Raw genomic sequence first — 138,727 nt, 5'->3', positions numbered from 1 at the left:
ACTTACTTTGTTCTGTCTGTTATTACTTGGAACCACTTAAATCCTACTTTTTATACTTAATAAAATCACTTTTTGCTTATTAATTGACCTAGAGCAAGTAATTAATTCCTGGAGGAGCAAATGGCTGTGCAGATCTCTCTATCAGTTTTATAAAGGGTGAACAATTTATGAGTTTACACTGTATAAGCTTTATACAGAGTAAAACGGATTTATTTGGGGTTTGGACCCCATTGGGAACTGGGTGTCTAGGTGCTAGAGATAGGAGCACTTCTTAAGCTGTTTTCAGTTAAGCCTGCAGCTTTTGGGGGACCTGGTTCAGACCTGGATCTGGGTTTGCAGCAGGCATGAGCATCTGGCTCAACAAGGCAGGGCACTGAAGTCCCAAGCTGCCAAGGAGAATGGGCTCAGAGGCAGTCTCGGCACATCAGGTGGCAGTCCCAAGGGGGTCTCTGTGACCCAAACAATCACAGGAAATTCCTCACAAAAGATCCATAAAGCCACTGCCCCACCCCCTTTAAATCTCTGTTCCCCTAAAAACCTGCCCCCTCTGGGGCATGTTTGGGCAGCTAGCAAGCTGGAGTAGCTTTTAATTGTACTCATTTTACTGTTACTTCGTCTCCCGACCTCCCACACACACACACACACACACACACACACACACCCTGCTCTCTCCCTCTCTTCCATTCACCCATTTCATCTACCTGGTGCATTCTGTCATAAATCTGCTCTGGTACTTCTGAGGCAGGGACAGTCTTTTTATTACTCATTTGTCCCGCATGTAGTCCTGACCCTGGCCTGGGGGTCCTGGTACCAGTAATAATCATCCCCTGGAATCAAAAATTCTAGAGCTTCTTGTGTCTCTAGAGGCAGCAGAAGACCTGTCCAAAGATGCTGCCCTATAAACGATCCATTTCCATCTGTGTGACCTGGAGTGTCCTGGAAGCAATGAATCAAAACAAATTCATGGTATTTTTTTTGCTATAGTTACATCTGCGTGTTTCCAGATTCTCTCACTTTAGGAACAATAGAGGATGTTCTAAGGCCAGAAGAGCAGCTGGCAGACCCAATCTGCCAAACTGACCGCTTTAATAGGGACTGCATGTATTTTGCAAGGGGTAGGTTATTGTCAACTACTCAGAGAGCCAGTAAGAAAAGATTTTAAAAAAAACACTTCTTTACTGGAATCATAAAGGAGAAATGACCTCAAATCTCCACCCAATGCTTACCATATTTCTGTTTCAAATGGAACCCAGTCCAAATAGCTATACCATTATTCTCTAGCTGGAGTCAGTGGAAGTTTTGCCTAAGTGAGGAGCACAGACCTGACCTTTCACCACTTATGTTGTTTAGCTTTTGCATTTCCCTCTGCTTGAATACTGAAATATAGATACAAAACACCTGCAACCACTGCTTCACAGGTGCTGTTGCCAGGCTGTTGTGTTTGGGGTGAAAACTCTGTGGGCTGCAGAAAGTTTACATCCAAAATTAATTTTTAATTTATGAAGACATCCCAAATCACATGACACTTGCTTGGTCCTGGTGTCCCTTCAGGAGTGCTGTGAAAGGCCGGTGCTGACAGAAACAACATCAGCATTTCCACAATCCAAGAAACCTTAAGAAATCTGCAAGCAGGGTTTCCTCAGTGCAAGCAAAACATCTGACCCTACAACACTGGCTATCATCTCACCAGCACCGCCCAGAGTAGAAATCCAGGACAGAGGATTAAGTGACATGGCAACTTGCCAAAGCGGGGGAAAGCTCCCCACACAGAGGACAATTGGTTTTCACTGGTAGGTGAGAAGAACATGGAGCTGCCCATTTGATACTGTACATTGGCCTAGTTAATTGAGAAACTTAACAGTAACAAGTCACCGGGACCAGATGGCATTCACCCAAGAGTTCTGAAAGAACTCAAATGTGAAAGTGCGGACCTATTAATTATGGTTTGTAACCTGTCCTTTACCTGTCCTTTAAATCAGCTTCTGTACCCAATGACTGGAAGACAGCTAATGTAATTCCAATATTTAAGAAGGGCTCTAGAGGTGACCTGGCACTTACAGACCGGCAAGTCTAACATCAGTACTGGGCAAATTAGTTGAAACAATAGTAAAGAATAAAAGTGTCAGATACATAGAAGAACATAAATTGTTGCGCAAAAGTCAACATGGTTTCTATAAAGGGAGATCAGGTCTTACTAATTGATTAGAGTTCTTTGAGGGGGTCAACAAACATGTGGACAAGGGGGATCCAGTGGACATAGTGTACTTACATTTCCAGAAAGCCTTTGACAAGATCCCTCACCAAAGGCTCTTACGTAAATTAAGTTGTCATGGGATAAGAGGGAAGATCCTTTCATGGATTGAGAACTGGTTAAAAGACAGGGAACAAAGGGTAGGAATAAATGGTAAATTTTCAGAATGGAGAGAGGTAACTAGTGGTATTCCCCAAGGGTCAGTCCTAGACCAATCCTATTCAACTTATTCCTAAATGATCTGGAGAAAAGAATAAACAGTGAGGTGGCAAAGTTTGCAGATGATACTAAACTGCTCAAGATAGTTAAGACCGAAGCAGACTGTGAAGAACTTCAAAAAGACCTCACAAAACTAAGTGATTGGGCAACAAAATGGCAAATGAAATATTATGTGGATAAAGGTAAGATAATGCATATTGGGAAAGATAACCCCAACTATACATACACTATGATGGGGGCTAATTTAGCTACAACTAATCAGGAGAAAGATCTTGGAGTCATCATGGATAGTTCTCTGAAGACGTCCATGCAGTGTGCAGCAGCAGTCAAAAAAGCAAATGGGATGTTAGGAATCATTAAAAAAGGGATAGAGAATAAGATGGAGAATAACTTATTGCCCTTATATAAATCCATGGTACGCCCACATCTTGAATACTGCATACAGATGTGGTCTCCTCATCTCAAAAAAGATATACCGGCATTAGAAAAGGTTCAGAAAAGGGCAACTAAAATGATTAGGTGTTTGGAACGGGTCCCATATGAGGAGAGATTAAAGAGGCTAGGACTTTTCAGCTTGGAAAAGAGGCGAATAAGGGGGTACATGATCGAGGTCTATAAAATCATGAGTGGTGTGGAGAAAGTGAATAAGGAAAAGTTATTTACTTGTTCCCATAATATAAGAACTAGGGGCCACCAAATGAAATTAATGGGCAGCAGGTTTAAAACAAATAAAAGGAAGTTCTTCACTCAGCACACAGTCAACCTGCAGAACTCCTTGCCTGAGGAGGTTGTGAAGGCTAGGACTACAACAGGGTTTAAAAGAGAACTGGATAAATTCATGGAGTCCATTACTGGCTATTAGCCAGGATGGGTAAGGAATACTGTCCCTAGCCTCTGTTTGTCAGGTGGGTGGAGATGGATGGCAGGAGAGAGATCACTCGATTATTACCTGTTAGGTTCACTCCCTCTGGGGCACCTGGCATTGGCCACTGTTGGTAAACAGGATACTGGGCTGGATGGACCTTTGGTTTGACCCAGTCTGGCCTCTCTTATGTCCAAAAAGAGTCCTACAAAAAGTGGAGACTGGGTCAAATTACAAAGGATGAATATAAAGAAATAACACAAGTACGTAGGGAGAAAATTAGAAAGGCCAAGGCACAAAACAAGAACAAACTAACTAGAGACATAATGGGTAACAAGAAAACATTCAAAGCAAGAGGAAGTCTAAGGACAGGGTAGGCCCATTACTCAATGGGGGGTGGGGCAAATAATAATAGAAAATGTGGAAGTGGCAGAGGTGCTTAATTACTTTTGTTCTGGTTTTCACCAAGCAGGTTGGTGGTGATTGGACGTCTAACATAGTGAATGCCAGTGAAAAATTAATTAGGATCAGAGGCTAAAATAGGGAAAGAACAAGTTAAAAATTACTTAGACAAGTTAGATGTCTTCAAGTCACCAGGGCCTGATGAAATGCATCCTAGAATACTCAAGGAGCTGACTGAGGAGATATCTGAGCCAGTAGCAATTATCTTTGAAAAGTCATGGAAGATGGGAGAGATTCCAGAAGACTGGAAGAGGGCAAAGATACTGCCCATCTATAAAAAGGGAAATAAGGACAACCTGGGGAATTACAGACCAGTCAGCTTAACTTCTGTACCCGGAAAGATAATGGAGCAAATAATAAAGCAATCAATTTGCAAACACCTAGAAGATAATAAGGTGCTAAGTAACAGTCAGCATGAGTTTGTCAAGAACAAATCATGTCAAACCAACCTGATAGCTTTCCTTGACAGGGTAAAAGCCTTGTAAATGGGGGGGAAGTGGTAGATGTGGTATATTTTGACTTTTGATACTGTCTCGCATGACCTTTTCATAAATAAACTAGGGAAATGCAACCTATATGGAGCAACTATAAGGTGGGTGCAAAACTGGTTGGAAAATCATCCCCAGAGAGTAGTTATCAGTGGTTCACAGTCATGTTGGAAAGGCATAATGAGTGGGATCCTGCAGGGATCAGTTCTGGGTCGAGCTCTGTTCAATATCTTCATCAGTGATTTAGATAATGGCATAGAGAGTACACTTATAAAGTTTGCAGATGATACCAAGATGAGAGGGGATGCGAGTGCTTTGAAGGATAGGATTAAAATTCAAAATGATCTGGACAAACTGGAGAAATGGTCTGAAGTAAATAGGATGAAATTCAATAAGGACAAATTCAAAATACTCGACTTAGGGAGGAACAATCAGTTCCACACATACAAAATGGGCAATGACTGCCTAGGAAGGAGTGCTGTGGAAAGGGATCTGAGTGTCATAGTGGACCACAAACTAAATATGAGTCAACAGTGTAACACTGCTGCAAAAAAACCAAACATCATTCTGGGATGTATGAGTAGGAGCGTTGTAAGCAAGGCTTTCGCTACACTTGCACGTTATACCACAATAAAGCGTCCCAGAGCGCTCTACCTTACTCCCCGTCCACACTGGCAAGGCACGTAGAGCGCTCTGACTCCCTGGCTGGAGCGCTCCTGGTACTCCACCTCCCCGAGAGGATTAACAGCTGTTGTGCATTGGTGGAGACGCTCCAGCGTAAATGGGGAGTAATGTTATTACGCACGGATTGACCTCTGGAAACTCCCCATAACCCTTTTACCCGAAGCGTCCTCTCTTGTTTGGTTGAGCAAACGCCCCCGGGGCAGTGCCGTGTCAAAGCTCTGTTTTGGGGGCTGCTTATCTGGTCTCTGAGAAAAGAAGAAAGAGCTGCCATTTGCTTTCGGTGAGTGAGAGAGGGGCGGGGGAGGGAGGGGGGTCTGTACTTACAAGACAGCTCGCTGACGCACTCAGCACCCCAAAAACCCGCTTGCTCCCCCCTCACGCTCCACCCCACCCCACCCCCCACTCGAAAAGCAGGTTGCAGCCACTTGAATGCTGGGATAGCTGCCCATAATGGGCCGCTCCCAAAGCGGCTGCAAATGCTGTGAATGTGGCCACGACAGTGCTCTGGCAGTGCGGACAGACTGCAGTGCTTTCCCTACTCAGCTGTACGAAGGCGGGTTTAACTCACAGCGCTGTACACCTGTAAGTGTAGCCAAGGCCCAAGATGCATGCAGTAATTCTTCTGCTCTACTCCATGCTGATTAGGCCTCGACTGGAGTATGGTGTCTAGTTCTGGGCGCCACATTTCAGGAAAGATGTGGACAAATTGGAGAAAGTCCAGAGAAAAGCAACAAAAATGATTAAAGGTCCAGAAAACATGACCTATGAGGGAAGATTGAAAAAATTGGGTTTGTTTAGTCTGGAGAAGAGAAGACTGAGAGGGGACATGATCGCAGTTTTCAAGTACATAAAATGTTATGAGGAGGGAGAAAAATTGTTCTCCTTAACCTCTGACGATAGGACAAGAAGCAATGGGCTTAAATTGCAGCCAGGGCGGTTTAGGTTGAACATTAGGAAAAACTTCCTAACTGTCAGGGTGGTTAAGCCCTGGAATAAATTGCCTAGGGAGGTTGTGGAATCTCCATCATTGGGGATTTTTAAGAGCAGGTTGGACAAACACCTGTCAGGGATGGTCTAGATAATCCTTAGTCCTGCCACGAGTGCAGGGGACTGAACTATATGACCTCTCAAAGTCCTTTCCAGTCCTATGAGTCTATGATCATATAGCTTATTTTCCAGCCCCTGGATCGTTTTGTGACCCACCCCCACCCTCCTGAACTCTCTCCATTATTTTCACATCCTGCGCGAAGCAAGGACACCAGACTTGGACACCGTGTTTTAGAAGTGGGGGTTTACAGTGCTGAGCACAGAGCCAGGATCCCTTCCCTGATTCTGCTTGATGTTCCCCTTTTGAGGCATCCAAGAATGGCAGCAGCCCTTTTTGACAGAGCATTGCATGGAGGCCTCATGTTGCAGTGGTTATCCAGGATGACCCTTAAGTCCTTCTCTGAGTCACTGCTTGCTAAGAGACAGTCTCCCATCCTGTAGATATAGCCTGCATTCCTGGTTCCCAGGTGTATTACCTTGCACTTAGCTGTATTAAAATACACTTATAGAATCATAGAATATCAGGGTTGGAAGGGACCTCAGGAGGTCATCTAGTCCAACCCCCTGCTCAAAGCAGGACCAATCCCCAACTAAATCATTCCCAGTCAGGGCTCTGTCAAGCCTGACCTTAAAAACTTCTAAGGAAGGAGATTCCACCACCTCCCTAGGTAACGCATTCCAGTGTTTCACCACCCTTCTAGTGAAAAAGTTTTTCCTAATATCCAACCTAAATCTCCCCCACTGCAACTTGAGACCATTACTCCTCGTTCTGTCATCTTCTACCACTGAGAACAGTCTAGATCCAGCCTCTCTGGAACCCCCTTTCAGGTAGTTGAAAGCAGCTATCAAATCCCCCCTCATTCTTCTCGTCCGCAGACTAAACAATCCCAGTTCCCTCAGCCTCTCCTCATAAGTCATGTGTTCCAGACCCCTAATCATTTTTGTTGCCCTTCGCTGGACTCTCTCCAATTTATCCACATCCTTCTTGTAGTGTGGGGCCCAAAACTGGACCCAGTACTCCAGATGAGGCCTCAACAATGTCGAATAGAGGGGGACGATCACGTCCCTCGATCTGCTCGCTATGCCCCTACTTATACATCCCAAAATGCCATTGGCCTTCTTGGCAACAAGGGCACACTGCTGACTCATATCCAGCTTCTTGTCCACTGTCACCCCTAGGTCCTTGTCCGCAGAACTGCTGCCTAGCCATGCGGTCCCTAGTCTGTAGCGGTGCATTGGGTTCTTCTGTCCTAAGTGCAGGACTCTGCACTTGTCCTTGTTGAACCTCATCAGATTTCTTTTGGCCCAATCCTCCAATTTGTCTAGGTCCCTCTGTATCCTATCCCTACCTTCCAGCGTATCTACTTCTCCCCCCAGCTTAGTGTCATCTGCAAATTTGCTGAGGGTGGACCTTGATTATCATATAGAATGTAAGGAGAGTGGTCACTTTGGATGAGCTATTACCAGCAGGAGAGTGAGTTTGTGTGTATGTGGGGGGGGTGTGAGAAAACCTGGATTTGTGCTGGAAATGGCCCACCTTGATTATCATACACATTGTAAGGAGAGTGGTCACTTTAGATAAGCTATTACCAGCAGGAGAGAGAGTTTGTGTGGGGGGGGTGCGGTGGGGTGAGAAAACCTGGATTTGTGCTGGAAATGGCCCACCTTGATTATCATACACACATTAAGGAGAGTGATCACTTTAGATAAGCTATTACCAGCAGCAGAGTGGGGTGGGAGGAGGTATTTTTTCATGCTTTGTGTGTGTATATAATAAGATCTTCTATACTTTCCACAGTATGCGTCCGATGAAGTGAGCTGTAGCTCACGAAAGCTTATGCTCAAATAAATTGGTTAGTCTCTAAGGTGCCACAAGCCCTCCTTTTCATTTAACCCTCTGCGCTCCTCACCCAAAGCACTTACACACATTGTGCTAATTTGGCTGCCTTTTAAGCAGGCATAGTGGTGCAGTGGACACGCCCATTGTTTCAAAACTGACAAGGCAGCTGGGAACCTTGGGGATTTTCCCCCCTGGAATGTGTCTTTCAATTGCCAGTTGAAGGATGAAGTAAATGACAGACCATAAGCCCCAGACACGCTTCCATTTCAGAACAGGGAGAGGGCAGTGCTATACGCAGAAGGCACATGCTTTTACCAGACTGCAGGCAGGCAAGTACATTTGTGTGTGCAGTCAGAGACAGTCCCATGCTCAGGTGTACAGATATTATCTCAGGGAGACTGCAGCAAGCTTACCCTGAAAGGCCCATGGAATTTAATGGACAGGACACCAATAAGATTGCAAAGAAATTAAGTAGGATGCTACAGAAGCTATTCCAAGCACCTAGAGAATTCTCTCCTTTCTACAGAATGTTTAAATGAACCCATAGAACTGAACAGAGAACAGCATTGCCCTGCAGAATTAGAGGCTGGTTTAAAAATTTAATAGAAAGACTCATTCCATTGAACCCTACAAAGAGTCAGAAAGGCACAGACATTTCCTTGGAGGAGACAGTTGGATGTGAGCAGCTCTCACTTTAAAATCAACCAGCTTCCGTGAGGGAGCATGGGAGAGAAAGGCAATCGGGCCCTCTGGCTCTGGAAGTTTGACATCACAGAACTCCCCTCTAAGTCCAGTACCGCTGTAGGAAAGTCATTGCAAGCCCTCAGAGCCACTGACGCTGACTTGAATGCAAGTCCCTCTTCCTGTGAGCTCTGCTGGCCCAGATTTGGGCACAAAACAGAACGACTCTTCATTCTGCTCTGGGTTTACCTCAATCTTCCTGTAATTTTCTTTCATCTGTCTGAACTTAAAGGCTCATCTCTTTAGCCCACAAAGTCAAACAAAGGAAGGGACATTAAATACTTAAAATTCCTGACTGTACTGCAGGGTGAGATTCACAATCTCCACCTGCGTAACAAGTGCAGGCTAAGCAATCTTCGCACACTCCCTGATTTCATTGCCACCGAGCTTAAAGATGACACCCTCCTGCACCGACTGATTTATTCACCTTGCTGAGAAGATACTGTTATCAGTCTTGATTAGTATAAGTAATGAAGTACTAGACAAGGATGGTCTACAGTGGCAGGATGGTCTCTGATTAATGCTCTGGGCTGGGACTCAGGAGATCTGGGTCCAGTTCCCTGCTCTGTCACAAGTTCCCTGTATTATCCTGGCTCTCTCTGAATCCCTCTGGGACTCAGTTCTCCATCTGTAAAATGGAGATAATTGTTCTGCCTTACCACCACCCTTTGTTGATTTGGAACATAAGCTGTTTGGGGTAGGGACTGTCTCTTAGCACGTGTTTGCATAACCTCCACAACTGGGCCCTGATCGTGGCTGGAGCCAATAGAACTGGGTAAAGAATGAATTTCAGGTCTGCTGGCAATTCAGAAGGGAAACAAATCATTCCAGGCTGTAACAAAAACAAAGTTTTTTTTTAAATTCTCAGCAAATCAAAAAGTTGAAAAATTCATTTTGGATCAAACAAAACAGTTCTTTCCCCCAAAATGAAATGTTTCATTTCTATTTTGACAAATTTTAAATTTGATTTTTTAAAATAATTTTGAAACAAAATCAAAACTTTTTAGAAAAAAATGTGACCAAACATTTTGATTTTTTCTCTAACAAAAACAGTGTGGCAAACTGGTGTGACTTCCCAAAACGTGCATTTTTTTCTGAAAAAAATAATTTGGTTGAAAAGCGTTGCCAAGCTTACCGCATAGCTGCTATTGCAATGTACATAATCAATGCTGTGCAGTTCCAGCCATTCAAACCTGCTCCTGCTCCCACTGTGTTCATGCGGGTCTTGCCATTGATTTCACAGGAGTGGGATTAGCAGGAGATCTTCGTGTCTGCTGTCTGCCATGCTGACCCAGCAGTTCCCTTTTATTAACAGCTACCACAGGGAAAATGGCAATCCAGTTCCATATTGCACAAACCACCTCATTGCCTGAGCTACAGCCATCCGAGATCAAAGCCAGCCCCTCATCTGACCCCGTGTGCTCTTTCTTGGGGCTCAGGTATAAGGTCAAAAAGAACAGCATTTCCAGACACGGGCAAATTCACCATGGCCAGGTTCCCAATACTATGCTTGGCTCTCGGAGGCACAAACTATGGGACAAATCCTGCCACCCTTACTCAGGCAAAATCCTATTGACCTCAACAGAAGTCAAAGGATTGAAAGATTTGAACAAAACCTATGAAGGTGTTTCAAAGAAAACCTCCTTTGGGGTTGGTGAATAGTAATTCCCTTTGGAAATTCTCAGACCTAATTAATTTGACAGTGTCCTTTTAATGAGACTAACAGTGACACACACAAGTCTGTATTTACGATTGGCAAACCAAAGCTGGATTTAAACAAATCTAGCTAGGCTCTACTAATTGTATTCAAGCAATTATTTAGGTCTCCCTATGCACTGAAAAAGCATCTTCCTATGGTACATTATGAATGTCCACAAAGGCATTTCAGAGTAGTCAGAACTCGTCTTTCAATGGATAAGAGACAACAGTGTGTAAAAGATTTTAGAGGAAAGATAAATAATAATACTCATTCTTTCCTAAACTTCAAACACCGTCACACGCTGAGTGAGGAGGGGTTGTTTTTAGTCATGTGAACACTGCTACCATTAAAAAGAGAAAAGCTTTCAAATGAATATTGAAATACTAGCACCAGATATAGTTACCTGAACAATTAATCTCAGTATTAAGAATACCAAGCAAAATAAATTGTGAAATAAGAGACAACTTACCTTAACCTCATCCCAGTTTGATATAACATCACACGCCTGCAACAGAGATGGAATAGCTGAACTTGATTTAGTTGGGGATTGGTCCTGCTTTGAGCAGGGGGTTGGACTAGATGGCCTCCTGAGGTCCCTTCCAGCCCTGAGATTCTATGAACTTTGGCACTGACAATATAGTTATGGCTCACCACCAACTCATGTGCCAAGAACGGTGCAGAATGAAAATAATAACAGATTTTTAAAAGAAAAATCAGATGGTAAAAGAAACAAATCACACGCGTACTCCCGTTCTAGAGCACAAGGAGGAAGCTGCATTTCAACAGCCTGAATGTACTGGAAAGTGATCTGAATCCACATTTATACCTTCAAGAAACAAAGGAGAAAGCAAACAAGTACTCATTGTTTAAGAGGCCACAGCTGGCTTGAAGTCTCTCCTAGTTATTTAAGGAGTACACATTAAAAAAAACAGACTCAGCACCATACACTTCCCTCCCGCTGTAGAGAAACTCAGCTGATTGTTATAACTGGCCAAATGCAGTTAATTGAAGTAGGCCTGCTACGCACAAGTGATGCTGATTGGAAACCATGTATTTTTCATCACATGCAGCCTGCAAGTCAGGACTGAATACCTTTTCTGATGATCTGCTCTATCCCAGAACATGTTGGGCTTGATGCAGAAATTGCTGGTGGAATTCTCTGGCCTGTGTTACCCAGGTGGTCAGACTAGATGATCACAATGATCCCTTCTGGCCAAGATACATCGCAGGATCCCTGGCTCCCTGACTTATGGAGATGTTATTTATCGGTATGGTGACTTGAGTTCTTGGAAACATTTTGTCCATCCAGAGAGACACGGGACTTGTCTACACTTGAAATGCCGCCGTGGCACAGCCGTGCTGCCGTACCACTTCAGCATCGACACCACCCACGCCATCGGCACAGGTAACCCCCCTCTACCAGCGGCAGTAGCTCGGTCAAAGGAAAAATTCTTCCATCACCTTAGTGCTGTCTACATGGGGACATAGGTCAGCTTAGCTACCCAGCTCAGGGGTGTGGATTGTTCACACCCAAGTGACATAGCTGAGGCAACCTGATGTTTTCGTGTAGGCCAGGCATGTACTGGAAGAGGAACTAAGGTTTGTCTTCACAAACTTTTTTGTGCCAAGCTGGGCTGTTAATCTGCCCTATTCTAGCTTGCCTCAGACTAACAGTAAATGTGGAGCCTGCTGATGTGCACGAATAATGTTTTGATGTGCTTTGATCTACCCTGCTTTGCAAGGGGAGGAGATTAAAGTGTCCTAACACACCATTAACGCACCTCAGCTGTGTCCATGCGGACCGTTGGTTTATGGCCTGCTAATGGAGGGTACTTGCTGTAAACCGTTCATGTAGACAAGCACTACCCTGGTTTAGAAATGGATTTAGTTCAATCCATGGAACCACAACCGTGTTGACATTTTTGCACACATCAGTGCCAGGGCAGAAAGGTGTGTGAGAAAAAGCTGTTCCATCCTTTGTTTTCAAGGACATGCTGTAGCCCTTATGCTGTGCAGCACTAGGACTATTCAGCCTTTAAGGTCATTGTTAACCGTGAGGTCCCCGGAGCCAGCACTGGGGAGTTGAACTGCTGCTCTGTTCTCGTGCAAAGGACACTGGCTATTCCACTCACTCACCAGGATGACAGGGGAAGGCACAAGAAAATTCCCCCTCCGTACTGGAGGCCTCGGACCATTAGTTTCACCTCCCTTTGGGCTAGACAGAAAGGCAGATTTCCCATCTTTAAAACTGTCTTTTGCTACATCAAAAAAGTAGAGTGAAAATGCCCAACTTCAGCTCGGGCTGTTCCATGGATGTCGGGTAACAAAGTTTTGCCTGATTAATTATCAACAGTTTTCAGAGTTCTCTACAAGTGCTTAGTACTTTCCTCAGCCTAGCCCAGTGGTATTTCTGCTCAGCGATCTTCCAGTAGCCTTGGGATAACTCAGGAATTTTCAGCCAGCTACAGCAACAGGCTCAAGTGATGAGTGGGGATGGTGTCCTTATAGACAAAGCCCTGCAAAGCCATGGTGGGGCTTGTCACAGCGCTTGGCCTTGGCCTGCCTGCTCCCCCCGGTGTCAGTTTTCCTTTGATTTCAATGGGTGCACAAGGAGGGTGGTGCTTTGGGAACCGGCTAAGGCAGCACAAGCTATCCCTTGACGGAACAGCAGACTGGGGCCCAGCACAGTCATCCACTGTAGGATGTCTGCTTGGAGCCAAAGGGTAAAATAGAGGCAAAACCCCTTTGCCTAAAACAATTTGCTGCAGATGAAATGAGAATTAATTCAAAGGAAAAAAGGAAGTGCAGAGCCAAATGCCACGGTCATGAATGACGACTAGCTGCCAAGTGATTGGGAGGATAAACTTAGATTCCATCTGAGAGCAATATAGTAATTCATTTCTTCAGTTCTCTTCCGCTGCACGACTGTGAAGGTCTACTAGCCAAAGAGAAACACTCATCTCCACTCAAAAGCCCCTATAATGTCTTGGACTGACCCCGCTCAAGAACCCTCTCCTTGGGCTTGGCTTTTGAGATCAGAGGGTGAAGAAATCAGCCTTCTGTTGTATTTCTGAGGCTGTGACTCTAAGTGAAGCAGGCTGTCCTGAAGCACTCTGTTCAGTGGACTGTCTCTTAAACGGCCTCCCCCCTGTACTTCTCACTCTGGGTGAGAACTGGGGAAATGGAGCACTGGAAACATGCCAAACCCAGGTATGCTCGAGTGTCCCAAACTGAACTAGAAACCAAATCACAAAACTTGGTCTGACTCTTTTTTGCAATGCTCTGAAGTTCAGGGTTTGCATCCAGGGTTTTGGCTGGGGTTCACCTGCTCTCCAGATGCAGCTAGTTTGCTCTGGAGAGGACTTTGTTCTACATTGTGACCTTTGGGACAAAGCCTGGGCACTGGCCAGCTGTGGTGTGTTGCAATGATTAGATGTTAAATCACCATGTCAGTACATGCTGAGCATGTGGCCGAAGTTTGATCTGACAGGGCACATGAGGGAGGTTGAAGGCTTGTTCCTGGAGATGGCAGATGCTGCTTTCCTGCACTGGTTTATTGGCTGAGTTAATTCGTTATTTGTATCTAATTAAATGTTCCATCCTGGGGGTGGGGGGGAGGTGTCAGCATTTGCAATTGTATGTCTGACTAACCATTAGGGCATCGACAGCTTACTGTATGGTTACGTCTAACATTTATTTAAATTTAAAAACCGAATACAAATCATCCATTCAGCGCAGTCCACTTACAAAGCCCTGCGCTCCTGGACCCTAGTTACAATTTGAAATTTTGACAAAAAAAGCATGCCACAGCTCTCTAGCCCATTCTAGTCTGTACCCTTCACTGTGCTCTCCCATTCCCTTGCAACGCACGGAGCATGAACACTCCATGCATTGTGTAGGCAGAGACCGGGTTTTATGTCCCTCGTCCCCAACCAGAGGCAGCTAGGATTAGTCTTTTCTGCCTTGTTCCCCTTGGAAAGGAACAGACCTGGATATGCAGATGGCTTTGACAGCTCAGTTCTGAGGTGGGGGAAAAAGTGCCTCTCCTTTCTCTAAATGTGCATCTTCATTGTAATGCACCTCTCTCAGGATGCTGGCCTGGTCCCTCTCAACTTGGCCCTCCAGTACCTTGAAGTGTACGTTTCAGATGAATCCCAGCTAGAATTGAAAATAAGCAAGCACTCTCCAGTGGAAAGAATTGCATTTATAATTAACTAGCTCTTGGGGATAATGTTCTGTAAACCCATCTGAAAAAAGGACCAGAAAAAAATCCCAATTTAGATTAAGTTTTTTCACTTTTGTCAAAATTTCAAAATCAGTAACAATTAGAAGACACTCACTCAGCAACAAGAGTAAACTGTTAGAAACATGGTCTTTGAAATAAGCGCTTTCCTAGAATATCTTTGTTATATTACTGGGAGATTCGAGATCCTGGGTGGTTTGTGTCTGACATCTGGTCTGGTAAGTGCTGTATTCAAGCTGCAGCACTTAGATATAGTTTGAGTGAAGAAATGCAAGTAAAGGATTTCAACAGGCTTTTAAATATATATAAACAATTTACAATTTGTCAATGTGGTAATTAAGTGTCCATGGCTGGAGGGATTTTTATAGCTCTCAGCTGGTTTGCGTTATTGTGGCAGCGTTCCTGGGTGCAACCTGCAGTGTGGAACACTGAGCCCTCTGTCCCTCCGACCTCAGTTGCCTCTCACACTGTGATGCCAATGTCAAGCCACAAACCTCTGGCAGGCACTGCACTTACACACAGACAAAAAGAAAAGGAGGACTTGTGGCACCTTAGAGACTAACCAATTTTTTTGAGCATGAGCTTTCGTGAGCTACAGCTCACTTCATCGGATGCATACTGTGGAATATCGTGCATATCGGTATGCATCCGATGAAGTGAGCTGTAGCTCACGAAAGCTCATGCTCAAAAAAATGGGTTAGTCTCTAAGGTGCCACGAGTCCTCCTTTTCTTTTTGCAAATACAGACTAACACGGCTGTTACTCTGAAACCTGTCAATACACACAGACAGACATCCACAGGCAGGGACACATCCAACTTTGTTACATGAATGATCTCCCAGCCACTCATGAATCATCAATAGGGAGGCTCCAGCCAATTATCCCCAGCTCCCCAACCTTGCTCCTCAGAATTCTACCATCTCACACTGGTCAGAAGCCCGGGCAGCGTAAATTTGTTACCCAGTCTTCCCTCCCCCCTCAATGTGGAGAGGAGACACACTAGCCTTTGTAGCCTGAGCTGAGACTTCCCAAGATTTCCCACTATTTTAGGTAAAATATAAAACAGATTTATTAACTACAGAAAGATAAATTTTATGTGATTATAAGCAGCAGGCATAGAGATCAAAGTTGGCTACTTAAGAAATAGAAATAAATTCACAATCTGAGTTCTACAAACTAAACAGGATTTGAATCAAGCTGTGTTCCACCCTGAAAGATGATATAAACAGGCCACAGATCTTCAGTACACAGGCTAGAATTCTCCTCCAGCCTGGGACCACGCTCCCCAGTTCAAAGTCTTTGTCCTCTAGATGGGTTTCCAGATGTTCAGTTGCGGGGGGGGGGGGGGGGGAGGTGAGGCCAAGTGATGATGTCACTTCCCCTCTTTATAGTTTCTTCCAGCTTGCTGGAAAGATCTTTTGACGCAGAGATCGGGCAATCCCATTGGTCAGGCAGTCTCCATTGTATACATACTCTCTCTGAGATGGCTGTTGGGAGAGTGGATTCCCTTTAATGGGCCATCAACACATCTGGCTCCTCTATTGTTGTACCTGAAAGGCTCGTTATGGGTGTTCCCAACCTTACAATGTATTTCAGTAACATACACATAGCAAAACTTCATCACTTTCCATAGAATGAGAGCACACACAATGTTCAACAGATCAAGACTTTTAAAATGATGTACAAAGTCACAAAGCAGACTTTGTACAAAACATATCATAATTGTATGCCAATGGTGAATAAGGAGGTGCTGGGGTGGCACTCTGAGATCAAGAGTGTCACAGTTATCTTGCCTTAATTTGAGGGAAGAAAAAAAAACTACTTTTTTAAAACTTGAAAGACTGCCTCCTTTTGCAAATCCACCCCTTTAAAGTTAAAGATTCAGTAACCCAAATTCCTGCACACGTGAGATTTATAACATAGTAAGTGCGATGGAAGTTTGGTTGTTCCTTATGCCCTGGTTGGAAGGTGTCTGTAATGTTACACTACTTTTAATATAAACGTCACACATGCGAATACCTCCTCCTTCAGAAACGCCTCCATCCATCACAAACTATTTCCTAGCAAGCCTGTGTGTATGTGCAGAACGTACACACACGTGTACACACTAAAGCACTTTCTGAATGAGGCTAATTCCCATTAAATTCCTCTTGATGGAAACCTACAGTGTACAAACTCAGACTACATCTATGTTGCAACATGCTTCATTAGGGGAAGCCTAACTCAGAACCTAATTTTAATGAGAGTCATGGGATTTTAAGACCAAGCCATTGAGAATTAGACACACGCACACCAAATGCATAGAAGTTCTGCTTACTAATAGCCTCCTGCTGCAGAATACTGCCTTCTCTAGTCCCAGAAGATTCAGAGAAATGAAATATCATAAAAAGATTAAATTGATGAAGGGCAACCACGTTTACACTGGAAGGTTTTTTCAAAGCTCATGAAACTTGGCTGCCTCGAGCTTGCTTCCAGGAACACTATCAGAGAACACAAGTTAGTCCCAGGGCAAAGGCTACAAGAAAGATAAACAAATATTTTTCCTTCCACATATGTGACAGGAGCCTACAACCATTGTTCAAAGTATTTCACAGTAGAAATTGCCACCCATCAGTAGTGATACTGAGGAACTGGATGATGCAAAGGTCCAAGTGCCTGTGGGAAGGTAAAGGAAGGTTACTTCCCATTGTAAGCGGAGTTCTTTGAGAGGCATAATTGAGATGGGTTCCACCTGGGGTGTGCACTTACCCCTTGCACTGGAGATTGGGCACTTTAGCTAGCAGGGACTGCTGGTTGCACCTGCCCCCCTGCTAGGTATCAAAAGGGTGGAGTGACCAACTGACCCTCAGTTCCTTTCAGCCACTCCTGGCTGTGAGATGGCCCCAGCTGGGTAACAAGCCCTCATCGCTCTGAAATCCAAGAATTGTAACTCAAAACTGTGCATCTAATGTATCAATTTAATGGATTTATTTTACTGCTTTTCTTGGCAGCTCAGTTGGCCAAAATGAAACAGGCAGAGCAGGGACATTCAATCAAACCCCAAACAAACTAGACGACCCTGTGCTTGCTGCCCCATACTGCTACACTCCAGCTCCTCCAGGAAGACAGACCTAATGCCAAATCTCAGCTGAGAAAATCCTGCCTCACATGGAATGTTCATCCTCAGAAGGTGCCAGCATGCGCCTTCCATGTGGTCCTCACTGCCATGACACACTACCTCTTTCCTGATCAGACACCCAGCTCCTAGACCGGTCAGGCTGTTAAATATCTTCGCTTGCACCTGGGAGTGAATGGGAAGCCACTGAAGAGACTAGCTGTGTTCTGCACTTACCGGAGACAGCCACGAGTTGGATTCATGTAGTTAAATCAAGCATGGAGGAGAGAGTGGCATGGCTCACCCTTGTAAAGTTCACATTAGATACAAGAGTCTGTGTGCTCCTGGCCATATGCAGGCCATCAGGTAGCTGCTACTGCTGCTACCATGGGACCCAGGAGCAGCAATAGGTTGCAAACCATTTAGGGATGGAGACAGCACCTCTGCCCATTTTTGTAACTGCTTCCCCGGGCCCCAAGCATCATTTCAGTCTGTCCCAGCTTGAATCTCGACCATTTGGGTCCCATCCAGGTGGCTCCGGACTTGTCAGACACTGAAAGATGAATGGGACAGCAGGACCTGGGTGTGAGGAAAAGGTTATGGGGAGCTGAGCGGGAGATGCAGAATGGTACTGCACTCAGTCTCACACACTGCCCACTAACACTGAATAGGAGCTGCGACAGGATGGAAACCTGCAGGGTCCCACAAGGGAGGTGCTTCGAGGGAGACGAATAATCTCCCACCAACAGCCTTGGATATAGAAATGCAGCAGCAAAGTCACTGAAGGGCCCCACTTTGTCCGTTCCTACAAGACCCAGTGGGTGAACTACCAATACCACATAGTTAATGGCACCAAAAGCTGCTGAGACGTGTAAATGAAACAAGATGGGCACCTCACCTGTGTCCATTGCTAAGCCAACCACCAAAGATACCAGTGCAGACCCAGGTGCAGACGGATAAAGATAAAAGTGTAAAATCCCAGTTTAGCTGGATATTGTTTTCCACCTTACCAGTTATCCTCCTGTCTGAAAGCTCCCTGTCTATTGAAGGCAACTGGAGAGTTTGTCGTCTTCCAGAGATTTTTTGACGAAGGGCCTAGTCACTCCTTGTTTGTGTGTGATGTCAGCTTGCTTTCCAGAAGACAGCAAAACTGTACATTCAACTTTTCCAAAATACCTAGTCTGAAATTCCGTATTTTGGCTTGGTTAGAACCTGAAATGCAGCTATAAAACGGTAAAAATAATCCTTAAAAAGTAACATCTTGCATTTTTACACACCACCTTTTATTTGAAAAGATCCTTCTCTGCTGTACAGAGAAACACATCTGATAACTATCAGGTGAACCATTTCATTCACTATGGTGTAGACAAAAAAGGATTTAAAAAACTGATACAATTCAGTTTTGCACAACGTCTAATTAACCTGTGGAATTCATTGTCACATGGTATAATTGAGGCCAAAAGCTTGGTCATAAACAACAAAAAGGCAAATGTTATTAATAGGAATGTTTATAGTTACATTAGATAGGATTATTATTTTTGAAAGACAGTATAAACCCTCATTCTTAAGGAGTTAAGGCAAACACTATCTGCTGTTTGGAAGAAAAATGATTCTCGACTGAATGGACAACTGGTCTGCGTTATCATCAAAAATCTTGTATTTCCATCTAAATGAAACTGTAGAGAGAACACAGATCAGCAGAATATTAACAGCAATGGAGTTGGATGGGATCAGCACATGGATATTATAGAAAAAAATATAGTCATGTATTATTTGACCATAAATACAATAACTGTTAGTCAAGGGATATTCCTTGGAAATTAAGTGTTTAGATTACGTGACCCAAAGTCATAGACCAAGCAGTTATTGGCAGTGGCATTTCTATTGCATCACTGGACAAATATTTTGCCTGTGGGGAAAAGCACAAAGTTAATCTGCTGTTTTAGTATGGTCACAGGCCCCGGGCCAAATTCTGATGCATCAATTTGCACAACAAAGAGTAGCAAAAAGTCTGGGCACCAGAGCACTGTCTACTGAGACAGAATGTTCTTTATCTTATCAAAGGCTCCCTCACACTCCCAGACCGCATTCAGTGCTGATGCCTTTGAGACGTCTGTCAAAGATGCGCCTAGGGTTGCAAAGGAAGGTATGAAGCAAGAGTAATAATTTGTTAATCCAAGCAATGCCCACACTTCCTCTTTGGCATTAGGGATCAGAGCTTTTTTAAGGGCCTCTGTCTTGTCCCAAAGGGGCTGGATTTAGCTGTTTCCCAAGAGACACCAAAGATATCTTGTTTCTTGCATGCCAAACTTGCATTTCTGGGGGTTTACTGTGAGCGCAGCCTCCCCCAGCAATTGTAGGATGGAAGCCACATGGACCAAATGTGACCACCAGTCTGGACTCACCACAGCTCTAAAATGGATTTCCATGAGGTCCCTGCCCTTTTCTCTTTCCTGGATAGAGGATCTCATAGTCCATCTGCCCAGCTCACCAGATGACTTCATCTGGACCCTGTCATTTGGCCCAGAGTTTGCTTTGTGTGCCAAGGAGCAGTAGCAGCCCACAATCCTGGGCTGATATGCTGTCTTCCTAACCCCTTTGTGGTAGCTGTGATGTTCCACTCTGGCGTTATCTGGACTGGAGATCTGCTAGGTCACTCCAATCATTGGCTCTTGGAGCCAGCCTTACCCTGCTTTGCTGTGAGACCCCCCCCCCCCCACTCCCGGGCTGTTCACGCACAGCCTCTGGCATGTAAACTGCTCCCAGCTATGTGAGTGAGCACTTTTGGCCAGCTTTTGCACTGCTTAGATTGTGCAACCGAATGACACTAGCCAATATCTCCGGTCCCAGACACAACCCTAGGAACCTCCATCTTGCAGTGTCCAGTAAGCTTACATGAGTTTGTCAATTTAACAAAGAAATTGATATATACCAGGCTTGTTATCCCAAGGGGAGCCTCTGACATGCTTCAAACCAAACACACTGCTTCAGGTCGAACAAATTTGTTAACTACAAAGATAGATTTTAAGTGATAAGTCAAAGCACAACAAGTTAGATTTGGTCAAATGAAATAAAAGCAACTCACATTCTAAGCAGATCGTAACACTCAGTGCTCTTGCAAACTTAGATGCTTCTCACCACAGGCTGGCTGGTTGCCCTTCAGCCAGGCTCTCCCCTTTGATCAGCGCTTCAGTCCCTTGGGGTGGTGTCTGTAGATGGAGGTGGAAGAGAGAGGAAGAGCATGGCAAACGTCTCTCCCTTTTATCATGTTTTCTTCCCTCTTGGCTTTGCCCCCCCCTTCAGAGTCAGGTGATCATTACCTCATCTTAGTCCCAAACTAACCAAGGGAAGGGGGGGGGGTGACTCACTCGAGAGTCCAACAGATCCTTTGTTACTGTCTAGGCCAGTGTCTTTTGTTCCTGTGAGGTGAGGCTGGGCTGGTCCTATACATGCCCTGATGAGGTGTGAACTTCCCCTCTGCTCCTGGAGAGTTTTTCCTGAGCTTGTTTTAAGCCATGAGGACACATTTTTAGCCTCATAAGTATATACATGAAATTACAACCTATAACATTACTCAGTGCCTCATGAGCCTCCCGAAGACACCCGACTGGCAAACTTTTCATTGGATACCACACAATCATATTATAAGGATGAACACGGGGGTGCAGGGTATTCCCCCGAGATACAGAGCATCACAGTAGCATCAGGCCTTGGTCTGCTGGGCTTGTAGGACGTTTTCTCAGACAAATTGTCCCACAGGTTCCCACATCTGCAGAACGTATGGTAGCACATTTTGGGAGCAGGATTGTTGTTCTTCCCAGGCCTCCTTAAAGAGATCAAGGATTCTCTGGCGTGGTCAGCTATACAATAATTCAAATTGGGGGACCTTTGTCAATGCTTGTGGCACCTCCTGCACTGCAAAGAGAATTAATGATAGAAGCTGGTCCTAAGCTTTGGGATTTGATTTACCAAAAAAACCAAAAACAACAAAACAAAATTAATGTGTTCTTTAGGGTCTGGTTAAATCTTTCCACAAACCCATCTATCTGGGGGCGATAGACTGAGATTTGACTCTTAAGGAGTTACCAGATCTCCTGTAGTAAATAGGCAATGAATTGGTTTCCTTGGTCAGTGAAGACCTTGGTGGGCAAACCTACCTGGGAAAAGGCCTGTACTAGTTTGTTTGCAATCGTTTGGGCAGTCATGGGGCATAAAAAATAGTCTCTGGGTAGCAGGTGGCACAGTCTATCACAACTAGGACATTCTAGTGTTCCCTTGCACTTTTTTCCCAGGGTACCTGGGTGGCCTCTTTGGGTACTACTTGCTTGTATTTGGGGCAGGAAGCACAAGTTATCTGTCTCTTTGTGGATACCTGTCCAGCAATCTCAGGGTTTTGTCCTTTCCCAGGTGGCCGGAGGAGGGTACTGAGTGAGTCAGTCGTAGGACTTCCCTCTGAGCTCCACATGGCACCAAGAACTGGAGGTGCACCTCCCCTGTCTGCCAGTCCTGTTTGACTCCACACAGCAAGCCATGTTGTATCTCAAAGCTGGGGAACTGGGAGGCCTGTGGGTGATGGTACCATTGATTACCACCACCTGGGCATAAGGCTTTCCCAGGGGGTCTCCCTCCCTCTGTCCATGCATTAGATTGGAGACAGCCAACAGTGTCAAGTCCAGGTTGAATGGTGGGTCATCTTGGTCGGGGGTTTGGAGAACTCCTATGGGGTGTGAGAGCATTCCTCAGATTCAGTCTTTTCTACAAGACCACCTTGTAACCAACCTTCCAGGGTTCCCATCATTGCTTCTGGCTTTTCTAGGTCAAGAGCCCTTCCGAAAAGTACAGAGTTTGCAATTGGAAAGAGGACGCCCAATTGGTCGGGTATGGACTCAGGGCTACACAGAAGGCTTGAGTGAGGAGGCAGTAGAGAGGGGAAATGAGGGGAAATGCTGCCAGTCCATCTCAGTTATCACTTTCCCGGGTAAACAACTCTTCACACCTGCTAATCTGGGTCCTCCCCTACTCAGCAGTACCTGGGCGGTGGGACAGAAGCAGACATCCCCATGGATGCCAGTAACATGCACTAGGTCATAACAGGACTATGGGGTCCAGTAAGATTGCCATAACTAGCATGTGAAAACACCCTGAATCCAAACACTCCTACAGTGTTTCCCCCTGAGTTTCACTGAGCTATGTATGCCTGGTAACAGATGTCAGGTCTGGGATGAGAGGTGGCAGAGTTCTATGACCCCTTGCCTCATGTAACTGCATTTAATAAGAGGGCAGCACCGACTAATATGTCCTGGCTTCTCACAATGAGAACGTACTATGTAGCGACTAGGTGAACCCACGTTATCAGTTTTTGGCCATATCTTTGGGTAGTCCTCTATTAGTGCCTGGGTAGGTCTCTCCTGTTTATCTATCTGTCTCAAGTCACCTTGTAGGGTCCAGGGGATGGCTGTCCCTTGCTCTTGGGGTTCTGAGCGCTTCATGGGCTCTCACTGGTTGGCCAAGGTGGCTCCTCTGATGTCTGGGCCTGTGGGCTATTTGTCCTGGGCCAATCAACCTTATTGGGCTAACCTACAGCCAGAGAGTTCTTGGCTGTTTGGATGGCAGCCACCAGTGAGCTGGGGTTATGTTGTCAAACCCAATATGAACAACAGCTAAAATATGTCCAACTCTTGTCCTAATACCATAGAATATAATGTCCATCACACTGCGGGACGGAATTTTTCTGACATTGGGTAACAGCCTGTGGTGTGATCTGGGAGCAAAAGGCTCCATCTGGAATTGGTTGCAATGGGCCTCTTGAGATACCTCTGTCACCTCAAGGATAGCAGTCTTTAGATTGTCATAGTCTTTGGCCACCTCATTGTCTAAGGCCCGGTAAGTGGCCTGGGCTTCCTTGGCCAGGAAAGGTACAAGCTGTGCGGTCTAAGTTTCCTTAGCCTACTGCGCCGTACAGCTACCCACTCAAACCTCAGCAGGTATGCCTTTGGGTCATCAGCTGGCTCCGACTTGGAAAGGGCCAGGCCAGAACCTTGTGCTCCACAGACAGATTAAGTGACAATCCACTGGAGCACCACCTCTTGAAATGGACACTTTTGCTACTGGGGGTGTTGCCACTGTTGAATCAGCTCCAGAGATACAGCCTGCTGCTGCCGGGCAGCCCACTGGGCCTCTCCCTTGCTCCTGCAGGGCCAGCTGAAAGGTTTCAGCCAAGGCCTGCTCTTGTGTCAGAAATCCCACTTCCAGAACCTGTTACCACAGGTTTGCCTGAGTCAGTGGAGTGTCTCGTGAAGTGAGCTGCCTTAATTTTACAGCAAACAATATTTAACTCAAGATGGCCACACCTGGGCTTTACATTCCACAGCCTAGAACAGCAGTCCTTTATTGGCCTAATTAAAAAGGTGCAGTCACAGTTTGGTCACCGTCTAGGCTGGGTTTCTTGGATAAAGACAGAAGAAATCCTTCCTCCCCCGCCATAGCTTCACCCAGAAATGGCTTCTGCCCATTTCCAGCCCTTCTAGTTGCTAAAGGAGGACCAATTCCTGTTGGTTCTGCCAGTTGCTGATCCTGGGTGCCCTCCCCTGCAGGTCTGAACTTGCTACTCTTTTTCTCTTTGTTGGGGTGTGTTGGGCGGGAGGGAGAGCTCAGGGGTTTGAGCATTGGCCTGCTAAACCCAGGGTTTCTGAGTTCAATCCTTGAGGGGGCCATTTAGGGATCTGGGGCAAAAATTGGGGATTGATCCTGCTTTGAGCAAGGGGTGGGACTTGATGACCTCCTGTGGTCCCTTCCAACCCTGATATTCTATGATTCTAAGGTGGCAGGGCTTCCAGTCCGGGGTGGCAACTGCCTGTTACACCCCCGCACAAGTACGCAACAGCAAATACTAGCAATGTGCATCAGCCATTTAAATATTTTATGCTGGGCATAAAGCTACTTTAAAATGCATTTTTATAACTTTTTGTTACTGATTAGAACTGGTGAATATTACTAAAACTTCCAAAATATTTTCATGTATAGAATCATGCGGTTTATTTTGTTATTACTTCTTTAAAAACTGTTCACAAATCAAAGATGTTTATCCAAACGTTTGTGCCAGAAAGTGTGTTATTTGCTTTTCCTTGGCTTGGCATTACTCTCGGATTATGACAAAAACAGTAATGTGAAACTTAAGTGACCAAGAACACACACCCCAAAGATCAAATATTTGAAGAGAACAGTTTGTCATTAGCCTGTAAACTGACAGTAGTTCATCCACTGACTATTTGGTGAATTCTTACAAAGAACACGCACCTTAATAAAAATCAAGATCAGCTTCAAAATGATTCACATGAACAGAAAAAGGATTCAAGTCACAAAAATATTTATAAAGGATTCATTTGACCAGCTTAATTTCAATATGAAAATTAGAAAACAAAATCCACTTACCTCTGGGAGCCTGGAAACTAGGAAATGCAAACAGCTGTAAACTAAAAGCCAAGCCAAGGTGAGGTACAAAAGTTATCGTTACACATTAGCATCCGTAATTTGGAAGATAAAAGTAGTGTGACCAAGACCCTAGCAGCATGCAGTTGGAAAGTTTGGGCAATGGGTAGTACAGAACTGGTAGGTGGCTGCAGAGGCTTTTTTGGCATGAACCTCCTCCATGCTCATTGGAAAGCCCAGCTATGAGGACCCACAGGCGGTCAACCTCCCCGACAGGCTATTTTTTCTAATTGTGTTGGGGAGGAGCATCTCCTATGTGTGCGGCGGGGGGGAGGGAGGTGGAGGGAAGGGTGTCTATCCAGTAGAGTGACCCATTCTCATCTCTCTCACAACACCTCCACAAGAAGCTCCCTCAGGAAGTGGCTGCAGTGGTAATGGGCTGCTAAAGTCAGCAACGGCACTCTGCTGAGCTGTTCGGCTGGCTAGCATGGAGCTCGCACGACAAGATGGCAGTGACTCCTTGGCTGCTGGAGATGCAGATGAGGAGTCATCTCTGCTCCTGTGGCCAGCTTCTCAGGTCAGCCTGAGCATTCAGCAGGCCCAGACAGGTTACGTGAAGCAGAGGAGAAGACCCATGGAGCCTAGAGTCTCATGCCATATGAGTAATACAGGCTGGGAGCACTTCTTGTGAATGGATTCAATCCAGAGTTGCAGTTGGCTAATACCCAAGGTTACCGTTCACTTTTAAGTCTTACTCCCCTGCAGGACTCTGCTACTTTTCATGACATTATGACAATCTTAGAAGTAACTGGAAATTAAAGGAATATACAAATAGATATATTACAAAAACAGAGCTAAGCAAAACCCGCTTCAGCATCTTGATGCATTCAAACTCCAAGTAATTCCTATGGTTTCTTTGGTGTATTGTACCGGGCGAAGCAGTGATGTGGGGGCCTCTGCATTATCTCAAGGGAACTTACCTTGATTATGAAATTGGATATTTTCATCTCTTAAATGACTAGTAGAAAAATTATTTCTTTACCGGGCTATATTTTGATTGCTGGAGAGTTAAAAAGGGCCATAAAAAGTTATGTCCACTCCATGAATAACGACAACATCCCAACCTCGTGCTGATAAAACCTTTATGGGACACTAACATATATTCCATTTTATGTGTGTACAAATACATGTCATTTTTGTTATACTAAAGAGATAACCATTTTATAATAAACCCAATGTTAAAATCCTGGAAGGACAGATGTTTACTGAGCAGTTGAAAAATACAACGTTCAAATCATTTTATAAATTCATCACATTTTAAAATATCAGTTGAAAAGGTTAAGGAATTACTATATACAGGCTGGTAATTGTAACATTTTCCTATTAAAATACAAATGAGGTTATAATGATACACATTTAAATCTTTAACGTAGTTCTGAAGTTCACAGGTAATTAATGTTTTCTAATTCTTTTTACACTGTACTAGTTACTACCTGCAAGTTATCGTTGTGCTCCCCTACAGAGATGTTTATTGTTCAGTTACAAAGGCAAATGTGTTGAAATGACTTTGTAAATTAGGATATAAATCAATTTTCTCCTTAGCTGTCAGATCAGAACATTTATTATTATGAGATTTCCATCCTGACAGAGCCCTTGTTTGGAAATAAAGCAAACAAATTATTATATATGCGTTTTGGGAATAGTTTTGACATGCTGAAATAGCAAGCAACCTTTTTAAAAAAGAACTCTAAGATATACAGAAATCACTTCAAACTTTTTAATAGCTATCTGAAATGCTAAATATGTAGCAAATTATACCTTGATCGATATTTCAGTTTAATATAGTCTCACAAACATGATATGTTGAAGGTTGGTTTTTTGTTTTGTTTTTTACATTTTATGGTGATTCCACAAGCAAAAGGTACTGGAATGTTGCGGTTTAAATAGGGACTGTAGTATGTTCATAATTGCCAACTGTGCACAAAAATCCTCTTTCTGAAGCTTCCACAAACTCTTGCCCCTGCACACAATTAGAAGGGGAAATTTTTCAAATGTCAAGGTCAGGATAAAGAATCTCAATCGAACAATCACAGCACGATGGTTGGAAGCTGAGAGACATCAGCTGCTTGTCATGTGGCCACTGAAAGAAGATTTAAAAAAACAGACTTTATGTGAATGAGAACGTGTGTTGCATGACTGGTTAAAAGACCACCTTGAGAAGCACTGGAGACTTCAAAACACAAATGGAGAGTTAAGTTCTTCCTTGCAATAGTCAAGGATGTGTGATGAAGGAATTGTACACAGAATGAGTCACAAATAGTCCACAGGAAAGAAAAACAGACAGGTATTGCACAAGAACCACATGAAAACAAAGATTCCTGTGTCACTGCCCAGGCTAGTGAGATGTGAAAAGAAAGGTTGCATAAGTACACAAACGATGTTTGCATAAATGATGGCTGCATTACCAGGTAAGAGGGAAAAGGTATTGTTGCAATATTCTCTAGAAAACACACGCAGTGCTATAAAGTCCTCTTCATCAACAGTATTTGCCAAGAGCGTCTGCCTTTTGTACTGCCTTTAACAGAGGTGGTGAATAGAAAAACAGTACGCACTGCCCTGGTCTGAGCTATGTAGCCAGCACGTGGTACCCTAAAAGCAAGAATAATAGGGTCCCCTTGGCCTAATAAATTAACCTTCTCCTCACACCTCTCTCTTGAGAGCCCCCTGAATGCTCAGTTTCTCTAGAAACACCTCCACCTGGAGATTGCAGATTTTTAGATTATTAAATATCCTTTATGCAGTACTGACCTGTCTCCGTGACTGTGTGGAAACTGAGTATCAGACTTAACCAAAGAACATTTTATGTTTAAACCTTAAAACCTTGAATTTTTGCTACAAAAGAATTCTTTTGATACCTGCTTATAAGCTTTTCCAAGGGATTTGATCCACTTTCTTTGTCATGCTTTTTCTCAATTTCTACTTCATAATTTCGCAAATTGGGCTTCATAATAGCAGAATGGAAGATTAGGCTTTGCTGCAAGATACCAAATCTTACATAATGAACCCCCCCCCCAAAAAAAAACAACAACCACAAACAAACAAACCAAAAACAAAACAACCCCTATGTAAAAGGGAAGCTTTCATGCTTTTAGTGTTCAGGAAAGCTACGGCCAAGGAAATCTCAGTTTAAAAAAAAAAAAACTTTAAGCTAAAAACGGGCAACAGAGAAGAGAGTGCCATCAGCATTGAAGTCTTGTATCTTAGATTATGATTTTACTATCAGAGCAACTAAATGTTAGAAGGATCCAGAAAACACATAGATGAGCTGGTCCTCAAATATACAACCTACAGGACAATTGTTGGTCTTACGTAATATAAATTAGGAACGATTCCACATCAAAGAGTCCTCACTAGAAGTGAGGATCTCTTTGTCTTCACAGGTTGTGCACTGTTGGTCAAACAAGACATCACATAAACTCTACTACCCATAAGAAGGTCTTTCTATACACGAAGTATTGTGGCAGAAAAAAGTATGTTAATTGTTAAGAGAACAAAACCTGTGATGCAAAAAGTCTTCATTGTTGCCTCTTAAACATCAGTACTGGCCTTTAAAAGAGGCTATAACTAAACAATAGGTAAATCAGAATTTGATAAGTTATATACCATAAGATATAAAAGATTAAAATGAATAACTTGACGACGTGGAAATTATGAAACAGTCTGTATTTTATACATAGAATATGTACACTGGTTTTGGACATGTGGGTTTTATCCATGCAAATTCAATACAAAACTATTTACAAAAAATAACAGTAGGATTGTTTTTCAAAGAAACATGTACATGTTGAAGCTCCAGCAATAATGGAAGTCCTGAAAAAAGACGTAAGATCCAGTATTGTACACATAGGTGAACTTAAAACTGAGGAAAAGGATTTACAGAACATGAAATGCAGAATGAATTAAAAGGCAATATCAAATAGTTGTATTACAACTCCACAATTTAAGCATTTGCTGCTACTTATATGATCACTTTCCAGATATCTGTCTCAGAATTACTTTGTAAATTTTGCGTACATTACATTTTGCTGATTTGGTTACATTGTGTTTTCTGAGTTTTATAATCAGGAAAAAGGTTCAAAAAACAAAATATATGAATACTGACCAAGTGATAATTTAACATGGTTTTTAAGCAATCACATTTTCTTGGTTCTACAGATTACACAATAGTTAAAAGTTAATTCACATTAATCCCACACTATTCACCAAACAATCCCTTTACAATGTTTGTGTAATTACTACACAAACAGGACAAACATATGTATATACTGTAGATGCAACACAGAACAGTGGCAACTTGGAAATTCCCACTCTTGTGGCAATGCCCTATCAATGCTTACTACAGTACATGGGTTCAGTAAACAAAACTGTACTAATACTTACAAATAAAGGGTTGATCCTGCATGTGCTCTACCAACAGAACTCCCATTGCTCAGTGTTAATTCCATGTGCGCAGCAACATGGTCAGGCCCAAAGTAAGCACTGCCATTCTGGGCAGATTTTACTGATTTAAAAGAACAAAAAATCCCACACTTTTGTGGTTACCTTCACATATTTGATCTGTCTGGCTTTATGATGGGGTACTACACTTCCACTGGGGGGAAAGCCTTAACTTTGCTTTAAGCACCAACAGATTGTTTTAAATGGGTTGCTATGTAGCTCAGTTATAAACACACAGGGGAAAGCCTAGTTTCCCTGAAGTCAAGGAGAGTTTTCTCATTGATTTCAATGGGGCTAGAATTTCACCCACTGGGATTTAATTTGTATTCGAATTAATCAATTCCTCTATTTTAAGACTTGTTAGAAAAGTGAGGGAGATGTTTTGTAAAACTTTTCAAGGACTGGCATTCTGATGCGTGGAACAGAAGGAACTTATACTTAAAGAACCCATGTTTAAAAAAACATTAATTTACTTTAAAAGCAATTAGAATATCATTCAGAGTGACTGATGCCATCATGGTTGTTACTGTTTTCTCCTACCAGCCTTAAAAATTGTCTTTAGGTGGCTTTATAAACTAAAGCATGTTTTAAAAAACTAAGAAATAAAGAAAATGAGAGTGAAACACAACGTAGTATAAAACTACAATTTAAGACTTAACAGAAACGCCCTATAGACAATATCTTTTAAAATCAGTCAATACAAAGCTCTAGTCTATGAAGTAAAAATTAAAACCATTGTCAGAGATTAAACTGAGAAGGAAGCTTCTCTATTTTAACCACAGGGCCAATGTAGAGAAAACAATTTTCATGTTAGAAATAAAAGTGTAATGTTTTCTTTTCACATTTCTATCACCAAAATAACTGCACATAAGACTTATTGTGCTTTTAAAAAAAACAAACCTGTGCATTTTATATACACGTTTTGCCCACAGGTTTGTAGAGACCTCTATAAACGCACTGTGTGTATATTATGCTTCACTGTGTGTGTTGCACATGTAATGGCCAAGAGTGTTAATACTATTTCTTTTCATATGGTTACAACTACTGTATAGTAGCTCACAAACTAGAGTCAAGAAGCAGTCTTAACTCCAGGGAAATTTCTTCTAGTTTGAAGCACTGCACGCTCCCCTAACAAGCATTCCTTTCAGGAGTCCAATATACCAGTATTTTTTGAGTGAAAATTATTGGAAAATGCCCACTCATGCCTCACTTTCCTCAAATAATTATTCTGGTCTTTCTTGACTAAGATATTCTGCTCTCTAGGCAGAGAGGGTACTGCCCCTTCAGATGCTCCACAAAAGAGGATTTGGGTTTTCACAGCCACAAAACCCTAGCCCCCTTATCTGTATACAGCAATTGTGTTTGCAGAAATGATCTTAGAGAAGGCACTGGTTCTATCCACTGCCCAGTGCTCTAGGGAAAGTGGATGTGCACAGAAGGATGGGAAGGGAGCGTTCTTTCCTTGAGGACTGTCAGAAAGGGAATACATTTAAAGGACTTTTTGTGACCTGAATGCCTCCCACCTTGTTTTTGAGCTCTGAAATGGAGCTGTCAGTCAGTGAGATGAAGAGGAGGCCAGCGGATGCTACTCTCCATCATCCCACAAGCACGGGCACACAGGGAGGGGAAGGGGCAACTGGAAGGGACTCTTGACAGACCTAAAATGAGAGAGCCAGGACCTTCCTGCAGGACTAGGATAGAGGAACAGAGTCCTTAGCCTTTGGGAAACTGAGGAAGCAAATTCTATACCTACTATAGCCTGTACAGAGAGATGTGGGTCCAGAATTAGGAGGTGATCCTTTCCCCCCTAAAACTATATTGTAATTCCAAAACATCTTTCTTCTCCCCATTCGCTTCACCAGGCTAACCTGTCTTCTGAATAATCTGGTCTGGGATACAGCCAGCATACACCCCGCTGGAAATTCTATACCACACAAAAATTGCACATATCCTCTTATATATGGACCACTAGAATTTTCCTTTACAATTTCAGATCAGAGTGGTGTTCCTTTATTTTTGTGTGACTTTTTAAAACATCAGGCATTTCATTTTCAGCTGGAAATTGTTGGACATGACAGACCAGTGTTTCAAAATGCTCATTTAAAGAAAGGATGCACCCTTTGGTCTAAGCTGGTGCAGAAAATGGTAAAGGGAGGTTGCTTAACTGTAACTAGAAGTTCTTCGAGATGTGTGGTCCCTATCTGTGTTTCATACATGGGTAAGCATATGCACCATGTACAAGTCCAGAGATTTTTAGTAAGCAATGTCCGTTGGTCTGCATGTGCACAGTTGCTCTCCTCATGGTGCTCTGACGGAGGGTATGAAGGCAGTGCAGGATGATGCCTCTTCAGTTTGTTCTCTTACCATGAATCCAGTCATCAGCCACCAAAGAGGGGATGGAGAGTGGGTAGTGAAATACAGTTAGGGACCATATATCTCAAAGAACCTCCAGTAACAGGTAACCTACCTCCATTTCTTCTTTGAGTGATGGTTCCTAGGTGTACTCCACACATGGGAAATTAGTAAGCAGTAGTCAAACAGGAGGTGGGAGCAAGGATGAAGATGGTATGCATGTCTGTAGTACTGCCATTCCCACAGCCGTATCTGCAACACAGGTATGGACCAATGCAGAACCTCTGAAGGCACTGCTTGTAGCGAGTAGATTACATCTCAGAGATGCTACAGAGGTGGTCTTGGCTCCAGTGGAGCAGGCTCTCACCCCTTCAGGATGTGAGAGATAAACATGTTAGCTAGTAGCAAAGATTCAGCTCGAGATCCTTTTAGAGAGTCTGTGCATAGAGAATGCTTGAGTCGTTGATGGCTCTGCTAAGGCGCTAAATAGTCTCGGTGGTTTCCTATTTGCTTTCATTCTCTCCACATAGAACACCAGTGCCTGTTGGACATCTGGAGAGTGAAGCCTACTCTCCTCATCAGAAGCATTGAGGTTTTGGGGGAAAAAATGCCAATAAGTGGATGGTTTGTTTTATGTGAAACTCAAATTATTTTAGGGATGAATTCCAGGTAGAGGCAGAGAGGTCTCTTTATGAAAAGTGGTATACAGAGAATTTGCCTTGAACGTAAGTGTGGCCATATGGACCATGTAGCTCAACATGCTGTCTGAGAGTGGCCAGTGCCAGATACTTCAGAGAAAATAAACAGAACAGGGGAATTTTCAGGAATCCATCCCGTCCCAGCTTCTGGCAGCTGGAGCTTTAGGAACACCCAGAGCATGGGGCTGCATCCCTGATCATCCTGGCTAATAGCCATTGATGGACCTATCCTCCATGAACATGGGCTCAAAAAAGAACGAGATACTCTTGACCTTCACAGCATTCTCTGGCAACAAGTTCCACAGGTTTACTGTGCATTATGTGAAGTACTTCCTTTTGTTTTAAACCTGCTGCCTATTAATTTCATCATGTGACCCCTGGTTCTTGTGTTATGTGAAGGGGTAAATAACACTTCCCTATTCACTTTCTCCACACCCGTCCTGATTTTACAGACCTCCATCACACCCTCATTTAGTTCTCTCTTTTTTTAAGCTGATCAGTCCCAGTCTTTTAAAATCTCTCCTCAGATGGATGCTGTTCCATACCCCTAATTATTTTTGTTGTCCTTCTCTGCACCTTTTCCAATGCTAATGCATCTTTTTTTTAGACGGAGTGACCAGAATGGCATCAGTATTCCAGGAGTAGGCATATAATGGATTTAACATTATGATATTTTCTGTCTTATCTGTCCCTTTCCTAATGGTTTCAAACTTTGTTAGCTTTTTGGCTGCCACCGCACATTGAACAGATGTTTTCAGAGAACTATCCACATGTACTCCAAGAGCTCTTTCTTGAGTGGTAAGAGCTAATTCACACACACTTAATCATTTTATATCCTGTTATTTTTGTATCCCATTGATTATCCTCATCTCACCAAGTTTCTTGGATGCCTGCTACATCAATATCCTCAGTTAATGCCAGGCAATTTAGTTCACACATGCTGCTATTCAGACTCCTAGTATTTTAAATCAGCACTTACAACATTTGTCAACATTCAGTTGTTTGCCTTCATGTATTATATTTAAATGGGATTCTAATGTTTTACTGTTCCTCACTAGCTCCAATCTGTACTTTACGTAACTTCTTTCCTAACCTCTTATCCTATCTGGGCCACCATTACCCTGTATCTAATGTGAACAGAAAGACTCTGACTTGATAAAGATCTTGCCCAAGAAAGAACCTGAGAAACTTTATGAGGTACGGGTGAATGCCTAAGTGAAAAGCAAGCATCTTTCATGTCAAGATCTGTGAACCATGTTGCCCTCTTCCTGACAGGGGATTATTGATGCCAACGTGACCATGCTGAATTTTAATTTTCAGATGAAGACATTTAATTGGTGTAGGTCAAGAATTAGTCTCTATTCTCTGTCCTTTTTGGGAACTAAGAAAACTGGGCAATAGAATCCCTTCCCTTGATGATGAGGTGGCACTCGTTCTATGGCTCCTTGCTGGAGAAGATCTGCCTCATGTAGGATTGCCTCATGAGCTCAGGGGCTGAGACGCAGGTTTGTGGGTAGGAGATAAACTCAATTGTATAGCCTGAGTGAATAATTTCCAGCACCCACTTGTCTGTTATTGCCCTCCAATTGGGGATGCAATGAATAAAGTGGCCATCAAATACTTGGGGGCAGGGTCAGAATAATGAGGCATCAACACAGCAATGCAGATGTTGCATGTCTTGTCAAAAGAAACTCTTAGGTAGGAGGTTGGAATCAGCTGTGGTAGATCTTCAGGAAGCTGTGTACCTTGGTCTCTATACCCTTGGTCGCTCTTGTGGTGGTTTGTGAGGGGGCCATCTTGGCCTGTACACTTGTTTGTGGTGCTTCCTGTGGGACAAGGGTATTGATGTTCAGAGAGTGAAGTGTTGTTTTCAAGTCCTCAACACAGGGAAGAGACTCATCAGTCTTTTAATTAAATAAGTTAACTTCATCAAAGTGCAGATCTTCAATGGTACTTTGCACCTCCCAAGGAAAACGTGAGGACTGTAACCAGGATTCTCTCCTCATAACTGAAGTAGCCATTTTTTGGAAGCAATATCAGCAGCATCTACTGCATCCTGAAGAAATATTTTGGCCACAAAGTTCACCCTCATCAATTAGGTTCTGGGATTGGGCTCTATCCTGCTGAGGGAGTTTGTCCTTGAAGTCAAAATACTCACCTTAATTGGTGAAATCATATTTTGCTAAGCGGGCCAGGTTGTCAGCAATTTGAAATTGAAGGCTTGTTGAAGAGAAAACTTCGCTCTCTTCCTAGGAGATTGAGGCATTTTGCACCCTTGTCCAAAGGTGTCATCTTGGGGTGTTGCGGCCCGGACCTCAGTGGCTGCTGAAGTTGGGTGCTGAATGTGAGAACAAAACCTGCTTCTTTAAGTGGAATGAAGTAGTGCTTTTCAACCTTTTTTGGGGGTGGGAGTGCATGAGGCAGGAGCGTACCACACTACCCTGGCTGGATCCATGACTGTTGACTGGGAGGCCTCTTGACTTGGACCTGAGGGTTTCAAGATATTCAACAGCTGTGCTGAGACTCCTGAACCTGCTTGAGCTGCACCTGGAACTAAGACAACACTTTTTGTGAGAGCTCCTGATTTTGCCTATGATCATCAGCAATTGGGGTGACTGCTTAATCTAGGTAGGATGATGTGAGATGCCACCAGAACCACTGGAAGAGTCAGATCTGGCTCAACTTCCTCACCCTCACACTCCAATGGAACTGTTTGGTGTTGGGTAGGAGAGCATAGGTAAGGTTCATTCGTGGATCAGGGTGCCAAGAGTAAGAGAATCTCTTAGGGCCCCAGTAATGCCACTGAGAGAGGACAACTGGTTGGGGGGGGGGTGGACACCATGGCATTAGGAACCATCAGTCCCTTGGAAAGTCATACTTTGACAGAGGACTGAACCCTGATTTCCTGGAAATTCTGTCCATACTTGCCTCCTTTTGTAGATGTAGAGGTTCAAATGTAGCCCCTGACCAATCTGATGTCTAGTTTGGTTCCTGATTAACCATTGGAACCGTTGATACCAATGGATGGGTACTCAGGTTTGTATATGAGAAAGGAGATTAACTCTATGCCCTCAAGATGGTTTCCTCCTCCGGTACGACGATCTCTCTAAATAAGGTTGGACGTAAGAGGGGAGGGGACTGAGGACACAAGAGTGAAAATATCCCCTGGGGAGACATAGGTCTCAGACCGCCACATAGTGTAGGGTGTTTTGGTGGTCAGGGCCACTGGATCAGACACTTCCCTGGTTACAGTAGACATCGGATTTTTCTGAAACTGTGTTGGTGCAGAGTATGATCTGGATGCTGAAGGTAGTGGATGCCTGTCTTTTGGTTTCTACGTCGGCACCAAGATCAGTAGCAACAGATCTGTACTCCTGCATGCCACATTCTCCTGTAGAAGAGGTTTACTTGGGCCTAAGTCCTTAGGATCTGTGTGCAAGGACTCACCCAACTTGGATGGAGTTGGGGAAGGATCTCTTCAGGTCAGATTCTGAAGAGGATCTTCGCCCCTGTGCTTGTGAGAGTGCCCCATACTCTCACGAGAACCCTTTGATTCTTTAGCCTTGCAGGTTGTAGCCTCAGCTCCTGACTTTGTGCTCAGAGAGATGCTGCCTGTTGATTGAGACGAGTGTACAGACGGGGTGTCCCCAGCCTGGATGCAACTGGGGTCTCATGTTTTTTCCCCATGAGGTTCTCTCTCAGTCTGAGTGCTCAACCCTCATGAATTTGGGGAAGGAGTAGCAGATACTGCACATAGCAGGGATGTGAGCCTTGCCAAGACAGTAAAGTCAGCATTGATGTTGGTCACTCACTGAGGAGCGGGGGGGCAGGAAACAGTTCTTAAACCCTGGGGCTGTGGGCAGAGTCCTCACCCTTGGAGGAGGATTTCTCCAAAGTGGGGAAAAAACTAACTACACTAAACTAAATACTACAACTCGAAAATAGTAAATAGTGCAAATACTAAAAACTATCGGGGGAGGGTAGTTTCACACACAGATTGAAAAAAACAATGGAAGCAGCTGTGGATGCAGAAGATTCCACCTCAGGCCACGTGGAAGGAATTGGAGAGGCGTCAGTCCGCTCTGCCTCATACGTCCTCGGTGCAGACTCGAGAAGAGAAACTGTGTATGTGGACCAACATACACTGCTCACTAAAAATCTCCAGACTCTGATGCATGGTGCATACATGTACTATCACTCGAAGAAGTAGTATGTCTAACCAGTGCAGAATAATTTTTAACAGGAAGAAGGGCTAAAAATCTTGTACAAATTACCAGTGAAAATATAAACTAGAACCTACTAAACTGAGACAAAAGTTAATGAGATTGTTCCGTGGTAAAAGCAGACCTTTTAATGAAAGCGAAGTCTTGACATTTTGTCATTTACCAAATTATGGAAAACATGTTGGGAAAGCTGGAATTTGGTAAAGATGCATTTCATTTCAATAAGTGTTTTATTGTCTCTGTGTTGGAATCCAGACTTATTTTGAAAAAGCCAGACAAAATGCAGCCCTATGTTATGCTTTGGCATTTAAGAAAATATCAAAAGGAAACAACGTCAGAGCTTAAGTGATCCTTTACTTCATTTTCACATGCTCTGCCTGTGAAAATGAACACCAGTAGTTTTGAAAATATATTTTAAAACGATCATTTCCTGAAATACTAGTGAGAAACGTGGAACTTCTGAGGTGTAGTGAAGACAATCACCATCTTGTCAAAAATGATCAAAACTGAAAATATTTATGGAATACATCTTTGCATGGGTTGAATCTGGCAATAGATTTTAATGCCAATTTTTTTTTTTTTTTTTGGGAAGAGAATGGCCTCCAAGTCACCAAACACTTAAAAAAGAAAAATGCAGTTTTCACTATAGTGAAACAACTGCTGATAGTCCCCACCTCCACAATTGAGGCTATTTAGCTTCTTGTGGTACAAAAGTTGTGCTCCTGAGGAATTCTCTCAGTAGTGCACATGACAAAATACAGTACTTTACTATATAAATGTATTAATGTATATATTTTAGAGCTTTCTGTGGCTTACCACAGAACTGAAAAGAGGTGAATCGTTTACAGCTTTTAGAAGTACCCTAAAATTTACAGTGGCATTATCTAAAAAACCGCTGCTAGAGACCTCCACACCCAAACCTCTGCTCAGGCTCATTAACTCTTATAAAACCTTCTCCTGATCTTTATTTTGTTTTCAAAATACTGTAGGCTTTCAGTTTCCATAAGATCAGAGGGCGAAATCTTGGTCCCATTGAAGTCACTAGCAAAACTCCCAATGACTTCAATGGAGCCAAGATTTTACTTGGAATCCTTACTATTCATGTCACAGTTAAATTATTAGTATTTCCTTTCTTAATTTGTTCCTTTATACAGTACATTATTTAGGACCCTGCTTATGTTATGGAAGGGCTTTAGAAATCTGGACACAGCTGAGCCTTTTTGATGGTCTGTCAATGACTTGCACTCCTGTGTGCCATGACAATCAAAGTCACAGATCTAATCAGTCCAGCCTTTAATTTTTTATAAGTAAACTATTGGGACACTTTAGTAAGTGTATTTCTGAGACAGTTCGAAGTCATTCAGTCACTCTAAACTAAGCACTTTAATGCCACTACTTAAAACATGCTATAATCACTTAGAAATGCCATGGCTGAGATATCTTATTCCTTAAAAGGACAAAACATTCTTACATGATACATTGGAGCCATCCAAATATCCTGCCAATCTTTGGGGGAACAGAAGAAACATATGGGGCCAAAGAAAACATTTTGATATGTTCAGACAAATAATAATAAAAATGAATATTATAGTTTTATATTATCTTGGGGTAACTTCGAATTGAATGCTCAATAAACAGCACGTGAATAACTCCTATGATAGTTTACTCGTCAAAAGGTAATGAGTGAGATTTCCTAAAGCTCTTACTGTTGGCATAACTCTATTCCTATTCAAGTCAAGCCAATGCTGAGTGCTCTGAAGCCCCCACCAAATAGGGCTCAATCTGAGTAGCCAGAGAAGGTCCTACACAAAGTGGAAACACAGTGTTTCAAATGTGCAGGATGCTGGGATCTCTTCACTCCACTTGATGCCCCAGTGCAGAGCAGAGGCAGTTTCCCACATGGAAAAGTCAGAAGACGACAGGCTACTGGGGGCATGAGAGGGTGAAGTTAGTGGATCTGTAAGCAGATGTGGCTAGAAATAGATAATAAATAAAAGGATTGATGATGGCTTCTTATGATTAAAGACGTTTAGAAACAATCGAAACATGCAATATTACAGTTAATTCCATCAGCTAGGAGCATCCTTCTACAGGCTGCTCTCCCCTTGTCTGTACATGGAAGGAGGGTAGGGACTGCTACTTCCACCAAGTGGGCTGGGCTAACCCAAGGGAATGGCCAGGCCCAGCCACACTGCATCCTGATCAGAACCCTGATTTCTGCATGGAAATCTAGAATTCATTCAATATCAACCTAAGGAACCTTGCCCTCCAAAGCTGCAGTTGTGGGGTTTATTTTGAATTCTGAGGTGAGGGGAAAAGAAGCGCTGTAGACACCAATGCCTCCCCCATTTTCAGATTGGAGGTATTGTTTCTCCATTCCTTAAAACATGGAGCTGTATTAACTCCTTTTTCAGTCTCTTCTGCAGCTGCTACTACTCCACTCCTGGGGGAATTCTGCACCATTGCGCAACGCAGAATTTGTGCAGAATTAATGTTCTGGGCAGAATTTCCTTTCTCCCTGCAGAATTGGCGCTGCACAGCTGCTGGCTGCCAGTAGGGGCCAGCAAAGTCCGTCTCTCCAATACACTGCTGGAGAGAGAGGGAGGGTTCGGGCAGCTGCCGTTCCTAGCACGCCCTGAAGAAAGGAAGTGGCAGCGCGCAGAAAACTCCGTACAAGCCTGGGACCCAGCATCAGGCTGTTTTTCCCCTCTGGATCCCTGCGCAGGAGGAGATGCTTTTGTGGGTAAAAAAAACCCACTTCTTCAGATGCATGGAGTCATGCATCTGAAGAAGTGGGGTTTTTACCCACGAAAGCTTATGCCCAAATAAATCTGACAAATTATTTTAAGCTACTTAGGGACAACTGTGCTAACTTTTATTTATTTATTTTTAAGTGAAACTAGTGTACTACACTGACAGCTAGACTTCTTAATGTTAAAATTTTAAGTCAGAATGTAATCTTCTCTTGACATATTGCAATACTCCACAAGGGATCAACAAAAACTAAGTGACTAGAAGTGGTCTTAAGTGAGGCTTGCACTGTATTCAGAAAACTTTACAGAGGAAACTTAATTCCATCAGGAAAACTGAAGTTTTATTCAGGATTGGTGAATGTATTTAAACAGTCCAACACACACCTGCATTATCCAATTTAGATGATCGTTAGACAAGTCTGAAACTTAACTTAATGTCTTTGCCACCAGCAAGTCTGTGGTTAACACTACTGAAACAGGAATTGCTATTTTTGTAGTCAAGAGGGTATGTATAAAAAACTGCAAGATAGTAACAGTTGTTAATATGGAACATTTTTTCCTCTCTTTGAATGATCAGGTAATTCTTCAGCTATTAAAATACAGCAAAAGTAACCAACACCAATCTGCTTGCTGAACTAAATTTCCTCGTTCACTGTCATCTCAGTTACATTTATTTTTCCCCCTGATATTGTATTTATGTGAAATGAGAATACACTGACCCATTCTTTTTTAAAATGGACCTCTCCTATGAATATGAATTAAGATAAACAATAAAAAAGGATAATTCAGAGGAAAGATAAATGAAACTACTTATTTGAATGGCCGAACATTATATGGAGCCAATTACAGTTTCTGCATGAGTACCTGTTTAAACGATATTTTAATGTACATGATTTTGTAAAGGAGGGCATGGCTTTTTTTAAATGAGCTGTATTTGAGAATGCACTCTATAAACAATAGCATATGTTAACAAGAGCCCATGAATTACTTTTACTTCAATGACAGGTTTCAGAGTAGCAGCCGTTAGTCTGTATTCGCAAAAAGAAAAGGAGGACTTGTGGCACCTTAGAGACGAACAAATTTATTTGAGCATAAGCTTTCGTGAGCTACATGCTCAAATAAATTTGTTTGTCGCTAAGGTGCCACAAGTCCTCCTGTTCTTTTTATTTCAATGGATTTTAGTTAAAGAACATTAAAATAATTTTATCTTCTAAATCTTTTAGCCATTGGGATTTTTATTTTCTTCTCAACTGGCTTTGATGCTTCAATTAAAGCGAGTAAGGAAGAAATAAAGCAATATTTTCTTCCTCATTCCTTAGCAAAATGAAATGAAATAGCGTTAGGTCAATTGGCACAAGAGTACAACTTAGTTTTTTTTACACCATCTGGCACACAAGGTTTTACCCTTGGTCTAAAGCAACAGTCTAAAAATACAATGGTGACATACCCAGAGCCCAACATTTTTGAGCGAGTCACATATTTACTAAGAAGGTAAACTTGTTTGTTTGGGAGGAAGCGGAAGAGATAAAAGAAAGGGAGTCAACTGTCCATCGTTCTGAAAGTTCTCAGAACACCATGGGAAAAATCAGTCAGAAAAGGTGTAGAATCAAACAAGTACTTAAACCCAGAAGTTCAAGAAAGCTTCTGTTGTGGGGATTTAATTTTTTTTTTTTTTAAACATTTGTTCCCAAGAGTTTGATATTCTCAGCACAGAATTAAGTGTTGATAATTGGTGACACTGGTGAAAATGAGAAGCACTGGTGCAAAAGTGTGATGATGCAGGTGGTTATTTCCAAAATAAGTCCCTCTCAACAAACCTGTAAACACTGAAAAATATAAAGATTCCCAGCTTGAATTTTTTTAAAATCTAACTTGTGGTGATTTCTGTTATTGTAAAAAACTAAAGCAAAATCAGGAACAACATGATGTAAAATCCTGAAAGTCACAGCATAAACCTGAGATTTTGGAGGCTTTATCAAAACATCCTTAATGATTATTATGTATGTGTCACTAGTCCATATATTTCTTATTTAACTATGGATGTCATGGTTTGTCCCAAACGAGGAAAATAACTCTCAGTGACAATTTTTGTTAATAATACATTAAAACAGAAGTGATTGGGTATTATCAAATTAAATAGCATAAATAAAATGTATTTACATTATTTTCCAATCATTAGACAACATAATCAATTGTGCAACTTAAAACACCTAACACCAAAAACGTGAAGCATCATTTAAATCTTCACATATTACTGACCTTACAAAAAACTATTAAAATATTTTAAAATTCCCATTGTATCTATGTCAGACAAAGAAACTGCAAAAACATTTAAGACTATGAAGAGTCATCAATTACACAGGCACTTCACATGTAAACAATCTACCATACAACTGAAAAAATAGTTTGGCACAAACTTAGAAGATTGGAAAATACACCTTTTCCCTCTATAATGTTTTGTGTAATTACCATACATCCAACTAAATACTGGAGATGTTAGAAGGATATAAATTACAGTCAGAAGTGCAAGAAATAAAGAACTCAAATACAGAGCTATATGAAACAAAAATGGATTAAATGTGATCTGTCACTCAGATTTTCACGATCATACTGTAGCTGGTTTTTGTTTTATCTTTACATTTAATCCAAACGATTGACAAACTTTTTATAGTAGGGCTTTGTTTGGTGTGTGCGTGTGTGTGTTATCCTGCAAAACTAAACAGAATTTTCAATGTAGTAAAAAAAAAATCTAGCTTTTAAAAATAATGTCATGAAACATTCATGGGAAACTTGGAACTTATATTACCTGGACAGAGAATCTGATGATGTTAAAATCTCTCGTGCATCCAAGTTTTAAAACATCAGTATAACTGTATATTTAGGTAATAGTCAGTTTGAAATCAAAGTTTTATGTGTCCCTTCAAAGTAAGGCTCTGTCTAAAGTGTCTGGGCAGAAACTACTTCTGATGGCTTGGATGTTCCCATTCAGGAAGCTGAACTGCTTGGCAGCAATCTAAATCAATAGATCAATGATAAGTTGTCTGGTTTCCAAAAGTCAGGTTACACAGAGGAAAGCTGGGATGCTTTAGATGAAGGTAGTTCAAGCAGAGCCTGAACTGTAAGACCAACTTTCACTAGACCCCTTTCCTCCAAAATGTGATGAGGCAGGCAAAGCCTTTCCTGAAAAATAAAATGGTACATGCATCATATGTCAATCATTCTGCACAGCTTGGGTAAAAAGTGTACTTTTAAAAGACTTCAACACTCAAATACCTCACTATGACTAATTAGAGATCCATGTAGAAATCTTCTCTGGTCAATAAGTTTGCATATGCATCTATTGCTACAGCAACATTTTAAGTGTGACAAGGTGCTCAGAAGTTAAGTATATCTCACATAAGATCTGATAATTGCAGTGTGAAAAAATCACACACACAAATTAGTAAATTAGAGCAAAACAAAAACTAAAGACTGTTTCATTAAAATGTTAAACTAAGAAGAAATAAACACTATTTCTTAGAAGGTTCTGACAGTTTTAGTTTATTGACCATTTAGGGCCAGAGACTCCCATCTGCTTTCATAAACAGAGAGAGCAAAATGGAGTGAGGCAAAACGGGGTAGTGCTGGTCAGTGTCAGACTTCTTCCTTCCTGGTCCTTGCAGAAGCTGCACTACAAGTTGGCTGTAAGGAGGGTTACAATCTGCAAGAACTCAAGAATGAATCAGCTCCCACCTAACCCATAGGAATTCTCTTATAGGCATTACATTCAACATGAACCCTTTTTCTCTACAGCCAGTAGGAGAGTCATTGGGAACATGACTTCTGCAGGAGTTGTGCTGATACGGAGAGTGGGAGCAGAAGCACAGGGCTATAGCTAAGGAACTATGGTTTTCAGGGTTAAACCACTTTCCTGGCCTATTGAGGTGGAGTTTAACGGCCACTGGCAGAACAGTCATGTGGCTACTGCAAATATAGACTCATGGAGCTTCCTCTCCCCTAATGCACAGAAGAAAATGTGGCCCTTAATTTTTCCCTTCATGGAGGAGGTGGAAGAAGGAGCGTGGGTAAAATGAAAGTGAGGGACTAGTAACAAGGAATAGAGATGAGCTAGTACAGTTAAGAGCCATGCAAGCTTCTTCTATGTAGCTCTGCCAATGCACCTCGTGATCTGCAAAATTCCTTTCATTCTAGTCCAAGATCTTTTCTAGGCAGATATTGCCATTCATGCCACAATGTGCCACTAAACTAAGGGTTTCTGATAAACACACACACAGCTCTTCTCTAGCACTTTTCATCAGTAGATCTCAAAGCACTTCATAAAGAAGGTCACTATCGTTATCCCCTGAAACTGAGGCACAGGGAAGCGACCTGGCCAAGGTCACCCAGCAAGTCAGCTGCAGAGCCAGGAATGGAACACAGGTCTCCCAATTCCTATTTCACTGCTCTAGGCTTTCTAGATAACCCAGAAAAGTAAATGCTGACATATCCTGTCTGTGATTATTAATAAGTATATTAATCAATAAAGTGATTAGTATACCTGTGGCACGCCCAATTTTTTACAAGCATCAAGAAAGTTTTCAACATTTCTTCTGCACTTTGCCATACTGAGTTTAGGCTGTAAAGATAGGATGTTAGATCTTTGTTACGCATTTATAAAAGGACTTTATAATTATGATGCAAATTCAGTAACAGTTGTATTAGAAACAAGCAAAGTTAGAAAACTAATTTAAGGACATAGTACATAACAGACTGCTAAACCCTTGAGCCTTAATGTAGCACCAAATACTTGTTTATTGCATCCTGAAATAAAATGAAAATTGATAATATAACCATTTAAAATAGCGAAGATAATTCAGTTTTCTAGTGCTGAATTCCAACAGTTTGCTTTCACTTCAGATAGAATAAAAAGGATGTAGAGCTGACTCACCACTGCTGGTGATGGTACATGAATACTTGCAACAGAACGTGGCCTTATGTGATTGGCTAGATGGCAAAGAACAACCCCATCCATCAATGCTGCTCCAATGTCATCCGGCAAAATGACTTTCAACCTCGATTCAAGATTCTGTAAAACAGAAGAGCCCATAGTACATGCTATTCTTCTTCTACTCTGGGGGTCATACCCACACAGACACACCCAGAGATGGTTGGAGTGAAAACAAATTTTGCAGAGGTGGGGTGTCAGCCATCCGACAAGTGATAATGGAGTGGTGAGGGATGGAAGTACCTACACTTGTGTAGCAAGAGAGTCGGAGGAAGGAAGAAGTGCTATTCACCACACAAATTACAAGCCTTCATGGAAAAAGGGGCAGGAAGCACACTAGATTAATCATCTTAGGAGCTGAGCTTCTCCTAAACAGCTTAACTGGACATGAGCAAATTGCTACTACAGCAGGAGATGAGCTGCTATCATGGTATTATATAGGATATGGATTCAGTGTTTAAGTAACATCTCTGTACATCATGTGCTCTTTACATGTGTGCAGCCTCCGATGACATGCAGCTGGGAATCTGAGGCTGAATTAAAAATATAACTAACACATCATCAAGAAGAACTGACTGTTCTAAGTTTCTGTTATTTAACCATTATTTAGTAGCTGCATAAAAAAAGTTAACCTTTTTTAAATAATTAAGAATGTAACTTACAAAATGTTTTTCTGAATAGAGGCATATAGGAAAACATTTCTTCAAAACACTGAAATTTAGATCCAACATGGCATTATTCACACTCTTTTCAGCTAAGGTCCTTCCCCCAAAGCATGTCTGATGATTCAGGGATGATTCAAAACCCAGGGCCAACTCTTCAGATACATGCCAGAATGTACAGCTCACTAGTCAAGAGGTGGGTACCATTCTTTTTGTGCCATGTTACAACAGCATTTGGCTCTCAAGGGCCAAACGTATGGCCCAGATTCACATGGTGTAGGGGTATCCCAGCTGCACCCCCTTTCCTACCCTGGTAGGAGAGATGTTACCTACAACCTCCTAAAGCGGAGTTACAATACTGCGGTTATCACCCTTGCACTGCCTGGGCCACGTAGACAGGTTTTATAACAAGTACATGCTGGTGGTGCAAAGAAAAGTAAGCAAACAAGGGTGTGGCCCCACCAGTTTGAGCCTAAACAGCAAGTCATGGGCACGTACATTGCGAAGATGTCTTATTTGTTCCCTTTCTTCCCTTAAATGCTCCATTTTCCTCCTCATTGTAAATCCAGGGTCCACTACCCCATAGTCCTGGCGAGAGGAACGGTTGAAAGCTGTGATAAAACAGACAGTTGTCAATATTTGGAACACCCCCACTATGGAAAAAAAAATCCATCAGTAAAGATAAAAGAAGATCATAGTTATTGAAATGTTAAGCAGAACAAGTATGTTTCAATGCTATAAAGTGACTACAATAGCGTGAGGCTCAATGGGCTAGCAGCAACATGTAGTCTCTAGGTGTTAAAGGGAAGCACATTAGCTCTTCCTTCAAATGTCTGCATTTGTGCCTGGAAATTAGGTAGGTAGCAAATCTGTCTGGGTACACAACTATCCTTTCGTTTTTGACAGGTTATACCATACTGGTTTTAGAAAATATCTATTCTTATAGCTTTTTACTGTAGCCCAGCATAAAACTGTTGTGGAAGGAACTCCCTGAATTTTTTAAAAACCATAAATTATTAAAATAAATATTTAAAAGTAGGTCATGGGAGAAAGTTTATGAACCCACAAGTTACGACTATGAATTTTCTTATTGACCAAACCTTCATAATGCTGCACTGCTGCAATGGAAAGGACAACGTTAAGCATTCTAGTTTGCATTTGGTTTATCACTCTCCACTATCAAAAACCTTTGCAGGTGACTATTTTATTATTTGATTATCCTCATACTTGCAAATACCAATATCTTTGCAGTGTTTAACTTGGAAGAATTTTCATAATATTTAGAAATATTGTAACTTATTACACTTTTAAGTTTAATTCTTGTGAAAACACGTTGAAAGAGGAGGAAAGAATCTAGACATCCCCAATAGTGAGTATTTTATGTAACTTGTTCCTAATGCCAACACTGCATTCTACACATAAAAAATGTGTATTCTCGTCTTAACCACTGAGTCTATGGAAATATCCAAAGCATAAACTTCTTAAAAGGTGGAACTCTTCTTATAACACACTGTACATGAGAGTGAACTCTCCACAGAGATACAATAAATGACCAACTGCAGAATGCATTTTGATACTGAATGCTTACAAGCTAGTTTAAACAAGAACAAATTTGTTAAGATAGCAAAGATTGACCTAATGCATACTGTACAGAAGTACAGCAAGCTTTTCCTAATGAGCTCAGAAACTCCCACATGTTCAAGTGAAATTCCTCATTGTTTGGCCAAGGCGGTATTTCTTAACTATACTTGAACTAGTTAATACAGAACATGCATATGACTGATGCAAATCTCAGAAAATAACACTAACTAAAAATGTGTAGCCTTGCTTCCTAGTCTTCAGAAAATTAAGGTCTGCTTTAAATAACAATCTTTTACGAGGAGTTAGCAGCTCTCTGGAAGTGGCAAGGGTATGGCAGCCTCAATGTGCTGAGCTTAATGATGTTTGGCAAACTCTGAAACCCCACATATTATTTCAATGGACAAGAGCCCGCCCCTCTGTGAAACTCCCAACCATTGATTGCCAAAGGCCGTTCTGCATTGTTCCCCCCCCAATCCAGAGGATGGCCAAAGACACAAAAGAGAAATCAACAGAGCCCTGCAAATCCGCAGATATTTGCTTTATATCCCCGGATATCTGCATCTGCGGATATTCGGACCATTTTTGCTGATCTGCGCAGGGCTCTAGAAATCAATGTAGCAAATAACTGCAATTTCAGGACAGTGCAGTTATGAGCTTGTCAGAGTAGCTAGCCACGCCTCTTCCAACTGTGCACTTGCCAGAAGTCAACCGTGGGCACTGTACTATGTAGTGGCCCCTCCCCTTCTATTTGTTCCAAAGAGTCCCAGTATCACATCTCTGCTGTCCCAATCTTCAGCTCCAATGTGGGAAGCAAGATGTGCTGTGGCATACTGTATTAGAAACCACCACCTTACCTGATCTTGGTTTGAGACCAAACGGACCATGAGAGTTACTGTCTGTCCTTTCATAGTCCTGTTAAAGAGAGAGAATGTATCAAGTTTTCTGCAATTTTCTCCAATTCTTGATGAAAAATTAAAAAAAAAAGTTTTCACACCCTAAACTTTTGTTTCCATGATGACAATGTTTATTTTGATCATATTTTCAGAACATGAGAACCTGCTTTAACTTAATTGAAAAGCTATAATGATGGGGAAGACATTAAAATAAGAAAGCAGCGAATGAAGACTCACCATCCACAGATGAGAGAAAGACCTAAGCCTCTTCTAGGCACAAAAGTGGCAAAAGTTTAACTCAAATCTGTTTTTAAATCAACTTAAACTAGTGCAAGCCTCTGCTTGGACAAATTTATAAGCTAGCTGTGAACACTAAGTGTGATCCCAGCCTTTGTGTGGATAATGTAACTAAATCTCTATAAAAGCCAATGCTAGTTAACTTGGTGCTACTTGTGTGTGCAAGCAAGGCCAGAACCACTTACAGAACAATGGGAAATGACAGCATGGGTAGGTTATTGTAGAATGAGCAGCTTGTAGGTAGACAGCCACTAATCCAAGGCTGTCTCTCCTCTGCTGGGACAGTACAAACCAAGATCTGGTGTAGACACCCTTTGCAGCTCAAATGGGGGGGGGGGGGGGGGGGGGAGGGGCGGAAAATAGACCCAGGAGGGATTATCTTTCTGTTTTCAAGAAGAAATTACTTTCAGCAGCTGGGACAGTGGCCTTTCCCATCCCAAAAGGTGGCAAACGGAAACTAACTCCTCAGTCTCCTGATGTGCTTCAGATCCCCGATGTGCTTGGAATCGTCTCCCAGCCCCCTCCACTGTATACAGGAGACTTCTTCCTCATGCCACACCCTTGTGATCCCCCTCTGACAGTGGGTGGAAACCTTCAGCTTCATTGGGTGTCTTTTTTCTTGGGTCAGTACTGTAATGCAGCTGACAGCCAGGGAAACAACATGGGCAGGCCACAAAGCGTTTTCCTTCCTAACCTTCAAACAGCCAGAGAACCACACTGCCCAGGTAAAAGATGCATAAGGGAGTCACGACTGTGGGGATGAAACCCCTTAAACTAGAGGGGGGCCTTTCACAATTCTGGCTCCTCTAGGTCCTAAACCATAACTTATTTTTAAAACTCTGAAATGTTACACATGTAGGTAGCTAACACACTGTCTCTGTTCAATATGAAAGCTATGATTTCTCTCTTCTAAAGTAGCTATTTTCACCAGCTACAATAAGAGAGGCAGAAAACAAATGCTGCTTTCTTATACACCAACCTTTTAAAAAAAAAAATCAGAGGGAGTGAGAGATTTGATGGTAGTGGAGGCAGGACAAGTTAAGGAAGTTAACAAGGAATCTGTCCTTGATTCCTACTTATTTCTGCTTTTAAATGATTTCACAACTGCACAATATTTCAATTCCTCTTTCAAAGCAAAGCCTATTGATGAACATTTTCTGGTTTGTCCACGAGTTACATGTTTTTGCACAGTGAACCACAATGAAAACAAATTAGCACATACAGAAAATGTTCACTGAAAGAAAAAAAACAAAAAACAAACTTGTACCTCAGATGATACAGGAGACTGTGGGGACACATTAGTATTATCACTGTCTTGCTAAAAAGAAATCAAAGAGATGAAATTATAAAATGAAAGTTATGATTTTGAATAGGTATAATATGAAATTATGAAAATGCATACAAAAGACATGACACATGCAACATTTCTTCCTCAAGCGTCAGGCAAAGTGGTAGTGACTACATCAAAAAAATTACAAATCAACTCAATACACATGTACAACAGCCATAATTTGACAAAGGGTATTTCCTGTTGTAAAACATCTTTATCTTGAACACCTCAATACACGGTAAAATGTGTAAGTCTATTATTCATTAAATACATTTCAATTTGATATATTTCATTTTCAAGCTAATGTTATTTTAAAATAAAGTCCTTTCATTTAGTTGTAAAATGTTTAAATCACAGAGCAGACCTTTATCTATAAACGTTATTTTGGAAAAGCTTAGAACTAGTTACTGCAGTTTTCCTTTAAAGATGGTCACAAAAATAGCATTCAAGTTGTCACTGGATCTTTCTTTGAGATCCAGCTTTTTCTACACTATAGAACAAATTTTCTCCAGATTTTAACTTTAGATGCATCTACTAATTCACACTTGAGTAACTATAGCAGTTGAACTGGTAACTGCGAACAATCCAAAGGATTGCTTTTTGTGTTTCCACATTGTTAAAGGACAAAAAAAGGTAAAGGAAGAATATTTCAGCCACCCTGACCTTGCAAATGGAAAGGTAACGGACAACATTATGGTTTGCCAGTGGTTTCGCTTTAAATATTTCCAACAAGAAACAAAAGACAAGACAAAAAGAAATGAGGGTAAAAAAATGAATTTCAAAAATAACATTAACTCTACCGTTACAATATTCCAGACTTTCAAATGCTAAGCATGAATGAATATGGTATTAGCTAGAGCTGTCAATTAAATCACAGTTAACTCACATGATTAAGTAAAAAAATTAATGGCGATTAATCACAATTTTAATTGCGCTGTTAAACAATAGAATACCAATTTATTAAATATTTTGGATGTTTTTCTACATATTCAAATATATTGATTTCTATTACAACACAATACAAAGTGCACTGTGCTCACTTCATATTATTTTTATTACAAATATTTGCACTGTAAAAATGATAAAAACAGTATTTTTCAATTCACCTCATACAAGTACTCTCTATATTGTGAAAGTGCAACTTACAAATGTAGATTTTTTTTTTTGGTTACATAACTGCACTCGAAAACAAAACAGTGTAACATTTTACAGCCCACAAGTCCACTCAGTCCTACTCCTTGTTCAAGCAATCACTAAGAGAAACAAGTTTGTTTACATTTACAGAAGATAATGCTGCCCACTTCTTATTTACAATGCCACCTGAAAGTGAGAGCAGGCATTTGCATGGCACTTTTGTAGCCGGCATTGCAAGGTATCTATGTGCCAGATATGCTAAACATTCATATGCCCCTTCATGCTTTGGCCACCATTTCAGACGACTTGCTTCCATGCTGATGATGCTCGTTAAAAAAATAATGCGTTAATTAAATTTGTGACTGAACTCCATGGGGGAGAATTGTACATCTCCTGCCCTGTTTTATCTGCATTCTGCCATATATTTCATGTTCTAGCAGTCTTGGATGATGACCCAGTACATTGTTTTAAGAACACTTTCACTGCAGATTTGACAAAATGCAAAGAAGGTACCAATGTGAGATTTCTAAAGATAGCTACAGCACTTGACCAAAGGTTTAAGAATCTGAAGTGCCTTTCAAATCTAAGAGGGATGAGATGTGGAGCATACTTTCAGAAGTCTTAAAAGAGCAACACTCTGATGTGGAAACTGCAGAACCCGAACAACCGAAAAAGAAAATCAACCTTCTCCTGGTGGCATCTGACTCAGATAATGAAAATAGACATGCGTTGGTCTGCACTGCTTTGGATCATTACTGAGCAGAACCTGTCATCAGCATGGATGCATGTCTTCTGGAAGGGTGGTTGAAGCATCAAGGGACATATGAAACTTTAGTGCATCTGGCACGTAAATATCTTGCAACGCCGGCTACAACAGCGCCATGCGAACGCCTGTTCTCACTTTCAGGTGACATTGTAAACAAGAAGTAGGCAGCATTATCTCCTGCAAATGTAAACAAACTTGTCTGTGTGATTGGCTGAACAAGAAATAGGACTGAGTGGACTTGCAGGCTCTAAAGTTTTACATTGTTTTGTTTTTGAATGCAGTTTTTTTGTACATAATTCTACATTTTTAAGTTCAACTTTCATGATAAAGAGATTGCACTACAGTACTTGTAGTAGGTGAATTGAAAAATACTATTTTTTGTTTTTCGTGGTGCAAATATTTGTAATAAAAAAAATAAAGTGAGCACTGCACACTTTGTATTCCGTGTTGTAATTGAAATCAATATTTCAAAATGTAGAAAACATCCAAAAATATTTAAATAAATGGAATTCTATTATTAACAGCGTGATTAATCGTGTGATTAATCACAATTTTTTTAATCTCGACAGCCCTAGTATTAGCATTTCATGCTGATAGATGCTATGGAAATAATATGGTGCAAAAAGCATAAGGAAATATTAACAGGCTTTTTGTGGAAGAGTCACTTCATCTGAAGTACCTAAGATTGTGTACAGTATATATATATAGCAGTGTATATATTGCCTTTGTTTAATTTAATATCTGAACTATTACTAGTTCGGTACTATACTGGTACTAAAGTGTAAAAATCCCCCACAGGCTTCATTGTCTCATTGTTTCCTTGTGTTCCCATCTGTCTGTATGGAACTGTTGTCTCTTGCTTTATACTTAGATTGTAAGGTCTTTGGGGGCATGGACAGTCTCTTTGTTATGTTTCTACAGCACCCAGCACAGCATGATCCTGGTCCATGACTACGTTCCTAGGTGCTACAGTAATACAAACAAAAATTTTCTGAAGTTTTTATCATCACTATCATGTCTCACCTCATCATTTTCATTTCCACTTGAACTCTTTCTGGAAGACTTATACTGCAAAACAGAAACAAGTTTTGTTTTTTAAACAGGAAACATGGGTTTCATTTGTATCAAATGGAATCTCTATCAGTCAAATTGCCAGATAGGCATCATTCAGTAAACGTTTTTAAATAGTGAAGGGCTCGGGGCTGGGAGTTAGCACTTTCTAGTCCTGACTGCCACTGACTCCTGACGTGATCCCAAGCAGGTCACGTTACTTACCTTTGTCCATCCACATTACTTACCTATGTAACAGGGCTGCTGCCAAGCTCGCAGTGCTGCAGAAGTAAAAACAAAAGGTTACTCACCTTGTGAAGTAACAGTGGTTCTTTGAGAGGCATGTCCCTATGAGTGCTTCACATCAGGTGCACATGCACCTCTCCAGCCCTTGATCAGAGATTTTCCATTAGCAGTGTCCATTTGGCCTGCTCATGCCCTCTATACAACCTCGTGCCACACTCTGAGGGCATATAGGGCTATACAGGCAAACTGCCTTCAATTCTTCTGTATCTGAATGACTAACAAGAACAGTTTGAAGCAGAGCAGAAGGAAGGCAGTAGTGAAGCACCATAGGGACACATATCTTGAAGAACTACAGTTACTGCATAATTACTTCTTTGAGTAGTGTCCTTATGGGTGCTCCACTTCAGGTGACACCCAAGCAGTATGCTTACTAGGAGGGAGCGAGCTTCGGAATCAAGTCCAAGACCGAAGACAGTACAGCAGAACCAAGTGCTGCATCAGATATGATGGTGTGGACTAATGCATAGGGTTGACAAAGGTATGCACTGAAGCCCATGAAGCAGCTCTGCAGATCTCAGATGCTGGAATATTTTTGAGTAATGCTGTGGAAGTTGCTTGTGATCTTGTAGAGTTTGCTACAGTCCTTTGGGGAGGCAAAGCACCAGCTGCATCATACCAAGCACTAATACAGCCAGAAATCCATCTCAGTAGTCTCCATGAAGAGATCATGTACTTCTTTGACCTTTAAGCAATGGAGATAAAGAGTCTAGGTGATTTCCGAAATTGTTTAGTCTTATCCATATAAAAGGCCAACGTACATCAGACAAACAACATTTGAAGGGAAAGCTCCTGCTGAGATTTATGTGGTTTAGGAAAAAACACTGGTTAAGACGGAAATTCGACAGCATCTCAGGTAAGAACTTTGGGTGCAGTCACTGAGACCTTGTCCTTGAAAAATATTGTGTGGGGGTCTACCATCAAGACTCCAATTTCTCCAACCCTGAGGGCTGACGTGATATCTACTAGAAAGGCCATCTTCATAGATAAGTGAAGCAAGGAGCAGGTCGCCATAGATTAAAACGGAGGTCCCATAAGGTATCTAAGTAGCCAGTTGAGATTTGAAGTCTGAGCAGGATCCTTAACCTGTGGGTAAAGATTACCCAGACCTTAATAAATCTCGATGACATTGGGTGCACAAAAACAGAAAATCCCTCGAGAGGGGAATGAACAGCTGATACTGCAGTGAGATGAACTTTAATAGAGCTAAGTGATACGCCTGATTTGTTAAATCCAGCAGATAATTGAACATGGCTGATGGAGGAGAAGTTTCAGGCAGTGATGGTGACACCAGCTGTTGAACCTCTTCCATTTCTGAAGGTAAATAATTAGCGTTAACTCCCTTTTACTGTTTAATAATATTTGTACTCCTGTCAAGAAGCTGGATTCTAATCCCATGAACCAACTAGGAGCCATGCCTGGAGATGGAGGACCTGTAGGTGGAGGTGAAGCATATGACCTGCATCCTGGGAGAGGAGTTGAGGGACCATTGGAAGCTTGAGCACCAGTTGGATACATAGGTGAAGCAGGTAAAGATACCAAACTTGTGTCGGTCAGGTCGGTACTACAAGGATAACCCTGGTCTTGTTTTGCCTGATCTTGTTCATCACTCTTAGCATTAGTAGTGTTGGAGTGAATGTGTAGAACAAGTCCTCTGTCCAAGGAAGCAGAAAGGTGTCTCCCAAAGAGAGGCGACTTAGGCCTCCTCTTCAGCAGGATAAGGGAAACTTCCTGTTGGTGGATGTGGTGAACAGATCCATCTGTGGAAGTTCCCATCTCTGAAATATTCCATGAAGGATTTGGAGAGTCCAACTCCCATTCGTAGTCCTGGGAGGAGTGCCTGCTGAGCAACAGGCTTTGACATTTTGGACTCCAGGAAAGCAGCTGATATCTGAATCCGATTGGCTATACAGCAGTTCCATAATTTTATAGCTTTGGGGTACTGGGAAGGGGATATTGCTCCTTCCTGTCTGCTGATATAGAACATGCAAGCAACATTATCTGTAAGTGATTCTGATTGATTTACCCTTGATAAGGCATCAGAACTCTAGAGGAATATCTTGGACTTCTTTACATTTAGCTGGAGACCCAATTCTGGAAGAGGGAGAGAGCTGTCTGTGTGGAAATTAGCACTGCTTTGTAAGACTGGATACAGGAAGACTAAAACTGCTTCTTACTGAAGATAAGCAGCCACCACCACTTATAGTAGAAAGAAAGCCTGAGACAAGAGGCCTTGTATCAGAAGCCCAATACGAGGCCTAAGACTTCAACAAAAGTAGTGGTCAAGCCTTGCTAATATAAAGCAAAGTTAGCGGAAGTCAGGCTCTGCCTGTGTGCAGGCTCACAGAACCTGGCAAGAACAGGGCTGGTATTGCAGAAACATATACACTCCTAAGTGCTAAGCACAGGACACTCACGCAAGCACATCCCAGAAGGGTGGTACCAGAACACCCCTACACCATGTATGGTAGGAACACACTCCCCGAAGATGTTGCAAGGATACACTGACCTCCTCTTAGAGATAAGGTCAGGATGACAGTGTGATGAACAGAGATGTTTTGATTGAACCAACCTGTATAAGGTAATGTGTGGTAAACCACATCAGGGAGCAGTAACTAACGACGTCTGAGGGGCATCACACAACTTGTTTGTACTGGTGTATAAAGATTGATCTTTAGAGGGAGCGTCTTTGTCTGGCTTAGGGGGCAGTGGAAAGTCCCACCACTGATTGAGCTGGTCCATTGTCATGGGCATCCAGGTGCTAGTGTAACTGCAGACATTGATCCGGGGACCTAGGACCATGATTCGTTGGCAATAAACCTGGCCATGTGCCTTCGCTACTAAACCAAGTCTTGTGGTCTTATTGAGCAGTTCTATCTAGGTCTGCTGTGTCCACTATCTGCGCAGAGCTGGGACAGCACCCTGAAAGAACACACACATGCAGCCAAGATCTGACAATACCACTAAAAGCTTTAAGAACACCTCTGGGGCTGAAGAGAGGTCAAAAGGAAGTACTCGATATTGAAAATGATCCTGGCCCATGACACCGGAGTGCAAGTATTTCCTGTGTATGGGATGTATCACTGTTTGAACCAGTGCTTGCCAATACTAACAATGTCTCCACAGGTGAACAGGAAGAAGGACTGAAGGGTAACTGTGAGGGAATTCCTGCTGCCCCTGTGGTGCATGATGAAGGATGCAAGTAGTGTGCCATGTGAAAGGGAGGATTAAATACTAACAGGGCCAGTCGACTAATCCTAGATAGCTTAAAGGATCTGCCACACTCTGTATCCACCTCATTGGATATAACAAAATACCTGGGTTAAGAATTCATCAGCCTGTTAAGGGTACCAAAAATAAAGGAATTGAAGAAAAGTTGTTGGAGAGCAGGGCCAGCATTGGCCATTACCACATAGGGAACTGTAACCAATCTCCTAGATGGCCGGGTCCACCCAGCCCTTATGGAAGTCGTGGGACCCCATCTCCCCATTACTCCTTCATAAGAATGGGGAAACAAAGAATCAATGAGAGTCCAAAGACTGGCTTGGACAGGTCATAGCATAATGTTCAGTTTCCTAGTGCCTCTGGGAATCCCTCACTCACAATGAGCTAGAATGGTGACCCCTGCCAGTATGGAGGAGAGGTCATGTTACTAAAATAAAAGGCATTGCATATTCCGAGGTCGCTGGGAAAACGTTGTACACTAGTGAATGTTGCACCCACTCTAATAAGGAAAGTCTATGTATATGCTCTTATAATGTACTGACAAATCTGTCTAGGTTCAAAGTGGCCGTCACAGAGAAACTAGGTATCCTGCAGGTCAAACGCCGAAAACCATTAAATTATTAAGGGCAGAATTCAATTGCCTTAATTATGAAACCATTCTTTCTGCAGTCTTCTGCCTCACTCACTACACACCTCTAAACTTCTGGAACAAATGAAGCCTGGGACTACAGACAATAGCTTCCTTTACTAGACAATCCTGGTTCATCCCCATGGGGAGCATCCTATGCACTGAATGAGGAATGGGTCATATGAGGAAACAGAAGACTGCATCCCTGTTCTTAGCTCAGGCACTCAGACCTAGACCCAGCACAGTCTGCAGCAACCCATAATTGCAATTGCAGGGAAACTCCTGCTCAGCCCTGGGCTGGAGCATGCCCAGTGCAGAGATCACCTTTGGAGCTTCTCGCTGCTAAAATTTAAGATGTCTCTACTGAGCATGCGAGAGCTGCAATTTTTCAAAGGCTTATAATTTGGCCAAATTTGGGTAGATTTTCAAGGGGACAGCAAAAGGCACATCCTGGACACAAAGGCCACCATCCTGTCAAATGTCAAGTCCCTATTCCAGAGCAGGAGCACTAGAGATTTTTTAAAGAAATGGTCACCAGAATTTTATAACATGGGCAAAGCAACGTTCTTTGAAATGATAAACATTTTAGTTACAATTAAAAAAAAACAACGCCCCCCCCCACACACCAGTTTATGGAAGACACCCGGCATGGAAAATTACAGCCTGACCGTTAAAAATTTGGCCCAAGTTATAAGCTACTGAAAACAGGGTCTTATAATAGCAATGGTAGAGCAACCTTAATAACAGCATTTCCAGCCCCACCCAAGAGCTATATCAATTTGAGCTGAAGTTTTCCCATGTTAGGTGTCTACCTCAGTCTGATATATACTAATATTAATTTCAGCTATAAATGGTTCTAATTTGCAGAAGTGTTCAGCACACACAGCTGCAACTGAAGTCAACTGGAACTATACTTTGAACATATATAGTCCTATCAAAGTACAAAGTATGCTGAAAAATCAGAACCTCGGTGTTTTAAGTTGGGCATCCAAAATTAGAGGAGATGACAATTTTGGCTTTAATCTCTCTATGTTTAAATCCCCCAACTGTAAAATTAGAATAATACCACCACCTAACCTCTCAGGCATATTGTGAAGCTAAATTCAATCAAGTTTGAGAAACACTCAGATACTATGACGACAGAATCACAGGAAACACCCAATAGAAAATTAATTATTTTGTATTGGACCTGGGTTTGAATGGTGTACATTAAATGAGATCTGAGGCCACACTGAAAGCACAAAACAAAAAGAAATATTGACTAACTATTCACTGTATGTTTTATTCTATTAAAATTTTTTCTCAATATAATTTTTGCAATTTTGATGGTCATTTCAGCTAAGGGCCATACAAACGGTTAAACCTGCCAAAAAGCAAATGTGAATGGAAAGCAAAAAAAAAGTACATGAAGAAATAATCCTACAATTGCAAAATACCAAACTAGGAAGTACTGTGTGCAACTAGTGCCTTGAAAAAGCCAGATTCCATTCACATAGGTAGCGGACCACACAGAAAGAAGATGAGTAAGATCAATGAGGTATCTCCACAACACCATCTTCTCAGAGAGATGGTGTTCAGTAGCCATATACTACTACAGTCATCATAGTTTTCACAGCCACAATCACTTTACAGATGACACCACAATGGCTGAGCAAATAAAAATCTTTTCTGATGAGGCCACTGATTTAACCATGCAAAGAATTCTATCCAGAATGACAATGTGATGGTTAGTTACGAAATGCAGAAATGTATAGCCAGGATGTGTTGCAGTGAGAAAGAAAAGCCCTTTTCACTCTTGACAGTAATGCCAACATGAGATCTCATATGACGGAAAGCACATCCATATGTGCAGTGATGTAAACCAAAGCACTACGAGGCTCTACTCAGGTAACATATTGCACAGCAGCCCACCAGTACAAAACAGTTCAGAACGCTGAACTCCACAGTTCAATAAGTATCGACAAGCATATAGACATAGCTGTCACCTACCATACTCTCATTCTTTAGAGCGCACACACACACTGAAATAATGTAAAAAGACATCAGGAAATCAAGTATACAGAATGGAATCAACTACATGTGCACAGAAGGACAAAACAGGCACAGACCACTGTATGGAAGTATGATGTGATATAAGTTAAGCACAAATTCAAAGGTGACACACACATACACGGCTGACCTAGCTTTTTCTGGTACAACGGGATAAGACAGGGTGGATTAACAGGCTACATATCACTGGAACTAGCATAGACACCGTTACAGCATTAAAAAAGTGCTTTTGCTGGTATAGTTTACTTTGTTCACCAAACTGATATAAGCTAGACTGGCAAAAGCCCTTTTTGGCCAGTATAACTGTGTCTGCACTGGGAAGGTTTTGCTGATATAGCTATATTGACAAGGCTTTTAGGTGTAGACAAGGCTTTAGTCTAAACACCACAAGGAGATGAGTTCTGATTCTCAGACAGTTCCCTACCCTTATTGTTCTCAATGTATTATGTGAGGGTAATGTTGTGTGTGTATATATATACATATACACACATATATATATATACACACACACATATATTATATATACTGCCGTTAGTTTGGGTACATTTTTCATACTCTGTGATGTGTCCTACTGCAAACTGATATGCCCTTCCACCTTGACTATGAATAACTAGTCTCTGGAAATGATTTTCCAACCAGTTATGAACCTTTAATAGCTCCATTATCTTATAACCTTATAATAGCTCCATCAAGACTGTATTTCCCTAGTTTATGTATATTGTATTTTTTTTTTTAATATTTCCCTAGTTTGTGTGTATTTCCCTAGCATGGCTTCATTTACTGGGAGAGCAACCCAACCAGAGCCTGCCGACTGCGGGATACTCAGGAACGTATGCTGAAAATCCTGGACTTCTAAGGAGATTTTGAGCTGTTCTACCTCTCTCCTTAACAGCTCCTGGAACAGTCTATGATTGTCCAGTGGAGAGGGAGAGGCTGGGGCATCCACCTCATCAAGAGCAAAGGACAATATCCCTGTCAGAACCAGTGGTACCAATGGATCCTGCTGATCTTCCCCTTCTTCCACCGACAGGGGTGGGGAGGGATCTCCCCTCCTAGAAGGTCTAGGAGAGGATCTGCTTTTATGTTTGCGCGCACCCCTTACTCTCATCAGGGGGCTCAGCCAAAGAGTCCTTACCTGTCCCCCTCTCTGCTCCAGAGAGTCACATATAGTACTAGGGGACACACTCGTTGCCAATTCTGGATGATGTACCGGGAGGTCTCCCCAGCCTGGGCCTGACTGGAGCCTTGCTGTACTCCATAAGGTGCTTCCGAAGCCAAAGATATCGCAGAAAAGCACAGCAGATATTGCATTTAATGGAGATATGAGCTTCTCCGAGGCAGTAGAGGCAGTAATGGTTATCGTTGCTGGCCAAAAAAGGAGCAAGGGGAGGAGACATGGTTTTTGAAACCTGGTATCCTAGGCATAATCTAAGTCCCATGCTGGGAGATTGGAAAGATTATAACGAAGTATCAGCTCTGGACATTGGAGGATTCTACCTCAGGCCATGCGGTGCTAAGAAAGAGGCGGTGTGTCAGCCTCACTCCTTATATCCTCAGCGTGGAGCACAGGGGCACAGGTGTGGACTGACGGACACTATTTGCAATAATTCTCCGGTTTCAGGAGGATGGAGCACATATGTATTCACAGTTGAATATACAGAGGCACCGGCACTCAAAGAAGAAATGTGCTATTGGATTCAGTTTATTTATACCTGCTGTCACACTGGTAAAGTGGTCACACCTTTACAGCTAGTAGGGCTAATCTGAAACTTCTCAAAAAACACCACAACTATCTCCAGAAGTTGGGGGGAAAAACTGACGCCTGCTCTGTTGCCTGTGATCTTGTGCCTGTTTTGCATCATGCAGACACTGACATCTTGTGACCGTTCGTGCACATTGCAAACAAAGGGAAACAATTTCAGAGTATTTCCTCTCTCTCACCCTCACGTTAGAGCAGTAAGACAGTTACTAAATCAACCAGGTAAGGATGATATTAGCATACTGTACTAGGATATGGCAACTGATTTAAGATGTACTATACATCTTTCTCAGACTCTGCAAAAATACCAAATTGAGCATAAACATTTGTTTAAAATAGTTTTAAATATTTTTTTGTGGTTTTAAGCCTGAGGCGCGGAGAAGAGGAGAAGAAATGATGGATGTTTGGAAGGATTCTAGGTTAGGTTTTATTCTCTGCCTTCAGAACACAGATTTAAGTTTACATTTTCTGTTGAAGGTAAGAGGAATAATAAGCATTTCCTCACTCAGCCAAATGTTTCCAGTTTTCCTGCACTCTCAAATTGTCCTGGAAGCATATGTATTAATCTAACAGGATTGAACCAAAAGGAGAATATAGCTCACATGCAAGTTAGAAGAGAAAGCCCCTTCATTTAGTTACCCAAGAAACCCACCTGTGTATCTTGCAAATGAGAAATAAAGCCCATAGTATTTTAAAATAGTGTTTGTTAATATGTATTTAATTAGATGAGACACACACATTTACTTCTATAAATTGCAGCAGAGCATGAACCAGAAGATAAATTTATCAGTTTGTATCACACCAGTCTGGTGACAATTAAGCTAAATACATTGTCTTCCTAGAAACATCAGTTCTTCAAAGAGCAAAAAGAGCAGCAAATGAAAAAATAAGGATATAATACCTTGAAATATTCCTTTCTAACTTGTTTGCTCCTTCTCCTCTCTTCATTCTGCCAGATAACAGGCTGTGTTTCTGGCCAGTGCTGCTCATCTGTCAAATCCTTTTGATTTTCTAGTGGCTGCAAATTTCAACAATGGTTTTAGACAGCAAGGATTTAAACATTAAGCATTAGCATGGATTATGAGGACACTGAAATTATATTACAGAGGTAAATTTGAACAGAAAAGTTGGTTTAACTAAAAATACTATTTTTCTTGGGCCTTGTTTGCCTCTGTTACACTTCAATTTTGCAGCACTGTAATTTCACCAATCTCTGGTACAGGTCACTTCTACAAATAGCACTTCTTACATTTCAAGATTCTAAAATAAGTTATATATGGGAGAGGGTATAAGTTTAACGATGGCCTTAAATTGTTACTTAATCATTTTTTAAACCACAGCTTTCTTCATTATCCATGCTGGGCCTGATTTTCACAAATTAGACATGTGCTGAAATTGTATACACTTACCACTAATAGGCATGCAAATAGAAAGGTAGACTTGTGACCAGCTATTCATGTGTGATTACCGTATTTGAGCACGCAGCGAGTCACTAGTGCACGCAAATGGAGGTGTGTGTAATTTTACACATCAGGTCAGTTATCCACTGATATTCTTTTTTTAAAAAGCATTTTCTTGGGACTTTGACCTACAGTGAAATTTATGCAATAGATGGCACTATACAAATATCCATCTTTACAACAAGTAAATTAATATAATAATTTGATGGAGACAATAAAAGGCTTATTCATAAAAGATCAGTGAATTTAAATAATTAAATGTTTTCATATCCACTAAATATAAAGGAAGATGATTCAAAAGGAAATATTTACCTACAAGGACAATGTATATAAATCAATCTACACTTCTAAAGCTGTTTTTGTATTACCACCTAAAGGCACCATAAAATGAACGTAAAACAAACACTGAATTAAAATCTACAACCAAACATTTTGAGTTTGATCACAAACATTTCACAGCACTTTGATGTGTTTCCTACTTAGGCATAAAAACAACAAGAGATCTATAACAGGGGTGGCCAACCTGAGCCTGAGAAGGAGCCAGAATTTACCAGGCTACGTTGCCAAAGAGCCACAGTAATATGTCAGCAGCCCCCCTCAGCCCGCCCCCGCCCCCCCCAGCACCTACATCCCCTGGCAGCCCTCTCCACACCTCCCAATCAGCTGTTTCATGGCATGCAGGAGGCTGGGCTTGGGGGCGGGGAGAGGAGAGAGGGGCAAGGGCATGGCAGGCTCAGGGAAGGGGTGGAGTGGGGGCAGGGTCTGTGGCAGAGCCAGATTGTGAGCAGTGAGCACCCCCTGGCACATTGGAAAGTTGGCATCTGTAGCTCCTAGCCCCGGAGTCGGTGCCTAGACAAGGAGCCGCATTTTAACTTCTGAAGAGCCGCATGTGGCTCTGGAGCCACAGGTTGCCCATCCCTGATCTGCAACGTAAGGACTATTTAAAAACTGAGAAAACAGAAAACCTGATACACACAACGCAAAGAAATTATAGAAGAATAAAGTAGGGCAAAATTAAGACCCATAATGCCTTAGAAGCAGTACAAAGATCTTAAATTAATATAAGTGTTATTTGGAGAAAAAAATGAAGCTTGCATTATTAAGAGGGACATTTTTAGATTACCTTTACATTTGCAACCACAATTATGTACATACATTTACTGGTATCTGCAAACAAATACATATCTGAACACAAACACTATGCAAGTTATGCTACACCACTAGTACATCCGTGGATAAAATGATTATCAAGGGCTAATAAGGGTTCTACAGTTTTACATGCACATATTTACCTGCCATCTGTAAGGAGACACTGGAGAATTTATTTCATCTGTTGAGACACTTAAAAAAACACCACTATTTGAATATGTATTTTCCTTAGTTTTACTAACTATGTTACTACTTTTTACACATTAATAGCAAGACTTCCAAAATATTTTATACTAATATAGAAATTTGATATTTTAAGAGGATTTGTTGAGGTCAGAATGCAGTGTTAAAAATACACATTGTTATCAACACTGTTTTGATGTTTTGTGTGTTGCCTAACAATTTTATAACCAATATTGTCAAAAGTAATTTTATGAGCATTTGATTAAAATGTAATGAAATCTGAGATTTTTTGCTTCCAGATCCATTTCAAGCTCCTTTATAGTTTTAGCATGCTATGCTTACCATTTTCAAAGTTTATTTCCAATACATACGATAACTGGATAACATTTATCTTTAAATTACTACTTGTGGAATTCCATTACTTCCTTTCTTCAAGAACCAGACACACACTTTATTGAAAATTAACAGTAAAAATAAAGTCTGTTCTAATGCCATTTTAAAAGGGCACTTTCAGTTTAAGCACACAAGTGTTTTTTGTTTGTTTTTTTACATTGAATATTAAGTACATCTAAGATCACTACAGCTGAAAGTTCAGAGTAACAATTTCTCTATCATTTCCAGAGTTTTTACTTTGTGACTGCACCAGCCCTGTATATAGCCAGTTTCACTGTTTGCCCTGTATGGTCAGTTTTCATGTGTGTGTGTGTGTGTGTGGGTCTTTCACACAGTAACAGGGCAGAGAAACATTTTAGAAGAGAGGAAAATTAAATTGTAGAACCTCAAAAGTTCACAGGGGCACTAACGGGTGGATATAATACTTGAAATTCCCAGAGGCTGTAGTGTGGCTCAGAAGTGGACAACTGGATTATGATGTTGTGTCATACAATACGACATCACTGAATACAACACAATAGAAAGTGAAGGATAAAAAAGCAGCAAATCATTTCTGATGACAAGGTGCTATTTCTGAAATAACTGCAGTAGCTACAAAGTTGCTATATGCTCTGCCAAGACTTTTAGCAGGTAGATTTAAAAATAGACATAAGATATATGATCTTTCTACAGTACTGTTCCGGGAAGCAAAACTATAAATGTCGCAGGCAAATGCAAGTTGCAGTTTGGGAAACAGGCTGCAAAATTTCTGCTGTGGGCCATTATAGGTTCAGTTAAAATCCTAATTTTTAGGATAATTGCATTAGAAAATCTAAGGAGTAAAAACAGTAATGCACATAAACAATGAACCAGAAACAACCCTGTGATGGAGTGTTCACCCAATGAAAGGCCTGGGAGGGTTAAGAATGCTAAGTGAGCCAATTAAGTGCCCAGGCTGCACCTGGAGGAGACAGGGAGCTCAGCTGGGCAGGAACAGGTGGGGCCTATATAATCCAGGAAGTTGGCAACAGAGGGGACTGCATGGAAGTAGTTTGTAGTGACTCCCTGTGTGAAGGGAGGTGTGGTTTGGACTATAGAGGATAGCCCAAAGTCACGCCCTGGGAAGAGGGAATTGGGAGGCTGACAAACCTGGAGGGGGGGTGGGGGGAGAGCTTGGAAAGTAGGACAAGGCTCAGGGGGAAAGCAGCAAGGTATGGGATAGGTCAAACCTTGGCTGCCGATGACAGGGCCCCTGAGCCAGGGCCCGGAGTAAAGAGCACACTCAGGTCCCCCTACCAGCCACTGATGAAGTGGCACCAGCAGGGCAGTGAGCAAGAAAACTGCCTGAACCCATTTGTCAAGAGGGACTTTGATAACCCAGAAGCGGGGGAAAACAAGTATGGTCAACTGGCTGGAGAGGCGAGTCATGAAGAGGAGGCTGCGGTTCCTGGAGTGAGAGGGGTCCACAGGGTGAGAGGACAAAGGAAGAGACACCACCAGGGGAGGGAACAAGGCCTGGCTGGACCTAATTCCCAGGACGGCAAGCAGGTGACTGAACCCTGTAAGAACTCATTTTTGGTTTATACATGGATAATGTACCTTTTTCAAAAGGTACAATATACGTTAAGATGCTTGGAACCAGTCCTGTGTGAGATATATCATACTCAATTTTTAAATCACTTAGATATGTATTTATCATTTATAGACCTATTCACCAAGGAAATCCAATCTGAATAGAAAGCACTGAAAAACAATTATATTTAGAGAAAATTTTACTGGTATAGCTATTTCGTTTCTGCCTTTCCATTTATTACTGCAAACATTTAATAAGAAACAAAGATCCTGTTTTTAAGTTCCATCTACTTGCATTGATTATTCCTTCCTTGAAGTAAACCCTGTTAGTTACAGACTAGGTTACTGAAGAGAGGGTTATGTTTTCACAGACTCTGGGGCTCCAATTTTCCTGTTAAAAACGGTTCCCTCTGACATTACAAGGGAAGTTTGTCTCTGACAAATTTGTTTGTTAGAAATAGAATATCTATTGGTCCTCTGCCTAGGACTGGTTCAAACACAGACAAAAAGATGCTAGTTAAAATCTACCTTATGAAGAGGGCCTTCCCCCCATGATTGCTCCTGAATATACCAAGTAATTGTGCTCTCCCCTGCCCAGTAACTGGGTTTAGGATTTGGAATTATTCACTGATATGATTTGCAGAGTAGCTTTTCCACTCCTGATGCTTCTGACTATTTACAGTTGGGAAATGTATATTAGCAGCTGCAAACAGCAAAAACCTCCATTAAAGAACACTAGCAAACCAACAGTATCCCTAGAAAAAACAAACAAAATTTAGGATTAAAAAAAGGCTTGCTTTCAGTTTACTGCTCAACATTAATTCCTAAATAACTTGGAAATGCACTGTTTACACCATCTAGAAATGTTTTTAACTTAAACTGTTAGTAATTTTAAACACCAAAACTAATTTTTCAAGTTCTACTTAAATGTTCAAAGTGAGAAATTCCTACCCCCAAGTTATTCCCACTATAGATAAGAAACTAACCTGACTATATTTCAAAGAATAAAAATGGTAAATTAAACTCAATGGCTGCGAGAGCTTTCCATTAGGGACATGCCAAAATTAAACAAAACTGACATCCAAGGGACACTGTCAACTTGCATTCTTTTAAAATTGGCAAATTAAAATGAATTCTTTTGACAGGGCACCCTTTCAAAGGGAGCATTCTGAGTTTTTTTCTTTAAAATGCCTTATAAAAATTTTACCTATTATCTGTTCCTCTCAACCCGAAAGAAACTGACAAACTGACTAAAAAGGGCAGTGAAACTGACTACACACACAGCCTGACAAATGTGCCAAGGAAACAAAGCGTTAAAGCTATTTTCACTGACTTCTGTCAGAATAATCTTGGATGTTACTACAAAATATAGGCGGCACATACCATTCACAGGAAGAAAAAGTGAAAGATAAATATGCAATTCATTCCCCAGTATTTCAAACATGCATTATCTGACGAACTGGTGTAAGCTTTTAATTATATAGAACAAAATTCTTCAGTTTATAACTGAACTTCAGCCACGGAGTCTGAGGAACCCAAACCATATGAATGTTAGATATTCGGTAAGATACTAGAATTCAGTTCAGCTCCAATGGTGCAGGGAAGTGCAAACCAAGGGACCAAGAGGAGAGAAAAATCAAGCCTGGGAAGAGCAGGCCTCTCTGCTAGCTGCTGAACCCCCAAGTTTTCCATTGGATCAGCTCCTCAACCAGACTCTCAGCTGTGAGAACCTTACTCTGCACAATCCCTCACCCCCCTCGTATTGGTTTTCTGCTGCTGGAGACAGAGTCAGATGGTGGTATTAGCAGACACCAAGAAAATCTGGCCTTTGTTTCCTAAAAAAAACCCCCACACCCCTTTATCAACACTGGTATAAGTAAAGTTTGGGTCTCTCATCACAAAAGGCAGTTAAGGTCACCCAGTAGAGTAGTGATCCAGCAAAGGGCACACAGCCATCCAGAGTACTTATTTTATGAACTCATGGCTGAAAGAATAAGAACTTTCTGATAATCATGTACAACAGTGTGAAAAAAACAGACCGACAGCAAAATACATTGCTGTAAAATGTCTTAATGATCATGTTATACCAGAATTAAACAAAACCCCAGCACACTTAAAAAGTGCTCTGGTATTATTATTCCAACAGTTTTCTTTCACATCCAAATTCTGTCACTGGAAGGAGTGTGAGGCTCCCACAAAAGTCAACAAGAGTTATTCACAAACATTCAAGGGCAGAATTCAGTCCTCATTGTTCACTGATCCTTCATCCCTACCCTGTATAAAATGACCACCACAAAAAAAGATCTTATTTCAGTACTATGAAAGAAAGCAATAAAAATTTCTTAATACCTTTTTTCAGATTCCACGGTCTGCTTTGGCCTGTTTCTTGTGTTTACTGAGGTCGAATGATTAAGAAGCCTACAAAGAAAACACACACTTATCTGACAGCTCTCGTTAGCAACCTCTTTAAAGCATACAGCACCTTCTCCATTAAACGCTTCCCTACAAAATAAACACTCTGAATATTTAAGTGGCATATTTTACATAGAAACTGAATGTGCCTATATAAAGAAAACCCAGAGCCCAGTCATACTTCCACTGAAGTCAACAGCAGAGTTTCCAACTTCTATGCTCTCTCAAGTCTTGCAATAGTAGGTATTTCTTTAAAAAACAAAACCAAAGCAAAACCCAACTCTTTACGATCTCAGAAAAAGCTAGGTCTCCTTCCTCATTTTTTACACAAGAGGCCACCACATCAACTGTTCTCATTGGGTTTAAAGCCAGCCAGCCAGCCTTCAGCTTCGAGGCCCAGTCACTATTCACCAAAGTGGCAAAGACAGGACACAGTGGGACATGGGAATGAAGAGTGGGTGCGGTCAGGAAGAATGTACAGATGGCTAGTGAGGCACAGCATAGAGAGCAGGGGAAATGTAAAAACAAACGGGAGACTGGCAGTGGGGTTTTGAGCAGGAGACTGCGGCAAAGGCTGAGAGAATTGGGGGGGAGGGCAGGAGAGTCAGAACAATGATGGGGAGAATGGTGATGAATAAAATGGCGATTACCCTCCTCAATCCTGGAATGGGCAACTGAAGTCACCCTCAAAACAGCTGGTGGTCTATGCCTACATGTGCTTTAGGGGCAGATTATTACCCTGAAACAATCACACACAGGGTAGAAGGAGATGGGGCTGCCCCCCTTAAAGGATTAAAAAGACAGAAAGCAAACCAATAAACAGAGCAATTTTTTTTAACTGAACGATTTTCAAGCAAGTCTCATGCTATTTTGGGGTTGGACTCGGGATTTTTGAATTCTTAGAACAGAAAATATTGCACTGTAATACTCCATCGATTTCATGGTGAGCAGGATTGAGAACAAAGCGTACTCTTAAATTACACAAAAACCTAGAACTCAGTCATAATGATGATTATGATAATGATAATAATGATAATAAAAACAACTATGTACGAGAAGGATAAACAGTAAAATTGGAAAAGTGAAACAGACACCTACATTTTAAGTCACAGATCAATCATTCTCTTACAAATGTCTTTAGTACCAGTGAATTAATTTTAACTGACTTGTATCACAGGCTTTCATTCACCCTCGTCATAGGTGGCTCAGCTTAATGGTACTACAAATACTTTTCAATGACAGGGTAAGTGTTGTATTGTGTTGTGACTATGCAAATCTCATTTAACTCGATAAAGTCATGCAGACTGAATTCAAACTGGAAAATTTACTCCCTCCAGTCCACATTCCCGATATTCAATCTTTAAGGACTGAATATTTTGGGGTGTTTTGAGGTAGGAAAAAGAAATTCTAATTCTCCAGAACAAATACTTACATAAGGATGCAATGTTTGTGCTATATGATATAGCAAATACTGTAAAATAATGAAACCATTTTAGGATCATTAGTTTTCAGGAAATTATTCCACTGAAGTCAGTGGACAATTTAGAGTATACCGATGGCAAGATAAGACCCTTGGAATAAAATGAAAGATTAAAAAAATGGAATAATTTGAATCACTTAATAACTTTGATGCCACGACTGAAACTGTCACTGTAGATAAAATGATTTCATGTAAGTAAGACACGCAGTTTTAGAAATAAGCCATTTGACATATTAAATACTAACGATGTGCGCATTTTTGCTGGTTGAAGCTATTTCCATTAATGATATAAGTCATTGATGCTTCCAATTATTAAAAACCAAGACATTTATATGGATGTTCAAATATATTTTGAATACTCTACTTCCTAATAATAAATTCAGATCTTTTTTTCTAGTATTGAAAATAGTCTGGAACAGTATACTCAAAAATGAACTCTTACAGTAAATGTACTGGTAAGTAATAGCAAGTTCAGTATCTCTCAGATTAGTGGTTAGATGTTTGACTAGTCAGGGCCTTTTGAATTTCCTGTGAGACTGAATGACAGAGCTAAATGGATTTTTGCAGGTTCACTGGGAAAATGTTGTCTACAGCCTGTTTATAAAATGCATGGAAGTTAATTAATCTATATTTACTAAGTTTCCAAACCCAACAGTTCAAGGTAAAATTCTCTGAACTGGAGAAAGTCATTCATTCATTCCAAACATTGCTGCCCTGCCCCCCCGAGATCATTATATTTTTCTCAAAAAACAAACCAGCCACCAGACATTAGAAAGCTTTGTAACTCCAAAACTAAGATTCCAGTTTATAAAAAAAGCCAACAAACTGCAGGGCGTATGCAAAATGAATGCGTCAAGTCACCCACAAATTCTTAACTCATGTTATTCTCAGAGTGATGCTACCACGACAGATTCCACCATTTCCATCCACATCACATCTCTTCACACTCAACCCTCGCTCTTTATAATACATAACAATCAGTAGTTGAAGGGAATCTGGCCTTATTTATCACTAGAAGAGTACTTCAGTATTTCTTTGCAAGACATATAGCATGAGTACCATCGTTTTCTCCTGTTTAAAAAGATCTCATGTCCTGAGAATTACACAAATTTTGCTGTACACCGAATTAGTGTATACAATGGCCACCTGACCAACATCATGAAGTTTAGTTATTGCATGGTAAATGAAAATCACTCAGATTTTCAGTCTCCCATTGACAGACATTACAAGTACAGCATCTTCTCCAAACTTCAGATTAGAAGGGATGATGGGGGCCTGACGTTACCTGTGCTCACTTCCCAAAGTTTAATAGGTTTTGTTTTTAAATAATGTGGAATCTTCACTTGGCATTAGTAGGCTCTCTAATACACTACATTCTTAAGAGTACTCAAGAGTTTTCCAAGTCAAATGAAACCTTAACTGGATGTTAAAAGATTACTGCCTGGAAGTCCCCTTAGATTAAAATACTCAAAAATTGCTCAGTGACAGGAGTCACTGCAGAATATGCCAGGTGTACAGGAACTTGGTGGGCCTTGCAAGTGGGGTAAGAAATTCAGATGGACTCAAAAATCAATAGGCAGAAGGACCCCATTCCTTTGAAGGCAGTATCTCATCTTTACATATGGCTCTTCCTTTCATATCCCAATATTGAAATTCTTGTACCCCATGTGGCTTTTACTGGTTGCCCACTCCCTCCATCTTGAACTTTGCAGAAAATTGTTATCTAGGGCAAGATATAATACTTGAAATTTCAGGTTGGTTGCTTAGGTCTGGTGAAGTCAGTTGTGGTGACTGAAAAAAAAAAAGTCAAACTTATAATTGGAAGTTACCTCTGCATAGCTAATGTCAAACTACCTAATGTTCTGAAATACAAACACACTTCCTCTTGAAGAAAGAAAAGGAGTACTTGTGGCACCTTAGAGACTAACAAATTTATTTGAGCATAAGCTTTTGTGAGCTACAGCTCACTTCATCGGATGCATTCCTCTTGGACAATATTGAATGTGGTCATAACAATTTAGTTTGTGATCAATTTTTTGGCCATTAAATATCCTATACTAATTCACTCAGTTACTTTGTTCTATTTTCCATAAGCCAAGCCTTGATAATGTTGCTCTTGTCTAAAATGTGCTCTTCAGAGTTTTAAGCTCCACAAACACTAGATACCTGGATGCACGTCCTGCAGCCCTCGTCCTCTGGAAGAGTTTTTCACTGAATGAAGTTCTATAGCTTAATGGTCTCCGTCTGTATTCACATTTCATGTACACCAAACCCAGAGATGGAAGAAGGAAACAGGAGAAGTTGATGGGAGAGGACAGGGAAGTCATTAGTATAGCAAGCAGAAAAGAAAAAAAGAGGATAGATTTCACAGGATTAAAAGAAAACATGCTAAATGATCAGAGTTAAGGTTAATAAGAAATTATTAGGATGCACAAATTTTAGAGGAGTCCTTGTGATCAGGTCAAAATTGCACAATGTAAACATTTACAAAGTTGTAGATTCAAAAGCAGGAATATTTCAACTGTTAATCTCTAATTCTAATTCTTATTCCTGTCACTACAAGGAATTATACATTCACAAAAAATTATGGGCCAAAATCAGGGCTGACTTACATCTTGCTATATTTTGCTGATAGCATATAGTTTAAATCAGTACTGAGTTTGTCTCCACATTTTAAAAAATTTACACAAATATTAAATACAAGTGCCACAGATATAGCAGTAAAGCTTAGCAAATCAATAGGTTCATACAAGTATAAACATTGCACTGCCAACCAAAGCAGAATTTAGAGTTCTCAGCTAAATTACTAAATGCAACACAGTAATGGCTATGCTTAACAAAAGTAATTTAAAAGCAGCACTAGGTTAGAAGTCTGGTCTTCAGAGGAAACGTTTTGGTATAACAAATGATGACATAAGGAGATTTACAACGTTTTTCCAATATAATTATCCCCATTAAAAACAAATAAACATGACAGTGTTTTTAAACCATTGTTTACTATAATTTTTAAATACTGTTTATATTTTACAGTACAGTAAAAATTCAAAATATTTTCTTATTATAGTTTTTGCCAGTTGCCAGCTAACCAGGACTAAACATTACTGTTCCCTACTTATCTCCCTTTCTTAATTGTATTTCCCTTCCCTATGGACACCTCCTCATTCCTGAATACTTTAAATAGAATTACAAGTAATTAAAGCTATAGAAACATTCATTTTATCTGCTCACACTGTTAATATTAAACTCAGCTAACACCAATTCATTAGTTGCAATATAATAATTACACAAGGGGGATACACTCTGCCCAATTTCTAAAGCTTGACAATATGCAGCTGCAATATCAGGATATTTTAGGTTTTCATATCTTTCACAATATTTTAAGAAAAACAGATGCGTAGCATCTCATTGCTAGGCTGAAATTTAAGACACTAATGAAAACTGTATTCATCTGATTATGGAATGTGTCATCTTGCTACATTGCTGCCACACTCTCTCTGCTTCCTTCAGTCTTGCTCCTGCACAGCTGATCACATTTTTGGGAAATCCTATGACCATGCAGACTCCCCTCCTACGAATACTCTTTAACCCCTCTTAATTCTGCCATGTTCCTTATAAAACACCACTTCTTCACCATCACTGAATGCCACATCCAGAAACCATCTGCCAATGTGCCATTGACTCTCCCAAGTAATGCTCTCAGAGCCCCCATTCAGGATTGCACTGATTCCATTCCATTCTCTCCAACATCAAATACAAGCTTCTGGTCCTTATCATTAACTTAGCCTTCCCTACTTGCCCTCTCTTGTAACTTCTCATATTGCCTTCTTTCCCCTTCTCACTCCACAGCAGCCAGCCTCCATCACCTGTTTTTCCACTTCCACAAGCACCTTTTCATTTTTTTCCTTGTCACGCCTATACGTAGAATACCCTGCCCAAATGAGTCCATAAAGCCACTCTCCTGTCTCACTCCAAATCCCTCCTCAAGAGCCCCCTTCTCTGCAATGCCCATTGGAAACTGCCAGCTGATAACTGCTAACTAGATGGCCAAGATGGACTACTGATATTCAACTTGTTTCTGTGTTTTATTGTTTGAAAGACGCATGCTTGAACAAGGGTCCACTCTCCTCATCCTTTAGCAAAATGTTACAACTTGGCAGTCTGAATGGAGGAGTTACCCTCTAAAATCTGGTAACCTACATTCACTGAAATCTTCATATTCTGTAAAAATAACCAGCCACACAGAAGCAGCACATGGTGCTGAATAGTCATTTATGATCTATGCTTAAAGCATTTTAGTGCATCAGCAATAATGCCCAGAATTTGCCATTACTAATTTCCATCATTTTTACATAGGAGTGTTTCACTTTGAAAAATGCCAGTGTTAAACACCTGATCAGATAATCAAGGACTAGCTTAACATTATGAAACACAAAATATTCACATCAAATGGATTTCCTGCTCTCCTGTCCACTGGATGAGCAATGACAAAAATAATCATTAATTGCTATCTATCACAATATACAGGTTACATCTGGACATTGTTGCTTCTCTGTCTAGCAATTTTATGAAAACAGACATGAGACACACACCTAAAAAGTCTGTATGAATTTGTTTGACTGTTTAATGTCTTCAGTTGCACAAATCTATTCTCAAAGCTGTAAAACAGAAAAGAGTTTTAAGCAGACAGCTTAAACGGGAAAACAAATTAGATTCGGCACACACCTCGCCTAACCTATTACTGTATTTGGATTTTGTATTACCGGTTTTTCTGCTCTTGTTGCAGTAGCTGAGCTGCTATTTTTCTCAAGTCAGTCACTTCTTTCAGCTCGTCATCTTCCTCTGCCAACAGCTGTTCTTTCTGAAGTCTGAAAGATTAACTTAGCTGAAACGTTTGCTTTCCAGTAGGTTATGGAAAGGCATGCATGTTTGGGGGCTTGTTTTTTTAAGCAAATGATTGTGTTCCTTGACAGCAATTGGAAAAAAAACCTTCCTAAAAGTTGATCTGCCCAGCCACAGGTGCTTGTACCCACTATCACAGAACTATGCTCTGGAAATGCTGACTTCCAAAGGGATGTTTATGAAGGCCTACCTTTTTTCATCTCCCCACTCATCATTCCCTTCTATTTTCTGCGATTTCTCAGGGTGTTTTCCTCGTTCCTTATACAAAAAGAAAAAAATTAAGAGTTTAGACATTAATGACCAAGATGTGTCATCTAATTTTTTCCGTTTATTAAGTTACCTTACCTTAACATAAGAGACAAATGGTCCCATTTGTACATCTCCTTGCTCAGGAATAGCTGCATCTTCTGTGTTAGGATCAATGTAATCATACACCTCCTGGTCTAGGGATGATTGATCAAGTTTGAAAAAAAGAAAATATTAAATAGTTCTCTCAACCTAACGTTATTCCTAAAAGGTACTTGTGACAGCCAAATATAACTAATACAGTGAGCTCTTGCTATATCTAGACAAGATTTTCATGAGACAGTTTTTTCATTATTGCATATTTGTTGATCTTGTATTTATAATTTTATTACAATGTTGTCTGAAGTGTAAATGCACAGATCTAATACACCATCATATAATCTTGTGCGGTGCTTAACGGAAATTATCTGCACCTGAAACAATAGTGTGTTTCTGTGTACTAAAAAGTCTAGGCATTACCTTTATGTGAGTCAAATTTACTTCCTATTAAATGATTGTCATTCCTTAAAGTCTGTTCCCTCGTCGATTCTGATACCTGAGAGTGAAGGCTGATTGTGTCATCATCAGATGGCTGCAAAGAATAATCAGAATTAAAACATGACTGGCATATTAATTATTCAGTTTACTGATAAGCCACAGTGTCATTAAAAGAGCCTACTATGAGGGAAGATTTAGGTGAAACACTTATATGAATGCAAAGTGTGGTCAAGACATGTTTTGTTTCATCTGAAAGACAGTACTTTTTATTTACAGTGCCCTGCAGCAAAATTTTGGGGCCACTGGTCTCTTAACTGAGTAAAGCGTGCCACCTACAGAATCAACACTTTCTGAAGCACATAAATATTTCTCCACTCAACCAATTACCAAGCACAACCCCACTTAATTAAAGGAACTGTGATTCTGTCCATTAAGTTTGTGTGGCCACTTTACATCTGATCAGTCTGACCTTTGACATAATCCTGAAATACTCCTCCACTTTACGGTTTCTTATGAACAACCTTCAGATGAATTTGCAAGTACATTTTTTAGCCTAGACTTAAATCTTCCCTTAGTCCCAGTTTTATAATTTTACCATATTCAGTTTTAGTACTACTGTTATTCAAACTGTAGTTGATTACACATAGATTCATACAACTACATAAGCAAGCTATTGGAAAAATAGGATAAATTCCCTTATAGTTTTTAAATGTTGCTGATAATATGTCTAACATGTCAACCAATACTCCCCATTAATAAACAGCCAATGCAAAGAAAAATACATTACACCTCAGCTTATATTAATTAAAACAGAAATTATTAGAAAAACAAAAGCAACTCTCAAATTAATTGTTCCCTGTTGTAAAAAATGATCTTGTATTTTATATCTGAAAATGGCTAAACAAGCCACAACTGATTTGGTTCAGAGTTCAGTTTTTAAAAAGCTTGGAGTGGGGTGACAGAACACCATGCAACTAATTTGGGCTAAATATTCAGAGGGACGTATAAATAATTTAAATATTTAGTATCATCATTCTATGCTTTACAGCAAGTTTCACCAACAGAATTTGGTCCAATAAAAGATGACACCTCACCCACCTTGTGTCTCTAATATCCTGGGACCAACACAGCTACAACTACACTGTTTACAGTAAGTTTGTCACACATTTTACTGAGTTCATTTAACTGCAGTATGTATTACATTAAAGCTTTCCCTAGTTATACAAAGCATATCTGAATGACAAAGAAATAAGCAATTTAGTGCAGCAAAATTATGCACATGCTGAATGATAAACTGCTTCTGTAAATGAAGAAAAATACTGTCCTTTCAGCCCTCTTTTATCAACACAAAAATAAAAATATACAGTGAATAATAAAAACTCACTCACTTCAGTTGCAGACAGTCTTTTATCCCCATTATCACTGCCAATGCCAGAGTCAGGACCATGATTTTTATTGGGATAAAAGTCTTCCATACTATAACAAAGAGAAGGCATTGAACATAATATAAGACAAAATACCACTTTTCTAAATGGTAAGTGAAAGGAAGACACCATTTTCAAGATGTTTCCCACCTATCTCTCTATGGTTGCTGGGACAAAGGGTTTCTTTGTTTTGTTTTACACCCATCTGTGACACAAGACCCACTATAGAGATGTTTAGTGTGCTGAGAGGCTATTTTAAAGAAGGATATCAGATAGAAATTTTAAGACTGAAGATCAATTAGGTTATCTCGTCCAACTTCCCAAAAAATTCAGGAGTGTTTCCTTAAGTCCATTCAAGTGCTGTGTGAATTTCAAGTGCAATATTCTGCACTAACTCCCCTCCACGGACACTCATTCTACACTAAGAGTTCCTTCTCGCAGTTTGGTTTAATCCACTCTCAGTGCAGAATAAGAGTCCACATGGGAAGCTAGTTTAAAACAGGTTTCAGAGTAAAAGCCGTGTTAGTCTGTATTCGCAAAAAGAAAAGGAGGACTTGTGGCACCTTAGCGACTAACCAATTTATTTGAGCATAAGCTTTCGTGAGCTACAGCTCACTTCATCGGATGAAGTTTCCACAGTATGCATCCGATGAATTGAGCTGTAGCTCACAAAAGCTTATGCTCAAATAAATTGGTTAGTCTCTAAGGTGCCACAAGTACTCCTTTTCTTTTTAGTTTAAAACAGCTATTCCCCAGTGTAGACAAGCCCTTAGGTGTTGTATTCTGACTGGTATCCAGCCTACATTCACATTTGTACATTTTCATCCCATTATACTTAGTTAAGCCTCCCTGGATAACTAACTAGTTCTTCTCTTACAGAAGTTGTATGTTTCGAACAGCTCTTCTGTTTTATTCAGCACCAAAAGTCAACAAATACTGACACAGGTTGTGGATGAAATTTTAAGTATGTTGGCAAGGGTAAAATCTTGTTCTATAGGTAATACAGTTTTCTAAAACAAGACAGGTTAAAGACTGTTGATATCAGACAGTTCTGAAACAGTTAATAGAAGTATATTAATTGAGAAAGTCCAGCTGTATACATTGCACTATTTAGTTCATTTGGACTTTTCAGTTTGTTTTCTCTTGTTTTTCTGAGACTTTATAAGGTATTGCTCAATTTAGAATTCCTTATAAATGTATACAGCTGGATCAATATTGGAAGGCAGGCTTTCCATCTAGCAATACAGTTCTATTTTGAGCAAGCTCAGAGGAATATAACTTCAATGCTCTACTGTACTGTAGTAGTATGAAAAAGAAAAGCTGCTCATTTCAAAAAACAAATTCAAACCCATCTTTAGTCTAATTTCTGGTGTACCCTACTGCCGAAAATTTGAAAAAGCACAATTACTATTTGCTTTGTAGCAAGAAATTAAAAGAATGAAGAGATATAATGTAATTGATAGGTTTCAGAGTAACAGCCGTGTCTTTTTCGCAAAAAGAAAAGGAGGACTTGTGGCACCTTAGAGACTAACCAATTTATTAGAGCATAAGCTTTCGTGAGCTACAGCTCACTTCTTCAGATGCATATCGTGGAAACTGCAGCAGGCTTTATATATACACAGAGAATATGAAACAATACCTATTCCCACCCCACTGTCCTGCTGGTAATAGCTTATCTAAAGTGATTTCCAGCACAAATCCAGGTTTTCTCACCCTCCACCCCCCCACACAAATCCACTCTCCTGCTGGTGATAGCCCAATTGATATAATAATATATAATATTATTATAATATATAATATTATAATATATAATATAATAATATATAATATATAATTGATATAATTCTTCTTTAAATCAGTTAATCAATTAACTTGTAATAATGATGCCTTAAAAGTAAATACAACTATTAACATTATATGACCTCACTATGAGAGTAGTTCTCCATTATCCTAAACACTTATTTCATAGCAAACATTAAGTAGTTTTAAAGAAGAAAAGTAATACCTGTCTGTGAGTGGCTGGGATGGGATTCTTTTACACAGTGATGGAAGATCTAAGGAATCTGGTTTTTTATCTATTCGGAGGCATTCTTGAATACTGAGGAATTTAAATATGTGAACTTTACCCTTTAAACATATCTGTTAAACACATGAAAAAATTAATTTAGATGCATGGTATATTTATATCATACACTTTCTACATTTAAGAGTTATTTTTATTAACTTTCTACTATACAAGAATTTACTCTTCCCACTCTCAAATGAAAAAAAAATAGAGAGTTTTAGTAGTTTAGCAGTCAGGGCTGGAAAAAAAAATCAAATTGTCCAGAAGCCCAAGACAAGCAGACCTGCTCTTTAGGCACATAAAAGTGCAAGGTCTGCCTGCCTGCAGAGTAAGGACAGCAGAGAAGGCTGCCCATGGTCTTAATGACATCAGGCACAGAGACAAGGTGGGTGCCATGACGTGTCATATTGGACCAACTTCTCTTGGTGAGACACAAACTTTTGAGGTGTGTAAGCTCGAAAGCTTGTGTCTCTCACCAACAGAAGCTGGTCCAATAAGAGATATTACCTCAACCACTTTGTCACTAATATTCTGGGAGCAACATGGCTACAACAACACTGCATACATCAAACACAGAAGCATTTGGATACCAATCAGAGGGAAAGGTATCAGGGTGCCTGAAGCTGCAACAAAGGTAAATAAGACCTCTCCGGGATCAGGGAGGAAAGGAGCGGAGTTTAGACATTTCTGATACATGCTGTATGAAACTTATAATACATATTATCAAACTAAGCCAGTATAAAGGTTATAAACAGATAAGATTAAACTCCAACATTAATTTTCTTATTTCAAAGATGTTTCTAATAAGTACAACTCATACAACTGTATTCAAGAAAATTTAATGATTACTTTCAAATTTCAATAAGGGGGAAAAAAGTACGATATAATACCCAGATAAAGGTTGTGTACGTATCAGTAATTTAAAGTTAAAAAAAAAGTTACAGGAATGTAGTAATTATCTCCAAAACAAGCATCACAAGCCCAGGAATATCAGAATTAAACTTAAGAAATCCAAAAATGTTAAGGTATGGAAATGCAAAGGTATGGTTGTTTGGGTGCCTTTAATCTACCCTGTAATGATGTTATTCAATAACTTATACAGTTACCATGCAATTATGACTACTACATATTGTTTGTAGTTTCAGATTAGATTAAACTGATTAAGACCATTTTTGGGGGTGGGCCTTGCTCATTATGTCTCTATAGGGCTGGGTTGAGGAAAAGATCAGCAACAGAAAGCAGATGGAAAGAACAAGCAGAAATATGGATGCAGAGAAAGAACGATAGCTGTGTGTGGGAGAAAGGAGACTAACCCTAATAGTCACACCTACAATTTTTCTCCTGGGTTAAATCTTTGGATGTTCACAACAATTTGTCAGACTACCACATAGTATAAATCAACATCAGCCTGATTTTTGGGGGTTTATTCATAGGTTTGTAGGTTTTTTGTTTTTTAAAGGACAGAATGGACTACTACAATTATCTATTCTGGCCTCCACATTAACTAATGTAAAGGGTGGGATGAATGATTAAACTACAAAATAATGTTTTGAGCAAAGGATTATGGGTCAAGAAATGCCCTTATGTTTCCTTGTGCCACTGGCAGTTGGTTGGTAATTAACCTAACACATCTCACCCTTTCTTAAAATGCTGGGAAAGTTGAGAAAATGCAAGTTTTTTTATACTAACCTGTGCCGGTGGTATCTGCATTGGATTGTTATCCAAAATTATTACTTGTAAATGACGTAATTTCCTGTAACAAATTGGGATCTCTGTAATTTTATTACAAGAAAAATCCAGCTTTACCAAGGGAAGGTCTCCCAATTCTGTTAAGGGGGAAAGAAAACAAAATCAGACACCCTAATATTTTGTGTAATTTACCTATTTCAACACGAGGATGGTGAGCAGCTTACCATCTGGCAACACATGGAGATTATTTCTTCTAATGTTCAGTTCTCTAAGTGACTGCAGTTTTCCTATTTGCTGGGGAAGGACCTGAATCTCATTGCAGCTGATATCCTAAGTAAAAGATAATGAGTCAATGAGCTGAATATCTTGACTGAAATTAAACAAAGGAAAAAATTTCAGTGAAAGCTATTACAAAAACACGTTTTAAAGAACAATATCCTCATTCCTTCCCCCTCCCCCTTTCTTACCAAATTGAGAGCTGCTATAACTCAGCTCTAAGGAGAGCCTTTCCAATCTGCAGCAACATTTGGTAGTGTGGGAGCCCAATCAAGGAGTCTAATCCAATGGACAAGGAAAGACCACCTTGAGATTTGCACTGGACCCAATCAGAAGATCTGGATTTGATTCCCATCTCTGTCTTTTGTGTGATTGCAGACAGCTCACCTACATTCTGTACCTCTGCAAAATGGGGATAACAACCTTTCTTCTTCCCTATGTTCCACAATCACCTGAGACCACTGGATCTAAAATGATGATCCTCTACTGTAGCGGTTCCAAAACTGTGGGTTGAAACACCAAATGGGGTCACACCATCAGCAAAGGGGATGACGGCAATCCCTAGTGCGTGGAAAATTCCATTTTGTGCCACACAGCGTAACCTTGCATATACAGTGTGTGCAAAGTCACAATGCATGGAGGACACCATTTCACTCTACAAAATGGCATCCTCTGCATAGCGTGACCTCACACACACCATACATACAAGGTCACACTTTGCAGACGGTGTCATTTTGCAGAGCAAAATGGCATCCTCCATGCGGCATGACTTCTCACATACGGAGCATGCAAGGTCATGCGTGCAGAGGACACCATTTTGCTCTATAAGATGGCATCCTCCATGCTGTCTGTGGTCCCAGCAGGAAATACTTCATTAAGAAAGGGTTGTGCGAGCAAAAAGTTTGGGAACCTGATGCTCTACTGCCTCAGAAAAAATATATCAGCCTAGTCTCACAAAGACTGCTGTAGACTCATTACACCTCGAAGTGGTTCAGCCACAGGGAATAAGCATGGTTTACAGCTACTTCACACAGGTGTTGCAAGACTAAATTAATTAACGTTTGTTTAGGCATTCATGTAAGCGAGGGAAGGTACCTCTCAACAAGGTGGACAACACCATAAGGCATGTGGTGAAGAAGTGGATGTACCTTCCCCAGCTGGCCAGTAATGAACTGGTGGTCATTGTGCATAGGCAGGATGGTGCCAACATCCCTTGAATAGGTGATCTAGGCCACACTGCGGTGATCATTCACGCATTCTGTCTTTTGACATACCAGGACGCTATGGTGAGGAGCACTGCAGCAAGTGCTGTGTGTGATGTCAGCAGGAAGCAAATAGCGAGGACCCCTTCCAGCCAAGATGTCGCCATGTACTTGAGTGGAAGGCAAGTTTGGAACAGACCCTGGAAGGCGAGTTTGGAACAGACTGGGGAGACTTTGCTTCACTTTAGACTTGTGCCCACAATGCCATACGACGGCTGCAGCAGCTTACTGGCTGCCTCTGGACATTGTATGAGGAACGTCAGGAGGTGGGAGTCCTGGTGCCCCAGGTCAAGAACATTGTGTACGCAGTCATTACTCTGACAGCAAGGACCATACTCAAGAGGACATTGAAGGATGCCATCCATTGGCAGTAAGTAGAAAACCTGAGACGGAAGTCACATCAGGGCAAGGCTTTTGAGGTGACATGCAAGTGGGATGCCAGGAATCACTTCCTCCCCAGGGACAGCTTCACCTGATTTGACAACTGGAAATTCAGCAACAGGGCTTGGCTCAATTGCATCCCGCTGAACGGAGCCATTGGAACAATCGATGCAAAAAGTTTGGCTATTCTAACGAGACGTTACCCCACATCTTGTGCAGCTGCAAACTCAACTCTAAAACCTGCCAGCTATGCCACACCACTATCCAAGACCACCTAGTCAAGGCCATCCTGCCAACCATGGGAAAGGTTGCCATGAACTCTGTCCCTGAAATGGAGAATCAACTGTGACTGGACATAGTCATTACTAATGAGGAACAGAAGGTGGTTGTCATGGTGGATGTCATAGTTCCTTCTGAGAACAGAACCCTGGCCTTTTGCGGTGCCAGAGCTCAAAAGCTGGAGAAATACGCCCCCGTGGCTGATGCTTTGAGTGCCAGGGGTTACAAGGTTCAAGCACATTACTGATTGTGGGAGCCTAGGGCACCTGTGATCCTGGTAACAAGCGAGTGCTACTGGAATGTGGAATCGGTCAGTGCAGTGCCCGGCTAAAGCAGTGACTCACGCTGTCAGACACCATCAGGTGATCAAGGGGCATTTATTTAGACTAGAATATATCACCGGACATTGGCAATACCAGGAGAAATGAGCTACAGTGCCAATGAGAAGCAAAGACAGGAAAGTAGCTGAAATTCTTCTCTGGTGGACTATATTTATTCATGGACAACCTACTTTAAAATTTCAACTATTGAGGGACAATCTACACTCATTACTATATTTATTTTCCACAAGCTACTCTTAGTATAACTTTCCATGAGTGATGTATTTGAGTATTTGGATACGGATATTTAACATGTACTGTTAAATTTATTAACTCTAATTTGAGATATTGCAGATTATGTATTATATCCATTTTATGACTTTTTAAATCAAACTTGCTACTTTTGGATAATTTAACATTATACTTGGATGAACAGTAACTTCTTTATTAACCAGTGTTTTAGATAATTTCAGCATATGCTTTAATAAAATATGGAGAAGACCTAAAAACTTATTTCCAACCTGGTTGAACACTGGTTCAACAAGAGAGACCTATAGCTCCAGTTTTCCAGGTGTGATTCATGTGTGCAATGATAACACTTAGATGTCACACCCAATGCTACAGATGAAAAACTGGAGATTGATTTTAAAGGGTAGGTCCTTAGAAATAAATCTAGCTTTTTTCTCCGTGCAGCTCCCCTGCTCAGGCGGTGGGACAGGTGAATCCACTTCTGCATACATGTGCCCATTCTTTCTCTTCTGCCTGCTTACTTTAGGACAGAATTCCTTCCCAACATCTCTCTCCAGCATCCATTTGGCTACTTGGGTTGCCTACCAGTTTTAAATGTTCATCGTGGATTGTTAAACTATTATGTAAGTGTACTGAAAACTGGTTAACAGTCTTCTATTTCAAGTCCATGGGGTAATTTAGGAAGGGTGATAAAAACATTCAAAAGTTACACTTCAGTTTTATTTGTGGCGACAAACGCTTTTTAATTTTCTAGATAATTATAACACAGAGTGGTGAAGTACACAAAATGAAAGGTTTTTGGTTTTTTTTAAAGGGACAAAAATAGAGCTAGGATGGTTTTTATAAATACTCCATCTCAATATTCGTGGTTGGCAACTGTTGCTTTGAGTCTTTAGAATAAAGACAGCATGCCTACTTGATGGACTAGAGAGCTCTAATGCAGATATCAAACAATAGTGGAAATGATTTAATTGGGGATCAGCACTGCTTTGAGCAGGGGGTTGGACTAGATGACCTCCTGAGGTCCCTTCTAACCCTGATATTCTATGATTCTATGGACATAAAGAGTATTTAAGCACCAGGATTAAAAATACCTTCATGTTGTGTACAGATGGCAGTGTGCTTGAAAACCACTATAATAAAGGCAGCAGAGCAAAAACCCACATACGGGAGCTATATTTAATATTCAAGATTGCATTATACACCTTGTGGTGGATTTTTTATTTCTGGCAATATTTTACATGCGCATATGCAGAACACTGCAGGTCTAGATTTCTGTCAGGGAGTGATCCCATGGATCTGTAATTTTAAAAAGCCAGAATTTTTAAGTTCTACATATATACAGTATAACAAAGAACATTTTAAACGTTGCAGAAGTGCCTAAAACAGTGTACACAATTATATTACCAAAGGCATTGAGTCTGAATTGCTACAGAAATGGGGGGCAGGCTGTTTGCAATGTGCAGTGAGATAATAGTGCACCTCAACACTGACAAGTCACCACACGTAGCCCAGGTCCTCATTGTTCTATCAAGTTATTATACAGCCATTTGTACACTCAGACTCCATTCTGGGTGAAACTGCAGACAGACTGCAAAAAACTAATCTTTACTTAATATAAGATTGCCTCCTCACATGCAATTAATTCTCACTTGGCTTTTGAAGATTAACTTTATGAAACCCCTGTAAAATCCCCAATAGTAAAAACATTTATCCCGTTTTCAACTGGTAAAGATGTCAGGGCTTTAAACAGTGAGTAAACACATTTTAAAAATATGAAAGAAACCTTGACAATGTACTTTCAAATACACTAACTAGTTAATCGAAATGTAGTATTCTCAATTCCCCCCCCCCAATAAAAATGTTTCTTTACCCCCACAGAAAGTATAGTACAAGAGAAAGAATAGGATAAATAATGGGCATTCATTTCACTAATATATTTCACAAAGGAAACTGAGTTCAATCTTTATTTCTGACTTTTCAAATGAAAAAGCTGGGACCTGGAATATGCTCATGTTTCATTACAGGTGTGAGTGTAATGTTCTAGACTTATCACAAAACTAAGCATATCTGTTACAGGTGAACTACAGCAACAAGTTAAAAGACCCAATTTCATTTTAAAGTAAGTGAGGCTACATTCCTTCATAATTTACTTGTTACTACATATTAAACTGAGAAACCATATTCAATAAATAGAGGTTTCTCAGATTTGTCTTTCATGTCAATGTATTAAGAGAAAGTTTGATTACTTATATATTTCAGTGTTTAGTTATTCTAAATTGTTAATAACTTTGTAACTGTACTTTGAATGCTGCAATATACGGTTGAACACTGACCATGCAATAACTAAGTTGGCATTCTGCATCAATGATTCACATCCCCCTGGACCTAGAACTGCATAGGAGAGACTCCCATAACCTGGAGGAATTAGGCTCCAGGAGGTTCCTTCCCTTGTTCCCGCCACATGGCCTTTGGGAAAAACTACAGTGGGGAATCAGTCAGACTCCAGCCAGTAGGAGCCAAAGTAGGGAGCTTTGGACATTTCTGGTAGGTCTACACTGAGTTTTGGAGCCCATAAAACCAACTCTCCCAGCCCAAGTCAACAGATTACCCCTCTCCCCGAGGCTTCAGACCCCAAGCTCCAACCCAAGCCACAACTTCAAAGAGCTGTTTACACAGCTATTTTTAAAATGCTAGCATGAGCCGTGCTAGCTCAAGTCTGCCAAGAGAACTGCTCCCCTGGGCTTCCGAGCACTGTGTAAACATACAGTCAGAGAACGTCTCAGTTTTGACTTGTCTTTCTTTGCCCTGTGCCAATCAGAATTGTTAGCAACAATCCTCTCCATCCCATCTGCCCCTTACAGTCTCTTCACCTCAGTTTAACTCCACACTTTTCCCTCTTAAACTCTTCCCCCTGCCCTGTCCCCCTCACTTCCCCTCCCCTGTTAGCTTATCTTGTAAGTAATTCCCTCCCTCCACACCCACCAAAACAAATACAGGCAACACGACATTTGCTGCCCTCACATTGTTCACTCTGCTTTTGTCTCATATCCCCTTACTCAACCAGATGGGTGTCTTTAAGCTCTTTACAGCAGGGACTGTCTTCTACTCTGTACAGTGCTTAGCACAATGGGGCCCCACTCTTAGTCAGCCCTTTGCACAATCAGAATAAACTACTAATAGTAGTAATATCAAATTATACTTTTCTTACGGCATTAATAAGTTATCTATACCACAATACACATAACAGTGGTGTACACAATTATACTCACCAACTCCATCAGGTCTCTTAACTTTCCAATTTCTTCTGGAATGGATACCAGCTTATTATTACTGACAACCAAAACTTTAAGTGGTAGGTCAAACAGGTATTTTGGCAATGTTGCTAAAAGATTTCGACTAAAAAGGGGAAAAAAAAGTTTTAATTAAAATAGTCTCTTGAAGCTTAATAGGAATTCTGAGAAAACATTCTCTCTGTTCCAATAGGTATTAAAGTACACAGCAATACCTCTCATTCAAATTTTAGCTGTGTTCCCCAGTATGAATGACTTACATGAAAAAGTCTGCCTTAACTAAATAAATTCCATGTCCCCATTCAATTTAAATAAAATAGCGTTCAAGTGTAATAATTTAGTCTTCCCATAATATGATGTAAATCTAGGGAATAAGATGCAATTATAAAAACATTTCAACATCTTGCCATGTAGAAGTAATGTCAAGTGAAATGGACTCAAGATAGACAAGACAAAATAAGCAAACCCACTGAGTTGTAAATTGAATCTCTGGGCTTGTCTACACTTGAAATGCTACAGCTGAACAGCTGCGCTTTAGTGCGTAGACTCTACCTAGGCTGATGGCAGGGGTTCTCCTGTCAGTGTAGGTAACTCATCTCCTCGAGACGCAGTATCGAGATTGATGGAAGACTGCCTACAAGTGAACTTAGGTTGCCTTAAACTATGTCGCTCTGGGGGTGTGAATTTTTCTCAGCCCTGAGCAACGTAGCTGGATTGATCTAATTTTCTAGTGTAGACCAGACCTCTCTTAGGGCTCATTTTCATTTCACCAGTACAGTCTAGTTACTCCACTCCAGCTAGCCTGGCTCAAGAGAATGACCGACCACACTATGAAACATTCAAGCTATATAGTGATTTTGACGAGCAACACAGAGCGGGAATTGAGGGAACAGTTTTGGATAACCACAGGGAGACAGGTCCTGCAGGAGTGTCTGAAAGCAGCTGAGTCCTTCCTCCTCTTCACCAAGCAAGGATACTCCCCCAGAGAAGTAGAGCACATCATGAAATGGGCCACCCAAATACCTTGAGAACCTGCTTCAATACAGAATAGAACTCCTACTTCAATGAGCATTTGTTCTAGTCTTGTTTGAGGAGATTTTTTCTGCATCTTTTATCCCCAGAAGCAGAAGAGAATTGTGCTTTCTGGCCCTTTGCACAGGAAAAGAAAAACAAACAGTGTAGGTATCTCAGATGTCACTAGTGCTCTTAAAAACCTCCACAAAGCAGACCATTCTTACCCTGCAAATTTGCCAGTGCATAACTTCCTAAATATTCCTTCCTGTTTCAAATTTGGTCTTGTATACTACACCTCCAAAAGCTTCTGACTAAACTTCACTTGAAGTTTGAGTATAAAAAAAAAAAAAAAAAAAAAAAAACAAGACATTGGGGGGGAAAAAGCATTCGAGCTTTCAAGACATGATTAACAATTATTTTTCCCGAGTCCTCTCTCTCTTTTTCTCTCAATCAAGTCACCTCAAACTTGACAAGAAAAAAATGACGGATGGTCACAAATCCCGTTGCAAAATGTATAGTGGAAGAGATTATTCCAGAATATTTTAGATGATCAGGGACCAAAATTTGGGCATATTGTACAAAACAAGTCTCAACAGCGCATGGGAAAGTTACAGTTTTCCATAATGCCCCATTCAATATATATGTATACCCATTACACTTTATAAGTCTTCCTGTAAAGCTGGTGTTTATTTCTTTTCCTTCGTCTCACAAGATCCCACTATTTGTTTGCAGTAATGCAGTCACCTCTCTCACTACTCATTTGAGTGCTAAGTCTGTAGAGCCTTCTGAACAGAATAATCCAACTTCTATAGCCTATTTCCAACCTTCATCGACACTTATCTGTATAGCACCAGAAACAAAGGAAACTTCCATTAGCTTCCCACATAGTTAGCTTCTACAATTTACTGTATGGAATACGGTAATACAGTCAACTCCTTCCCATGAAGGAAGAAGCAGGAGCTACTTGACCTACAACCAAAAGACAAAAACTATAGAACAATGTTTAACAAGCTGAGGAAAAGCGGGGAACAAATGTAATGAAGGTCCTGAGGATGATGAATGCCATCTTTCCTGATGGTCTATATATAATCCCTAGACATCAACAGGAAAAAACAGTTACTCACCTAATATTAAGATATGTTAACATTTGCAGATTTTTGATGGCTTCAGGAATGGATTTGATGCAGTTGTGATAGAAATTTAAAGTCTCAAGTGGTGCAAACAGCCAGACATCTGAAGGAATTTCAGTAAATCTGTTCTTTGAAAGATCTGAAACAAAAAAAAGAAAAGAAAAGACTGTTTTCTAAAAAGTCAAAAATTTAAACCAAAATTGAAGAGATACACAAGACAACTGCTGTCCTTGCCATGTCCCTGCAAGATTAGGTGTTTGATGTTCATAAGTATTTTGGTTTTACTAGATGCTGCTGAGAAAAATCATAATGATGATTTTGATAATTAAAATAAATAACAGACGAAAGCCTTCCAAAAATAAAAAATAGTGAAAGATACCATTAACATTGCATTTGATTATAAACTTATGCTATAAAAAGTACAAGAATCTAAAGTTATGCTACACCCTACTCCTATAAAGAAGTTAGAAATATTCATCACAATTTTAAATTGTAAATTTTTTCCTCAGTTCTATACATCTGTTTATTCCTCTAATTTTTTCACTTGCTAGGTGCAACAAGACAACTCATTTAACATATTACAAGACAACTGAATAGATTGTTTCCCACTGGTACCAGTTACATTAGAACCTAACGTTCTAAAGTTGTTTCAGGATATCTGCAAGAATAAAGCTAGGTGTGCAGAACTTATCCATTCACCCAGTTAAACAACATTATTTTAGCAGATTTATCATGCCTTTCATCTTAAGAAAACACAACTGTCATGTCTTCCATTTAAGAAGTACTAATCAAACAGTTCAAAACAGAATAAAATCCAGACAAACACACACTAGGATTATTTTAGTGGGCAGAAGAGGGGTGTAGTTTCCACCACATTCAAGTCGCCACGGTGATGTGTTCCAAATGATGGCTTGCATTTTGAAACTAAATGGTTGGAACAAATTTGAATACTACAGACTATACGAAAAAAGTTCCCATACTATAAAAAAGTTGCAACGACTTCATCAAGTCTACGTTCTCAAACCAAGTGACAGAATCAGTGCATGTCATCTTTGACAGGTGAGTTCACTGAGTAGTTTTAATACACATCCATTTAAAAGTGTGGTATGAACCCTGAATTCCAGAGGTGATCAGTAAAGCTGCAATTTAGCCACAGAGGGCAGAGCAGTCACAGAATCCGTGACTTCCAAAGACCTCCGTGACTTCAGCCAGTGCCGGCTGGGAGCTGCAGAGTCCCCTGTTGCCTGTGGAAGCATGGAACTGCGGGGTACGCCCACTGCCCCCAGGCAGGAATGGGGGGGAGGACCCCTGCTGCTCCTGGCCGCCCCAGGCAGCAAGGGGGGGACCCTCGCTGCCGAAGCTGCCAGCGGAGGGGGCCCCTGGAGCTTCCAGTCCACGCCAGATGCCCAGGCTCCCCATTTTGTTATGGATATTTTTAGTAAAGGTCAGGGACAGGTCACGGATTCTGTGAATTTTTCATTATCGCCCACGACCTGTCCGTGACTGTTACTAAAAATATCTGTGACAAAATCTTACCTGTATTGATCAGTTAACCACCAAAAGTTTTTAAAAAAATGTGTTAAGATCCTTAGCACAATAGTATATATCACAAAGACAAGTGACTTCACTTGGATAGATCAGTAACGCCCTTTGAGTCCTTTCTCACTATCAACTCAGTGATTTAATATCGAGCAAAACCATTCAGCTAATTAAGTTATGACAGGACAGTGGGTGGGCAAATGTCCACACAGAAATGTCAGACTGGAATGGACCTCAACAGGTCGCTTAGTCCAGTCCCTGGCACTGAGGCAAGTCTAGGTATTATTCTAAGCTATTCCTGACAGGTATTTGTCTAACCTGTTCTTCATAACTTCCAACAACAGAGATTCCACATCCTCCCTAGGAAATTTGTTTCAGTGCTACACTTTCAATTACAAAGGTTTTCCTAAAGTCTAACCTAAATCTCCTTTGCTGCAATTTAAGACCATTACTTCTTGCCCTGTTCTCAGCGGATGAGAAGAACAATTTAACACTCTTCTTTATAACAATCTTTTATGTACACGAAAACTGTATCACATCCCCCCTCAGTCTTCTTTTTCCCATACTAAACAAACTTAACTGCATGCATAAAATGCATGATTTGTGTACAAAGCTGCAGTAATGTCAAATTAGAAGTGCACAATGTAAGGACCTTGCTGCTCTCTATGAACATTTGGCTTTTTGTGCCAATTTTCAGTAAAGATCAAAGTAAAATCCTGGCCGCACTGACGTCAATGGCCAAGATCTCAGCCCAAGTTTTTAGAACAAAATAAGATCCCCTAACATTAGGGTTTAAATGAGGTATGATAACCTTTATATAAAATTTTAAGTGTTAAAAAAGTAACTACCTATACAGTATCTTTTCATTCATGAATAATTTTTTTCTTCAAGAAAACAGGAAGACTGGGGAAGAGTCAGGCCTATCTATTTCTTTATACATTTGCGTAAGGCTTTTTCTTCAGGGAGTGGCTGAACACTGTTCTTTACCGAAACTGACAAAATGAGGTAACAGCTTCTTCCAAAATAATCCATAACAATGAACAGTAAAGTTACGTATGGGATTAATTCATTTGTCAATTATATTTAGACTTGGAAAAATTAGATTTTTAAATTGGTAAACATTTCACCAAACACAATGGACAAAAAAATATTTCCACTGATGATGAAGTAAGGCAAAAAAAAGAAAAATGCTGCTTGAGAACACAGTAGAGTTTAAGGATATTTATTTTTATATTTTGATATGTGATGTTGACAATTTGTGTTTTAACTTTTTAAATCTCAATGTCTACGATCATTGAATAATTATATGTAGTATTACAGCACTATCATTCTTTAGCGTTATTACCACATAGGCATTATTTTTCCTCTTGCTGTTGAATAGGTCCATGAAAGATTTTCCATTGGTTATGCACCCCTTTCATCGTGTGGATAAAACATAAAAAATGCTTAAGAACAAACACTGATATCAGTCAAAATTATAAAAAACATTATTAAAATCTAGTTCTGCCAAGCCTACTTATATTGAATATAGATTAAGGGCACACAATCTAGATAGAACACAGAGATGCAAATGTTAACCAGTACCTTTCAATACTATCATTTGTGTGTTATGTACTGCAAACCAAGTTTTGAGAAAATTTGAGAATCTAAATTCAAATGTTTTGAAGTTACACAGTTTCCATAAAAATATGTACATTTGGGATTATATCTAAATTAATTTCTACATAGAGTTCTGAACTAAACTACAAAAAACCCTAATGTGCTAGCCTGACTGGTAATCGGTAAGCGTTTACTTTTTTCAGTCTTTGTGGTAATACTTGAGAAGGTTCTGAACCTACAACCAATCTACTAGAATTCTTTGAGGGGGTAAACAAGCATGTGGACCAAGGGGATCCAGTGGATATAGTGTACTTCGGTTTTCAGAAAGCCTTTGACAAGGTCTCTCACCAAAGGCTCTTACACAAAGTAAGCTGCCACGAGAGAAGAGGGAAGGTGGTCTCATGGATAGGTAACTGGTTGAAAGACAGGAAACAAAAAGGGATATAAATGGTCAGTTTTCAGAACGGAGAGAGGTAAACAGTGGTGTCCCCCAGGGGTCTGTTCTGAGACCAGTCCTTTCAACATGTTCATAAATGATTTGGAAAAAGGGGTAAACACTGAGGTGGCAAAATTTGCAGATGATACAAAATTACTAAAGATAGTTAAAACCCAGGCAGAATGCAAAGAGCTACAAAAGGATCTCTCAAAATTGGGTGACTGGACAACACAATGGCAGATAAAATTCAGTGTTGATAAACGAAAAATAACGCGCATTGGAAAGCATAATCCCAACTATACATATAAAATGATGGGATCTAAATTAGCTGTTACCATTCAAGAAAGATCTTGGAGTCGTCGTGGATAGTTCTCTGAAAACATCCACTCAATGTGCAGCGACAGTCAAAAAAGCGAACAGAATGCTGGTAATAATTAAGAAAGGGATAGATAATAGGACAGAAAATATCATATTGCCTCTATATAAATCCATGGTACGCCCACATCTTGAATACTGCGTGTGGATGTGGTCGCCCCATCGCAAAAAAGATATACTGGAACTGGAAAAAGTTCAGAAAAGAGCAACAAAAATGATGAGGGGTATGGAACAGCTTCCATATGAGGAGAGATTAATAAGATTGGGACTTTTCATCTTGGAAAAGAGACGGCTAAGGGGAGATGTGATTGAGTCTATAAAATCATGACTTGTGTAGAGAAAGTAGATAAGGAAGTGTTTTTACTACTTCTCATAACACAAGAACTAGGGGTCATATAATGAAATTAATAGGCAGCAGGTTTAAAACAAATAAACGGAAGTATTTCTTCACACAACACAGTCAACCTGTGGAACTCCTTGCAGAGGATGTTGTGAAGGCCAAGACCATAACAGGGTTCAAAAAAGAACTAGATAAATTTCTGGAGGATAGGTCCATCAATAGCTATTAGCCAGGATGGACAGGAATGGTGTCCCTAGCCTCTGGGGCACCGGGCACTGGCCACTGTCGGAAGACAAGATACTGGGCTAGATGGACCCTTGGTCTGACCCAGTAGGGCCCTTCTTATGTTCTTACGTACAACACTTATGCATGTAAGCAACTTAACTTACACAATTAGTACTACTGAAATCAATGGGGAAATTCAGGTAAGTAAAGTTACAAGTATTTATGCACCTAAGTAGGTGCAGGCCTTAAGGCCTCGTCTACACTACAAAATTTTGTTGGCAAAAGTTATGCCACTTTAATTAAAACCAATGCTGCATGTCCACACTAGTTTCTTGTGTCAGCAGAGTGCATCCACACTAACAGCTCTTGCATCGACACAGAGCAATGCACTGTGGTAGCTATTCTACTGTGCAACTGGCCACAAGTTGCTTTGGGAAGGGTTAGGGTTTGCAATGCCTCATGGGACAGGTACAGCATCATATTATGCAGGTTTTTCAATCCCATCGTTGCAGGGCATCCTAGTAGATTGCCCACTGCTTTTTCAACTGAAGTGTGTTATGGGGAGGGAGAGGAGATGGTGTGTCTTGGTGGGGAAGACAGCAGGCTGACCAACCTATCCTATCAAGGAGTAATGATCTCAAGTTGCAGTGGGGGAGGTTTAGGTTGGATATTAGGAAAAACTTTTTCACTAGGAGGGTGGTGAAACACTGGAATGCATTACCTAGGGAGGTGGTAGAATCTCCTTCCTTAGAAGTTTTTAAGGTCAGGCTTGACAAAGCCCTGGCTGGGATGATTTAATTGGGGATTGGTCCTGCTTTGACCAGAGGGTTGGACTAGATGACCTCCTGAGGTCCCTTCCAACCCTGATATTCTATGATTCTATGATCCTGAAGCATGGGGAGTGGGACACCCCACACACACTTAACCCCCGGCTCTGCTTGGCACAGCAGTCTCTCCCCAAGCTGCCCGCGGTTCTGTGATTCCCTCCGAGTTCTCCCACAGTCTCCTCATTTGCCTAGAGCAGCATCCTCAGCATCTCTGTAGCTCTCGCGCAGAGGAATGTCAAAGCAGCACAGCAGTCGTCCCCCGCGCCCAACTCCCTGCCCTTGCAGCCGCAGTCTGCCTGCCTGCCGCTGTGTTCCTAGTGTAGGGCTGAACAGGAGCATTCCAAAGATTTGCTCTTTGTTCCCCAAACACAGCAGCACGCTCAGCTGTCAGACACTTCCAGGAGCTTTGAAAGCGGAGGGGCGCATGTCTGCAGAGCACCAGAGATCAAAACAGTGAGCAGAGCGGTCACAGCAGGCATTGTGGGATACTGGCAGAAGCCAGTTCTGGAGACAAAACAAACAGCAGTGTCTATGCTGACGGTCTGTCACTTTAACTTTGCTGCAAAAGGTTTTATGCCTCTCACTGAGGTGGTTTTATTTTATCACCAAACCTGCATAATATGACAGCAATTTTGCCATCAAAAGTAGATTTGCAGTGCATATGCCTCCCCTATTTTGTCGGCAAAAGTTGCCTTTTCCCAACAAAACTTTTTAGTGTAGGCAAGCCCTAAGGCTACATCTACATTACACAACTTTTAGCAACACAGCTGTGCCGCTACAGCCGTGCGGCTAAAAGGCGCGCAGCGTAGCTGCTGTTTGTCGGCAGGAGAAAGCTCTCTCGCCGACAAAGCACTGTTTACACTGGCTCTTTTCCTCGACAAAACTTGGGCCTTGTGGGGTATGTGGGGTTTTTTTTTTTTTTTAAACACTTCTGAATGACAAAAGTTGTGTCATTCACTGCCAGTCGTAGACAAAGCCTAAGACTGTATTTCAGAGGGATAAGAGGAATGCTTATTTTTCTACCTCACAGTGAATTGCTGTGATTTTTTGCTAGGTACTATTACTATGTGGCTGCATGATAGGTAGTTCAATCACTTGCACCAATAATTCTAATAATTAAATGCTGTTGATATGCTGTAAATCTATCTTGCAATAATGAGCACCCACCGCTTATTACATATTATATGTCTTATATTCATGATTGTTTCTGAAAGGAGAAATTACCCGAAGTATTCAAATTAATCTACAAAAACTCTTAGCTCTGAGTGACTTCAAGGGACATTTTATGTGCATGTATTAGAGACCTGGATTTGCCCCTTAATTCAAAAAAAGTGTAGAAAGGTCTCAAAGATAATAGTTAAAACTGCTTTTCCAAACTTATCCTAGATAAAGAGACTTGCTTTTGCAAGCAAAATCTTTTAGATAAAAAAATTGCAAATTAAAGTGGTTTTATTACTGTAATTTAAAGGAATTAAAGCTAAACCTATATAATTAAGAAAGAATGCAGGTTGTCACCAAAACCCTAATTACCAAAATTTTCTGCTTCCAAGATGCTTTGATTTTTAAAAACAGTAGAAAATGGAAGATTTTCCCGATTTAAAAATGGGTTTCTGTAGCAAAGCTATTGAAAGTCTAGTAGAAAGAAAATCACTGGTCTATTCAAATGTACAAGATAGTGACCCAGTCACTGGATTACAAAATTTTTTATTCCCCAGCCAACTATAATCCCTGTACATGCTGCATACTTTGCTTCAAATTGGATTCTTCCTTAGTTTTTTCACATGCAGGGGAACCTCAGAGTTACAAACTGAGCAGTCAACCACACACCTCATTTGGAACTGGAAGTACACAATCAGGCAGCAGCAGAGACCAAAAAGAGCTAAACAGTATAGTACTGTGTTAAATGTAAATTACTAAAAAAAATCAGGGAAAGTTTAAAAAAATATTTGAAAAGATAAGGAAACTGTTTCTGTGCTTATTTCATTTAAATTAAGATGGCTAAAAGCAGCATTCTTCTTCTGCATAGTAAAGTTTCAAAGCTGTACTACCTCAATGTTTAGCTGTAAACTTTTGAATGAACAACCATAACATTTTGTTCAGAGTTACAAACAACATCTATTCCCAAGGTGTTCATAACTCTGAGGTTCTACTGTATACTTATGAAATAAACTTCAACCTTGAATTATCTCATAGTATCTCGGTGGGGAAATAATGCAGGAGTGGACAGGGCCCAGGAATCTTGATGAGAATCCAGAGTAAATCTTCTCCAGAAAGCGTTCATTACTGCCTGAAACCTGCATCCTTTGGTGACTGAGAGCCTGTTTTAAAGAGCCTACAAAGGAAGAATTTTTCCTACTTCTGGAGCTGATCCCACGGAGGTGTTGAGCACTCAATTCCCACTGAAGTCGGTGAGGGGTTTACAAAAGTTTAATATCTTTCAGCATCAGGGCCATAGAGAGATATGAGGAAAATAGAATGCTGAGAACTGTGGCAACCCATCCCCACACAGGTATCTAGCATAGGATGGCTCATGGGAGTTTCCCTAGGTTGGAAGGGAAAAGTGTTTTGGCCCTCCAAAGCCCCAGTACGTGAGGAACTTCAGAGCACCCCTCCGTTACTGAGGGAGAGGAGGGGCTAGAAAACAGAAACCTGTAGGGCCATTCAGAAGAAAAAGTGAGAGAATATATAAATAATAATAAAAGTGACATGGATTATTTACATTCTCCATTTCCTGATGCTGTCACATTCCCCTGCCCTCCGGAATGTAATTACCTTCCAAACCAATTCCCCCATCCACACTCTGAACTTCCTTCCAAATCCCTTCTGTCTCATTTGTCCTTCTCTTTCACTCCCATTCATCTCCCCTCCATCCCCCCCAGTTTCTAGATATTTAAGGCTTCTTTCCCCTTCTTCAAGTCCAGCTTTTCAAACATCTCCCCCTGCTCTTCCGTGCCCCACCCCCATCCCCATGAACTGCTGCAGACAAACCAAGGGAAATAAAATATTGTTTGAAACAAGGTTTAGGTTTAATCCAGATGCTTTTTACACCACATCAACTGACTAATCAGAGGCGTTTTAAATGAATTAAATGCAGAAAACTGCAGTATAAAATTACAGTGTAACTGTTACAGGCATGCAGGCATATAAAAACACATTTTGCCCCCACTGATGTTCAGACGCATACACTTGTGATAACTGTCAAAAGGAGGTTATGTGTATGTACTCCAGAATGCAGTATTGCAGGTGGAGATGCGCATTCTGAGAACTGCGCATAGTTGAGCATTTCATACACTTTATAGACCATTATTGTCATATATAATATATCTTGCAGTTTAAGAAATTTCATGTCTCAAAGAATCTGAAAACAGATTTATATGCTCAAACAAGTACTGAGAGGGGCACCTTATACGTGGAATAATAATTATATGTTAAGATACCACAATCTAATTACCCTTCACACAGTGCATATGCGATCACTAGACAGAGCATTGGTGTTGAATCAACTACATGCAAATACTGGGCTCATTAAATATAACACTCCAAATACATAATGTAATTACATGCTCTACCTATTATTCCTCTCATATAATGGCAAATTTCCAGTCACTCCCTTTTCCTCTTTTCAAACACTAGGGCAAGTGTCATGAGAAAAATCACAAAGGTGGTGGGAGGTGGGGGAGACCTCAACAAACTCAAGATCTGCATCTTCCTTGACGGAGCTTCAATAGCGGAAGCAATGGTGGAATCAATAAAGCAGACATGGTTAAGGCACTTTGACAGCTGTCTCATTCAGCCCTACAGATAACCATGCCTTAGCTAGGCTGCAGCTTTCACCTTTACAGCCAACAGTGGATGTGTCCCATTCTAGCCTGTGTAGACAAAGCACGGAAAAATGTCTAGTGTTTCAGAGCAACATTTCTCCCCATATACACACACACACACACACCCCTCCCTCAGGAACCACGAAGGCTGAAACACTTCAACATCCGCTATCACCATGATAGACATTTAACCAGACAGCATATTGTTGGAAACCAAGTGCATATGAGCCATCAACAAGAGAGCTGCTTTTGTCAAAGGAGAGCATCCTCAAAACTAACAGACAAAGCTCTAGCATGAAGGCCTCGTATTCAGAGGATGCTAATGTGGACCCAGTAACTTGAAAAACCTCTACTGCTATTAAGTGTCAGTGTTACCTATAGGCCATATGCTAATACAAACAAAATCATCTTTTTGTTACATGGACTGATGAAGCAGCTGCTCTGCGTGTGTGTCAACACCCACTAAATTCAAAGGGATTCCCATTCATGGAAGGGCTGCAGCATTGCCTCCCATCCACGAATGCAGAAGTGAACACAGACACAAGATTGCTGCTACCTCCACCAATTAATTACTGTACAATTCTTGTGAGTAATGTATTTGTATTTTGTTTTTCGTGCAGTGTGGCAAGTGAGTGTATTTAAGACTGATTTTATTAGCAAGCTTAGTCCTACAGTACAATGTTCTACAGCTAAAATGGTGGAATAATTATAGCATGTCAATGAGATGAGCCGTTATAATTTAAAGAGATTTTTGGTTTCCTGACATATGCAAAATAGGAGTTATCTCACAGAAGCTCTCCTATTTCTTAAGCTCTAGAGAATCCTCACTCCAACTAGGAGAATTCAAGCTTTTCATGGTTCCCTTCTTGGTTCCAAAACTACAAAACACAAGGGATAGTTTTTGAAAACCATGTAAATGAAGGCTGAATATGTAGGGGTTGAAGGAAATCAAGATTGGAATAGCTGGATTTAATTGCTAAACACTCTTGTACAAAAACCATTACTGGATTTCCTTATGAAGAATCTCAGTTTAAGTTTCTTTAATTATATTACTTTAACTGGAAAGGATTCCTTTCAGATTTGTCATGTACTTTAATATACACAATCATCTGGAACAAGTCATATGACTAAGTGAGGTGCTACTTAAACACCATCTCACAGTGTGCTAGTTACACACTATTGATTAATTTTCCATCCAAGGATCAACAATAACATGAAATATGTATTACTCCCATTTTACAGACATCCCACTCTCACTGCAGAAGCACCACACCTCAACCACAGTTTCATCTTCCTGTTTTACGGAAACAGCATATCTTGCCTTGAGGTAAACATGAGAACAATGGTCTGGTCCTGTACTCTGAGAAGGGCCCCTACTGTGCAGGTTACAGTTAACTTGCACATCGGATCCCCACCATAGGTCTTTTCTGCTGGTCCCCAGTAATCAGCCATTCAAAAAATCATCATCATCTAACAATATGATCAATCCCACTGTTCCTAGAATTCATCAAATTTTAACAAATAAATGTATAAAGCAGAAAATAAAGTGGGATTTCATACATGAAATACTTCTTCCTATGAGCAGGTTATTAAATAGCTTCCCAATATAGGGATTCTTCCACCGTACTCTGAATCATATGGTGGCATCAGAAACTGGATGCAATGCTAGATGGACAACTTGTCTGCTCCAGTACAGCAAGCTGTAGGTCAGGAAATCTAGGCTTTATTTCCACTTCTGCCACTGACTCCCTTGAACAAGCCACTTCACAGGCAGGGAAACGGACACACTAAGTGGAGTAATAATATTTACCTAACTTACATGGGTGTTAAGGCTTTCAAGCAACTTGTAAATGTTCAAGGGGAACATGCTTCATAGTGTTTTTTATGTTTTGCTAACATAAAAACGTAGAGTCATCCTCTAAAAGTCACCTTCTCCCTCATAAGTGCTGGCACACTTGAAACCAACCTGAAGTAAATGGAAATCCTTGGCAAGCATCTGGATTCAATTATTAGTCTTCCACTTTCACAATGGTGCTCAATGTTTGTGTCACTCCTGATGACACCAATCTGTCAGCTTTGATGAGGATAGCGCCACCAATAGGGGAGGTTGAGGGTGAAGAAAAAATTCTACTTATCTTGAATACTTAAAATAGACAATGCTGCAAAAATATATACTGTATTTTAACCCTAAATTCTAGTAGTGTCATAATTTCAGTTTCCCACTTCCATCTTTCCAGTAAACCCAGATTAGAATTATGGGTTACAAAACTGTTTTAATATTAACATTAGTTTACATTAATCTTTATAAAACAATCATAGTTTAAAGCCCCATACTTTATTTTAATGAAATGTTACTACAGTTCTATGGGTGGTGGCAAGGGGGTTGAATAATTTAGGAGGTGGGATTGCCCGTACAGTTTGGGCTCCACCCATTTAGCATTGGGAACCTCATTTGAAGATATCTTTGTTTTTCTCTCACAAGTGTGAATAGAGCCAAACCATAAGGCATATGATCCCCTATATGGTAAGCCCACACTGGGACTAAGCAGCTCTATGATTTCACCTACACTGTAGTTTTTCTGAACTTCTCACACCGATGACACTCTGCCAGAACTAGTAATTGTGGGAGCACTAGCGTAAACCAACTGTTGGAGTTTTTATTACAATTGGCTAACCCTTAGTCAGCATAAACCAGGACCATGCAATATACCACTAAAAGTAAAAAGAGGCAGGGGTATTTCAAAGAAACCCTCTGTGTAGACAAGACCAAAAAAGTTCATTCTAGTTTTCTCCAGATCATTCCACTGGATGGGGTAATTAAATATTGTCCCTAGCCTATTACCAATACATCATAAAAGCAAGCCACACTTACCCACTTAGAGACAGCAGGATCCTTTCCTCATGAACAGGTTTACATGGCGATGATTAATCTGTGCAGGACTAGAAAATATGGGACCCACAAAGGATGCTTTGTTTTACAAGTCATTCACCAGTATCTGAGTTACACAGCTGAATATATTGAAATTGAATAATTAATAATCAAATTAAGTTAGCCATTAGCCAGAGAAGGAAGGAAAAGTTACCACTCAGATTTCATATGTAGCACCTGCTCCTTTTTGCTCCCAATTTTGATACTCAATGGACTGGACAATTGTATTTAAATTTCATCTTAGAACGGTTTTTCATAAATTTATCCAACACAAACATAGTCCCTTTCCCAGATAGAAGGGGAAAAGCGGAAGAATGAAATCACAAACGAAAATAGTTTTTTTTTTTGGTTTGTTTTTGAGAAAAGTAAACCTCAGCACTAAGACATCTTGTCAGAGCAGGGAAAATTATGATCCCTGATTATGTCTCAAGATGAACGGTAAGCCACAGAAGGCAAAGGGGAAAAAAGCCCCAAGGCTCCGATATCTACCACCACTGGAATGTGCATTAATTTACTCTTGGATAAAAAAAAAGAAGATTTGATGCCATTTAAACATCTATTAATACTAAATTTTAGTCATTCTAATATAAAACAGGCACTTTTTATATCACGGTAAAGATCCTTGGATTTCTATGACCACATCAGTGGCCAAAGACAAAGTTAAAATGAAATTTAAATTTGCTGTCTAAGTAATTGTTGTACCAGTGATGTGATTACAGACACCTACAGAAGTAATTCCAGGTCCCTGGCCTGAAAGTCAAAATACCAGGGATTTTATATAAACTTGGGTATATTTGTGATATTTTTCTCATTGAAACACAATGTAATTTCAGTGAAGAAGAGGTGGGGGAAAGGATTCTTTTCTGTTAAAAGCACAAGAAAGTCTGGACAACTGGGATGTATTCCAAGAACTACCACAAACTTCTTAAAAAGAAAAGGAGTACTTGTGGCACCTTAGAGACTAACCAATTTATTTGAGCATAAGCTTTCGTGAGCTACAGCTCACTTCATCGGATGCATACTGTGGAAAGTATAGAAGATCTTTTTATACAGACAAAGCATGAAAAAATGGGTGTTTACCACTACAGAAGGTTTTCTCTCCCCCCACCCCACTCTCCTGCTGGTAATAGCTTGTCTAAAGTGATCACTCTCCTTACAATGTGTATGATAATCAAGGTGGGCCATTTCCAGCACAAATCCAGACATGAAAGTTGTGATATTACAACAAAAAAACTTCAAAACCAGACTCCAGCGAGAGACTGCTGAACTGGAATTCATTTGCAAATTGGATACAATTAACTTAGGCTTGAATAGAGACTGGGAGTGGCTAAGTCATTATGCAAGGTAACCTAAGTTAATTGTACCCAATTTACAAATGAATTCCAATTCAACAGTCTCTCGCTGGAGTCTGGTTTTGAAATTTTTTTGTTGTAATATCGCAACTTTCATGTCTAGATTTGTGCTGGAAATGGCCCACCTTGATCATCATACACATTGTAAGGAGAGTGATCACTTTAGACAAGCTGTTACCAGCAGGAGAGTGGGGTGGGGGGAGAGTAAACGTTTTGTAGTGGTAAACACCCATTTTTTCATGCTTTGTGTGTATAAAAAGATCTTCCATACTTTCTACAGTATGCATCCAATGAAGTGAGCTCACGAAAGCTTGTGCTCAAATAAATTGGTTAGTCTCTAAGGTGCCACAAGCACTCCTTTTCTTTTTGCGAATACAGACTAACACGGCTGTTACTCTGAAACCTGTCACAAACTTCTTGTGACACTTATGGTAAACCTGCAAAATGGAGATAGTTCTCTACTTCACTGGGATGTGAAGCTTAATTCATTAGTGTGTGTAAACAGCTTTGATACCTTTTGGATGGATGGCACTATATTAAAGTCTAAATATTATTAAAAAACAAGAGAATCTTTTCAACAATAATTAGAAAATAAGTTTCTCTGAAACTTACTGCAGCTGCTTGATCAGTACCATTTAAAGTTAATGTTGGGAACAACTTTTAAAAAAATAGTCGATCAGTTAAAACCCACTGCTTCTTTCACTGTATACAGAAATTTCACAATTTTGTTTAGTTCAGAGTACAGGAGTAAGAGAAAGACACTTGTGACAACCAATGGAAAATGATTTAAAATGTTTGAGATATATCAATCCCCAGATTCTTATTTAAAAAGAAAAAACAAAGATGTTCATCTGAAACAGAAAAAGACACACACACACACAATCATGTTCCAGATCCAAGCCCTTAGAGAGTATTCCACAATCTATAAGGAAAGGGGAATGTCCAGTGAAAGCTCAGTTTTTATGCCTACTGTCTTTATAGCCTCAATTCTGCAAGGTGCTTAGCACACTAGCATGATCGAGCAAAGCACTTAAGCACATGCTTAGCTTTAACCATGTGAGTAAGTCCATGTCTTCCATGCTAGACAGCACCACACCATGCAAGATCAAGCCCTGTAAGAAACTGATTCTTCTAAGTAGAAGGATGAAGAATTAAAACAAAAATGAGAACCCTCTCTCCCATAGCTCAGCATCCAATCACTGCAGACTAAAGGTTCCTTGGCAGGGTTATCCAGGACTTTTCCTAAGCTTTTATTACATTATTTCTGCTGTTGTAAAAGAAGTACAAATTCCTATATAACCCTTGCCTTCCTTGCCAGATATCCAAAAACTCCCACTGTCAATTATTATGTCCTGTAAGAAGAAAAGAGGATAAATCTCAGAAGTGCTGGTCAGCTAGAGCAAGAAGGGGAAAAAAAACCACCTGCATCAATAGCAACATGTAAAGTTTGTGTCTAACGTCATTCTTTAGTATGATTAGTAATAATAATAGAAAGAGAGCCATGCCCATACCACTCAGAAAAGGGACAAGTTTCTGAAGAATTTCAAGTGCTATTAACACATCTTTTAGGACTCTGAACGACATTTATTTAGAATTGTTGGTGTTTGTTATTTCCCTGGTTTACTATTACAGAGTAATACTCTGTAACACAGTCTACTCCAAACCAGGATAATAGTTTCTGCAGAAGAAAGCCATTTCTGCTGCTCATTCCCAAACTGAAGCCGTAATCATCTTTTTGTGACATCGATCATTTCCACAGTAACCAACTTCAGTGTCAGAGGATATGATTTCAATTTTAAGTACATCTTTTCTTGTCACTGAGGAATAGAGGCCATATTTTTATGCAATTGTCTTTTTTTAGGAAATGACATAAGTACAAGGTGAATACCACCATCATTCTCCAAGGGAAAAAAATGTGGTTGATGAGAGGTCAGCAGACATTTAAAGACAAGACTCAATCTACTGTCCTCAAACTGAATCAGTCCGTAAGTCATATACAGATATAGATATATCTATAAGTATGCATTTAGAATAGCAAGACATGTCCATGGATACATCTGCCTTAAAGACCTCTAATGATTCTTCTACTTATGAATTTATATTGTAGCATCAAATAAAGTATTCATAAAACCAATACAGAAGATTAGTGGTAAAAAACAGTTCAATGATTTTAGCTAAAAAGAGTTCAGCTTACCAAAATGGATATAAACCCATCCCATTACACACTTTTGTTTAAAAAAAGTACTTTACAGCTACATCATGATTTATTACAAGAAAGAAGTATAGAGCAGAGAGAAGCCAGTAAGTGAAACAAGGTTTTAAAACAACAAAAGACAACACATAATATGTTGCTACTTTAAAACTGTATTTTAAGGGGAGCTGGCAGAGACTCCTTAGGCTAACACATTCCACCGTGAAATATTTTTTGCGACTTTGAGAAATTCTAAAACCCTCAATGTTTTCAGCAGGTTTTTCAAATTTAGCAGTAAGAAAGTCCTTGGGCTAGAGAAGGGTCTTTTGTCCAGTGAAATTCCATTCAGGTTTGGCTGACAAACTTTCAAAAGTTTCCACTTCTCTCAGGTTGCTTGTGTTGCCACCATGCCATAACCGAATGTGAACACTAATTTTAAAGCCAGGCCTACATTTCCAAAGCAGCACACACCTTTCTCCCCAACACACTTACACTGGGAATTCATGGGGCAGATGACTGCTCCAGTGGTAACTAAGTGTTGGCTCTTGCCCCTTCCCTTTCTTAGTCTTTACATCTACCTAAATCCACGAGCAAAAACAGTCATAATGAACCAATATGACATTTGCTGCTCTTACAAGGGTAGTGAACAATGCATGTTCTATTCTTTTCTCCTACCCTTTGTCTGTCCTGTCTATTTGGATTGGAAGATCTTTGAGGAAGGAATCGTCTTACTCTTGTGTTTGTACAGTGCCTAGCATAATGACTCCCATTCTCATTTGGCCCTTAAACACCACCATAACATGATAAAATAGCAGCAACAACCAACAATTCTAGAATAATCAGATGATTACATCAACAGACTTGCCAGTTTATTTCTTAGTAATACACTTCTAAAAACTGAACATTTGCTCCAGGTTCAATTAAGATTATTAGCTTTTAATTAATATCATCCCCACCAATATGAGTCTGGCTGATCGGTTGGTACAAAAAAACCCATCTAAGGAATAACATGATTTTACAGAACACAATTAATCCTCATAACCAACAGCAAGACATGAGCTAGCTAATGACACTTATTTCTCAAAGGTCCACAGGTATTTCAGAAGATCTTTTTTCATTAAATGTGAAATAAGTACAATGAATATTTAAAGGTAGGTAAGGATGTTTTAGTTACTCAGTGCTTCTCTATTCATACCTACTGTATAGCCACCAATATCATAGCTTATTTAATCACTAAATGCACAGCAGGTAGCCCAAACATCAAAATAGTGTATTTGCAGGTGCATTCTTCCTCTCTCATCCATTCAATCCCACATAACAACCAAAGATACAGAGGTTATCACAAACTAAGATCATCAGGATAGGATGCTTAAATTTTCATTATTCCTTTATTTCAAGGTTTGAGGTGGCAGTGTGGTCTAGTGGAAAGACCACTGGAGGGAGACCCAGGAGACCAGGGTTCTATTGCTGGCTTACCCAAGGTTGCTTAGCAGGCCAGTGGCTAAGTCACTTCACCTCTCTATGCCTCTGTTTACCCATCTGTAAAATGAGGATAATGATACTGATCTCCTTTGAGATACTCATGAAAAGCACTATATAAGAGCTATTTTTATATATTATATATATATATATACACACACACACACACAAAGTCCCTCACTAAACTGATATTGTTCCATTAATATAACATTATGTAAAAATAATTTTAAAGTGAGTGCAAAACTATTTAAAGTACAACAACCTGTACAGTGCATTCTAGTAATCCAAAATTTTCAAATATTTCACCATGCCAAAACAACTGAACTGCAAGTTCAAATTGTGCCCCTACTCCTTCACTTCAGAAACAGGTTCTACAGGACTGAATAACCAGGGGGCAAATCCAAGCGATAGTGCTCTAGAAACATACCACATAACTACGTGGCTGTTTTACATATGACTGCAACAGAAACAGTAACTCTACCTCAGATTGAATGAGCCTTGACACAACTTTTAAGGCCATCACAATGCAAAATACAGTCAGTCACCTAGTGCCTGCACTGCTGGAGGAACTGCAGTTAAATGATACAAAGCGAAGTGGAATTTAAGAGTATTAGTCCTCTCCAAGGAGACCTGCAAGGGCCTTTTGACATCAAATACATGGGAAAGGGCCTTCTCAAGATGGGTATGCAGTTATGGGGAAAACCGTTGCCAACGCAATACTCTTATTAAGGCGGAACTCAGCTGAGTCCACCACACCACTTGATCCTTACAGCATGTGGTATAAAGTTCATCAGAAACTAGTGCCTGAATTTCAGTTATACCATCAAGGACAATATTCTTCCAGATAAGAAATTTGATGTCAGATGTACTGAGTGGCTAAGATGAGCCATCATTTTCTTTGTCAAGACCACACTGATGTTCCTCAACATGGGGAGCTTTCTAATTTCACAGTGTCAGGTCCCGAATAAATCAGACAAAAAGGGGCTGCAGACACACTGGTGAACCTTCTGTTCATTCATGACAAGTAGAAATACCTCCCATATGAACCCAGATGGAGTTAATCTAAATTAGATGAAAGCAGTTAAGCAACGTGTAGGGCAGGCAAAAGGTTCCACATAGGCCTACAGCATAAGCCTTATCAACTTAAAAGATATCTATATGCCCACATATCTATTCAGGGGACACCATCACAGGGCCTAACAACATGAGCCACACTATCAGAGGCTCGTTCACCTGCACATCCACCAATGTGATACAGGCCATCATGTGCCAGCAATGCCCCTCTGCCATGTACATTGGTCAAACTGGACAGTCTCTACATAAAAGAATAAATGGACACAAAACAGATGTCAAGAATTATAACATTCATAAACCAGTCGGAGAACACTTCAATCTCTCTGGTCACGTGATTACAGACATGAAAGTTGCGATATTACAACAAAAAAACTTCAAATCCAGACTCCAGCGAGAGACTGTTGAATTGGAATTCATTCGCAAATTGGATATAATTAACTTAGGCTTGAATAGAGACTGGGAGTGGCTAAGAGGGGGCCATTTAGGGATCTGGGCAAAAATTGGGGATTGGTCCTGCTTCAAGCAGGGGGTTGGACTAGATGGCCTCCTGAGGTCCCTTCCAACCCTAACCTTCTATGATTCTAAGTCATTATGCAAGGTAACCTATTTCTCCTTGTTTTTTCCTAACCACCCGCCCCCCCGACGTTCTTGTTAAACCCTGGATTTGTGCCGGAAATGGCCCACCTTGATTATCATACACATTGTAAGGAGAGTGGTCACTTTAGATAAGCTATTACCAACAGAAGAGTGGGTTCGTATTGGTGGGTGGGTGGGTGGTGGTGGGGGAAACCTGGATTTGTGCTGGAAATGGCCCAACTTGATTATCATACACATTGTAAGGAGAGTGATCACTTTAGATAAGCTATTACCAGCAGAAGAGTGGGGTGGGGGAGGTATTTTTTCATGCTTTGTGTGTATAAAAAGATCTTCTACACTTTCCACAGTATGCATCCGATGAAGTGAGCCGTAGCTCACGAAAGCTTATGCTCAAATAAATTGGTTAGTCTCTAAGGTGCCACAAGTACTCCTTTTCTTTTTAACTTAAAACTGTAAACCCTTGTTTTCTGGTAGGTTGCTTCCAAGAGGACAGGAGGCCTTAAAGACTTGCTCAAATGCACAGTGCCTACAGAGCTCTAACCTCCCTGAAGCCAGGCTGTCAAATAACTTCATCTCACAGTAAATTTTCCTTTCAATTAGATATTTAGGGATGCTAAATTATTTCCACTACCTTCATCGGCTGTTTTCAAAAATTTAAATTTAAGTGCTAATTTTGAAACTGGAAACCATGTAACAAAAATGAACAGGACTGCATTCTTAGTGTCTCAAAAAACAGCTTTGCAGCTCTTTAGATGAATACATTTAAACAGAACATTATCCAAATTTAAATTGAAAAAAATAAAAAGGTAATTTGACAGGTACTGTCTGGAAAAACTAGTTATACGTGCAAGGCCTTTAAAATTCATTGTTTACAGGCTTCCTAAATAAATCATTTGTTCTAAAAGAACAAAAGATACTGTCAGTACATAAAATACCCTGTGGTATGTAAATTACTAACTGGCACATTTGTGCAGAATTAAAATATACAGGGTATGATTACTACACTAATACATGTAAAACAGAAAAGTATCAACTGGCGGGGCTTTGGTAGTATTTTTTAAAAAATGTTTCAGTGATATCCCTTCGACTTGCCCTGATAATCTCAAGTATTTGAAAAAAAATATTGAATAAGGCTTGAATAATGAATTGAGATTTGTTGAAATAGGCCACTGACAAAAAATCCTAAGGAATCAGTGCAACTAGCAGGTGAGAAGAAGCAACTTTTACTCCTACCTGTGCAATCTGGAGGCTATTCAAACACTTCTAGAATCTGTTCACGTTGAGTTATTTATCAGGCATTGTAATAAAGGAAGATTTTGAAGAATACATTTTATTTCCAGTCTTCTACAGAAGACAGTTAATGAAAGACTGACACTGCATTTTGACCATTACCCAACCAAACTGGCTTTTTTTCAGGAAATGTCTATCTTCAATCATAAAACAGGGAAGGAAAAAATAAGAACTGTTCAACCTGCCAATTCATAGAAACTTTACTACTGAGACAAATGTCTAATGCTCTGCCCACATTAAATTTACAAATTCCGGAGAATAAAATAGATTTCACTGGTGAAATTTTAACTTTACTAATGAAGAGACAGGATTATAGGAAGAAAGGTCTCCCAACTACAGTAATATTGCACAACTAGGTGAGATAACTTACACGAGATGTCAACGTACGTTAGACTTTCTACTGGAACGAAATGCTTTTGAGTTTGTTAATGGAGCCTTCTTCAGTTATATCTTAAATAAAAACAACCTATTATAAGTTCTGTTGATACTAACAAACATATTAATGTTAGTCAATGTACATTTTATACGAGGTTTTAAAATTTTAATCCATCACTCATTTTGCACAGATCTGAACCTACTAGTCTGGAGACTGATTCCAAAAATAAGTGACTCCAACTGCGATCTCATTGGACGATGCTTTTAGAGGAAGACCAAGCCTCAGATGCCAGGAAGAGTAGGTGCTATACTTTGGAAAAGCATCTGCTAATGTCTCAAATTTGAACCCCTTTTTTCCCCCAAATGAGTCATCTGGCTGCTGGAAGGGCCCCTTTCTCTCACCAGCCTCAGGGATGCTGTAAGTGAGGTGGTGGCCTATCCTATTCTATCCCCTCTAGCTGTCTTGGGGCAAGTGTTGGAATTACTCCACTCACCTCTGTCCCAAACAGCAACAGAAAACACTAGCATGATTCTGGTCAGTTTCATTAATGGTCACGGTTCTGAACAGTAATGGAAAAACTGGACAAAACTGTTAAATTTCAGTCTATTGCGGCTTAGAAAAAACAGCCTGCAGAGACAGGGGAGCTTTTTAGAAGCTGGGGGAGATACTGTTGCATTTGTTCATATTTGGAAGGTTTCTTCCACAACTTTAAGGACAAAGAATACTTTGGTAAGGAAAGAGCTTACACTTGACAGAATTTGTTGTAGGTCTTCATATTTGCCACTGCAAGCTGCTGCCTAGTCACTAGTAGTAAGTGGATTTTTCAAGCTCTGATTCAATGTATTGGTAATATACAGAGAAAAACCACCCAACTTTTCTAATAGCTTTCAGAAGTAGATTCCCTTCCACTTTTAGTTATCTGTCGGGAGGCAAGAGCGCTTTTCAGATTATTTTCCTTTGCTCAGTTTTAATGAGGGGTATTGGGTACATCTGGTTTCTCAGACATTAGGCCCATCTTTTATTCAGTTTAAGTTTCTACAGTACCCCAGTTACTATAGCCAAGGATGTGTGTTTTATGATAAATATTTAAGTCAAGAATTTATCAAAACAGGTTCATAATAATAATCTTACTTTCACGTTCCAATATTTCATAAATTTAATTTAGTTCATCTTTGTTTTGACTTAATTCAACATTGCTTAAAAAAAATTAAAAATAATTTACACTCTCATTTTGCCAGACTTCAAATTTTGTACTAGCAGGCTGTTCCTGATGCTGCTTGGAATGGTGGGCTTCAGAAAACAGACTAATTTGTCTGTTGTATTTCCAGGATGCACATGCATCACAAGACCCAGTTCTGGCGTTTTATTTCTATAATTTATTATTTTTATATTAACATGAATCATGCTAATATGATTTTAAGCACATTCAGAACCACAGAATCATCTCGGACAGCCCATGCTTTAAGAAGATTTGATAGAGCATAGATGAAAATCCAAAATTTTCAACTATCTTTTTATAATGCATAGCCTGAAAAACTTTTGTTTGATCAGAAGGCTTCAGTGATCTGAAGCTTAGATCTGATGAGCACGTGTTATGCTGGACTCCAAGATGGTCACTGCTTTTATAAAAATAACTGAAATGAAAAGATATATCTTTCTGAAATCCATAGTACTTACATTCGGCAGATGTTCAACAGTCAGGCCAGACTGTGAAATCATGAGGGAAGGAATCAGATCTTTGTATCTGTTTGTACAGCATCCAGGACAATGGGTGTTCTGAATTACTAGCTAGGAAAAAGGCTAGTACATCTGTTAAATCATCTTTGGGTGTATTTTATAAAGTACAGTATCTGCCCAAATTGAGAGCCAGCTATGAAAGTTGGCTGAATTAAAATACAAAAAGACAAGTAAACCACAGAAAGCTCAAAAAGTAGACTATTATGACATTTCTTCAGAGAACACCCGAGCAGACTGAAATTTCAGAATACGTTTTTCCTTAACTCAGAAATCCATACTAGCATACCAGACTCACTCCCAAAGGGATGGTGGGGAGGGAAGGATCCCTTCAAGATTTAAAAACTTGTTTTTCGTTATCCTCTGCCTCCAAACAACAATATAAATATTTTTTCATACAGTAACATATTATTGAGAATGACACTGCATCGATCCTTTTGTCTGAGCCAAACTACACAGAATACAGTCACTGCAAAGCTGTTTTCCATTGTATTTGAATGTGTTTTTCTGAATCCCACTGCTTAGATACCTCTAGTGATGGGCACTATGGAAAAGTCTGAGATTCTTTGGTCTCAGTTTTGATGTTCTAGGAGAAAAAACTGATGCAAGGCTACACCTATTGGCCACTCAGTGCAGGCACATATCTGTTGAAGGGGGAGCTTCGTTTGCCAGTACACAGTCTTCGAGATCAGAGTTCAGAACCAATAATACTGTGATTTGTCTTCTGTTAAGTGTTCTATTTTGAAGTATTTGAAATGCTTTTTATCTAAGGGTACACAACTTTTATGAAATAGAGCTGAATGTAACTGAAGTACAGTTTGCTTTCTCTACCCTCTTTCAGTATTCAGTTTATGTTAGTTCAATATTTCTTTTAAAATGGAATAAAATGACCTGGAACAGAAACAAACATGCTTGGGAAGAAAAAAAATGTAAGTTTCTAAAGCTTCTGAGAATCTATTATATTAATTCTCTATAACAGTAGGTAGGAGAGCAGGACTGAGAAATTCCATGCTACTGTCCACAAATAGGAAGAAGTTGTATAATGAGAACACTGTGTTCATAAAGTAGATGGTTGTTGTAGGGCTGTGCATAAGCACTTCATATATAGGGTTTTTGCTTTGTTTTTAAAAGAAAGGTCTGTCCATCAGCACTGATTCAGATATGAACATAAAGAGGTATTTAGAATGAACTAAAAGCACATTAAACTCCAAATTTGTCATTGTAATGCAATCTACCGTAGTTACCCATAGTATTTCTGCTTGTTAGCCTACACAAAATAGCTCCCAAACAAAGAAAAATTTTCTAACTTACAGAAAAATTTTTCATAACACCTTAGTAAATCAGTTTGATCCGTCCAATTAGAAAGAACACAGGAGACAGTTTTACAAGTGCCTAAGCGACAAAGGAGTAGAAGTCCAGACACAGTCAACCAAAATGGACACAGATCAGATGTCAAGAATTATAACATTCATAAACCAGTCGGAGAACACTTCAATCTCTCTGGTCATGCAATCACAGACATGAAGGTCGCTATCTTAAAACAAAAAAACTTCAAATCCAGACTCCAGCGAGAAACTGCTGAATTGGAATTCATTTGCAAATTGGATACTATTAATTTAGGCTTAAATAGAGACTGGGAGTGGCTAAGTCATTATGCAAGGTAGCCTATTTCCCCTTGTTTTTTCCTACCCCCCCCCCCAGACGTTCTGGTTATACTTGGATTGAAACTTGGAGAGTGGTCAGTTTGGATGAGCTATTGCCAGCAGGAGAGTGAGTCTGTGTGTGTGTGTGTCCGGGAAAGGGTGGGGGGTGGTGAGAAAGCCTGGATTTGTGCTGGAAATGGCCCACCTTGATTACCATGCACATTGTAGGGAGAGTGGTCACTTAGGATGAGCTATTACCAGCAGCAGGAGAGTGAGTTTGTGTGTGTGGTTTTTGGAGGGGGGTGAGGGGGTGAGAGAACCTGGATTTGTGCAGGAAATGACCCACCTTGATTGTCATACACATTGTGAAGAGAGTGGTCACTTTGGATGGGCTATTACCAGCAGGAGAGTGAGTTTGTGTGGGGGGGGGGGGGTGGAGGGTGAGAAAACCTGGATTTGTACTGGAAATGGCCCAACTTGATGATCACTTTAGATAAGCTATTACCAGCAGGACAGTGGGGTGGGAGGAGGTATTGTTTCATGATCTCTGTGTGTATATAATGTCTGCTGCAGTTTCCACAGTATGCATCCGATGAAGTGAACTGTAGCTCACGAAAGCTCATGCTCAAATAAATTGGTTAGTCTCTAAGGTGCCACAAGTACTCCTTTTCTTTTTGCAAAATTACATTATCCTAACTTTTTCTTCATTCCATGTACTACTATAAGAGTGACACTCCTAACTAATAAAATTTAAAGCTTATCAAAGAAAAATAGTTTTTCTATTCAATTTGCACGTGACAGCAGTTCATGTAGAGCCATTTTCACTTGTGTTACTGATCAGTTTCAGTTCCTTGTCTCAATCACCATACCGATGTTACTCCTAAGCTTCCTCTATGCGAAGAGAAGTTGCACATACTTCCCCCAGGCCCTGTAAGCGTGCGTTTAACTAGTATTTTGGCAGAAGTGAACTGCTGAAATGTCAGCTTTTATCTGGATGCTAATATGTAACTTTGTTTGCGGGGGAGGGAGGGAAATCTTTTTAATTCATAAATCTCTACATTTAAAATAAGATTGTCATGGAGTTTCTGTACGCCTTACAAGAATCAGAGAAAACTGACACGTCTCTCCCAAACGCCTGCGAACGAGCAAGGGAAGAAAGAAGGGTGACCAGGAGAATAGGTCTCTTCCCTCCCCCACTATACAACTTCTGCATGGACCCAGAGGCAGAGCAGAGAAATGGGACAGTAAAGTACCTCCCCCCCAGAATGCCTGCCTGCAGTGAGGGAAGTGGAAAGAAAAAACTAAAATGAATTGGAGAAAGGGGGAATTCTTAAGTTTACCTTCAGTCAGGCTGTGGTGACATGCACAATGGAGGGACACTCTGCTCCTGTGTATATTCACCAGTAGCCACTGAGAGGCATGTATGTTTCCCGGTCATACATGCTGGTAACAAAGCAGCAGGAGAGAAAGACAAATGAAACCTCCAAAAACAAATTAGAAAACAGAACTTGGAGATAGAGGGGAAGGGGAAGAGAATGAGGCAGTATAGTACCTAACATTGCTTTTGTTAGGTTTTGAGCTCTGACAGTATCATTTTAAGGTTAAAACTAAATAAACACTTAATAGTTGAATAATATTGGGAATGGGGGGGCAAGAAAGAAGAGAGCTCAACATCCTTCTTAAGTTTTGCCCGAGTTAAGAAAACCATTAAAATTTAACCTATTTTAGTGTTATGACAAATAAATTTGAGACTTTGCCTCACATAGTTAACACAGTACTAATCAAATTTATATAAGACTTTTCAGGTAGGCACATAAGTAAAACAACACTTAACATAGTCAAGAACGAAGTATAAGATTTTCAAAAGGCACAGATGAGCAGGAAGTTCCCAACGCCTAATGACGGTCCATGGAAGTTGGATGTCTAATTTCTCTGAATATCCAAAGTACCTGGCTTTGTCTGCCACTTCAGCTGCTTCCACCAGCTGAAGTCTCTGCCTGGTTCCTCCTGCAGTTTCCCCCTCCCCATCAAGGCCACATGGCAGGGCCAGACGGGAGGCATCACTTAGGGCTTGTCTACACTGCGAAGTTGTCGACAAAACATTTGTCTTTCATGGGTACTTAAAAAAGCCCCCCTGCGAAAGAAAAGTTCTGCCAACGCAAGTGGCAGTGTGAACACGGCTTTGTTGGCAGGAACGCTCTCCCGCCAACAAAGCTAATGCCGCTTGTGGTGCTGTAAGTATTTTGTTGGCAAAAGTGCCAACAAAGTACCAAAAAAGAGCATTTACACACGCTGACTTTTAGCTACAAGCCTGTGTTGACACAGCCTTGTCGCTAAAAGCTGCATGGTGTGTAGACAATCCCTTCGGTTCTATTTTCCCCAAAGCACTGGGGGGGAAAATCTCCCCTGAACCGGTCTCGGTTCGAGGGGGTAATCCAGTCATTGTAAAACTGCCACAGCCAGGAGATTTGGAGGCCTGCGCACACTTTGTTGTGCTAAATATTAGAACGCTGACAAGAACATTTCACTTAACAGTATTTTCTTATAGTGTTCACTGAAATTTCTTCCTACTTTGAACCTCCACCTAATATTGGTCCTATTAAATTTTTTGCTGAACGTCTGTTTAAATATGTTAATGCATTAGGGCAGGCTTTGTAGCAGAAGTATTTAGGTGTTATAAGACTCAAAATTATTTTTCTTCCAATGTCCACTGCCATTATTTCCCCCCCACCCACCCACACACACCAGTATTTCTGAACCAGTTATTCACGTTTCATCCTCTAATTCTCTTCAGTCATTTACACCTGTTTCTCTGATGTGTGCCTTCAATGAGAGTGAAGCATATGCAGCAGAACATGGTCTTTCCTCCTTCTAAAAGTCCACGTGCACTAAGCTGTATCAATAAAGGTGTATGGAGTGTTGGGTTCCAGCTATTTTAGTATGCAACTTCGTTTTAAGCAACTGCACTGGGCTGGTGATGAGATATCAACACTGACTTTGTTCAAATAAAGATCTGATTCTGAATTGGGATCTGCTAGTGTGGACCTCTCCTCCCAAAGTCCCATTACAAACTCCAACATGGCAGGTACTGTCCAAAACCAACAAGTTTTCTACATCAAATAGAGATTATTAATAATAATAATAATAATTTAAAAAAATAGAGATTTGGAATTATCAGCATCATACTGGGTGGTCAGCTGGATCACCCTGGGTTAAAGGGAGCAATTAAGGAAGGTAAGGACATTGCTGAGAAGCTCCATGACTTCTTTGCAATAGTCTTCAAAGGATGTTGGGGAGATACCTACCCCAGACCTGTAATTTTCTTGTAATAGAGGTGAGGTACTATCAAAGACTGCAGTGCCAGAAGATGATGTACTGAAGTAATCTGATATTTAAAAAGCAACAAGTCACCAGGCTCAGCATGAATCCAAAAGTAGCTGAACGGCTAAGAAAAATATGTAGCCTCTAACTGAGGGCAGCTGCTGTTTCAAAGGACTGGAGAGCAGATGATGGAGCAGATGATGTACCTATATTTTAAAAAAGGATAGAGATGAACCATGGAATTACAGACCAGTAAGCCTTACATCTATATATGGAACAAACTGAAAAAATAATCTTAAAACACCTAGAAGATCATGACATGATATTGTCTAACCAGCACAGCTTCTGCCAAGGGAAATAGTATCTCACTAATCTCTTGGAATTCTTTGAACGTGTCAATAAATTTGCGGATAAAAAGAACTGGTTGACAATTTACTCAGACTTTCAAAAGGCACTTGACAAAGTTCTTCACAAGCAGCTAAGTCCTCATGGATCAAAGAGACAAAGTAAAGACAACAGAATGGTCAGTTTTCATCAAGGCAAAAGATTAGCATCAGGGGCCTCAAGGTTCTCACCTAGGTCCTATGATGTTTTATATATTAATTAACTATCTGAAATAGGAGTGAGTAATGAGGTAGCAAAATTTATATCTGACAGTGTTATTTAAGCTTAGTCAGAACCAGAAAGGATTGCGAAGAATTTGGAGAGACCTAAACAAGCTAGGTGTATGGGCAACAGGATGGCAAATTAAATTCAATGCTGATAAAGGCAAAGTAATGCACACTGTAGGCAAAAATTTAAACTACTTATACACCACACTGGGTTCTACATTGGTTGTATCCATTCAGTAAAGCTCAATGAAGACCGCTGCTCATTATGCAGCTGCAGTTAAAACAGCTAGCAGGATGTTAGGCTGCATAAGCAACAGAAAGGTGAATAATACAGAAAATATTAAATCAGGGTTGCGGCGTCATTTGGAACACTCTGAGCAGTACCGGTCAGCTCATCTCAAGAAGGATAGTGCAGAAAGATAACAAGAATGATCAAAGACATGGACAAATTCTTCTATGAAGAAAGGCTGTTTACTTTAGAAACAAATTGTTTCTACTTTAGAAAAAATACATAAAGGACATGATAAAAGTATATAAAATAATCAGTGCTACAGAAGGTAGCCATTTCTCTTCTCTCTATCTAGTAACATAAGAACAAGGGGCGCACTTTCAATGAAATTATAGGTGTGGAAAAATCAAAACCAAGAAAAGGCAATACTTTTTTCACATGTGCAATAAGACTGTGAAACTCACTGCCACATGAAGTCATTGAAGCCACGAACTTAACAAGAGTCAAAGAGGGACTGGAAATGTATATGGACAACAAGAATATCCAGAGTTGTCATAATTATAACAAAAGATTTGGAAAGGATATTAAACCTTATTCTTTAGAACTTAAGACTATTTCCAACTATTAGAAAGCAAGGCAATATCTAATATGGGTGCCAGATTAATCCACATTTGCAGGGTTCTACACCTTCCTGTGAAGCAGCTGTTGATCGCCACTGACAGGATACTGGACTATCTCTAGAGTCTGAATCAGGATAGCAATTCCTTTATTCCTACCTGCAAGTTACTGCTAAAGAAGTTTTTAGTATAGATTTTAAGTTATCTACACATGCATTAATTCTGAAAATATGACTTAAAGAGATTCTGTTCTAGGATAATAGGAAATGAATACATACAAAACACTGAAATTTGTTTCACGTTTCCAATAGGGTACATTTATAACATTTAACTGAGGAAATTTGGGGAATTCTGTAAAATGAGCTTTTTAAAGCCTACTAATAAAATGCCATCTTGGAATGCTGTTCTAAACAACTGATAGTCCATTTGGCAGGGTGAATCAAGGAAATATGAATTTTAAGTTAGGTAAAAGGAATAGATCAGAACTCAATCTTTTGTCTGTAGGTCACTGGTATAAACAGACTACATCTGAGAGAAGGCTAGCTGAAGGTTTCAGTCCAATTCCTAAAGGACGGAGGTCCGTATCACTCCAAGAAGCATTGCAATTGGCAACCTCAGTGGCCATCTTTTAGATGATAAACCCAGGATTGACTGGATAGAATGAATGAGTAACTAATTACCTCAGAGTAGTCCCCAAAATAGGGGTAGGACACACACTGACAGTCAGGCATTGCAGAAAAGCTTCCATTCCTGTTTATTCTGTAACTATTCTACTTTTTTCAGAACTTTTAGTCCAGCACTTTTCATGAGCAAGAAATGTACCAACATAATATGCTTCAGCTTCTGTAAGGTTAATTTACATGTATTATGATCTGCAGATTCTTACTGAAGACACGGATGTTCTTCAGTTTGCAATCACATATTCTCTACTTCAGATGCACCTCACTCAATTTCTACAATAAAATCTAGACTCAACAAATTACAGAATAGTTTCTGGTTCTAAAATAACAGATTCTTTGAGTTCTTACTCAAGTCAGTTACTTGCCAGCATTCTTATCAATGTCAGTACCATTAAAAAAAAAAAAAAAAACCACCACACTTCCATTTCATTCAAGAAGGTACAATTTGGTTAAATGACTATGACATAAATCATCAAACTAACATCCCCACAACAACTCTCTTTGGGTGTAAACCTATCTGTATTATGAGAGAGAATGTCAATTGATCCATCTAAAAGGGGCCAGATAAACATGAAAAAAACTGGGTCAAATAATGTCAGGAGCACCAGACAATGATACACCCTTCAAAATTGGTACGCTTGTTGACAGTCTCAGGAGACATATCGAGGAATCACAAGACAGGATGTTTCAGCCTCCCCAGTATATCTTATGACAACCCTCCAGATCAGACACACTTTTCAGGCAGGCATACTACAAAGCCCATCATTTACCTTTCTCTTTGTTAAGGCTGTGGAGGAGGGTAGCAGTTGAGGTGAATAAACTTGTGGATAGTCCTTGGTCTACAGGATGGGCATCCATAGCACTGGACAGGTGCTTATAGGCATATTTTTAATATTTGAAGAAAAAATAAATTAGGGCTGAAGTTTGGTGGGGCAATGTCAGGATGCTTGCATATCTGCTTACCACGTGGTTCCTGTTCTGTGTATAGAGAGTGTTCGTCTCGAGGGCTGTCAACATAGCACCTTTCACAGACATTAAATTCACATGATTTTTTTAAATGACTAACATCACAAAAGTAAAAAACCATAAGACACACTGCCTGTGTCTCAGTCTGACAGTAGATTAAAAAAACTCATTTCTTGGCCAAATCAAGACTTCAGTGATGTAACAGATCTATATGCTTAATTCCCATCAGACTTAACAGTGCCCACACAATGAGAGGATGTGGGCCTCAAGACTGTAGTTAGTTTGGTCTCAGAGCATTTCCTATTGGATATTCTCCAATTTACATAGATTCTGTAGTTTAAAGGATTTGACAGCTGCATAATCAAAGTTAAAGGGCCAGATTACTGTTGCTGCAAGATTATTGCAGGAAATAAGTTTTGCCACATAATAGAATGAGATGCGATAAGATGCCACAGGCCTTTGCTACAACACTTGCAACTCATGGTTTAGTAAGGCATTTAAAATTTCAGCATATGCAGGAGACCACACAAATAAACTGGAGGAAGGGAAGTGTTAAAACTGGGAAACACACTCCCACACCCACATCCCCTTTCTGGAGAGGACAATTCAGTTCAAGTTTAAATGAGCAACTGTGTGTCTCGATTGATTTACACTTAATTCAACAGACATTTGTGAAACGTGAACCAGAAGTACTTCCAACTCAGTAAACAGACATTGGTCTCTAGGGAGGAAGGATGTTGTTGTGGTTAAGGCACAGAACCCTGAAGCTATAGTAGTAGTTCTTGGGTCCTGTTTTCAGCTCCACCACAAACGTTGTGCAAGTCGGTCACTTACAGCCAAATTTTCAAAACCAGCATTTATTTTGCTTGCCCATCCTGAAACACTTTGGGCCTGATTTTCAAAGTGCTGAGCACAGGCAACTATCATTGACTTTGACAGGACCTCTGGGTGCCGAGCACTTCTGGAAGAATGTCTCAGGATGAATAACTAAGAACTGAGGCAAGAAAACAGCGAGCAATCTTAACCAGAACCATTCTGCCTCAAATTACATACGTACAAGATGGGGATCAATGCTTCCCTGCTTCACAGGCACGTTGTGATGTGAAGCTAATTTATTAATAGTGTTAAGTGCCATAGAAGTGCCTGTAAATAAATACAAATAGTGTAACAATAATGCAAATCTGAGCCGAGAATCCAATGCGTCTTTAGAGAAAATCTGTAGGTAACAACTTTTGATGCACTCGCAGAATACTAAAAGTTCACTCATCAGTCAAAAGAAACAGATTAGATAACTCCACAGATCAAAACAAAACCACAAAGTTCTTGTTTACAAATAAAACATTTCTGTTTTAGAAATATCTGTATAGGAGTAGAAGTACAACCTATATGGTTTGGGGATTCATTCTTTAGTAGGTCCTACATTAAACCAGTTCCACTGTACACAAACAGCAGAAGAATCAAGGTGCCATTTGCCAATATTACAAATTATTTGAACAAATTTCTTGATGACATAAAAGCACATACAGCTCTTTGTGGCAGGGACCTCTTTGTATGTGTTTGCACAATATCTTACATGATGAAGCCTCAATTCCGATTAGGGACTCTAGGCACCACACTAATATATATCACTCAGGTCAGACTGGCATTCTGACAAAAGAGTCAGATGGCTATTAATTTACACAAAATTGTGTTGACTTTGTATTTTAATTACTGTGTACATTCAAAACAGTTTCAGTGGTATCTTATGATCAATGTATACCCATTAAATGTACAGACCCATGATTAACAGAATGCAAGATAGAAGAAAGCTTTTATTAAGATTCACTATATCCATTTCCTCATTTATATTTTCATTGTTGAGTATTCACACATAGAGCTGCTTAGTGTTGACGAGCACATTTTATACCCTATTTTACAGAAAAATGTAGAGCTACCACTCCATAACCCATTTTTAAATTAATCTTGTGCATCCACTGTAAGATAATTAAAGCACTCTTGCCTATCCACATTCTGCATAGCACATGCAAATATACCACATGTGCCAGAGAATAAAACCATTAACAGACATACTGCTGGATACGCCAAATACCCAGTTTCTTATCGGGCCTTCACAAATCATTAAAAAAAAAAAAAAAAAAAAAAGTGATCTTATTGAACAAGATTGCCTATAACCCAACACACAAAATGCAGTCCCCAACAAAGACTAATGAAGAATAAGTATTTGATGAACCATGGGAGCACAGAATTGTCACAGATGGATGAAAGCACTACAATGGGCAGACACTCTCTTTCAAAATGATAAGCCAATTACCCACAACCCCATGAAAAAACAAATATCACTTTCAGTTTCCTACTAATATATGTTGAAAACCCTTACTATTTTTGAACAAAACACATCAGACCTCAGTTCATATATTTCATTTTCCCCTCTTACTCATGATCAGTGACCAGTCCAGTAGCAAATAAATTCAAAATTAGCAATGTAAAAATACACAATACAACCCCTATATCTTACAAATATAAACCAGGTTTTCTAGAGACTACACAGAAGCAAATACCTCCAATTCACCTCACATTTGTAGAGAGTCTAGATAAATTCAGTGGTCTAGTTTTCCACCTCTGTATTTAGTAACATGGTGAATACGTTCAGTCCTGATCTGCACACTGTGTTTGTAGTTACAGGCAGGCTGCGAGGTGTGCACACCATGCCCCCTCCTTACTCGTAAGGGGAAAGGGGCGCACTGGAAAATCCCAAGCAACAATGCTGCATCATGAGGGACGTGACACTCTGATGGGGCCAGAGCCCCCAAAACGAGACAAATGAGCCACAACACTCAGAGCTGATTGAGACAGCAAAATAAGCAACTGCCTTCTCTCCCCTATACACCCAATCCCCCTCCCCCCCACGGACATACCCTTCCTATACCCCCCCAGCCCATCTCCCCCCTCCTCCTCCCTCCCCCACGGACATACCTTTCCTATACCCCCCCAGCCCATCTCCCCCCTACACACCCAACCCTCCCTCCTCCTCCCCCCCCCCCCCCACGGACATACCCTTCCTGTGCCCCCCCAGCCCACCTCCCCCCTCCTCCTCCCCCTCCCCCCCACGGACATACCCTTCCTATACCCCCCCAGCCCATCTCCCCCCTACACACCCAACCCTCCCTCCTCCTCCTCCTCCCCCCCCACGGACATACCCTTCCTGTGCCCCCCCAGCCCACCTCCCCCCTCCTCCTCCCCCTCCCCCCCACGGACATACCCTTCCTATACCCCCCCAGCCCATCTCCCCCCCTCCCTCCTCCCCCCCCCACGGACATACCCTTCCTATACCCCCCCCAGCCCATCTCCCCCCCCTCCTCCTCCTCCTCCTCCCCCCCCACGGACATACCCTTCCTGTGCCCCCCCAGCCCACCTCCCCCCTCCTCCTCCCCCTCCCCCCCACGGACATACCCTTCCTATACCCCCCCAGCCCATCTCCCCCCCTCCCTCCTCCCCCCCCCACGGACATACCCTTCCTATACCCCCCCAGCCCATCTCCCCCCCTCCCTCCTCCTCCCCCCCCCCACGGACATACCCTTCCTATACCCCCCCAGCCCATCTCCCCCCCTCCCTCCTCCTCCTCCTCCCCCCCCCACGGACATACCCTTCCTATACCCCCCCAGCCCATCTCCCCCCCTCCCTCCTCCTCCTCCTCCCCCCCCCCACGGACATACCCTTCCTATACCCCCCCAGCCCATCTCCCCCCCTCCCTCCTCCTCCCCCCCCCCCACGGACATACCCTTCCTATACCCCCCCAGCCCATCTCCCCCCCTCCCTCCTCCCCCCCCCACGGACATACCCTTCCTATACCCCCCCAGCCCATCTCCCCCCCCTCCCTCCCCCCACGGACATACCCTTCCTATACCCCCCCAGCCCATCTCCCCCCCTCCCTCCTCCTCCTCCTCCCCCCCCCCACGGACAAACCCTTCCTATACCCCCCCAGCCCATCTCCCCCCCTCCCTCCTCCTCCTCCTCCCCCACACACATACCCTCCCTGTGCCCCTCCACGCCCAACCCCCCCCCCACGGACATATCCTCCCTGTGCCCCCCCATCTCCCTCCTCCTCCTCCCCCCCCCACGGACATATCCTCCCTGTGCCCCCCCATCTCCCTCCTCCTCCTCCCCCCCCCCACGGACATACCCTCCCTGTGCCCCCCCCCCGGACATACCCCCCCGCACGCCCTCCCCCCGGGCATCTCCCCAGGGCGCCCGCCGGCCCCCACCTGCTTGCGTGGTGTCGCTCAGGTCGTAGCCGCCGCCGGGGAAGTCGCGGAGCTTCCTGCCGCTGAGGCAGAGGATGCCGGAGCCCGCCGCCTCCTCCAGGGCCCGGTCCAGGCTGCGCCCCGTGTGGGGCTGGGGCAGCGGGGCGGCGCCCCAGGCCGGCCCGGCGGGGTAGGACAGGGTGAGGTGAGCGGGGAGCCCGAGCCCGCCGCCGCCTCCCTGCCCGGCCGCCATGTTCGCGCCGGAGACGGGCCGGCCCCGCAACCAGCAGCGGCGCGGCGCGCAGGCGCAGGCGGCGGGGGCGGGGGGGCCGGCCGTCCCCTCAGCGCCCTGCCCGCGGGGCCCTGACGGGGGCGCTGGCCCCGGACCCCGCCCCCCCGCGGCCAGGCCGGCGCTGTATGGACCCGGGGGTGGCCGGGGGGGTGAACAGGACCCCCCCCGCAGCGGGCAGGGCGGTGGGGTCCGTTGTCCCCGCTCTGTGGCCGTTTGTCTGTCTGCCGCCCTCCCCCCCCCCGGTGCAGCGGGGCCGAGTCCCTGCCCCCCTTCCTCCCCCCCCCGGTGCAGCGGGGCCGAGTCCCTGCCCCCCCTTCCTCCCCCCCTCCCGGTGCAGCGGGGCCGAGTCCCTGCCCCCCCTTCCTCCCCCCCTCCCGGTGCAGCGGGGCCGAGTCCCTGCCCCCCCTTCCCCCCCCCCTCCCGGTGCAGCGGGGGCCGAGTCCCTGCCCCCCCTTCCTCCCCCCCTCCCGGTGCAGCGGGGCCGAGTCCCTGCCCCCCCTTCCTCCCCCCCTCCCGGTGCAGCGGGGCCGAGTCCCTGCCCCCCCTTCCTCCCCCCCTCCCGGTGCAGCGGGGCCGAGTCCCTGCCCCCCCCTCCCGGTGCAGCGGGGCCGAGTCCCTGCCCCCCCCTCCCGGTGCAGCGGGGCCGAGTCCCTTCCCCCCCCCCAGTGCAGCGGGGCCGAGTCCCTTCCCCCCCCCCAGTGCAGCGGGGCCGAGTCCCTGCCCCCGGGAGGCAGCGCGGCGAGCAGGCGGAGAGACGCCCCCTACTCACCTGCAGCCGGCGCAGGGGGCGTTCGTTCGCCCAGCGAAGCTCACGCTCCAGTACGGCTGTTGGTCTGTAAGGGGCCACGGGACTCTGCCGCTTTCCCAGATCCAGACTAACACCCCCCGCTGGTGCCCGCACTGACTGTGGTCATAACTCCAGCCCTCCTGAGCTCGCCCGCTTAGCGCGCTGTGTATTTGCTGCGGCCCCTTGCCAGTCTCCGCCGAGGTGCAAACTGCAAAGAGGACGATCAAGATTAAAAACACACCAAGCCAGAAGCTCAAGAGTTTCTCTTCTCAGTGTGTAAGCATATTACTTGCTGCTTTTGAGTGTGGAGGCAAGTTTATGAGACTGACTGAGCAATATCCAAATTGTAGGACAAGAATTTTACACTCGTATAAAAGCCAGAGTCAAAAGATGAACACCTGGAAAGTGATAAAGAATCGAATGAAGATAAATCAATCATTGAATACACACATTGATGGGAACTAATGCAAGCAATAAGTCTGGGTTCAGCTGCTCTGCTGTAGCAGACATCCTAATGCCCTTAAAGGGCACACAGTATGAGAAGTCTTGGAACGCATGATGATGTGAAATGAAGTGGGAAACAATCTGATTGGAGAACTGCATTTTTACTGCTGTAGGGCAGCCTCAGAATATATTTGCCAGCTGTCCACCCATTTCCCCAAGGTATCTGTTCCCTGAAAAGGATGCAATAAATAATAGTCCTCTAAATGCATCTGAAATCCTGGGCAAGTGACCTAGATATGGATAAGCAATTGGATCAAGTTAAATGTGATGGCGCTTTCTATTGTTTTTAGTGGTATAGTCCTTGAAGAGGGAATTAGAGAACGACTGACAACTTTTACTACCTATAGTCCTCTTCCATATCACGGTGTGTTATGGGCATGAAGAGTCTTTGTAAACAGTATACAATGCAAATATAATTAGTCATGAAAAGGTGAGAATTCCTGTTTGATCATAACCAATCAATAGCCAATTTAAGACTAGAACTCACTCCTGCAACCTTAGTCTCATGAGTAAGTGCATTGACTTCACTGGCTGGGACAACTTGGATGGACAACGATGCAGGATGGGGCCCATAGATTAATTTGTAAATTGCTCCAAAGCCATTTAGCAAAATTTATAAAATGGAAGGTTTCACCGTGTACTCTGTTATACTGTCCAACATGCGAATGCTCCTACAAACAAAGGAGGAGTGGCAGTCTAAGGTAATCATAAAAATCTGTTAATAATTTATCCAGAGTAATCCAGTATTAATGTATTCATTCTTAGACCAAATCATCTGCTGGGATAAATGGGTGAACCTTCAGTGGTGTTTCTCAGTTTGCACCAGCAGAAAATGTAGTCTTCTGTAAAGTTTTATATTGGTGGAATGGACATAAAGAAGAAATATTGAGTGGGTGTGGAATATAAGGAACTTTAGAAAGAACAGTGGGAGCATGTTGGTTTATGTTGTTGCAAGCTATCATCTTGCTAATTACATGGAGGAGGAAATTTACACTGTGTATTGAAAAGAAGGAGATTCAGTAAAGCTTGAAGGGTCACAGAATTTCCCTGAAAAAGCAAAGGATAGTCCCTTTTCAACCATCAATGTGCCATTTATGAAAGTCTAGGGTACCTGCAGGTTAGACCCGAAAGATCCATTTTCATCCTATTTGATTAACAATTTGGCACGATCCTAGCCTACCAGAGTGTCCATGGCAACTCTTAAATGACTATTATAAAAATAATATTTAAAGGAGTATACATTAAGCCATAATACCAGTTTAGCTCTGTGTGTGTGTGTGTTAGAGAGAGAGAGAAATGTTTTACAAGAGGCTAGGCCAAACAATCAGAAATTCCTGTATTTAGGAACATAAATGCTATGGTGAAAACAAATCAGTAATAGCATCTGTTCAATAACTACAGAGCATGATTAGTATTTGTGATGTAGGAGAGAAAAAATCAATAAAGAATCTCATCGGACAATACAAAAGAGCAGACATAAAGGATGCAGGTAAGGTTCTCACGTGAAAGATAAACTAAGGAATGTTGATGTGAATGTGGGGAAAAAATGTTGATACTCAGATGCCAATCTTGGATGCAAAGTAGAGGAATATAGAAAATCAGAAGCCACTGTTGCAATATCCTAGGCTCTGTAGTAATATTATTAGTACTTGTAAAATTATTTAACATTTTGTGATTAGCAAGTGTCCTGGAATGTTACCTCTTCTGCACGAGGAATTATCTAAATTGGTTCTCTGTAAATATGAGATACTGTATACATGTCAGTCAGAAAGAATCACATGGTTAGGCATGCTCCCAAGCAGAATAAGGCTAAAGTAAGATCCACAGAAACAGATTCTCAGGAGATTGCACAGGGTGCGACAGAGAGCAGAATTTGTTTTCATACTTAGATCTTTCTTTGGTTCCCTAAAGTGGAAATTTTATATATGCACTGTGTCTAATTTTGAGGCTCTGAGGGAAATTCCTTCCATAAGCTCTATAAAGGAGACTAGCCTTCAGTCAGCAAGTTAGTCCATATGTCATTGTGAGGCAGTTGAGACACTATTAGTCAAAAGAGGAGCAGCCTTTGCATATAGTGTGGGTGATATCTGTCTGAAATTCAGTAGTACAGAATTAGCCAGGATAAGGAAGGAAACTACCAAGGACTGAAAGATTTAGTTCTTTAGTGCTTTGACTGTTTAGCATGTTTAATGAGATTTAAAGATTCCAAGGGCAGAAGAGACTATTATGATAATCCAGTCTGATCTCCTGTATAACACAGGCCACAGGAATCCCCCAATGTAATTCCTAGAGCATATCTTTTAGAAAAACTTAATGAAGACGCAGTCACAGGTGTACAGACAATATGATCACATTACTGCAAATAGACTGATTTCCTCCTAGAAGAAATCCCAAGCCTGTTGTGAAGGAAGTAGCATGAAAAGTGAAATAAGCAATTGTCATAAGTAGTATCAGTGGGCCAGAACATCTGCTGTGCTCCAGCCTAAGGCAGAAAGGTCTTCTAATGCTATCTTAAACAGCCAGCTGAAGATTTCCCAACATGAGAGAAAATAGAGGCAGTCCAATGCCAACCATCCTCACAGTTCTCAGCATGAGTAGTATGTTGGGGTCGGGCCAGAGGACTGTATGGCTACAAATAGCTGGCCTTGCCTCTTTGCCACAACTGCCTGTTGAAAGTTATTGCAGCTGGCCACAATTTAGAGCAGCCTCCAAGCTGTTCTAAGTTGCACTGGGGGTAGAACTAGCACCTGGCTGGCACAAGGATCAGAGGAGCACAAAAGTTGCCTAAAGCTACCTTTGCCCCCTACTCTGAGTCCTGGCTGATCACATTCAGCCATATGTGAAGATCAGGGCCAATATATCTATATAAGATTTAGTTGTCACAATTTTTTGTTACTGACTCCAGATCTGACTTTAAAGTCATATACCAATTTGTATCCTTACTATTCAGTCAGCTCTTGGTTGGCTGAGTCTCAAACACTCTTGTGTTTACAAATGTTATTCTGCATTGTGAGACTGCTATGTTCCTGATCTCAGCATTCTTATGAGATTTCCTTTTTTTTAGTTCTGTTTTGGTGTTTTTTGCACTAAAGCAGCATGGGAGCAGCACAACTCACATGGAACTAACTGGTGGTGGTGCTGGTATTTTAGATTGACATAGTGTTTGCATCTGGATTTCCAAATTAAAAACCCCCACAGCTTTGAAATATTCTTGATTAGAAATGGAGTCAAGCCAGTATATTCAGAACAAAACCTACAGTTTTGGAGAATATGTGCATCAGAGGTTTCGGTTTGACTCATTACCAAAAAGACTGAGCCACAAAGCCCAGATCTCTGAGCTCTCCCAAAGATTAGGGGGTTCAGTTCTAGTGCTTCAGCTTAGGCCCACCTTTTTTAAAAATATCATGTCAACCAAATAGCAGTGGGAATAATCTGTCTTGTTTTAGAAGTTGAGTGAGCTGTAGGTGAGTAGAGGCAGCTTCTGGGTAACACTAAACTCAGTTTTCAGAGTAACAGCCGTGTTAGTCTGTATTCGCAAAAAGAAAAGGAGTACTTGTGGCACCTTAGAGACTAACCAATTTATTTGAGCATACGCTTTCATGAGCTACAGCTCACTTTATCGGATGCATACTGTGGAAAGTGTAGAAGATTTTTTTATACACACAAAGCATGAAAAAATACCTCCCCCCACCCTACTCTCCTGCTGGTAAGCAGCATCACTTGCCCCATAACCTCAGCCGTGCGGAACACAATGCCATCCACAGCCTCAGAAACAACTCTGACATCATAATCAAAAAGGCTGACAAAGGAGGTGCTGTTGTCATCATGAATAGGTCAGAATATGAACAAGAGGCTGTTCAGCAGCTCTCCAACACCACTTTCTACAAGCCATTACCCTCTGATCCCACTGAGAGTTACCAAAAGAAACTACAGCATTTGCTCAAGAAACTCCCTGAAAAAGCACAAGATCAAATCCGCACAGACACAACCCTGGAACCTGAACCTGGGATATTCTATCTACTACCCAAGATCCATAAACCTGGAAATCCTGGGCGCCCTATCATCTCAGGCATTGGCAGCCTGACAGCAGGATTGTCTGGTTATGTAGACTGCCTCCTCAGGCCCTACGCTACCAGCACTCCCAGCTACCTTCGAGACACCACTGACTTCCTGAGGAAACTACAAGCCATCGGTGATCTTCCTGATAACACCATCCTGGCCACTATGGATGTAGAAGCCCTCTACACCAACATTCCACACAAAGATGGACTACAAGCCGTCAAGAACACTATCCCCGATAATGTCACGGCTAACCTGGTGGCTGAACTTTGTGACTTTGTCCTTACCCATAACTATTTTACATTTGGGGACAATGTATACCTTCAAATCAGTGGCACTGCTATGGGTACCTGCATAGCCCCACAGTATGCCAACATTTTTATGGCTGACTTAGAACAACGCTTCCTCAGCTGTCATCTTCGTCATCTGGACCCATGGAAAAGAAGCCCTTGAGGAATTCCACCATGATCTCAACAATTTCCATCCCACCATCAACCTCAGCCTGGTCCAGTCCACAGAAGAGATCCACTTCCTGGACACTACAGTGCTAATAAACGATGGTCACATAAACACCACCCTATACCGGAAACCTACTGACTGCTATTCCTACCTACAAGCCTCCAGCTTTCACCCTGACCACACCACACGATCCATCGTCTACAGCCAAGCTCTGCGATACAACTGCATTTGCTCCAACCCCTCAGACAGAGACAAACACCTACAAGATCTCTATCAAGCATTCTTACAACTACAATACCCACCTGCGGAAGTGAAGAAACAGATTGATAGAGCCAGAAGAGTTCCCAGAAGTCACCTACTACAGGACAGGCCCAACAAAGAAAATAACAGAACGCCACTAGCCGTCACCTTCAGCCCCCAACTAAAACCCCTCCAATGCATTATTAAGGATCTACAACCTATCCTGAAGGATGACCCAACACTCTCACAAATCTTGGGAGACAGGCCAGTCCTTGCCTACAGACAGCCCCCCAACCTGAAGCAAATACTCACCAACAACCACATACCACACAACAGAACCACTAACCCAGGAACCTATCCTTGCAACAAAGCCCGTTGCCAACTGTGCCCACATATCTATTCAGGGGACACCATCACAGGGCTTAATAACATCAGCCACGCTATCAGAGGCTCGTTCACCTGCACATCCACCAATGTGATATATGCCATCATGTGCCAGCAATGCCCCTCTGCCATGTACATTGGTCAAACTGGACAGTCTCTACGTAAAAGAATAAATGGACACAAAACAGATGTCAAGAATTATAACATTCATAAACCAGTCGGAGAACACTTCAATCTCTCTGGTCATGCGATTACAGACATGAAAGTTGCGATATTACAACAAAAAAACTTCAAATCCAGACTCCAGCGAGAGACTGCTGAACTGGAATTCATTTGCAAATTGGATACAATTAACTTAGGCTTGAATAGAGACTGGGAGTGGCTAAGTCATTATGCAAGGTAACCTATTTCCCCTTGTTTTTTTCTCTCCCCCCCCCCCAACATTCTTGTTAAACCCTGGATTTGTGCTGGAAATGGCCCACCTTGATTATCATACACATTGTAAGGAGAGTGATCACTTTAGATAAGCTATTACCAGCAGGAGAGTGGAGTGGGGGGAGGTATTTTTTCATGCTTTGTGTGTATAAAAAGATCTTCTACACTTTCCACAGTATGCATCCGATGAAGTGAGCTGTAGCTCACGAAAGCTTATGCTCAAATAAATTGGTTAGTCTCTAAGGTGCCGCAAAAAAGTTTCTGGTAAATGAATCCAACCTTTTGTTTGATGTCTGGGATCTGAAGTCTAATTTTACCCACTTATTATTCCACTTGCTCTGTCATATCTTTCACCATTTTTTCTCACTATCCTTCCAGTTTGTCTTCATTAACAAGTGCTTCATTTCCTCCTTATCTTTATTGCTTCTTCCCCACAGTGCTAAAAAACAAACAAAAAACACACCTCTAATTTTCAGGATGCTGAAAACCACTACAAAGTCTCCAGCTCTTGTGGGTAACTTCCACTTTGAGAATCTTTGTGGTTATCCACATCCGTTGTACATGAACTTCGCCTTGTCTAGACTAGGATCTAAGGTACGGTGTTATGTGCTAACACACATATTTTAGAATTTTAATATATACAAGCCACTCTGCCTTTAATACGTTTGAGTTAGAGCCTGAGGAAGCCATGTCTAGATAAGGCCTTTGTGCATGTGCGTCTGCCCCGGTCTAAACCCCGGCTTTTGACATTAGTGGTTCCATTGTAACCCTCTAGCATGCGTGCAGTACATCATATTGCAACACACAGGTCTTCTCTCCTCCTATGTTAATAAAAGCACTGTCCTTTTACAAGTAACATTTCACTAGATTCTTCCTTTGTTTTTTCAACAAGTTTAGTACATTATAAGTTATGAGAACTTTGTTTTACTTTTTACCTTTACTTTTTGAACCAACACACACTTGTTCATACCTTAGACAGCATGCAGAGACAGGAATCCACGAGTGTGCTTGCCCTATTGTGCACATCAGAGCAAGACAGCTGAATCTCCAGACCACTGAAGCCAGAAAAAGAAAAAAAGGACATTAATAACATACAGATACATGAGACACAACCAAAGCAAAGCCCAGCTGTCTAAAAACATCATAGAATCATAGAATGTCAGGGTTGGAAGGGACCTCAGGAGGTCATCTAGTCCAACCCCCTGCTCAAAGCAGGACCAATCCCCAACTAAATCATCCCAGCCAGGGCTTTGTCAAGCCTGACCTTCAAAACTTCTAAGGAAGGAGATTCCGCCACCTTCCTAGGTAACGCATTCCAGTGTTTCACCACCCTCCTAGTGAAAAAGTTTTTCCTAATATCCAACCTAAACCTCCCCCACTGCAACTTGAGACCATTACTCCTTGTCCTGTCATCTGCTACCACTGAGAACAGTCTAGATCCAGCCTCTCTGGAACCCCCTTTCAGGTAGTTGAAAGCAGCTATCAAATCCCCCCTCATTCTTCTCTTCCGCAGACTAAACAATCCCAGTTCCCTCAGCCTCTCCTCGTAAGTCATGTGTTCCAGTCCCCTAATAATTTTTGTTGCCCTCCGCTGGACTCTTTCCAATTTTTCCACATCCTTCTTGTAGTGTGGGGCCCAAAACTGGACCCAGTACTCCAGATGAGGCCTCACCAATGTCGACTAGAGGGGAATGATCACATCCCTCGATCTTCTGGCAGTGCCTCTACTTATACATCCTAAAATGCCACTGGCCTTCTTGGCAACAAGGGCACACTGTTGACTCATATCCAGCTTCTCGTCCACTGTAACCCCTAGGTCCTTTTCTGCAGAACTGCTGCCTAGCCGTTCGGTCCCTAGTCTGTAGCGGTGCATGGGATTCTTCCTTGCTAAGTGCAGGACTCTGCACTTGTCCTTGTTGAACCTCATCAGATTTCTTTTGGCCCAATCCTCTAATTTGTCTAGGGCCCTCTGTCTCCTATCCCTACCCTCCAGCGTATCTACCTCTCCTCCCAGTTTAGTGTCATCTGCAAACTTGCTGAGGGTGCAATCCACACCATCCTCCAGATCATTAATGAAGATATTGAACAAAATCGGCCCCAGGACCAACCCTTGGGGCACTCCACTTGATACCGGCTGCCAACTAGACATGGAGCCGTTGATCACTACCCGCTGAGCCCGACAATCTAGCCAACTTTCTATCCACCTTATAGTCCATTCATCCAGCCCATACTTCTTTAACTTGCTGACAAGAATACTGTGGGAGACCGTATCAAAAGCTTTGCTAAAGTCAAGAAACAACATGTCCATGGCTTTCCCCTCATCCACAGAGCCAGTTATCTCGTCACATAAGGCAATTAGGTTAGTCAGGCATGACTTGCCCTTGGTGAATCCATGCTGACTGTTCCTGATCACTTTCCTCTCCTCGAAATGCTTCAGAATTGATTCCTTGAGGACCTACTCCATGACTTTTCCAGGGACTGAGATGAGGCTGACTGGCCTGTAGTTCCCAGGATCCTCCTTCTTCCCTTTTTTAAAAATGTGCACTACATTAGCCTTTTTCCAGTCATCCGTCATGCTTTTTCAGCATCCCCATGCTTTTCCATGACAAAATGGTCCCTTCTCACCCTACCCTTGTCTGTGAGCATCTAGAACAAAGATACGCAAACTACAGCCCGCAGGCCACATCCGGCCCGTGGGACTGTCCTGCCCAGCCCTTGAGCTCCTGGCCAGGGAGGCAAGCCCCTGGCCCCTCCCCTGTAGTTACGCTGCCGCACGGGCAATGCGGCTGGCTCCGTCTGGGTAGCAGGGCTGTGAGCTCCTGCCACTCTGAGTGGCATGGTAAGGGGGGGTGGCGGTGGGGAGGGTCCCGGGGGGCACACAGGGGACAGGGAGCAGGGGGTGGTTGGATGGGGCAGAGTTTCTGGGGGGGGCGGTCATGGGTCAGGGAACTGGGGGTATTGGATAGGGGGTGGGGTCCCGGGGGGCCTGTCAGGGAGTGGGGGTGTGGATAGGGGGGTGGGGCAGTTAGGGGACAGGGAGCAGGGGGGTTAGATGGGGGGGTGGGGTCCTGGGGGGGGGGCGGTTAGGGACAGGGGGTGCCGGGAGGGAGTGGTCAGGGGACAAGGAGCAGGGGGGGGTTGGATGGGTCAGGGGTTCTGAGGGGGCAGTCGGGGGGGGAAGTGGGAGGGGGTGGATAGGGGGCAGGGACCAGGCTGTTTGGGGGGCACAGCTTTCCCTACCCCGCCCTCCATGCAATTTTGCACCCCGATGTGGCCCTCAAGCCAAAAAGTTTGCCCACTCCTGCTCTAGAACCAGGCAAGATCATTCCCACCCAAGTATCTTCACGGAAGAAAAGAAGGAAACTTGTAGTTCAAATTTCAAACATAGAAACCAAACTAATTATGGAAGTGATATAAAGACAATAGTAATAAAGCTCCTTATCTCTTCAAGCACGTTGGTGAATGTTGTTCTTAGTCCACCCCAGGCTGCTAGGCCCACAGTTGATTCAGCAGTGGTTTGATATGTGTGGGGGTTGATGAATCTCCAAGGCATTTGCAACATGAGTGAGTGTCAGGTCATAGAAAGTAGCCCCTGCCCTTCATGAAGTATGCACAAACACTGTGGCAAGACAGAACCATTTGCAGCAGGCTGCCAAATGTGCTTTATACATCACTGGTACTATGCACCTGCTCCAGAGAGCTCTGCCAGGCATCATGAGATAGGTGCAACTATCCAAGATTAAGCAGTGGTTGCAGAGAATACTGTGCGTGGAGGCACCGCACTTTTGCCGCTTGCAGCAACGCGATTGCATTAGTGAAAGTTGAAGCCATACAGTTTCCAAGTACAGACAAGGGTTTGGAAGCTTTGCATAGGAAAGAGAAAGCAGAGGCTTGAGCAACAGTTGAAAACACACCACTGAAGCTGAAGGTCTTCTCTTTAAAGAAAGGCCATTACTGATATGTCTTTAAACACATTAATCCAAGAGGGCTTTTAACAGTGCAGGAACTATTCAACATTCAGACTTTACTGATGTTCCTGTGAGGCTTTTTTATGCATAACATCACTTTTCACATGCATGTTGAATAACACTAACAGGTATGCCTTCAGTATTTAGCTACGAGTTTCACCACACTACAAGAAGGATGTGGAAAAATTGGAAAGCGTCCAGCGGAGGGCAACAAAAATTATTAGGAGGCTGGAACACATGACTTATGAGGAGAGGCTGAGGGAACTGGGATTGTTTAGTCTGCAGAAGAGAAGAGTGAAGGGGGATTTGATAGCTGCTTTCAACTACCTGAAAGGGGGTTCCAAAGAGTTCTCAGTGGTAGCAGATGACAGAACAAGGAGCAATGGTCTCAAGTTGCAGTGGGGGAGGTTTAGGTTGGATATTAGGAAAAACTTTTTCACTGGGAGGGTCATGAAGCACTGGAATGTGTTATCTAGGGAGGTGGTGGAATCTCCTTCCTTAGAAGTTTTGAAGGTCAGGCTTGACAAAGCCCTGGCTGGGATGATTTAGTTGGGGATTGGTCCTGCTTTGAGTAGGGGGTTGGACTAGATGACCTCCTGAGGTCCCTTCCAACCCTGATATTCTATGATTCTCTGTGTCAGGTTCCCATCTGTTAGCTGGTTGACTGTCTTTCTATTCATCCTTTCTAGTCTGAAGAACCAGCTGAGGGTCTGCCACTACTTGATGTTGCCTGATTTCATCTGGACACACATGTAAATGTGTGCAGAGATAGAGAGGCCAACAGAAACAGATTTTAGGTGGTTCTTTTGTCAATTAACCCCACTTTCTTCCTATGCACACACAAATAATCAAATTCAAACTTGGTATAAATAAGGACAGATCCTATTAAAGTCTCAACACATTGGCCCATTCTGGCAGTGAAGCAAGCCACATTTTTCTAGACAGAACAAAAGACAATCGCACCCCTGTCAGTACTAAAGAATATTTTGAAAGACATGGACAAAGCTTATTCTGTGACATCTGATTTATTAATAGAAAAGAAACAAAAATAATTTCCTTCTGGCTGCTTCAGGGAACATCTTTTCATAGGTAAATAAATAAATGCTATTTTATTATTGTACAGAATACAATAAAATAGAAGAGCCGTTAAAGAGAAAATTCCCTGATATAGCCTCCATTTGGAGCATGTGTTTAATTGTACAACTGGCTTCAGCGAACTACAGAAAGTACATTTTGCTGAAGATGAAAGTTCATGAAAAAGATGAAGTTTATGAGCTTAATGTATTTTATTGGCAAGCGTGCATGCTAGAAATACATAAAAAGCTAGAAATTCTTTACAGATGGCAAAGCTGGTATGAAGGTGTGCATTGCATTCAGTCTTCCTAAAATGCTGTCTTAAGGGAGTTTGCTCTTCTGACTTCAAATAACTTGCGTGCTATTTTGTGTCAAAGTGCATTCCCCCATCCTGTTTCTTGATAGAATTAAGAATGTGGTCTTCCATTAAAACCTTACTTTAGTCCCAGGGAAGCCACTTCTGAAAGTGCAGTCACATTAAAGGTTATGTCTATATTACAAGCAGAGGTGTAATTGTAGTGTGGGTAGGCATACCTCTACTAGCTTTAATTTAGCTAGCACAGACAACGATCGTAGTGTCGACAAGGTGCACGGGCTAGCCTCCGACCTGAAGTACGAGATGGCCGGGGAGTCAGGGTACATAGTTGAGTTGCTAGCCTGTGCCTCCCTGTCTACACTACTGTTGTCACCAGTGCTAGCTAGATTACAGCTAGAACGGATATGCCTACTCATGCTTCAATCACACCTTCACTTCCAGTCTAGCCATATGCTAGGACAGGCCAACTTAATGAAAACTACTTCCTAAACAACTGCCTATCATAGTATTAACCCGCTACCTTGGTGTTGACTTATTCCATGGACGCCTCTATCCAGGTATATTCAGCATATGGAATGCTATGTGGTTCAGAAATGCCAAATTTGGTTTATGCCAGAGACAGCAAAATCCAAGAGCAATCTTTCACTTCCACAGATAGCAGGCAATAAATAAATCAATCTTGTACTACTCAGACAGAAAAAAGAACATATATATTTGTATTACTGTAACGCTTAGGATCCTAGTTATGGACCAAGACCCCATTGTGCTGGGCGCTGTACAAACGCAGAACAAAGACAGTCCTTGCCCCAAAGAGTGATAGGTTACAAACCACAGTTAGTAGTTCTGCAATTTCACATTTGAGTTCCTTCAGAACTCTTGGGAGAATACCTTCTGGTCCTGGTGACCAGATGTTTTACAACTACACTTTACAAACATTCAGTAACTTGGCTAACTGTTATTTTAAAATGATAGAGACAAATTTGTCTGTTACACTCATGCAACCCAATTTAGTTCTTTGGGGTTGCAGTCTTATTACAGAGTAGATCTTGGCTCTCCTATCAACCTTCAGCATGTGAAACTCCCTCTTAAATTGTTAACCTCTGAAATTATGTGGAATGGAATTAACTGTGGTGCTTAGACAGTCTTAAATAAAGCAGGGAAAATGGGATATTTGCTAAGTTATTTTGAGGTCACAGACTTGGCTTGGAAGAGTTATAACCCTAATATCTGGGCTTATTTATCTCAGTCACCCATCTATGAAGCACATAAGAACGACCATCCATCTCCACCCTCTGACAAACAGAGGGTAGGGACGGTGATATCACTGCCCTAAGATCTAGGCATATTAAATTTTGTTTCTTCCTAAATCCCAATATCATATGGATATGTAAAATTTTAAAAATATATAAAAACCTCATTTGCACTGTAGTTCCATACAACTAGTTTTGCCTTTTCAAATCAGCAATATTGCTATACATGCTGTCTTTTAAATTAATCTCTGTGATTCAAAGTATTTCTAACTCTCACCTTTAAACCTTTGAGATAAAGTGGCACTGTTTCACTGTTAATGTGATGAAAGGAAACGCCATTGGAAATCTCACACGTCTATTACTTTTTCAAATGTTTTAAAAAGGCAATTGTTATGATTTCACAGAAAATCAAAAATGCATTATTAAACCCTCTCGATACACTGTAAAAAATTCCAAGGCTTTGCTAGAAGAAGAAAGAAAATGCCTTTGGATAAAAATTCATTATGTCTAGATTTCATTCATTCATTTATTTAACTTATGCTTTCAAAGTTTAAAAAGAACAAAAATCTTCTTAGGGCAACCATTTAAATGCCTAATGCCAAAAGGGATCAATAATTTATCTTGTCAGTGGAGTTGGAATGATACAAGCTATCACATCTGCCAATTGATTTCATGGCCATACTAACCCTAAAATAGTTAACCTAGATTTTGTTTAGTATCTTTAGCACTAGAAAAATTAAGCAAAATAAAATACAGTTCCCCCACCACCATCTCATCCCAGGTGGCTCTCTGTTAAGATCACAGTTTTTTAAGTCTGTATTGATGCCTTTTCTATGCAAATTGAACAGAATCCTGTAAGATTTCCAGGATCTCCCTGGAGAGTTCTTCACAAGTTACTCTCCTTCAATCAGCATCTTAATGATCTCCCCCCAACCTGGATTTCAGATGACTGAAGCAAACAGTTACCTTCAGAAATAGCATTAATGTGGTAAAAATTAGATCTGATCTGTATCATTAATGATCACTATGGACAGCAGGGCCAATTTTCTCCTCTCACACTAGAGTAAATTTGGAGTTAACTCAATTGTCAGTGGAGTTACAATGAGGTAAGAGTGGTATAACAAAGTAATTTTTTTTGGGGGGGGGGGAGGGATAGGAGCGCAGGACAGTTATGTTTATTTCATTGATGTTTCTAATAATCCAATAAAGTTGGTAAATTTAAAATTCCACTGTGTGCCCCATAGGTTGGGTTTTTTAGAGACAGCACTTATGAGCATTATGATGTAAAAAAACCAGAATTGAGACATGGTTAAAAAACTAGTATGATTTGATTTTTATGGAATTTTTAAATAATTTACATCTATAAATTGTATTCAGATTGAATTTTGGGGAAAGCTTGATGGTGTTGCTTAAGTGCAGAGTCATTGAAAAGCCATGTGGCAGGATTTAGGGGGTGGGGGGTGGTTAGCCATGAGTTACTACCATTTATGTACTATGTCTTTAACACAAAATTCTCTGGAGGACCTGCTCCTGCAGCTCTTTTTCATATGGAACTCACACCGACTTATGATCCTGAAAGGTTAATGGAATATATAGGATTCCTATAGAGGAGTGGGAGTGCCATAAAACAATATCACACTAATTTATAGGTTAGGGAAGTTATTGGGGCCAAAATCATTTCATCTGTGCAACCCCCGTTGTGGTCTTCTCACCCAAGAGATTGGGGTAAAACAGAAATAATACAGTGGAAATATGGTGAACCCCAATCATTCATGATTCATGAACCCCTCCCAAAAATCATGAGATGATTTAAAAAAATCTCATGATTGTTAAGACAATACATTTTGGTTAATTTTATTTGCCTTCTGGTTCTTGAGACTTTAGGATGTGTGTTTTCAGGCTTTTCTCCAAAATTATGAAGGCCAGGAACTTTCATTTAATAAAAAAAAGGGGCGGGGGTGTTGAAATTTTCTCGTAAGACATGCCTCCAGGAGCTGGAGCTTTAAGAAAAACACCAAATATCAGAGTTGGCCCAGAGATCCCCTAACTTCCCAGAAGGCACACTGTTCTTATGCTGGGTTCCTCTAGGGATCTACAGAGGAAAACTGAAGACAGAAGAATCTATCCCAGTGCAAGCCGCTGAGGAGCCAGCTCTAGAGAACCTGACGAGACAGCTGACAGACACAAGTGTGCACATGAGGGGCGTGCATCCCTCCTAACTGGATGAGCACTAGTATAGCTTTTCCAACGGTTGCGATTTTACAGTATGTCTTACCATATTTGATGTTCTTCTTAAAGCCTCAGCTCCGCAAGCTACTAACTCATTCATCCGTAAGTGCAGGCCTCCGTAATCCTTTGCGGGCTACAGTGCTTTCCCACTGGGTCCACCCTAGTCTGGCCTACTAGATGCAGGGAAGAAGAGCAGCTTCCTCCCACCCTTGTTGGGAGCCCTAAATAAGGGCAGGTGCAGGAGGGACAGACCTTAGCTGTTTTGTGGGCCAAGGCAGAAAACTTTTTTGGCAGACACCACCACC

The 138,727-nt window shown here is 41.2% G+C and overlaps 1 protein-coding gene across 10 annotated transcripts; it reads right to left on the bottom strand.

The window, feature by feature from the left end:
* Positions 1 to 35,015: 35,015 nt before the first annotated feature.
* LRCH2 (leucine rich repeats and calponin homology domain containing 2) lies at positions 35,016 to 123,624 on the bottom strand. 10 transcript variants are annotated; one of them, XR_012160642.2, is made up of 24 exons: positions 122,447 to 122,710; positions 87,928 to 88,072; positions 85,769 to 85,895; positions 79,954 to 80,059; positions 79,730 to 79,866; positions 77,981 to 78,114; positions 75,940 to 76,027; positions 74,534 to 74,645; positions 74,114 to 74,211; positions 73,959 to 74,026; positions 73,630 to 73,734; positions 73,459 to 73,524; positions 71,036 to 71,113; positions 67,327 to 67,395; positions 62,994 to 63,042; positions 61,143 to 61,259; positions 52,251 to 52,295; positions 49,265 to 49,315; positions 47,662 to 47,719; positions 45,725 to 45,837; positions 44,508 to 44,645; positions 44,118 to 44,195; positions 42,387 to 42,760; positions 35,016 to 38,800 (listed from the first exon to the last, which is right to left on the bottom strand). XR_012160642.2 is itself a non-coding variant. In XM_073358583.1 (23 exons), exons 2-23 carry the CDS (start codon positions 87,948 to 87,950, stop codon positions 42,641 to 42,643), a joined length of 1,980 nt encoding a protein of 659 aa, XP_073214684.1. In that variant the 5' UTR covers positions 87,951 to 88,072; positions 123,487 to 123,624; the 3' UTR covers positions 41,718 to 42,640. The 10 variants fall into 10 exon arrangements, 9 of the variants coding, with proteins under 9 accessions (XP_073214684.1, XP_073214675.1, XP_073214680.1 ...); XM_073358583.1 differs by lacking the exons at positions 35,016 to 38,800; positions 122,447 to 122,710 and adding an exon at positions 123,487 to 123,624 and having other exon boundaries at positions 41,718 to 42,760; XM_073358574.1 differs by lacking the exon at positions 35,016 to 38,800 and having other exon boundaries at positions 41,718 to 42,760.
* Between the last annotated feature and the right edge of the window lie 15,103 nt (positions 123,625 to 138,727).

Source organism: Lepidochelys kempii, chromosome 9 (assembly GCF_965140285.1).
Source record: "Lepidochelys kempii isolate rLepKem1 chromosome 9, rLepKem1.hap1, whole genome shotgun sequence".
Classification (NCBI taxonomy): domain Eukaryota; kingdom Metazoa; phylum Chordata; order Testudines; family Cheloniidae; genus Lepidochelys; species Lepidochelys kempii.
This window is presented reverse-complemented; position numbering and strand designations above follow the sequence as displayed.

Bases quoted from the DNA above. Each gene is read 5' to 3' on its own strand.
- LRCH2 (XM_073358574.1), bottom strand. From the start codon at position 122,678: ATGGCGGCCGGGCAGGGAGGCGGCGGCGGGCTCGGGCTCCCCGCTCAC. The intron at 76,028-77,980 runs GTATTACTTTTC...TCTTTGTTATAG, and splicing joins TCCCAGCCACTCACAGACAG to TATGGAAGACTTTTATCCCA. The intron at 74,212-74,533 runs GTAATGCCTAGA...AATCATCCCTAG, and splicing joins TAAATTTGACTCACATAAAG to ACCAGGAGGTGTATGATTAC.